The following is a 144,179-nucleotide window of genomic DNA, read 5'->3' on the forward strand; positions in this document are numbered from 1 at the left end:
GTATGCTCTCTTACTAGTCCATGCTAGACACCTCCCCTCTTTCTTCATTCTTCTAAGTCCCTATCTAGACACCTCCCCTCTTTCTTCATTCTTCTAAGTCCCCATCGGCACAAGATTGTGACAGACTGAGTTTACAGACTGCAAGATTGTGGGTAGAGAAAGGCCAGAATCAATAGGTAGAAGTTAACCTAAAATTCAGTATCAGACATTACTGGTCCCAGAAAATTATCTGACACTAACTGATCACACTCTCCTGGGGTCAGACTTTACATGTTATTTCTAGACTCTGTCACCCTACCTACACCTTTGTTTACCACTCTTGGTTTCCCTGTCTCTAAGACCTTCCCCTTCCATCTCCAAAGCAAAGCTGTCCTTGGGAAATTCTGAATTCTACATTTATTTTGTAGGCTATGCCCTGAAGGCCTCACCATTTATATTCAGAGTCTATCAAGGTATTTTCCACATGAATGATGAATTCCAAATGAATTATAAGTTCCAAATGATTTTTTTAAATGAGAAGAATTATTAGCCTTCTTTAGTATTCTGAGTATGCTTCAGTAGGTTTTAGCATAAAATATTAATATTTTTTTCTTCATATTACTCTTGAAAAATATTAAATCATGCTATGTACCTTGTACATGAAATATTGAAGGAGTCTTTTCAATGCAAGTATATATCAAATGCTACAGCTATAATTTTGTATTTATTGCTATATGTGTCTAAGAAAATACACGAATACAGTCTTGACTGAAGGCCTCAGTTGGATTGCAGTATATCCCCAGGTTTTGTTTGCAATTGCTTGAAGTTCAACTTCAAATGCCACAGCTTCTTCAATAGTTTATGAAGGATACTTGCTTCCTCCCATTTTCTGTCCAAACTGTCAACCACCTTCTACCTGTAGCACACACCAGGCTTGTGGTCCATAATCCTGCTCTTTCTGACCCTCTTGTAATATTTGCTCAACGTACTTGCTGCCCTCAGTGCTGGGACCTACCTGTGCTGTCTCCTCTCTGGTGGCCCTTTCTGTGGGAGGCATATATACTTCCCACCCCTTTCTGTGATCCTTGTACGTGGGACTCTCTGACCCCTGCATGCCGAGATTGAGCAAAAGTTCTGTAGTCTCATATTTGCTTTTTTCCCTCCAGAGAACGAAATAATTCAGATGAGGACTCCTTCTTTAACATAGCTCTCTCAGTGAAGGGAACATGGAACCAGGCAGCAGCTGATCCATAGCCAACGGATGCTGTGAATGACAAATACACCTTTGTTGTTTGAGCCATTGGGATTTCATAGCAAGCTTAGGAAAGCTGACTAATATAGGCTCAGAGCTGTATATCCGTATCTGGTGAGCTGATTTGGTATTCTCCCATTACCGGGGTAATGGACTTAGTTTCATAATGCTCTGGTTTTAAATAGGGTGAGCAAATTCCACTTAGGCACCAACATAGCTTTCAATATATTGCTTATGCATTTTATGTATTAGACATCTATTTTGATTCAGCAGCTCAAAAATTTAATGTTTATATTTTCAATCCAACCCTGCTACTGGCTTTGCAAGAGAATTAGCCCCTGCTGGCCTGAGCCACCGATTCCACATAATGAATCCTCTTAGCTCCTATACATCTAGAATGGTACTGGTTACACACAGTCCCTGGGGGTATTGAGAAAACAGTCTCTCAAATAGTTTTCTGGGATCTTTGGTTCAGGTGAAAAACTTTGGGTGAATTATTGGTGGCCATGGAACAAAACTTCTGAACTGTTCTGCAGTTTCATATGTTCATTTCCTAGAGGTGCAGAGAATACAAGGCAGGACTCCAGATTTAGACAATTCCTTTCCTCTGCCGGGTAGCCAGCCCTTTGACCACCATCTGCCATGAACTGCCTTAGCCTACGAATCACTATCGCAGTCAGATGCACTTGGGTTCAGACACTTTTGCTCCAGAGAGTACAGTGATGTTCTCAATTGAGACATTAAACAAAAAAAACTTTTTTTTTTTTTTCAAATAAAATGTATATGCTATGGCACCGCCTCAATGAATTTCTTTTTTCTTTTTTCTTTTTTTTTCTTCTTCTTTTTTTTTTTTTTTTTTGTATTTTTCTGAAGCTGGAAATGGGGAGGCAGTCAGACAGACTCCTGCATGCGCCCGACTGGGATCCACCCGGCAAGCCCACCAGGGGGCGATGCTCTGCCCATCTGGGGTGTCGCTCTGTTGAGACCAGAGCCACTCTAGCGCCTGAGGCAGAGGCCATGGAGCCATCCTCAACGCGGGGGGGCCATCTTTGCTCCAGTGGAGCCTTGGCTGCGGGAGGGGAAGAGAGAGACAGAGAGGAAGGAGAGGGGGAGGGATGGAGAAGCAGATGGGCGCTTCTCCTGTGTGCCCTGGCTGGGTATCGAACCCTGGACTTCTGCACACCAGGCCGACGCTCTACCACTGAGTCAACCGGCCAGGGCCTCAATGAATTGCTTGAAGTGGTAAGTTAAACATATCTAAAGAAAATCCCTAAAGTTATCTCAGAGTTGATTGATATCCTCTCCATTACCATCAGAGCCCTCTCATTTGCTCAAATTGAGGATATGATCACTGTTTTCATTGCTCTTCTGTCATGTTTCATGCCTGTTGCTGTGATCTGTCTTGGCATTTGTGGCTGGGAGCGAGTTAAGTTCTGCTTCCACCCAGAGTCTGGGTGGTCTACCACTGGGCACTGGCTGCGCTAACTCCTTCTCCCGGCCCCTGTGGACTTCCTGTCGACAGCCCTCTCTGTACTTGCTCTGTGATTGCTGCTGCTATTCTGCTAAGCCTGAAATTTCCACTTCCTCTTCCTTTAAGTCTGTTCTGACACAGAGCTCACCCTTCTGTAAGTACCCTGACTTTGCGTTATTCGTCCAGCCCTAGTGAAGCAGCACATTTCCTGGGATTCTGTGATGCTGAACCACATTGCTAGCAGCTTGGCACCCTTCATTATAACAAGTCCAGTTCCTTTCAAGCTATAATACTTTAGGACACCTCGTTTTTTAACAAAGGACAAACACAACTCAGAAAAAGTGAATCTCTCAGGACAAAATCAAATTAAAAAGAAAAAAAAAACTTTATGACTCTATGATACTTTGCTTTCTCTTGAAATCTTTCCTCGATCACAGTTCTAAAGGCTATTGATCAGTTGAATATCATTTAGGATTTATGGTTTTAAAAATATTTTCTCTTTAATGTACAATATGTGGCTAACCCAGAAAGTGACTTGTTATAGCACAAAAGATTATTTCACAACCAAGGGTTCTGTAAGGATTTTAAAGCTTGTATATTGACAGGTCTTTTTATAAGGTTGAAAAAGCAGAGTTACTGTTGGTGAATTAATTTATTTGCAGATTTATTCATTTAATATATTTATCCAGTGCATAGACCTCATTAATACTGCCTGTGACTCCATGTTGTTCCTTAATCTGAAATATTTTTAGAGTAATTCATGATATGGTTGGTTCATTTTGGTATATTTATATAGTTTTTATGTATAGGTGCACATATGTGGATATATAGATATTTTATTTCCAGAGAGCTGAAAATCATACAATTCCTATTTACACGTTAAATTTTCAATATAGTTTTTTTGTGTGTTATGTTTCTATCTTTTCACTGATAATTATTTAATCTTGCCCATTTCTCCCACAATAGAATGAGTTATTACAGTAAAAGATTATGTATATGTAATTGCAGCGTATCAAAACTGGTCATGATCTCACAGCTGATGCGGGTCCAGATCCCGGGAGCAGCCTCACCGGGTGTTTCTGGCGCAGAGTCTCTCTTGCAATCACGCAGGGCTGCAGGCTCTCCTTCCAAGAAGCTCACGCACATGAGCAGTTGGTGTTGAGTGTTGGTCGAGGGCCTCCGGGTTTGTTCTCATGGCCTGTCCTCCTCCAAGGCAACAGCCTGAGCTTCTGTACATCATGGCTGGACTCTGTGTGAGAGAGAAAAAAACAAAATGGGGGAGACAGAGACAACGAGGGAGACAAGACAAAAGATGAGATGGAGAGTTAGAGATGGAGGAGAGAAAGAGAGAGAGAGAGAGATTCTAAGACAGAAGCAAGTACAACCCATCACTTAGGGCCCACCATTTCTGCTCTTTTCCATTACTTAGAAGCAAGACCGTAAGTCCAGGGCACACTCGGAGAGAATGGATTGCCCGGGGATGAATACCTGAGGTGGAGATCACTAGGGGTCATTGGAGAGGCTGCCCACCAAAGCAGTCAGTTGCAAATAGTAGAAAGCCATACAAATTTCTCTTAAGCCCAAAGAGGAATCTACGCTCTCTTCCAGAAATCAAGCAGGGAGTATAGTTATACCCAGTGAGAAACTTGTGAAAACAGAGCAAGTCAGCATCTTTCTTTCCTTGTGTACAAATTTTCCTCAGCTCTGCTTCACTTTTGGTGGGTATGGGATTCAAAATTAAAATATATTTTTTTCAACTTGAGCACCAACAGGGGCAAAATCAATTGTTTTGTTCTGCTGCAAGTCCCTGATAATGAGACTCTCGTTTGCTCAATTGAATCTTACTGCAATCAGTTCTGTGTGTGAGTGGGCTGGGCGGTGGGGGGCAGTTTATTCTGGGAGTAGGCAGACAGAAACGGGGATGAGGTCACATGACTTCACCTACGCTCCGCAGGGGTTATGGAGCCAAGCATTTGAGAAGAAACTTTTCAAAAGGTAAGAGCAGATCAGTTAGTTAAAGTAACTGTCTGACTTAAGTACAGTGAAGGTCTGAGACTTTAAATTTTATATCTTTGACAAAGCTAAAAAAATTTATTTTTTTCTCAATTCTAATAATTCTGAGGTAATTTCTCCTCTTAACTTTATGAGTATGTTTCCTTTCTGATTTCACTAAGTTATAGAAAGTAACACAAAATGCAGAAAATAATGAACTAACCGCTGCTGTTCCGATGGATCACGTGACACTGTGAGGCAGAGCTCTTACATGTCAGTGAAATTATTGAAATATTTGCTTATTGGAAAATGTATAAAAATCAGGTTTTGTACCAAAGCTGTTTGAAAATGGAAAGGACAAATTGTTTAAATGTTCTATATGCATTGTAAAAATTTTCTATATTTTTAATTTGTATAAACAATACACCTTCTTTATTAACTATCCAAACAATTCGTAATTTTGTCAAGAAGAAAGTGAAAATCACTCATTAATCCACAAGCTACAGTAACTGCCACATACATTTGGGTGTAGAGCCTCTCGGAGTTTTTCTCAATGAATATTTTCCAAAGGCAGCTGCTTGTAGCTTGCTTTTCTCACTTGTGATTTTCCCCATATAACTAAATATAGTCACATACAATTATTTATAATGACTACACTGTATTCCTTTGCATGATGTCTCATAATGTTTCCAGATCTCTATCGATGTATTTTTTTTGTTTCTAATTATTCTCCATTATCAATAGAATATCCTTGTACTATATCTTTGAACATTCATCTGGTTATTAGTGTGTATTTTTAGCAAGGGAATTGCTAGGTCAGTGAATATGCATTTGAGTTTGGAAGCAGATTGCCAAGTTATCCGCCAGGAGGATGTTTTTTTGCAGTTGATAATTCTACCAGCACTCTTTAAAGACGGAAGGGTGCCTGACTCCCTCAACTTCATTCAGGCTGGCTGTTTTCAATGTTTTTAATTTTAACAATGATGTAAGTAAAAAGTGATATTTCATTGTTGCTTAATGTGCATTTAAAATATTATCCTTATAGCGAAAGGGATGGCCACAGCATATTAAATGGCGTTGGTTAGAGCCTCCAGGGTCTGGGGAAGTGAGAAAAGGAGGACTATAGGAGACTTTTTAAAATTTTTATTTTTATTTTTTGGTGCTTTTTATCCAAGTAATTGGCAACCGCTACCTTGCTACCAGGTCCACAAAACTTTGTTGACTGTTCTGCCAGGTGGATACAATGGTGATAAGTCAAAGTAGACTGTTGGTTTCGGATAACTTTTATTCTACACATCGATTCTCTGTTCTCTAATTTGCATTAAATTGCTCATCAGTTAGTTGATAAATGTGGGCTCCAATCCTGCGATCCATTTTCCCTTCCAGACCTCCTCTCCTTCACACACAGCGGTCATCCTTTAGATATCAGCACCATTAATTAATTGGTCCTCTAAGTTAACAAGGAAAAGCAGGAAATAATTGCTTCTCCCCAGTTCCTTCTGGCTTTCAGAGCCTCTGACCTGCAGCTCAGGGAGGAACCCTTATCTCCAGCACTTGCTTCTTCAAAACATAGACTTTTAATGAAGGCCTATAGAATTCCCCCCAGTTGCTTTCCGCAGCATTGTGCCAGCTTTTTCGGGAAGGCGGATTTTGCGCAGTGTCCTGAGATTTTATCAGCTTTGGTTCACACAGCAGCGTGTCTGTGATATGTGGTTGGTAGTGCTGCTGCTTTCAATGCGGGTGCAGTTTTAGTCCATGTTCTTGCGTCTCTTGCTTCTCAGTAAGGTTTTGAACAATTTCAACAAGTGGAACAAGTGGTAATATGATGCACCGCTCTCTTTACTGGACGTTATCATGTTGGAATTTAATCTTATGATGCCATCCAATTCAATTTTTGTGTTATGTTGTGTCTGGAATTCAGTGGTAGGTCAAGCATGCAGGCATGCGTGGCGAACAGACTCAGTGTCACCTCACAATCTTTATAAATGGGGAAGCGTCTTCCATCTTCTCACCTTTTAACCATAGTATAAAGTAAGACTCAAAAATTCATAACTTTTTTGGTAGTATTTAGGTTTTTCTATAGAAAGATTCATGTCAGCTGCAAAAAAAAGTGGCACTTTTCCTTCTTCATTCTCAGTTTGATGACTTTTATTTCTTCTTTTCTGATTGGTCTGGCCAGGACTTGCAGAACTATGTTGAATAAAAATGGTGTGCATGGATGTCTTTGTCTTGTTCCAGAATTTAGAGGAGAAGCTCTCAGTTTTTCACCATTGAGTGTAATATTAGCTGAGGGTTTGTTGTCTATGACCTTTATTATGTTGCAGTATTTCTGTACCCAGTTTATTGAGTGGTTTCATCATAAATGAATGTTGTATTTGATCAGATATGATATCATTCATATATGGGATACAAATCTGGAATTAACAAGTGAATAAACAAGAAACAGAAGCAAAAATTCATAGACACAGACAACAGTGTGGTGGTTGGCAGAGGAAGAGGGCTGAGGGGTAGTAAAGGGGTCGTATTTATGGTGATGGAGGACGGATTTGCCTTTTGGTGGTGGGCACACAATGCAGTAGGTATCATAAAAACGCACACTTGAAATCTATATAACTCTATTAAGCAATGTCACCCCAATAAATTTAACAAGTAAAAAAAAATACAGTAAATTCAGGGGTTGCATTAACTGGGCAAACATAATTGATAGTTACTAATAGAGAACAGGGAGGACAACAAGGAGCCCTCCTCCTTGCCATTTCTGTCACTCTGGAGAAGACTGTTTCAACCTCTGATTTGCTAATTAATTAGGGAGAAATGTAGTCATGCTATAATACCCAGGAGGTCACACAGCTGCGCACGCAACTTGCTTTTATGTGAAGGAAGCAAATGAGCGAAAATTAAGCTGACATCAAGGCAACTCTTTTTTTATTTCATTGTTCAAAATGAAGTTCATTAACTGCCAATGAAGGTATTCAGCCCTGTGCCCCGTGTATACTTAATGCTCATCAAATTCCCAGCATATCCCTTCAACTCTCACCCCAGTTTTTGACTCAAGTAATCAAGAAGAGAGTAGACTGTTCATTTTATTTAAAAGGCATCAATGTGTGTATTTTATTTTAGAAAAGTTCTTATTGTAAAGAAATTAACTGAGTAGAAAATACTTAAAATATTTTTTTCACTTAGTCTTTTATGGGCTGTATTATCTCTGCCCTAGCCTTGTCCTTCATAGTTGACTTTTGAGTTTATCATCCATCTTTATCCTTCTGCAAATGAAAGGCATCTCTGTCCATACTGACACCAGGACAGCAGATGTAAATTTGGATTGTGGGACCAAATTGAAAATTTTGTTTTTCCTACTGAGGAGGCAAGACTTGATACTTTGGCAGGATCCCAGAAAATCAGGTCAAATTCTACCACGAACAAATAAATAAGGTGCATGCAATACAGTTTTTCCAGAGGATTCAGAGATAGATGTTGACATTGTATATGACATAGAAAAAAATTAGAAACATCCTTCTTCATCTTCTCTGCCTTCCCGGGAGTGTGAGATCCTTCCCTCAAAGAGCTTTCCCACTTCAGGGACGTACTCTGGGCCTGGCTTTCCTTTCCACTCAGACAAGTCCAGCTGTGAGCCAACCTCCTGTGGGAAGCCCTCTCTTGAGCTTTCTCCTGAAGGATTTGCACTGACCAGTCTCAAGTGGAATATCACAGCATTATCCAAATAAAGCAGATCTCCCTTTTTCTGTCTCTTCCTTCCTCCCTCCCTCCCTCCATCCATCCCTCTCTCCCTCTTTCCATCCTCTCTTTCTCTCTCTCATTTTTTTTTTTTAGCAAGAGAGAGAGAGAAAAGAGAGAGGGGAGACAGACAGGAACAGACAGGAAGTGAGAGAGATGAGAAGCATTAATTCATAGTTGTGGCACCCTAGTTGTTCATTGGTTGCTTTTTCATATATGCCTTGACCCAGGGGCTCCCTCTGAGCCAGTGATTCCTTGCTCAAGCCAGCGACCTTGGGCTTCAAGCCAGTGACCATGGGGTCATGTTTATGATCCCATGCTCAAACCGATGACCCTATGCTCAATTTGGTGAGCCTGCACTCAAGCCTGTGACCTCAGATTTCAGACCTGGGTCCTCAGCATCCCAGGTCAATGCTCTATCCACTGTGCCAGTGCCTCACCTGGTCAGTCTCCTTTTCTTTCTTTCTTTTTATTTTCTTTCTTTCTTTCTTTCTTTCTTTCTTTCTTTCTTTCTTTCTTTCTTTCTTTCTTTCTTTCTTTCTTTCTTTCTTCCATTCTTCCTCCCTCCCTCCCTCCCTCCCTCCCTCCCTCCCTCACTCACTCCCTCCCTCCCTCCCTCCCTTCCCTCCTTCCTTCCTTTTTTCCATCCTTCCTTCATTCCTTCTTTCTTTCTTTTTGTAAAGGATAAAAATATTTGGGGTGAGGAAGAGAAGGTGTGTTGGGGGTGCATTCTGGTTCTCAAGGGTTTTAGATGATTTGGTTTTTACAGTATTGTTCTACCAACAGTCTAAATGTACATATGGTTTAGATTATTAGCCTTAAATCAATATTTTCAATGATTTATACTCTCTTAGATATAAGCATGGAAAGACAACTTCTAAATAATCTAGATCAAATACATTGAATAGGGATGCCAGTTTTCAGTGCTTTAAAAGTAAATTATACATTAAGAGACAGTTGGCATTTTATTTGAATAAGATTCTGTGTTAAAACTTAAATTAGGGGATGACAAATTGTGCTTCTTTATATGCTATGTAATTTTAATTTAATAATATTAAATTAATGGTCATCTAACCAAATAATATTTATTAGGATGCTAAGAAACAGATATTGAGGAGTAATTCAGAGACAGTACCATATATCTAATTATCTTCTTTTATATATTCAATAGAAAACAAAACTATAGGACATCAGTTACAAAAAAAAATGTATTACCTATACTACTAGTTCTTGATTTGTATAAATTCACTTCCCTAAATTGATTAGAATTTACTTCTCTTACATTCCTGATCTCCACATATAAATTTATATATCCCTTTTGGATGAACCCTATAGTAAGCACTTATATCATTCTATCTTTGTAAACAATGCATAAATTTGAGTCGTTTTGAATTTTGATTATATTTCATTTTTGTGCAACTCTTTCCTGAAGTTAATATTGTCTGTATTTTTTTTATTTTTCATTGGTTTAGCCTTCTATGTTCTTCTTACAGACTTGTTTTGAATAACTCAGAATTATTCATCTTCATTCCTTTCAAGTCATTCTCCTTCCTCATCATCTGATGTCTTTTGCGGGCTGTCGTCCCTCCTCTCATCTCTTTACCCTTGTAAGATTTACACAATTTTATTCTCATCTTATTCTGGTTATGGGAATACCGATGACATAAAAACATGTGTTTAATCTTCTATGATTAACAGAAATTTCTGTGCCAATATCTTTAAATATTTTACCTACTCTTCATATCACTCTAGATCAGGGGTCCCCAAACTATGACCCGCGGGCTGCATGCGGCCCCCTGAGGCCATTTATCCGGCCCCCGCCGCACTTCCAGAAGGGGCACCTCTTTCATTGGTGGTCAGTGAGAGGAGCATAGTTCCCATTGAAATACTGGTCAGTTTGTTGATTTAAATTTACTTGTTCTTTATTTTAAATATTGTATTTGTTCCCATTTTGTTTTTTTACTTTAAAATAAGATATGTGCAGTATGCATAGGGATTTGTTCATAGTTTTTTTATAGTCCGGCTCTCCAACGGTCTGAGGAACAGTGAACTGGCCCCCTGTGTAAAAAGTTTGGGGACCCCTGCAGATGGTTGATGGTCCCATACCTCCTTCTAAATGTAAGAGGACAGGAGTTCAGAAACATTAAGCGGCTTAATTGTTCACATTTGTTCACATGACAGACCGGGGACTTCACGGCAATCAGTGGTCTCCAGAGCTCATTCCCTCATGTCAATGTCACAAGATGTCTCTAATGTGACAACTTTTGAGCTCTGTGGAAAGTTTCTTATCAAAATAGCATTTTAATTTTTGTGATGTGTTCAATTAGTTTAATTACTGGTCCACCTAATTTAATAGTCAGTTCAAAAAAGGCACAAAAAAGAATATATTTGAGTATGTCTAAATTCTAGAGTATTAAAAAATTAGTGAAAATATTCACAGAGAAGCCAGAAGTATTGAGGAAATATAACAGTACTGGGGAAATAGTATGTTCTAATCAAAAGGTGGCCAGCAATACAGCAATCATTTAAAAATAAAAGGAAAAAAAAATTTGCAAGTGCTCAGAGAAGGAGAATTTAGGAAAAAAAATTACAGGATTTTCATTTTGCTAGACAAACTTCATTTCTGTTGTTTTTAAAATTACATAGTGGGTGAAGAGATCGTAAGTAACAGATGGGAAGTATCAGGGCTTAATTACAACACTGGAAAATGTTAGGTAAAAATTAATTAAAATGAGCGTCCCTCTAAGCCTTATTGCTTTCACGGAAGACAACTGAAGGTAAATATATATTTTAAAGGTGAATGTTAACATGCTGAAATAGAGTGTTACCAAAAGCAAATTTTAGGACCACTTTAAAGCTTGCTACACTGAATACTTTCATTATACTAAGGAACAAGTTAATATTTGAGGACATGAAACAATTATATGTAACTCTGAGATATAAGAGTAACAAAAGAAGTTTAAGAGTCTTATTGAAAATAGTTAAGATATAACTAAGAGATGCATGATCAAATACATAAAAATGAATATTTACAGTGTAAGCCTCTGCTGAAAACAGTAACATCATTTACGGGGTTTAATTTAATTGATTATAAATCAAGATTTTATTACTTCTACTTTAAAATGCCAGCAACTGATACTTTCTTTCACTCAGAAACCAAAATCAAAACAGATGTTTTGGTAAGTCAAGGTAATGACCAGAGCAGTATAAACACAAGAGTCATCACAGCCTCATAAACAAGTACAGTGGCCAGGTTACGAGGAAATGCTAACTTATTTTAAATATGGAAAAACTGAACCCAAGGAAATAGGTTGATTCTTCTAGTCTCAAAGTTTTAAAACAAACAATGTCTTTTTTTTTCTTCTGTGTACTCTTATTCTAATAAGGTTTGATTTTCTGAAAGGAGTCATTTATCAAAAACAACTTTAAAATGGCACTGTTAACTAATTCCCAAAGATGTAGCTATTATCAATACACTTTGGAAAACTGGAGAATGAGAACATTATAAATGCAAGATTTCTATTTATATTTTTCCTAAAGGTATTTTCTTTTCCTAAGAGAACGGCTTTGCATGAAACTTACAGATAATATTCTGCTTTTGCGTACGTACCAGTGAGAAGAAACACTTTTATTCCTTCCTCAGACATTTTTGTAATCCTACTATGTGCTGGAATAGTGCCAGGCTGGGGGTAGCATGCTGAAAAACATATATGGTCTCTGTCATGATGGAATGAGTATCCATTTCAGTGGAGAACTGGGCTTTATATTATGGTTGTAGCAGGCAATCTAATTAATATTTTTTCTTATTTCTAATGTTCATGACTTAGGTTTTCACACTAGCTCTCACATAATTATTCTGACATTGTATGCATATGGTTTAACTAGATAACCGTGGCTGTGAAATGTGGTTCCTTAGCAACTGCAAATGTACCTCGAAAAGGCAAAGAAATTGTCATGAGATATTCTAGGACAACAAATCCTTATCAAGAATTATATGTTAACCTCCAATATATCTTTTAGTGTGCAGTAAAGAACTATTTCAGATAAAAGGCACAATGTAAATTGCCATTTTTCTGGTGATGGTCGACCTGAGTCCTCTTGCCCAGGATGTTGGCGTGCTCTGAGTAGGCCAGGCCTGAGGCCAGTTCCCAATTTGCTGTCTGCTACCCCTGGTCGCACAGTATTCTGAAATAAAATGAGGTGAAAGGATTCTGTAGGGCAGGGGGCCCGTGGGCTGCATGTGGCCCCCTGAGGCCATTTATCCGGCCCCCGCCGCACTTCCAGAAGGGGCACCTCTTTCATTGGTGGTCAGTGAGAGGAGCATAGTTCCCATTGAAATACTGGTCAGTTTGTTGATTTAAATTTACTTGTTCTTTATTTTAAATATTGTATTTGTTCCCGTTTTGTTTTTTTAATTTAAAATAAGATATGTGCAGTGTGCATAGGGATTTGTTCATAGTTTTTTTTAATAGTCCGGCCCTCCAACTGTCTGAAGGACAGTGAACTGGCCCCCTGTGTAAAAAGTTTGGGGACCCCTGCTGTAGGTGCTGCCTGTTTTAGACGCTCCACATTAAATGTATCAACTATATACTAATGTAACACGGCCTTATTGAATGAAGTGTCACGTTGAAAGAGCAGAACTTCTCAGAGCACACTCAGATACAAGGTCCATCCTGCCCACTGCTATCTAAACGCTCTCTGGGGTAAATTCTTTTCTGACCCCCCCAGACAAGCTCTCGGACCCCAGAACCCATCTGCTTACTCTTAGTCGGTCAGAAGTCCTGTAGTGATTTTGTCCAAGGAATTCTCTCATGTAATTGTAGTCAACATGTCCTTTCAGTGGGATGCTCAACCCCAACTTCAGAATCAGGGGTTCTTTCTTCTTCCAGGTTTGGTAGCAGCGCAAGGCCCACTGCTTCTGTAGTGGGAGCATTTCTGAGTTCCCCAGAGCCTCTGGTGCCGGGTCCCTGCAGCTGAGCTTCCTGTACGCACCAGGGCCTCCCCTGGGCTGTCCGCTACGACAGACCCTCAGCCCTGCATCTCACACCTCTTCTCCCCAGGCTCTCTCTTCCGAAGCCCTTCTTAGATGGGACCTTTTAAGTAATGCCCCCAGACAGGCATCTGAACACCCAAATCCCATCCTTTTCTTTGTGAGCACAGTTACTTCCTAAAAGGTGTCCCTGTTTTGCAGCCATAGGCATCTTCAGCTAACCACCAACATGTAGATATTATTTTAAGGTGCTAATCGGCTGGAAGTATTCTGTGCTTGCAAAAGTCCAAGTCATACATGTTATATACCCTGAGCCCTAGGAGGTTATGTCAGCACGACTCATTGCAGTACAAATTTGAGGTAGAAGCAGTAGGCCCTACCGGGAAAGATGTAAGCCCTGAAGTCAGACTGAACTGGGTTCAAATCCACAACACCCCCTTCCTTAGCCCCATGCCCTGTCAGTGTGAGCACAGTGTAGAAAAGATAACATATTCAACTACTTTGAGTCCCCAATTAATTGATAATGCCTCAGTGCTTGCTGAGATATATATATATATGCCAAATATATATATTTATGGAAAGATTTTAGATACATGATTATGCAACAGGGTGAAAATTAAATAAATTTAAAAATGAGGGCAAGTGAAAATTGTGAGCAGAAACTTAAGATATAACTAGGGCTCATTTTAGTGCACGAATTATATGTCGTCCCAATTTTCTAAGGGTTAATTTGTAGCTAAGAGCCCTTGGTATATAAGAGTCACTCGTTAATCATACAGAGCTCATCATTATTTCAGGTACAAAGACCTCACAGGTATATTTGTCTCCATTTGACACTCTGTTTTCAATTCTACAGAGGTTATCGTGAGAGGATAGAAATGAATGGATTTTGAAATAAGGATGGATTGAGCAGGATGAGTGAGCCATCTTGATGGATAATAGATAAATGCAGTCTGCACTAGAAAAGCTCACTGAACCAGTATAGAAGCAGACAATACAGATAGAGAAACACATTATACAATTCCTTATACAAAAATATAAACATTTAGAAAATCACTGTAGGCGAGGAAAAAAGTGTTAAGGATAAACAATTTGGGCAGTTTTTCTTTTTGTTGGTATTGTTATTAACTGGCAACTAATTGTTGTTGAATTGTTAACATGAGCTAAGCTCTTTAATGTATGTTATTTGACTAAATCTTCAAGGGAGAGAACATTTGTTTAAACTCCAAAAGATGGATGAAGATATTGAAATGAAATTTGCCCAAAATCAGATAGAATTCAAGCTCAAGACTAGATTTATTTTATTTATTTATTTTAGACAAAGGAACGAGAGAGAGAGAGAGAGAGAGAGAGAGAGAGAAAGTTGGTAGAGAAGAGAGAAGTATTAAATCATAGTAGTTGCTTTCTGTGTTTGCCTTGACCGAGCAAGTCCAGGGTTTCAAACTGGTGACCCCAGCTTTCCAGGTCGACACTTCATCCACTGCAGCACCACAGGTCAGGTCCAAGACTGGTTTTAAAGTACTTTTAAACCATTATGCAGTTTTATTATTTATGAGCCCTAAATAAGCTCTGCAGTCAGTGCATACCCACCCACATTTCCTGCATGGAGTTAGAGGCACAAGCACTTTATAAAGTAACCTCTTTAGCATCGAATCAGGTATAAAATAGTAATGACGTTGACAGCACCTCCTATGATATGACACGACACGGAGGACTTTAGTGACTGCCACATCGTTTGCAGGCTATCTCTAATAAGAAGAAAGCTTTAGACACCACGAAAGTAATGATGCTTTTGAAATAAATAATTGACCTTATAAAAAGTATGAATAATAGCATCTTTAGAAAACTTTACTATACACTATCGATCCATAACATACAAGCTAGAAAGCCAGTGTGCTTGATGCCTTACAAAAGTCCCCTAGACATACCCCGCCATCTCCCATATTTGATGAATGTTGTTGTCCACAGTCCATTCTTTAGAAAATTTTGAAAGCGTTAGGGTATGAGCTATGTCCAGAAAATATTATTACTGCAATTACTGGAGGAATGTGGTATTGATGCTTATTCTCCGGCAATGCTCAGCAGCAGGAAATGCAGAGCTGTCAAGCTCGCAGTGAGGGCCTTCATCCCTTGCCTGCTTATATTGATATTAATTTACCCTATTTGTTAGGGAGGAAGAGAAAATTTAGAGAAATGTAGATAAAAAGAAAAATGCTTAACCTAGGTAATGCTTGAATTCAGCATTAAGTATCAGCCTGTTTAAAAATAGATGAGTCAATAGAGCTGATACAAAACTATTTGATCCGCCTAACTGGTATTTTCTCATTACATGATTCAGACTTCCTCGTCTATTTTGAGCTCCATCCTCCACCCTTTCAGTTCAGCACGTCTTTATTTGGTTCTCCCTCCTGAGACACATGCAGTAAAATGTCTCTCTCCTTCCTTCCTTCCTTCCTTCCTTCCTTCCTTCCTTCCTTCCTTCCTTCCTTCCTTCCTTCCTTCCTTCCTTCCTTCCTTCCTTTCTTCCTTTCTTTCTTTCCTTCTTTCTCTCTTTTTTTCTTTCCTTCTTTTAGTGAGAGCAGGGGAGGCAGAGCAACAGACTCCCAAATGCACCCCGACCAGGATCCACCTGGTAAGCCCACCAGAGGGTGATGCTCTGCCCATCTGGGGCATTTCTCTGTTGCTCAGCAACCAAGCTCTTCTTAGCACCTGAGGCAGAGGCCTGGGAGCCATCCTTAGCATCCAGGGCCAACTCACTCCAATGGAGCCATGGTTGCAGGGGGGAAGGGGAAGAGTGAGAGAAAGGTAAGAGGGGTGGGGGAGGGATAGAGAAGCAGATGGTCACTTCTGTGTGCCCTGACTGGGATTTGAACCTGGGACATTCACATAATGGGCTGATGCTCTACCACTGAGCCAACTGGCCAGGCACAAAATGTTTCTCACAGGGGTGACCTACTCTAACCACCACCCACCCTACCTCACAAATAATTCATTTGTGAGATGGTACTTGTTGCTGAGTATGCTGAAATGGCAGCTGGTATTCAGAGGAGGGTACATGGAGCCCCCCATTTACTGTGATAACTCTCAAATGGTGTAAAGCACTGAACCATACAATCAACTCTCTGTTGGTTAGAAACAGATAGTTGAGGCAAAGAATGTTTAAATCATCATGGACCATACATAGTGGCCCTAAGCAGGGAGTATATACAATCTAAACATTACCTGACATATTTACCTACCCTACTGGAAATACAGAGCCAGAATTTGTAAGAGACATCAGAATTTAGAGAGGTTTATTTATACTATAAAGACAAAAAAGTATTTCTTCTCTCAAATTTGGCTTTATCTACTAGAGTTGGTAAATATTTAAAACACTGATTTTACAAATTTCTACACATTTTAATAAGATACTGAATATTTTTGACAAGGTAACTTTGTTTCTTTCGTTTGCTGGAAAAATGTGAATGGAAGAACTACAGAATGCCGTTTTAAGTTTAACATCATTTTATTGCTATCTTCAAATGAAAAGCTAAATTAAAATGCAAAATAAGCTAAAATGGTCCAGTGTAAGCAACTCTGATTTTTCCGACTTGTTTATCTGAAAGTATTCAGCAATATTTTAGGTGGAAAATCATTATCAGAAATAAATCAGCCTTTAGGGAAATATCTGGATCTATTTAATAGCACAAAAATATAAATGTTAAATTGAATGCTCAGAACCATAATTTATCTACAGTTTGAAAAATATCAAAAGCCAAGAATGAAACATACAACGTGATTTTTTTTTTCTTCTACTTACAAATTGTGGGCAGCTCGATGTGGGTAGCCTGTTAGATAGTGGATGTCTAAATGAACCCTGCTTTCTCTGCTTTAGCAACTGAAAGCACAACTGCGAGCAAACCAGCAGCAAACTCTTACATAAACCACAATTCAAAACAGCATTCCTTAAAAAAACTACTGTTTTTCAAAAACAAAGAAAGTGCTCAAAACAAACTGTTCTGTATTCAAATGCCCTTTGGAAATATTGCATACCATACTCCCTACTTAGAGATTCAAAAATTATTTTTATATATTAAAAGCTCTAAAATACCTGTTTTCTGTTACATAGTTTTCCAAAAATTCTCGTTATATCCTTTTTGGAATATCATCGCTAATATTTTGTCAAACACAAGTGTTTCATAGAAAAGAACTTGAAAACTCTGACTTGGACTTTTTTGGTGACTACTTGGATTATATAGGATTAGCTGCTTGTGCTTAAATCTTGCGTTTTCACATGGGTACCTGCTACTTTAAGAGTTCTTCAAAACTTAAAAGTTATATTTTAAAATTGAAAGGATTTGGTTATACAAAATAAAGAAAAACATATTTTCAATACAATTACAGAGTCTTTCTCACTCTTTAGTTAAGAGAGAACTTTTGCTTGGAGATTATGGTTATTCATGAACATGCCTTAGGATATATAGTTTAAATTAGATTTTCTGGTAGTTTCTTGACAATATAATTTATTTTATGTTTGAAAGTTTAAAATCAACAAATGATTGGAAGTTAAAAAAACAAACAAACAGGATCTAATATTTCTACCGCTCAATTGTCTTTAAATACATAGCCTATTAGATTTGGTATTACCCATGGAAATGAAGCTTTATTAGAAATACCAATACTTACTAGATTTTTTCTTTTTTTACTGTAAAGAGAAAGTGTAACAGAGATAGTGTTTGATTAAAAAAGGATGACTTAACTATTCATGGAATAGTCTTACAAAGGCAAAATATAGAGTTAATTGACTGCAGTCATCTGCCTTAATGAAGTATATTATAGATGTTAGTAGCATACACTTTAAAGGTAAAGCTGACAAATTTGATATTACTAATATTATTAATTTTTTTTAAATATTTTTCTATTCACTGATATTGTTACATAACAAAATATTCAAAACAGATGCGTAAAAGTAGTCTTACCAGATAAAATGAACTTCACTAGAAGATTAGAAAAGGAGAATTTTTAAGTGGTTTCCACACTTTGATATGAACACTTTTTATTTTCATAGACCAAAAATTAAAAATCTAATTAGGTCTCTTTTCTGCTAGGAGCAAATATAAACTTCAAACACTTGTTTCTTTGAATACTATCTGATTTTACTATCTTTGTTGTGAAGCCTGATGTTTTGTTTTGCTGTTGCTCTTGTTAAAATGAAGGAACGTTGCTCATAAGTAAGGACAAAAGAGTGAAAGACATTATTCTGCTGTGGTTATGTTGCAGATTTTTCCCCTTACAAGGGAGATACTACAAATGTTCTTTCTTTTTTTTTATTTTTTTTTATTTTTTTTTCTTTTTTTTTTTTTTTTTTTTTTTTTTCTTTTTTTCTGAAGCTGGAAACAGGGAGAGACAGTCAGACAGACTCCTGCATGCGCCTGACCGGGATCCACCTGGCACGCCCACCAGGGGCGACGCTCTGCCCACCAGGGGGCGATGCTCTGCCCATCCTGGGCGTCGCCATGTTGCGACCAGAGCCACTCTAGCGCCTGGGGCAGAGGCCACAGAGCCATCCCCAGCGCCCAGGCCATCTTTGCTCCAATAGAGCCTTGGCTGCTGGAGGGGAAGAGAGAGACAGAGAGGAAAGCGTGGCGGAGGGGTGGAGAAGCAAATGGGCGCTTCTCCTGTGTGCCCTGGCCGGGAATCGAACCCGGGTCCTCCGCACGCTAGGCCGACGCTCTACTGCTGAGCCAACCGGCCAGGGCTCAAATGTTCTTTCTTACCACCCAACAGGTGAATTTTTAAAATTGAATTTATTGAGGTAACACTGAATAACAATTATAAAAGTATTAGGTGCCCACTTCTACAACACATCTCTGTCACTGCATTGTGTGTTCACCTTCTCCCGAGTTGAGTCTTTGTTCATTACCAATTATCCCCTATATAGCACCGGATGTAGGGTGCAAACAGCGATAGAATGACAACGTGTATGGATAGGGAAGAAATCGACTGTTTAACCAAATTCATTGACCTTTTAAGACAATTGTTTTTCAACTTATTAAAATGAGTGCTTATCTATATACAAATGGCTGATTAATTTTAAATGGCTAATTAAATTTAAAGTGCTACATGTACAATACTGAGAAGTAGACTTGATAGAAAATATGTACAAAGAATATATGGAAAGAAAAAGTGAACAGAACATCATGAGTATTACTAGGAACTTAGAACATTGGGAATACTTCTCTTATTTTTTTGCGTCAGAGTTTTATGAAGGACTTTGCATAGTGTTCTGGCAAACAAGCTCTCAAAATTAAAAAATAATAATTAAAAAGAAGAAAGAAAAGAGAAAATAAAGCCCTGATTGTTAGTATTTGTGCTGATTTCCATGGTGGAAATACCCACTATAATTTTTTTTTTTTTGTATTTTTCCAAAGTGAGAAGCGGGAGGCAGTCAGACAGACTCCCATATGCGCCCAACCGGGATCCATCTAGCATGCCCACCAGGGGGTGATGCTCTGCCCCTCTGGGATGTTGCTCCTTTGTGGCCAGAGCCATTCTAGCACCTGAGGTGGAGTCTATGGAACCATCCTCAGCACCCTGGCCAACTTTGCTCCATTGGAGGCTTGGCTGTGGGAGGGGAAGAGAGAGATAGAGAGGAAGGAGAGGGGAAGGAGTGGAGAAGCAGATGGGTGCTTTTTCTGTGTGCCCTGGCTGGGAATCAAACTGAGACATCCACATGCCGGGCTGATGCTCTACTGCTGAGGACCAGGACCCCCACCATGATTGCTTTTAAGTTACCAATCGTTTAATAGTTTAACAACTGGAATCCAAACCTGAATTTTTCCAATTGTTTCCCATCCCACACAACACTTAGTCATATTTACAAAGTCAGTGAACAGAGTCACTGACAGACAAAGACTACAGTGTGTCCATAAAGTCATGGTGCACTTTTGACCAGTCACAGGAAAGCAACAAAAGATGATAGAAATGTGAAATCTGCACCAAATAAAAGGAAATCTCTCCCAGTTTCATACCTGTTCAGTGCAGTTCGATGTGGACTCACACACAGATTTTTTTAGGGCTCCTTAGGTAGCTATCCCGTATAGCCTCTACAGACTCATCATTGACTGATGGCCTACCAGAACAGGGTTTCTCTACCAAACTGCTGGTTTCTTTCAATTGCTTATCCCACTGAGTAATGTTATTCCTATGTGGTGGCGCTTCATTATAAACACGCCGATATTCATGTTGCACTTTAGTCAGAACACACTGAACTTTCCTCTGTACTGTCCATGACTCGACTGGCATGGCCGTGGGCTGCTCCATGTATACACGGTGTTACATCATCATCTGCACATGTGCACATGCTGCCACACCATCCTACAGAAACTGGGAGGGTTTTTCTTTTATTTGGTGCAGATTTCACATTTCTATCATTTCTATCGTCTTTTGTTGCTTTCCTGTGACCGGTCAAAAGTGCACCATGACTTTATGGACACACCTGTATTATGGGTTAGACTACTAGTCTGAGCCATCAATTGGAAAAAAACCTACACTACTCCCATAAATTAGAATAGTTGGGTTAAAATGATAATTTAAAAATCTAATTTCATGACTTGTCTCCCAATTATATAAATTCTTCATTTCGTGTTCATTCATTTATTCATTTATTTATTCCCTATAACTTCATTATGTGGTAGGTGGGCGTAAGAACAGGAAGATTTGGTTGAAGGGGAAATTGAGGTGTTGGATTCCATAGTCTGATAGGCTATGTCTCTGGCATGTAGAGCAGGCTACTAGGGCAGACAGATATCACATATGTTAGGCTCCATAGGGAAGTAAATGATGATGGTGCTGTAGGTGGATGGACCACGGGGATTCTAATGTGACCTTTCCCAGCTGTAATTATTCAGATGTCTTCCTTTCTTTTACTGTGCCCAAGTGTGCAGAGTACTAGCTAAATAAATGGCTGTATTGTAGAAACTGTATAAAAAATAATAGCAAGACAATGAATTAAATTTAACTGAGTTTACAGCTTCATGTAAGTAAAATGAACAATTTTCAGGGGCTTTTAAGTATTGCTACCACTGCCTTGAAAGAATTACGATCATCTATTTGTTTTAGAAAGTGGCTAGAAGGTGTTAAATCCCTAGCTCTATTATAAATAAAAAGACTTGCTTACTAATTAACATCAAGGTGTTCATTTTGTAAAAGGGTGTTTGTTAATGTCTTGTCATCTTGTCATAGATAGAAAAGATTAAGGATGGAGATGAAGAGCAAGTAGTTCTTTCTGGATGAGAAATAACTTCCACCTCCGCCAAAACCATATTCTTCTCAAGATGTTCTTTAGCCAGTCACCAGGCCAGTTTCATGGATATCTTTGTGGGATAAGCAGTTTGGCCTTTGTTACATATATGATGGATAGAGCTAGTTCCAATGAGAGGGCACAGGAACGTTCTTTGGGAAGAAGCCATTTAGTAAGAAAAAATTTGCTTTCAGTTAACGAAGTGCCTTATATTTATTTGACTAGCCAATAAAAATTAAAAAGAGTGTAATACATATATCAATATTTACTAGACTCCTAAGAATCAGTGTCTTTTGGTTAAAAAGTAAAAAAAAGTTCTAGATTCTTCTGATTTCACTTTATTTAGACATGTGAATAAAATGTTATTGGGTTGTACACATATTTGGAACTTTCTGAGGCATGTTATTTATTTTAAGTCATTAGGTAATAACCTAATAGATCACTATTATTTATAATTAACAAGTTTTCAAATATTTGGATCTAAATCTCAAGCCTCTTAAACTCTCTTATTGATCATATTCGGAGAAAAAAATAGGTAACTTTCCCAAGAAAAAGTAGGCTGCTCAGTCTATTCATTTTGTAAACCTCACATTTAATATAATGGTTGGCACTTAGGGTAATAAATCAGTGTAAAATGCTATCTTCAACTTGATAGAGTTAGCAATTATTTTATCATTCAGGTTTATTCCATGTATTTATTCTATTTATTTATTCAGATGTAAGTAATGATTATTCAGAAAACATTAGAAATGTAATCTTAGGTAGTATGCATAATTTTAGATTATAATCACTGTTTACAATTTTACAATCATTTATAATGTTTAATGGTGGTAGAAAGTATTCCTATCAAAGTCATCATAACCATGTTATATTATTTATTCTTAACGTAACAGGCTTTGAAAGGGATTGAAATAAATTAACCAGTGATATAATTTAACTGCAGATAAATGTTTCTTTTAAAAGATGACTCTCAAGCTGCTGACATGAGAAACATTGTTAAAAACCGTTTAGCTGAATACAGTTTAGCTTACTGTAGGATGTATTTACTGTTGATAGAGACCATTTTGGGGGGGTTTGTACAAGATTACAGCATCCTAGGTGGTGACGTGTTTATTAATTTCTCTATCTGCATAGATCTTTTAAATCCCTTCATCATATAATCCCTTGGCCTAATTTGAGCACACTGGATATATAGAGCTTTATTCAAAGTGCTGAGGCTACAGATTCTGTCTCCAGGGATCCTTTGGGTCAAGTAGTTTACTCTCAAGTGTCGTCATTTTGATGATGAAATGCTCCCCTCACGCCTCCCCACAGTGCCACAACCAGGCTGCACGGGCCTCCTGTCCTCAGCTCCCAGGAGCCTTTAGAAGCAGCAGGGACAAAGTGTAAGGGTACATGGGACTCATTCATTTAAGAATTGCCAAAACCTCCTGGTAAAGAAAGGCCTCATATGTCATTTCAAATAACACCAAGATCATCCGAAGTACGTTTCATAATGATAAGGAAAGAACAACTCATACTGTTTGTCCTATTGAGTCACATGGGAGACATCAGTAGTGCCATTTTTAAAATACTAAGATTACTAAATATATGCATATGTATATGTATTGTATGCACTTTTATATGTGGATAGGTATATGTATGTATGCATATGTGGGAGTATATTTATCTGACCTCACAAAATAGTTTCCCGTCGTGGCTGTCAGAGGACAGAAGACACTCACGGAGGGGCACGCACAGCCTCGCGGGTTCTGTTCCACGCCACCTGCGGCATAGCAGCTTCCTCCAAAGAGAGTCACACTGAATGGATGTGTTTGCACAAGGATATCGAATGAAGAACTGAGATTTTTTTTTTTTACAAAACACATCTCCGAATTTACTGAATATTATGACATTTATGCTTTTATAATCTTACATTAAATGATGCTGTCCTTATGAATGGTTTATAATCAAATACCATTGTCAAGTAATAAGAAACATTTTTAAAGTAATATGATTTCTTTCCTTACTTGTGAGTGCCTGACAAATTTCTTAAAATCTCTAGCCTTTTATTCTGGGTGGATGAGGTGAGAGGACATTTTGTAGCAATGAAATTTGGGCATCTTCAAAGAATATTGGATGAGAAACAATTTGGATGTTGCAGTCTAGATTTTGAGTACTAAAACATAGTATGAGTTGGAGGGGTTTTAAGATAAGAAGCTGATATAATGACTTGTGGTGCAAAGCCTCTCATTTAACACTTCCAAAGAAAGATGGGAAGGATGGAGGGAGACATATGAGAGGGCGTCGTGAATGTATGTGCCTGAATTGGTGTGGTTAGTAGGAAAGAAGGCACAAACTATCGTGGGCAGGTGGGAAGAATCCAGCCATTGAGTTGGGCAGGCAGAAAGCTCAATGGACTATATGGAATTTAAAATTCTTGGCCTTAATTAAAGAGAGACTTTATTCAAAACAAAAGGGGGGAGGGTCTTCTGTAATGAGGAGATCGCTCCAACCATAACATCTGAGAATGTGTCAAAGGTTAGCCCCATAGAGGTTTTCTTTACTCAGGAGCAGTAAGCAAGGCTTCAAAGAGGGAGATTTGGAAGAGTGAGTGAGGGATGTTGGTGGGTGATGGGCAGTTGAGTGTGGGATGGTTTACTCTGAAGTCAAGCCTACTCTCCAGATGGGCTTTGAAGGGTCACTCACCAGCTCAGACAATGAGGGGCCAAGCACTGGAGTCCAGGGGGAGGCAAGTTTTAGCGAAAGTTTGATTAATGAGCATCTTGTTCTGATTGATCAGCTATTTATGAGGCAAAGAGAGGAACCATGGAGGGCAGGTATGTCAGACCTTGTTACAGGTGAATATGAACATCCATGAGTCTTAGGTAGTTCTATGGGGAAGGATGTTTCTCTGTAGGGAGCCATTTCCTGGAACACAAAGAGTGGGGGGATTTTGTAACTTTCACCGTTTACCAGGACCACAGGACTTGGATAAAATTCAACATAGACAGAACTCCAAGAACTAATGAGAGTGGAGAGGCAGGCATAATATAGAGATGGGGAGTCCCAGAGCAGATGGCAACAGCTCTTCTGGAATGGGGGACAAGCAAGCAGGCAGACCAGGCACATAATACCTCTGAAAAAAGATTTCTTCTTAACGAAAACCAATTTATTTTCAGTCTGAATAAGGGCCTACTGCATCAGGAACCTCTATCATTTTCTACTATATACTAAGAAATTCCTTTTTGTTTTATAGGTCAGCATCCTGAGTCTCATATGGGAAAAGCATAGTTAAACTTAGGAAGGAAATAGAATATAAATAGCTGTATTAAAGGATTGTAAGGTTTGAAAAATTACATGTCAAAATTGAAAATGTAAATGTTAGATTCTTTTGGGTTTCTCTATTTTTCAATTTCTCCTCTGTTGTTAACATTAATGTTGAATATTGGATTGTTTTTTTCTAAAGGTTGAGCATAGTTTCTACATGTGATATGTGAGACTTATATCAATGAGTTGCATGTGATTTACTATTTACTTTCTTTAGGTTTGCTTAACTTTATTTAAATATCCAAGAAGTGCAGATAATATTAATATATAAATATCACTGTGGTATGATAGGAGAAGCCTGTCTTACTTTATTAATTTACAAGAGTATTTGTGAAAGTTTTATGTACAGGCAGAAAACATCATCATTTTCTTGACCCATTATAACACAATTCCCAAGGATGAATTCAGCTATTGCAATTGCTTCTGAACAGCTATCCATATCTGCTTTCATAAGCCCTGAATTATTTATTCAAATTCTCAATGTGTATTCAGGAAACAGAATGGTACTTAGCAAGATTTCTCTGCTGAATTTTGTCTCATATCATTTAGTTATAACTGTGCTAACAGTAATATATAACACCTATCTTGCTTTGCCTTATTTAGGTTTGATATATAATGAATTATATATATAATTTCTTATTTCCACATCTGTATCAGGTGTAAGAAATCTTAGAGAATGATGGTATTACTTTGTACATTTTTGAGGACCCTATCGTTTTTTAAAATGGTGTGTCATTTATGATCTACATGCAGTAAATGTGGTGATTTACATACAAAAGAAAGTCAAAATGGGAGTGTTATCCTTTTAATCCTATGCATTTTAATTAATAGGTAAAATGGTATAATGCATACAATTATGAATTATGCATAGAATTAGACTGTGCATAGAGATCTGTATGAGATGTCAAAGAAATGCTGCAGGGTTTTCTCCATTCATCTCTAAACACAGCCCACCCACTGGTCTCAGCTCCCTGTCTCATCTGCCAATTCCTCCCCTCAAGAAGAGTCCAACAGCTTTTCTAGAATAAGAGCCCTTTAGAGATCTGACCTCTGTCTGTCTCTCAAAATATCATTTTCCAATTTCTTTCCACTTTTGCCATATACTTCCATCATCCTAAACTGCAAGTAGGTTCCTGAATGAGCCACATATTTTAGTGCCTTTCTACATACTGTTTCTCTTCCTGTCAAGCCCTTCTCATCTCATTTTCCTGCTGAACTTCCACACAACACTGGGCATTGCCTCTGACTTTCCCATAAGAGTTTCCTATTAGTTACCTTTGCACCCTCGCTATACATTGTACTTACCTCCACATTCATCTCAGCACTTTGGTACTGCATTTATCTGCTCTTGTCCTATTTAACTACTGCACCCAGAACTCTTTGAGGGCAGGGGGTCCAATCTTATTCCTGCTTGTATTCTCAGTGCTTTGCCCTGCGCACTACCCTGCTCATAGATTGCTAGAGTGCTTACTAAACTAATAAATACAAAGTTTGCTTTCATTTTTTTTTTTTATTGAAATAACAGGGGTAGATTTTACTACATGAACACACTTGGAAACTATTTCTAAATATGATACATGAACATAAAGAATCCTATAAACTAGATAATCTAGTTGTTAGATATGTACAATTTTAAGATATCTTTTTGACAACACTGTGTTAATTTATCTATGTTAATCAGTCATCACACATTTTTGAGTAACATTACAACAAGCACTGTGAATATGACACATCATGGCAATGAATAATGACTTATTATGGATTAAATGAATATATCTGTATGTGAGTTTATATTGATATATGTTTTTTACTATATCTGTAATCTCTATTTCATTGAGATCTTCTATAAGGAATATAAAAATATAGCAAATTAAAATGTTTTGCATATATCTATTTAGGAACCTTGTAAATCAAAGTATGGTACAAAAGTTGATGGAAGTGTAAAGATGAAAATAATTAATTCCTCTTGAAGAGGTCAAGAAAGTTTGCACAAAGGGCTACTTTTTAATTTAAATGTTTGATGATGACTAAGACTTTTCCAGATGGCAAGCACTAATCTGCTCAAAAATATAGCACAAGCAACCAAAATATAGCCTGAGCATGCTGGGTCTGTTTGGAACCCTGGAGCTCAGGTCAGAGTGGCCGTGGTCCCAAGTAATAAAGGGAGATGAGTATAAAAATGGTTTAAAAATCTAACAACAAAGAAAGCATAGAAATTACATGCAGATATTCCTTTCTATTCAGAGAAAACATTATTTTTCTTTTGTAATTGGACCACATCCTTTATTTTATCAATGGGATATTCAAAAGAAGTAAATAATGTGTTGCAAAGAAAAGTACATGCTTAACAAAAAAAGATGTTAAAATAAAGGATAAATATCCATAGAGTGAACACAAACCTCTGTAGATTCTTCTTAGTTTAATATTGTAATAAGTTTTTATAATTTTTATAAAATATCAAGTTAGCTATGCTTCCTTAAAACAACTATTGCTATATATAATCCATAAATATTTCTTCTATTTTTAGACCTGTCTTGTTGTTGTGTGTTTTTTTTCAGAATTTATTCCTATAATGTAATATGGCATAAAATAAAATATTTTACAAATTTCTTTTAAAAGCAAAATTTATGAATTTCTTTTATGTAAATGCTTTCTTTTTCTCTTTCTTATTCTCTCTCTACTTCTTCTTCCTCTTCTTTGTTCCTTCTTCTTTATTTTATTTTTTGTAAAGACCATAGTTACAGTCTCTTGCCTAGGTAATGGAAAATTTGAACTGAAATGCAATCACATTGTTCGATCTTATTTTTCCTCTTTGGCATTTCCAGTCTTCAGACCTCATACTAATTTTAAAGATTAGGCTGGCACCGGAAACTGCACAACCACCATACTAGTCAGAATTGGCAGAGCAGTCAGGAGCTGGGCTGATATTTTGGCACTTGCTTTGGCAATTGATGAGGAACTTTTTAAATAAATAGACTCTTCCAGTATTTTGTGTTTTGAGAATGCTTATTTTAAAGTACTCTTACAATTTTGAATTAGAAGCATGTCTGTTTGTGGCCAGCAAAGCTGCTGCCCTGGCATTGTGAACATGATCTATGTAGTTCAGGACTGATGTCTTTAGACCTGAAATAGTTCTGCCCTACCAGTGGGTTGCAGTGGACCATTTCAATAATTGAGGTTTACAGTTTCAATGACCACAATATGAAATTCTTTCTTGCCAAGATTTATTTACTTCTCAAAGAAACAAATTCTCTTTTCTTATCATTCTGGTAATATGGATATAATAACAAAGGCTTCCTTTCAAAACTTTAGAGCAAACCCACTCCTTTTTGAGTCAAAATCAAAGCTATCACTATTGGTTGCATGGATTATTACAATAGTTTTCTCTACTTTTCTGATCTTATTCCTGAGCCTCCTCTAACCCCATTCATTCCTTAAATCACAGAGTTATCGTACAAAAAACACATTTGAAGAAGTCTCCTTCCTACCCAAAATCTGAGAATAGATTTTGTAATAGAAATGTAAACTTACTGGTGAGTCTTCAAGGACATTTTTTATCAGCCCCACCTGCCTGTCCAGGCTCCTGTTTTTAGTCCCATTATCCAATCTACCGCCATCCTTTATTGTGAACTGCCTTCTGTACACTGACCATCATTTTATTAACTTACTGTCTGGATCTCACGTGACATGTGTCTCCTTCCAGGAAGCCTTGATTCATCCTCTGCGTCTAGGATAGATGTTGCCCTAGTGAACTTACTGTATAATGTCATGTTTACTTCAATATAATTCCAATTTATTCTCTATTTCTACACAGTAGGCAGAAACTATAAGAGTAGGTGCCTTGCTCAGTTTTTTCCTTGTATCATTTTTGTTAATTAGAAAGTACTCAGTAAATATTTCTTAAATGGTTGAGGTAAAAAATATAAAAAGAATGAGATAGGTAAGACAACAAAGTTCTTATCAACTAGGTGACAAGTCTTGATCAAATTATCTTAACCTCTCTGTGCATTCCCACTTCTTCAACAGTAAAATGAGAGTGTCTAACCTGGCTGGTTGGCTCAGTGGTAGAGTGTGGGCCCAGAGTGTAGATGTCCCAGGTTTGATTCTTGTCAGAGCACACAGGAGAAGTGACCATCTGCTTCTTCACCCCTCCCCCTCCTCCTTATTTTTCCCTCTTTCTCTCTCTTCCCCTCCCACATTCATGGCTCAATTGGTTAGAGTGCATTGGCCCAGGCACTGAGGATGGCTCCATGGAGTCTCCTCCTCAAGCCCTAAAAATAGCTCGGTTGTGAGCATGGCCTCAGATGGGTAGAGAGTCGGCCCTAGGTGGGGGTTGCTGAGTGGATCCCCATTGCGGCTTATGCAGTAGTTGGTCTCACTGTCTCCCCTCCTCTCACTTGAAAAAGAAGAAAAAAATGGGGATGTCTAGACTACAAATTATTTCATCTGGTCTAAAATTCTAAGACTCTATTTTATCATTAAGCCAAAAATGACCAAGTACTGTGTTTTCCTAACTAACTACTACAAGTAATATTCGATGCAGATGATATCGAAAAAACAACAACAAAAAACTAATGATCCAGATAGAGAATGACAGCTTGGATATGGTAAATAACAAGAATAAAATTCCATATACATATACATATATATATATCAAAGAAAAGGAGTTAAAGAGTGGTAGCATTGTTTGATTTTATTTTGAAAAGAGTTCTTGAAGAAATATTTGCAATGCTACATAAAGTTAGAAAGACTTCCAAGTGAGAAGATTATGTGACAAATATATCAGTGTCATGGCTGTGAGCCCTTTATAACAGCAGAAGAACTTTAAAGCTTCACTAAATGGGATTTTCTAGTTACAGAGCAGTATCAGAGTGACAAATATCTACAAGCAGATTTTTAAAGGTAATGTTCTGGGTCAGTTTACTTATACTATAGCTATAGACATTGACTCAATACAACTCACATTGCAAGCTCCAAATTTGCAAATAATAATTAGAACCCTTTGTACAGCATAACACTAGGAATAAGCTGTCATATCTATGCATGTTGGTTTTTCCTGTCTTTAGTGAACAAATTTAGCTTTTTCTAGACCACATGAGTCCTATGATATCTTTATAGGTAAAATTTAACAACCAGGAACTGTTATTGACTAATATTTATAACTGAGCTTATTTGTAGAATCTTGAATATTTAGTAGTACAAGGAGGCAAATATTTATAATTGGCCACTATTGTTAAATGAGATAATATAAATAGAGTAGCTAACATGGAGAGAGGCATGGGGTAGGCACTCAATGTTATTCCTGTCACCTCTTGTTTACTGCCTCTTGGTCAAGATGTTAAGCCATTTAACATATATGTAACCTCAACATTCACTTATTTGTGCTTATTGTTTCCCATCCAGAAAGATAAGCCCCCCCAAAATAACCCAATATTTCAGCTCCCCAGAAATAAGAGGTTACTTAATTAGTCATTGTCTATTTTTACAAAAAATTTTTAAGATTGTTATATTATACTCATGTTGCATTCCTGCACATCAGTGTATCTGTTACTTTCAAAAACTCTATCTGGTTCAAAAGACCCTCCAAAATTTTAATATATCTAATTGACCTTTATTTTCTGCACCTATTTAAAGGAAAATCTTTGTTCAGTTCAGAAGTTTTTGTTTCATTTTTATTTTTTCACAGTATACTATCTTCTCTTACATATTAACATCAGTTTTGAAGCTTTGCTTCCTAAACTTTGTCTTCTTGGTTGAAATGGCTTTCATTCATTTATTCTGCCAATCTACCTTGTTTAGAGTCCAAAGCCCTACTTGAGATGGGCTATAGTGAAACTTTCTAATATACTCAAGCTCGAGATCTTTCTCTACCCCGTTATGCATTTGATTTTCTGTATCATAAATTCCCATGTTATTATGTATGTATAGTTTTGTCCATTGGTTGTTTCATGCACTTATTCCATATGCCAACAACTGGATGGATATCATTATCTTTCTGCCCACTGTCTGTTGCATGTGTATGTTCAATGATCGCTCAAAGCATCTTCTTTGTACCAAGGAGAATAATTTACTATGTGCCACATTTTATAACCTTTGAGGTTTAGATGAAAAGTTCTTCAGAATGTGCTGAAAGTCCTGCCTAAAGGCAAAATACCATCTGGATCTAAAAGAAATGTCATTTGTCATCGCTTATTAGAAGAAATTGAAAAGACCTGGGAGAAAAAGTGAATGGTATCGTAAGAGTGATTACAGTGAATGGAGATCTTTTTTTGCACAGTATTGGTTTGTATGGCTATAAAATATGACTCAAAGAGTCATTTGAGAATATGGCGCTCAGTAGTCAATAAGGTTACATTGAAATTGCTTCATACATTCAGTGTACATACTCATTAACTGGTTCATACTCCTATTACAAAATCAGGTGGCAACCCAATGAAAAAACAGAGAAAGTTATGTCTGAAACCAATTGTCCACTGGCTCACTTATCCAATGTGTTCAGTTAAATATGATGTGACAGAATTCCCAGCAAGGCTGCTGTCATGGCATTGATACTTTTGATTAGATATCAAAGAAAGCCATCTTCAGAGGCTTTCATTTGGATTAATTCCCAGGGCTAAGTGCTACTGCAGTGTTTTTAAAAAGAAATACTCTTACAAGGTATTCATATGCAAATAGGACAGTGATTTAATATTGCAAAGTTGGAGAGAATTGGGAAAATCAACAAAACTGTCCTTTGAAAATTTTGTTACTATATAGTTGAAATGAAAGTGATAACAGTTTTGTAAGATAGACTAAAAGCATAGGTAATGGGCTGCATGTCAATGTATTTTCTCAGGCGGGATAATGGAGTCTTTGTAGCAGTCCCTATCTATTAGATCATGAAATGAGATTTCTAAACCTTAATACCAGATTGCTAACATTATCACTGTAGTGACTATAACGTCAGGTAAATGGAAAAGAAATAAGCTTATCTTTTTTAAAAATCTATAAGTTAGTGCCACTTTAAAAGAAAATTCTTTGATAACAATAGGTATTAAATCATTTAAATTGGTCAATAAGTTTATATGAAATAGTGAGGAAAATATAGCTTCAAACTGAGATATATTTGATAGTGTTGGGTTAAAAATTATACATATAAGTTTTTGATAGAAAACCCCGAACAGTCTGATGAATGAAAGTTAAACTATAATTACATGAAATTTTCTGACAATTTATATATGCTTAAATACAGCTATTGCAAAAGTGATCATCCTATACTAAACCATAAACATTTTTTGAATCTACAAGATCTGATTTTTCAGGTACGTGTATATGTATGTACATATGTCTTATGTAATGACAGTTCGTTAGGATCAGTGAAGCACTGTTCGAACAATATAAATGCAGAATTAAGAGGTGGTCCAGCCAGATGGACAGGAGATAAGGGCGTGGCCCTGATAAGGAAAGAAAGGAACAAAAATGGAGAGTTGGAAAAAAGAAATTTCTGCACAGAAAAATGCAAAAGGAGCTATGCCACAATAGACAGAAGTACTTCGAAGGGGAATCAAGCTATCGTCTAACCTAAAAATGCTCTGGCCCAGTTTGATCATGCGTGGACATTTTATAAGAAAAATAAGGTCTTTAAAGCAATTGTTTGCTCTTTGGAGCTGTTTGCTGCCATATAAATATTTTTAACATTCACCGCTATTTCTATCAGTTGTGCCATATTTACAGTGTTAACAAATGCTTCATTATCTCCTTAAAAGAGGTAAAAACTAAAGCAGAAGTCAGAAAATGTACTTCTGAAAAATTATCAAATCATAATTTATTGCCTGGTGTAATTGTCTGAAAGAGCGCCTGCTTTTCAAACAACAGTGAACTGTGAGAAGATGTCCACTTTGTAATTTGGAAAGCTCACGTTAAGAGTAAAATCTCAGAGATTTTCTCGGAATAAGGTGAGTCATTTCTTCTGGAACATCCTTTGAAAGGACAGTACCATGCAGCAGACACCGTCTTACTCAAAGATATGTATTTATAACTATTTGGAGCTGATCTGCAAGGTTGTCACATGGGGATAATAACCTGTCATGCTATAGAAAGCTTGGTTTCCTAGGGGGCCTTTAAGGTTGTTTTTTTTTCTTTTTTCTAAATTCCTATTACAAATCTAAGCTACTCTTGATCAAGGGTTGTCAACCTCCCTTTTGGTTGACCTATTGACTACATTAGCAAAAAAGGAGACCTTTGAGCCAGCCATTCAAATGGCTTACATTTGACAATTTTCTCCCACACATGCACACAAAAAAAGGTTTGCATAGACCTGATCCCTACAAGGATGGAGAGAAGAAATGGCTGCACAGGGGCAATCAACCAGAGCGGGCTCTCAGCGGAGGCTGGGAGGCAGTTCTAAGATTACTCATGTGTTTTCTACCCCTTGTAATAGCCTCTCTCTTCCTTTGCTGTCTACCCGTCACACCCAGAGAATCCAACTAAACAAAAGATACACTTGAAGCTGCAAACTTTTTGAGATTTAAAAAAAATGAAAATACTCTCTTGAAGACTTTTCACCACTTTCTTTGCCCTGTTCTGAAATATAGGAAATCTCTAAAAAAGGCTGACAATATTGATTGAATATCAAACCCTAACTGCTTTTATGATTTAGCTGTTGAATTCCATAAATAAAGTCTAGAGTGTGATTTATAGAACTTACAGTACAATGAGATTTGAAGACATTTTTCCTCCCTAAATATCAAAATGTTCCTTGAAAATCTGCTGAAGCAAGGAGAGAAACTGTAGGGAAATCTTAGCTTTCATAATAATTTAACACGAATTTAAGCATTCCATTTTAGCTAGATGCATGCTAAGTCTAAAAACTATTTCTTCAAGGATGAAATCCACATTTATTATGTTGAGCATAATAATTAATACTAAAGTATATATGGGTAATGTATATTGAGTTTTTGCTCTTATTCTAATACACAGAACATATATTTGTTCTAACATATGGAAATTTTGGCCGTTAGGCACAGCTGACTGGTTACGTTTTACTGTTGATGAATATGATAAAGCAGCCATTTATTTTCTGAGTAGTTAAATTGTCAATTTAGTAAATGATTTTTTTTATCTAAAAGGGAGGTTTGGGAAATAATAATAACAACTCATATTTGTGCAATCTGTAAGTTGTTTACAAGTATATTATTTATGAGATCCTGACAATCTAGAGAAAAGTAGGGAGAGCAAGTGTTCTTTCCTATAATTTATAAGTGACAAGACAAGAGTTCAGAGAAGTTGTAATCTGATCAACAATCACACAGCTAATAAGTATAAAACGTGAGGCTTGAAGTCTCATTTTCTGACACTGCCTTTCCATTGTGCTATGATTAATTTATAAACTAATAACATTGAATACCCAGTATATTTAGAACAAATACTCTTATAAGTAAAATAATTTAAATGAATGGTTATAGAGCTATAATTTGAAGATATGGCATTTTCTAATTAAAGTATAGTTGGCATAAAATATTATCTGACATTGAGGTGTACAACATTGTGATTTGACATTAATATACTTTATTGAGTGATCACCATAAGTCAAATAATCATCTTTTCCATAAAAGGTTATTATGACATCATTGACTATATTCCCCATACTGTACATTATATCTGTAAGTTTCATTTATTTTATAACTGGGATTTTGTCCCTTTAATCCCTTTCACCTTTCTAGCCTATCTCAACACATCCTTCTCCTCTGGCAACTATGAGTCTGTTCTCTGCATCTATGAGTTAAAGAAACAGCACTTTAGTAGTGATAAGACTGTTATTGTACTGAATAGATTGAGTGACGACATGAAAATTCATAAGCATGGCTACCTTAGAACTACCAGTCTAGAAGAAAAATAAGGCAATTTATACCCCTAAAATTATACTTGTCTGGAGACCACATATCCATGATTGCAGTTGCATTTCTAAAACAATAAGTTAAAAATAAGTTTTAAAATTACTTGCTGACAGCTTTTATCGATTACTAAGTCACTTGCAGTTTTCAAACAACAATATAATGGGCATATGACAGTTTAGGAATGAGACATATGATAAAGTACCAAACAAAAATATTTTGAGCAATAGTAAGCAAACTGTTTCCACTCATTTTTGTGTAGAGAGCAGAACTTTTTCTTTATCTCGTTCACTTTTCACATATAATGTATTATGTAGATTATATAGAGTTCACTTCTTATGAGATGCTCCTTTCTTACAGTCAGCCTTCTCCTGTACCAGTAATACTGACAAGTAGTTGAATGTGGTTTAATAAAGTAGGACTTGTCACTCAGCCAAAAACTCTTGAAAAAACCTAGTCTACCTTTTAAAATTGATTAAAAGCCATATTTATCCAATCTACTAAAACTTTTTCCCATTTCTTGTAAGAGTGTATGTAGTATGAAGTACATCTATTAATAATTTAAACAACTCTTGTTCAAAGGTATCATTGAACTATTTCATACAAGAATATTTGGAGCAAAAAAGCATATAATAATCCATAATAATCCATTTGATCACAATTAATTTTATATGACCAAACATTACTGATAATGACAAATGTGTATATTTTGGTTCTGATTGATTTATGATCCTATTTCTTTTTTTCTTTTTTTTTTTTTTTTGCTGAAAACTAAATTTTAAAACAATTAGAAACATAATATCTCATTCCATTTCAAGAATGTAGATCAGGTGCTGGAAAACTATTGCCTGCAGACCAAGTCTGGCCACACCATTTTTTGTTAATAAAGTTTTATTGGAACATAGCCACTCCCATTTACGTGCATGTTTTTTAGTGAAGTATCCATACTATAAGGGCCACATTGAAAACTTGCAACAAAGACCACATGTCCCACAAAGAGTAAAATATTTACTATCTGACCTATTACAGAAAAAAATTCTGAGCTCTGTTAGTAAAGGTTCCAATTTGTAGTCTAACTGGTACTGTTTTCTACACGCATTTTTCTAACTTAATGCTTTTTCATATTCCCCACCTTTGGAGGTATCACTGCTTTCAGCGGAAAAGTGGCTGTTCATCTGTGAATGAACATTCTTATACTTTTTATACCTGTGGGGAAGCTGTGTTTTTCAGTAGCTTACATTTCTTCAAAGAAAATTATTCGACAACAGTGAACTAACAGACATTTGTTTGAACAATAGAGTATTTGAATCCAGAGCTAATAAGACAGATTTATTTCATGCAAATTAACATTTTTCTAGGTAGCTAGCAAAAAAAACTTAAAATACTTTTTTCTAGAACCGTTAATAACATAGCTAGTGTCTGTTCTAAGAGGAGAGCCTTTGGCATATGATTCTAAATTAATAGTTATCTGAACTAATGTGTAATTTGCAACATATGATTAAGAATTTAAAAAGACATCCTAGGTGAATATTCCTGTCCTAAAATCCTAGACTCCCATTAGGTTGAACAGTCTCACCATTTTCTGCAGAGATCTCTAATGCTTGCATATATCTACTTATCTACTAGACCTGAACTCACAGGAAGACTTTACTTCCCAGAACCTTTTCAGTTAGAAGTGGTTCCTGGCAAGAAAATGTGGCAGAAGTCACATGTATGTATCACTTGCTGTCAAGGCATTCAAGCCATTGTGCCTCTACTGTGTCCTAATTTGTCCTGCCACTGTTACCTCTGAGGCCATGGGTAGAGATTACCGCCCCACAACATGGAGAAAGTCTGGGTCTCTGGGTCACTAGATGGAGGCGAGACCCTGCTGACCCATCTGACTTTGTTTGAACCAGAAATAAACCCTTTTTAATTCTTTTTCAAGATTATTAGACGCTTAGATTTTGGAATTTATTGGTATTTCAACTTGGCTAATTTTTTTTAAAGCTTAGTTTTGTTTTGTTTTTAATTTATTCATTTTAGAGAGGAGAGGGAGAGACAGAAAGAGAGAGAGAGAGAGAGAGAGAGAGAGGAGAGAGAGAGAGAAGGGGGGAAGGAGCTGGAAGCATCAACTCCCATATGTGCCTTGACCAGGCAAACCCAGGGTTTCGAACCGGTGACTTCAGCATTTCCAGGTCGACGCTTTATCCACTGCACCACCACAGGTCAGGTCTCAACCTGGCTAATTTTATCTTAACTAATGAAGTGTTGTATAGTAGCCTTGCTTTCAATAATTTATTGATGCTTAAATGTTGTCTCTATTGATGGCGTTGAAAGAAAATATTTTCCTTTTCAGTGCTAAGTTAAGAACACTCAGTGAACTTAGATAATAATTTCAGTGTTCAAGTTCACTCTCTGATGCTTTAGACTTGTAGATTGATTTACTCTTTACTTCCAGGTGAATTGAAATATGGTAGTTGAGAAATAGAAAAGAAGCATTTGTCCTTATTCTAGAATTGAGAATCAGCAATGTACTATGTATAAGCTTTTAGCTCAGATATGAATATCTGTGTGGTTTGAATAACTACTTCTACTTCAAGTGTCAGGTTGAGACTATTTTGATTTTCCAACAATAAACATAGCTATCTATAGACAGGTTTCTGAAAAATAATCACATTTTGTTATTTTGTTACTCAAATAGTGATTTAAATATATTAGGAAGGCTTGCTATCAAAGGAGTGTCTTTCTGAATCATTTTACAAATCAAAATACATTTATAAAGAGAACACCAAATATTTTATTTAAATACTTTTAATTTTGATATTGCTAATCAGAGACTGGGAAAAAATCAGAAGCTGTAGTACACTTTTATTTTATAACAAAGCACACTAAAGATTGTGGAGGCAAAATGACATGAGGCCACGCAGCCTGGGAGAGAAAAAACAGTAACAAGAAGTCAAATGTCTAGACATCCAGGACGGGGTTCTTTTTTATCTTTAACCACAAAAATGTCAAAGTCCAGTGAGATTCATTTCAATCAGAAACTTGATTAAACAGAAATAGATATCATACATTAGGATATAAAATATATCAGGATCATATTAGATAAAGGTTACTTTAAAAATGAGTAAATTAAATGTCATTTTCATCAGGAAACAATTTATCTCTCTAATCTCGGGGGGGGGGGTAAAGGAGGGAAATATTGTCCATATCCCCATTGCAGATTGGAAGACTCTTGGTCTCAGTGAAAAAAAAAAGTGATCACAGAGGCCTAAGCCTGGAGAAAGGTGCCAAACAGGCTGCCTGGCCGACCAAGGTGGGCTGGGGCTGGGCGGACGCCATGGTGGGGCAGGGAGATGGCGCTTGGAGGGGACAGTGTGTGACAATGGGAGAACATTGGAAGCAGATTGTACAGGGTCAGGCTAACAAATCTGGGCCTTAGTAAATCAACTTGTAGAAACCTTTGCCTAATTTTTTTTTTTTTTGTATTTTTCTGAAGCTGGAAATGGGGAGAGACAGTCAGACAGACTCCCGCATGCGCCCGACCAGGATCCACCCGGCACGCCCACCAGGGGGTGACGCTCTGCCCACCAGGGGACAATGCTCTGCCCCTCCGGGGCATCGCTCTGCCGCGACCAGAGCCACTCTAGCGCCTTGGGCAGAGGCCAAGGAGCCATCCCCAGTGCCCGGGCCATCTTTGCTCCAGTGGAGCCTCGCTGCGGGAGGGGAAGAGAGAGACAGAGAGGAAGGAGAGGGGGAGGGGTGGACAAGCAGGCGCTTCTCCTGTGTGCCCTGGCCAGGAATCGAACCGGGACCTCTGCACGCCAGGCCAACGCTCTACCACTGAGCCAACCGGCCAGGGCCCTTTGCCTAATTTTAAGCAATGCTTTTGAAAGGTGACTCTTAAGCCGGCTACCTGAGGAAGGAAGCTGCGATGGAGAGACTGGCAGGCAGCAGGCACTCAGTGGCACCCACCATATCTCAGGGAGCTGGTTCAAGTAAAAGGAGTAAGACGTGAGCGATTAAGATAGCCACGGGAAGGAAGTCACTGAAGTCAGAGATGTTTTGAAGAGGAGTAGCACTGTGCTAGGTTATTAATTAGTCATTGGGCAGGAGAAGGGGGGTAGAGAATGAGTGAGGTTGAGAGCCCAGTGTGAAGGGCAGGCTAGTTGTTATCATTAGCTGAACTGAGGATTTAAGGGGGGAAATTTGGCATGTTTGGGAGAAGATTCAATGAGATACATAGATTAATAGGGACATTTGGTAAGGATTTGGAGGTGAAGTTAAATTAGGACTTTCACATGTAAGAAATTATTTCATTTATATTTTGCTATTTAACAAACTACTCTAAAACTTTTGGCATCAAATAAGAGTAATGGTTTATTTTGCTTATGAATCTGCAAATAAGTCAGAACTTATTGGGGACAGGTCATTTCTGCTCCACAGGACATCAATCAGGGCAGCTGGCCTGGAGACTGGAAGTTCTACCCTAAAGGTGACTATCCCATATGGCTTAGTAGGGGCTGCCTGTCATCTGAAAACTCAGCTGGAACTGATGGCAGTAGCCTTACCCCCCCCCCCAAGGGCTCCTTCCTCATGGGATGGTGGTTGGGATCCAAGAGCAAGATTCAAAAGAGATAGGAAGTGAAACTGCCTATTTATAAAGGTCTAGACCCCCACATGGGCATAATATCCTTTTTACTGCTTCTATTTGTCAAGCACTCACAGAGCCCACATTCAAGGTGAGAAGATGTTTACTCAAGTGGAAGAGTGCCGATTTGGGGGGCATGTTTTTAAATCAACACAAACTGGAGCTCAAGCATTACATCCAAGCTAATTTTGTATCGGTTGTTGGTCTGGAAGTCTGATGCGAAGCAAGAGCCATAGGTGACTACTCCAGTAGGAGTGGAGAGGGGAAAGACAGAGGAACCAAAGGGACATTTCATTGTAGGTACAATTAATGAGTCAGAGGAGAAACACGATGGCAATGAAAAACTAAGAAACATTTGGAGTTGAGAAGGTTTCTATTTAGGCTTTTGTTTGTTTTAGAAGATGCAGAGTCCTAAATTATTTCATATAATTAAGATTGCAAAATAGACGTGGAAGAACATTTTGACTTGTCTCTAAAATTCTCAGCCTTAATCTCAGTAATGAGAGAGCAAGAGAAGGAGAGAGAGCAAGAGAAAGAGAGACAGCCAGAGAGAGAGCTCACAGGTGGACGGTGGGGATCTCTGCAGAATTTTCTCATCAGGTTAATGGCTGGTGACATGCTGCAACTGCTCACTGTGTCCTGGGGACAAAGGAAGCAGCAGACTCAGGTGGCAGGTGTCCTGCAGAGTGGAGTGTGCACACCTGCTTTGCTTTCGTTTCTTTTTGGTGAAAACTATTACCTATGCTGGGTGGACTGGAGGGCCATAATTTTGTGATGAATAACAACTAATGGCCTTCTAGCTACCTTGTTAGAAAATCGTGTATTTTAAATAACGACTTTGACGTAGCATTTAGCGGGATCAGTCCTGTTTACTGATCTTATAGGAACTACCACATGAGCATTCTGAACATAATTTTATGAGTCCTAATTTCTACTAACAACTCGAGAGCCTAGTATCTCTCCTTAATAATCTTTGGATAATGCTGATACCATTCAGGTGTCATCGACAGGTCTTTTTGAAACAACTCTGGAGTTCTGAGATAACTCAGGGATCGTCTGAAAGGCCAGCCTCTTTTCTCCCTCCACAAAGACAAATGTAATATAACTACATTCCTGCATGGCAAAGCAGTAATTTAACTCCATCTGGTATTCTTACTAATGTGACTTTTGTTTGAGGAATTTAATGTGGATTTCTCAGCTCATGCTATATTTCTTAAAACCACAAGATAACTCTAAATAGTATGTGGCTCTAGGACTAGAAGCTAAACTAACTGATCAAACCTGTCCACTTTCTAAACATTGGTGAGGTCACACTCTTATTATTTTAAATATCAAAGTTAATGGAAGCCTGTTCTCACTCATTTTGTATCCTGAGCTCCTAGTGCAGTTGCTCATTGGTTGTTTACTAAACATGTTTGAATACATGCAACTTCTTGAATACATTTAAGCTCCACTTGACATTATTAATAGAGCTTCCCAACTGGTGTTCGGCAAATGGGTTACATATGTGTGGAGATCTTCATCTGCTCCAGACCTCAGAGCTCCCATCAGAAAGCGGGATGTGAAGTCATGGAGAGCCTCCTATTTACTGCTGTGTGCTGGAAAAATGTTAGCATTTTCTGAGCGTGACAAACATTGCTAATTAAGAAAGAATTTAATGGAGTTGATTAAAATTCAAATTAAAAAGTTATGAAAAAAACAAATGAGTCCACAGAAAACAAAAGAAATACATTAATGAAGACAAAAGGGAAAAATAGTAAATTATCAAACAGAAAGTGGTAGAATTAATAAATTAATAGCTCTTCCGTGGATATGAGAAGAAAAGAAAACTACCAGTAAGTTTAATAAAAAAAGAGTATATAGCCCTGGCCAGTTGACTCAGTGGTAGAGCATTGACCTGGTGTCAGTGTGGAAGATCTGGGTTCAATTCCTGATCAGGGCACACAGTGGAAGTGACTCTCTGCCTCTTCTCCCTCTTCCTCCCTCTTCTCGCTCTTTCTCTCTTCTCCTTCCACAGCCATGTTTTGATTGGCTTGAGCGCATTGGCCCTGGGCACTGAGAATGGCTCCATGGAGCTTCGATCTCAGGTGCTAAAAATAGCTCAGTTGCAAACATGGCCCCAGATAGGTAGAACATTGAACCCAGAAGGGTTGCTGGGTGGATCCCGGGCAGGGTGCTTGCAGGAGTCTGTCTCTCTATCTCTCCTCCTTTCATTTAAATTAAAAATAAAAAGTATATAAATTGGAAATGAGAACGGCAGAATCATCACTAGTAACAAGTGAATTAAAAGACATATAAGAGAAGAATTTGCCCAAGATAATTCAAATAAAAAAGCTGAATGAAAGAGATGACTTCTAAGCAAATATAAATCTCCAAAATTGATCTCAGAATTAACCCATAGCCACTAGAAGAAATAGAAAAGGATTTCAAAGAGTAAACCTCCAAAAAGTGCTGGGACTATAATTTTGGAAGTGAATTTTGTAAAACCAATGAGGCATAGAAGATTTCAATGTTATTCAAATTGTTGCCGGTATAGGGAAGAGATATTTACCTGTTGCTGCTATTTCTAGAGATATATCCAGCATCTGTTCTTCCAGCAGTGGAAATTTTTTTTTCAAATGTGGTGATAAATGGGTTAAGTGTGGGGTGTGCTACGACTATTTCTGCATTTAGGTCAGCCTTCTATATTCACAATTATGTTTCTCAGCTCCAGCTATTGCAGCTGAAGGGTTTGGAGCTTTTCTCTAAGAAGCTCCGAGCCTCTTTATGTGAGCGTGCTTACTCTTAGCGTCATGAAGTGGGCAAAACTGAAGGGAAGCGCTGAGACTTTAGAGGTTTTAGTTAATAGTGCTCCAGACAGGTTTTTTTCTTTATCAAAGATATTTATAATTTATTACATGCCCTATTTCTCTGTGAAGAGATAAGGTATACATTTCTAAAGGCTCCCAGGTCTGTGCTTTGTAGATAGAAAGGCCACATGTCCCGTTTTGCCTGGGACAGTCCCAGGTTAGGCCTATGTCCCCCCCCCCACCTTTAGTTATTGATAGAACCTCCTTTTGATCTTAAAAGTGTCCCAGTTTGGAAGATGAATTATATGGTCTCTCTATTCACGGACCATAATGAAGCCAAATGAGCTATTTTGTGTATGTATCAGATAAGACACAGTTTGGTTTTAATTCTGCTGGCAAAGACCTACTTGTGAGTCCACACAGCTGAGAGACAGCAGTGAGCCTTTTTTGTTTCCTCAGCATTTCAGGTCAATTCTTTATCCACCGCACCACCACAGGTCAGGCCTTTTTTTATTTTCCTGTAGCATATCTTGAGACGTTTTTGATTTGTTCAGAACACTGAATTACTCACTATTGTGAGCTTGTTCATCAGTTTGAGAATTAGTTGACAAAGTAAATTGCTTCTTGAAAAGGCTTGATCCTTGTTGAAAATCAGCCAGGTTTAGGGAGGAGTATAACTTTTGCTTGAGTTTTTCTAGGAACATGAAATTGTTGAATTTTCACAAAGAAAGACACATTTGGTGTGATTTGCCAACTCTTTAATTACAATTCATTTAATATTGTAAAGTTTTGAAACTATGAGCTATGACTGCGTTCATCCTGCGTTAGTCTACTGCTTGCTTCTATCAGATGACTGTGCAAAACAAACTTACTGATTTGACAAAGAGGGTTGCTTCTGGTGGAAGGAATTATGCTTGGTAACAGAAAACATTTTGGAGAGCTTATATTTCTTTTCTGAAAATCTGAAGTCCCTATTCTTTTGGGGGATCTAATTTCATTTTAATTTAAAGGAAAGTTGCTAACTCAACTCAGTGCCAACAATTAGGGGATAATTTATGAATATGACCAAAGTATAAAAATGCAAACCCAGTAAGGAACAAACAGAAATCATACAATGGAAATGAATAGGTCAAATGTTATATAATCAGAATACTTTCTCAAAATATGTTTAAGGTAAGCGTGTTGTAATTCTCCTGACTTTACAGTAGAGAGCCTTTGGTTTTGGGTCAAATGCAGGTAATATTGTGGCTCATTACATGCCTCTCTTTGTTTACTTACTAAGTTCCAGCTGCACTGCCATCTCCCTGTTCATGGAAGGTGCTGGTCTCCCAGTAGCTTGGGGCTTTGGGATTGCTATTCTTTATTTTGTGAGTGCTCCTCACAGAGATAGTTCCTATCATTCAATACCCAGCTCAAATGTACCCCCAGAAACTATCCAATCCAAAGGAATTACCTGAGTACTTCCCATCCCATCGTCCAACATTGTTTCAGCCACAGGACTCAATTTACACTATTTTTAAGTTTATTTAGTTTCTTTCTCTTCCACTAGCAGGTAACATCTGCAAGAACAGAGGTCTTATTTGATCTTATACATTGCAATATCCCAATGGTCCATAAAAACCTGGCATGCAGAATAGACTCAATTCTTATTTATCAAAAAATGATATTGCTGTATTTCCATAAGTTGACACACATAAAATTATTGAGCACATATATACATAGTTTAATGAACACATTTTTTGTATATTGTTGGAACTTCTAGTTTCAATTTATAATTTAAATTGTGCCTAACACATCAAATCATCAAAAATTAATTAACCTTGAGGCCAAGATAATACAGTGAAACACAACTTTTTACTTGGAGGCATAATAAGAAGACCTAATGTTTTAAGATTGCTTAGTGAAGAGGTACAACAATCTACCATTTATACCAAATACAAAATTAGGAAATTTTGTATCAATTTATATAACGTATACTTGTTTTTCCTAAATAAATCCTATTCATATTGACATAAATGGGGTAAAACAAATCAAGACAAAATGCTGAAACAGTGTTCTAAGCAATTTTGAACTTTATCATTCAACAGTATTGGAAATGAAGCACCCAATAGTCATGATAGACAGAATATGAAAGAATAACTTTTCATCTGTATGTAAAGATACTCCCGTTTTGAGTTAGGATAACTCAGCTTTTAACTCCTGGTGAGAAATATGAACTTCTCAGAGAAGTTGGTAGAGTGCTTAGTAAGTGTGTGTCTATTGGTGACCTTCTATGTGATTTAGCCAGGTGTTAGATTACCTGTTTTTAAAAATCTTTGAAAACATTTTTTATCCTAAGTCTAAGAAGACATAGTATTACCTTTTCCATTGCTTTATTATTGTTGTTGAGGCTGATGAACCACTGAAGAACAGGGCCAGAGTATAAACTTTGTGTTTTTAGAGTAATTCTAACACCTCCTGGGGAATGTGATATGAAGAGCATCCACTAGTCATGTGTGGGCAACAGCAATCTGCAAACAATTTCCAAATGACTTTCTGCTATCCAAGCTTTATTTGGATGCCTACACATCTGCTCTCCTATTAGCATTATGATCAAATAGTTTGAGTGGGTGTACTTTAAATATTTAAAAGCTTTTTCATTCTTGAGAAGCCCCTGATAATGCATGTGATAATTATCTCAATTCTTTTCTATGCTGTTGAGTTTTACAGACTTTTTCAGTATGTAACAGAGATATTAAAATATAGTTTCCTAGTTCCTTTGAAATGCATAATTTTAAAAGTTATATTAAGATTACCAAGAAGATTGTACGATTGGCAGATTTCTTTTACATCTTAGGTATCCAGATGTTAACATACGAAACAGCTTTTTCAGAATGTATTTTCTTTCTTTGAGTAAAAGAAATGAATATTCATATAATATATGTAAATGAGAAATTTTCTCCTATCTCTTTTCTAATTTAGTACTTAGGCTAAGTATATTCTGTTTAAAATTTTCTTTCCCACTTCTAAATTATTACAAACACAAAGCAAGCATTTAAAAATAGTTCAGTGGTAGTAATAAATACACATTTACATGTAACTATTAAAACTTAACACTTAAGTTATTATCTGTATCTGTATATTAATTATAGAGCCCTGAGGATTTATAGTACCAATGTAACAGTATCATACCAACTCTATAATTATGGGTTTTATGATTGAAAGAGCATAGTCTTTGACCACTCAGTGAAACAGATAGTTAAAACAAAGATTGGAGATGTTAAAAGACTTTTCTAAGATTACAGAGCTATTAAGTCATAGGACTTATGTTTCATGATTCTAAGTCCAGTGTTCTTACTGACCATATCATGGGCTTTTCATTTAGACATTCTTAAAGTAATGGGTATAACAGCAATGATTTGAAATGAGTTCTGTTGGTGAATAATTGCTATAATATTTATAGCAATAAGACACAGGCTTTAAAGGTGTGCATAAGAATGATATCAGATGCTTATTTAACATAAAGATTTTTGCATTCCATCTCCAGCAGGTCTATGCATTGGCTGTGGTAGAATCTGGGTCTGTGTTTTTAACCAGGTTGTCTAGTGATTCTAAAATTTTCAGTAAACATTTTGAGTTATAATCTTTACATTCAAGCATAAGGTATATATAGAGAATATAATCTGAAATGTATATATCAAATATATAGGATCTCAATACAGCATTGGCTAATTACCTTCTGAATAATAAGAATTTCTAAAAATACAAATGAATGTAAAGCATGTTTTTTTTTTCTTCTTTTCCAAGTAAGAGGTGGGGAGATGGAGAGACAGACTCCCACATGCATCCTGACTGAGACCTACCTGGCAACCCTCGTCTGGGGTTGATGCTCTGTCCATCTGAGACCATGCTCACAACCAAGCTATTTTTAGTGCCTGAGGCAGAGGCTGCAGGGAGCCATCCTCAGTGCCTGGGCAAATGCGCTGGGATCAGTCGAGCCATGGCTGGGGTTGGGAAGAGAGAGAGAGAGAGAGAAGGGGGAGGCAGGAGTGGAGAAGCAGATGGTCACATATCTTGTGTGCCCTGATTGGACATTGAACCCAGGACATCCACTTGCTGGGCTGATGCCCTACCACCGAGCCAACCAGCCAGGGCTTAAAACGTGTTTTTAAAATATTACTTTCTTTTTAAGAATCAGAAGGAGTTTTTGCTTAATTGAATTATCTCAGTCAAAAGTTGTTGACAGTACATGCTTATCTACCGTCTATCTTGGAGAAAAGGAGGAAAAAAGTGTCTATTTGAGAAGAGTGATTTCCCTATCAATTTAAATGTCAGTGGTGATAAATGAAAACATTTATTTTAATATGAAAACAGATTAGTGAATGACTCCATTTTCTATTCTAAATATGTATATAACTGTCAATCAAATAAATGTGGCAAAATTACTATGCAAAATCAAACTAATCAGCTTTAATTGTTCAAGGAAAAATTCAGGTCACCTATCAACATAGATGAGGAAAGATGTCCAAATTTTATTTTGGCTATTTAGCATTTCCCACGGTAATTTGCTATTTTAATTTTCCATCCTCCTAAATTAACTATTCAACCTTTCGCTATTCAGATTTCCACACACCTGTTTGGCACGAAGACAAAAAGGCTAAGGAGAAATGGTGTTTGTTGAGTCTCAAACCAGTCCTTTTATCCACTCGCAATCATTAACCATCTGTTTGCTTCCTTTTAACCCCTGGGTGTATCTTCCGATTTCCCACAGGCTGGAGGCCTTGCAGACAAGTCTTCATTTATTGACAGCGCATATGCCCAGCTTCTCTGGCTCTTACACTTCCACTTAATTCCTAAAATAAGACCATATTTCATCCTTTTGGGAATATGCTCAAGTTTGAATTGAACTTCTAGAGATGGAGACTTCAGATTCCAATTCAGGACTGCCTGAGGACCGCCCATGGAGCAGCGCCCTTGGAAGTCACTTCCGGCTTTCCTCTTCTGCCTTCTCCGGGCTTCTACACAAAGCAATATTGAAATAGATTGACATTTCTGAGGTAATCCCTCTACTGGGTATATACCCCAAAACCTCAGAAACATTGATACGTAAAGACACATGTAGCCCCATGTTCATTGCAGCACTGTTCACAGTGGCCAAGACATGGAAACAACCAAAAAGCCCTTCAATAGAAGAATGGATAAAGAAGATGTGGCACATATACACTATGGAATACTACTCAGCCATAAGAAATGATGACATCAGATCATTTACAGCAAAATGGTGGGATCTTGATAACATTATACGGAGCGAAATAAGTGAATCAGAAAAAAACAAGAACTACATGATTCCATACATTGGTGGAAAATAAAAACAAGACTAAGAGACATGGACAAGAGTGTGGTGGTTACCAGGGGAGTGGGGAGGGAGGACGCAGGAGGGAGGGAGGGGGAGAGTTAGGGGGAGGGGGAGGGGCACAGAGAAAACTAGATAGAGGGTGACGGAGGACAATCTGACTCTGGGCAAGGGGTATGCAACATAATTTAATGACAAGATAACCTAGACATGTTTTCTTTGAATATATGTACCCTGATTTATTAATGTCATCCCATTAACATTAATAAAAAATTATTTTTAAAAAAAAGAAATAGATTGACGTAACACAAGAAGACAGAGAAATGCATAGATATTGGCCTTGCGAATTATTTAGGGGTATGTAAGTCAAACCTCAAATACTAGTTGTGAAGACTAAACTGTATGATTTTACCAAACTGTATGGTCTTTTTATTTACCTTTACCATACTTATAACTTTTGAGGTTGAACCTTGGGTCACTATGTCAGTTACGGCAAATAAGGATTGTTCATTTTATTTTTTAGGGCTATGAAGACCTATGTCTGCAAACTATAACATTCAACCACTTTATTTTCCTCTCTGGAACACATTTTCTTTTTTTTAAAGATTTTATTTATTGAATTTAGAGAGAGGAGAGAGAGAGAAAAGGAGGGAAGGGAGAAGAAGAGAAGTAGATGGTTGCTTCACATGTACGCCCTGACCAGGAATCAAACCTGGGACTGAACCCGGGACGTCTGCCTGCTGGGTGCACTTTTATTTTTAATGCACTCTGCCAGTAACTGAAAAATTGGCAAACAACGTTGTAACGCCAGTGGCTGAGGCCAGGCAGGTTCCCGTTGGATTTGGGCAGATGGTAAAAGATCTGAGGAGGCAGAAAGCTTTGGGCCATTCTCATTTAATAGAGTCTCTCAAGGGCAGACAAGCAAATAGGCAGGGGAACACTTCTTTCCAAGGCAGCAGGTGAAAAGACAGGAAGCAGCCCCTAGCCGTGGCCGGCAGGCGATCCATGCATGACTGCCCTGAGTCCAAGCAGAGTATAACTTTACAAGGGCTATACACATGTGGCTCTGCCATGTGCTCACACGCTAATCATGCAGAGTGCAAGTGAGCAAGCCTAATACAGCTGTTTTTCCAACAAACATGTTGACTGATTACATAGAACCAGACTATACTGAGGTTATAAATATTATTACTACCTTGATTAGGCCACAGAGTTTCAATATAGATGGTCTGCAAACTATTGTACTTTACACAATAAGTTTCACCCACATTTTGTGGAACAGTGCCTCCATACTTGATTGTTCTTTTCTCATTCTGTCTTCTCTGAACATAATAATAACTCACTCAACAATGACTTCATTCTTAAATTCAGATTGCACGATTACATTTTGACAGCTAGATTGATAAAATATGATTCACAACAATAGATGATTTATTGAGTGCTTAGTGTGTGCATGACACTATTGTGAGCCTTTCTGTTCATGTCCTCTTTCCCTATGACATGAGATACCCTTGACTTCTGTGATGGTCAAACTGGCACACAGAGGTTAAGTAACTCGCTCAAGGTCACTGAGGTTACATTAATTTAAATTTAAAAAGGATTTTAGTTGTCAGTTCCCAGACAGGCAGGAGAAGTGTTGAAATTAGTATTGTGCTTATTTGAACATGTTAAAGTCTACTCACTTCTAATCAACTTAATGTAAAAACCACTAAAAGAAAGGAGATAAAGATATGAGTACTAACTAGTCACAGTTTGTTATAGAATTTTATATCAAATTATTAGACTTTAGTATATCCAGATTAGTCATGTGTTATTGATTATAAATGTAAACATTTATATCATATAATTATGGCAATAAATCAACATTTTAATATCAAATTTTCAATAGGTATAAGATATTCTTTTCTCGCTGATAATAAAAATAAAATGTATTACAATGAATAACATACATGTAAATATGTTCAGAGAAAAGAGGATGTTTGCTCTCATGACAGGAGCACCTATGAGTATTATGAAATTATAAACAAAATTTAAAACATTGTTAAATTTTAAGTAAAAAGAGACATTTGTAATACTGGTTTATTTTGTCATTTTCCGAAGGAGAGCTAAAAATAAAAGTTGTTTGCAGTTGTTGTGCAAAAGCCATGTAAGTTGAGCCTATTTCTCTGATTTTTTTCCTGGAGGACAGTGCATGTTTTATGACACATGGATGGTTTAGAGACTACATCTGTAAGGATGGTATCTTTGCTCGATGGCATACAAGTCAAAGAGGCTGGTGTGAGGGCAAAGGGGGAAGGGTGTCTTATCAGCGAGGCACAGCAGTCTTCTTACCTGGGCTCTATTCTCCTTCAAAGGCAGAAACCCATGTTGTCCCTAGTTTTCAGTCTCAGATGTCTAGTTTATGAAAGCATCATTTATTGTTTTATATCTTTAAAGAAAATTTAGATTCTGCACTTTACTCCAGTAGTTAACATGTCCCTTTCTGTAAAATAAACGAATTGTAATTGTGCTTTTCTTTGAACACATTAAAGCAAAATCATTTTTTTAATGAAATTTCTGAAGTGGTTTTGGTAAAATATATTAATACTTTAAAAACACAAAATTAATAAAAATGTACAGCAAAAAAGCAATCGTAAGCTTCCTGTAAAGGACAGAGTCACAGGCAATAGAGGGAAAAGTATGGGCTGAGGAGATAGCTTGAATTTCAGCTCCAACACTTTCTGCAAGTGTGACTTTAGTCACATTCCTGATTACTGTTTCTTTATATAACATATGGAAATCAATAATCAAGCACCAACCTATACAAAATGCTGTGGATGCACGAATGCTCAGGAAATGCTAGTTTTATACCTTCAGATTCTTTTCTTATTCAGTGAGATTGGAGATTTGACACATACGTTGGCAGCTGGACACTCACATTATCCGCTTGCTGCTATGTTAATACAGTGAGATGAGAGATGAATGAAATCCGAGGCATATGATGATGATGGTAACTGACATAACATTTTATTTAAATGTCATAAGTAAAAATATAAAGTCTCATTTTAATTTAAGTAGTAAGAGAGCTAGGTTAATAAATGCATACTATGCATTATATCTTCTTAGTTGACTGTTGCATTAGGTACAGTAGATCATTACAGAAAATGACAATACTCTGATAAAACTAAAGGTTTTGACCCTCTTCTTTGTTTATTCATTTTTTCCCTCTAAGGCTTTGAAGATGTAATATGGTAGTACTACCTTAGCTGAGCTCACAAAAAAGGAAATTTACATTAATGATTAATTAAAAACAGTATCTGAAATGAAAATCAATCTCAGCCAGCTGTTAATCACATCACATATATACCATATTTTTCCATGTATATGATGCTCCCATGTATAAGACGCACCTTAATTTTGGGGCTGAAATTTGAAAAAATGTAGTACATAAAGTTATTGAACTCAAGTTTTAGTCATCATAAAATTCATACAACTCATGGATCAGGCAGTGGTGCAGTGAATAGTGTGTCGAATTGGTACATAGAGGACCCAGGTTCTAAACCTTGAGGTTGCTGGCTTGAGTGCAAGCTCATCAGCTTGAGTGCGGACTGCTAGCTTGAATAGGGGATCATAGACATGACCCTTTGGTGTCTGACTTAAGCCCAAAAGTCACTGGCTCGAAAGCCTAAGGTCACTGGCTTGAGCCCAAGGTCACTAGCTTGAGAAAGAGGTCACTCTGCTCTACTGTAGCCCCTAGTCAAGGCACATATGAGGAAGTAATCAATGAACAACAAAGGAGCAGCAACAAAGAATTGATACTTCTCATCTCTCTCCCTTTTTGCCTGTTGTCCCTATCCGTCCCTCTCTCTGTCTCTGTTATATATACACACACAAACACACACAAATTCATACAACTCCTCATCACTGTCAAAACTCTCATCCATTAGCTTGTCCTCATCTGTGTCTGATGACGAATCACTGTCTTCAACAATGAGCACAAAAATAAGCTCGAAAAGTGAGAAATGCAAGTAAAAAATCTACTATCACTGTATAAGACACACCCACTTTTTAGACACCAAATTTTTTGGAAAAGGGTGCATCTCATACATGGGGAAATATGGTAAATATCCTATCATGAACATTGGTATACTCTGGAAGGCACACAGCAAAGACTGGAAAATGACATGTCATCTCCTCCACAGGACAGATTTCCTGAGCCTCTTGATGTATAAAATAGATTCTGGTCAAAATTTACAACATCCAGCAGAATGTTCTAATTTAGCAATTTTGAAGAACTGATTATGTGTTGTACACTTTTAATTTCCACAATTGTCCTCTAAAATTAGGTGGCTTTTTATATATTTTTTAATTTTATTTTTTACCATTTTACAGATAGGGAAACAAAGGTACTAAGATTTTAAGTAATTTACTCTATTTTACAGTCATCACAGAATGCTAATACAATTATAAACCAAAGCTCATTTGTCAGTTCAAATTCATGTCCGATGTTATGTGGTTTTCTAATAAGATAAACTATTTGATAATTTCACCAAAACCTTCTCAGACAATAAAATAGATGCCCTCTTAATAGGATATATACAAGGTAAGAAATTCAATTTTCACTGACATCACTAAAAATCCCCTTTGGTTAAAGTATCATCTGGTTGGAAAAATGGGTTAAGGTGACTCGAGTAAGAAAATGTAAATAAAAAAATAATTTTGTTTCAGTGAGTTGTAAAGTATCCTTATATTTGAAAATATTAAAGGTCTACAAATTTAGTTGAGAAATAAGTAAAGATTTGTGGGGAGGCTGTCATTGAAAAAATTTCCAGAATAACTTAGATTGTTGAAGATAAATGAAGTGATGATTAAAATGATTAAAAGTCTACAGCGCAAATGTTCATATCATTAACTATTTTTCAATAGATGATGTATTTACTTAAGAGCTATACAAGCACCTAAGAGAAGACACTAGACCTTGGGATATGAATAGTCTTTTTCAAACCTAAGCTTTCAAGCTTTCATGTTTCTTTAGCAACTAGAGTGTGTGTGTGTGTGTGTGTTTGTGTGTGTGTGTGTGTATATATATATTTTTTTGGTATTTTTCTGAAGTGAGAAGCAGAGATGCAGGGAGACAGACTCCCACATGCACACAACTGGGATCCACCTGGCATGCCCACCAGGGGGCGATGCTCTGCCCATCTTGGGTGTTGCTCTGTTGCAACCAGAGCCATTCTAGTGCCTGAGGCGGAGGCTATGAAGTCATCCTCACCTGCTGGGCCAACTTTGCTCCAATGGAGCCTTGGCTGCAGGAGGGGAAGAGAGAGATAGAGAAAAAGGAGACAGGGAAGGGTGGAGAAGCAGATGGGCACTTCTCCTGTGTGCCCTGGCTGGGAATCGAACCCGGTACTTTCACACACCAGGCTGGCACTCTACCGCTGAGCCAACCAGCCAAGACCAACTACAGTATAGTTTTAAGGTTATGAAAAACATTTTCCTAATTTGTGAGCACTGAGTTTTAAGGAGAAATTAATATATTATTCAAATATTATTGCAGTAAGAATCTTTTATATTCCATTAAGATTTTCATATTTTGCTTTATTAGAGTATACTATTTACAAACATTGTTAACATGTTCTTTTTTGAAGAATGCTTATTCAGTTTAGGTTTTATTTTCCAACATTCATGGTAATCAATTACATTTCATGAAATAACCAGGTTTTAAATCAAGAAACATACATATGTATAAATATTTGAAGGTACATTATAAATATAAATAGATCTGATTCTATAACTTCAATTAAATGGAATATCAAAGCCTACACTTTGTTCCATTTCTGGGTCCTGTACTGAGTGGGAGGATAAATGATGCTGGGTGGGAGAGACTGCCACAGAAGCATGCAAAGAAGAGAAACCGAGGCTGATTTGGATTGGAAACAACACAAGAAAGTGTGTTAACTTTTTGGCAAAATGTAGCAAGGAATTCCAGAAGAATGGGTCATTCATAACTAGGAGAGGTGTGTGGACAGGAGTGCAAAGAGGAGTAGCAGAGTTGGTGGCCAGGATAGCAGTGAAACATGCAGCAATTTGTATAGAACTAATTTTTACAAAGAGATTATGTGTCAGGCATTATTTTCTTGCCATGGCCAAGGTATCAGGTTACTTAAAAGTGCAAAGTTTGACCAAACAGATCACTGACACATGTCACATTCAAAATTGTTTTATTTTAGTGAAATTGGTAATGCCACTTCACAGGGATTAATTTTTCTTTTGTTAGAAACTGAAGGCACTGGCCAATTGGCTCAGTAGTAGAAAAATGGCCTGGCCTGTGGATGTGTTGGTTTGATTCTTGGTCAGGGCACACAGGAGAAGTGACCATCTACTTCTCCACTTCTTCCACTCCGTTTTCTCTCTCTTTCTTTCTCTCTCTTCTCCTCTTGCAGCCATGGCTTGATTGGTTCAAGCACATTGGCCTGGGTGCTGAGGTGGCTCCATAGAACCTCTGCCTCAGGCCCTAAAAATAGCTCGTTTGCAAGCATGGCTCCAGATGAGCAGAGTATCTGCCCCAGACTGGGGTTTCTGGGTGAATCCCAGTCAGGGTACATGCGGGAGTCTGCCTCTCTATCTCCCCTTCTCTCACTTGGAAAAGAAAAAAACAAACAAATGGAAAACAAGGTTTTGTTTTTATTTTCTGTTTTCTTGATAAATGCACCATCATGTATTTGTAGTCTTAAGTGATATAGCTAATGGTCTACATAATAACTTTTACTGATCATTACCCCTTTTTGTAAATCAAATGCATATACTTATTTAAGGGTCTATTGGCTATAAAAAGAAGTAAACATAGTATTTATATCTTTAATGAATTCGAGATCCAAATGAGAATATGACTTAAGGACATTAAAATTAAATAACCACAGGTAGAGTTTGGGTATTGGAGTTAAACGTGGGTCACATACCAGCCCACCTCATTTTGGGTGTCTACATTTGTCTAAGTTATTTAACATTCTGAAGCCTCATTCTTCTCCTCAAAACCCAGGTAATTGATTGCATAGATCTCCTGAGGTTATTTTGCAGGTAAAATTAGATAATGTGCGTCTATCAAATTACTTGGTCGCTTGGCACAGACTAGATTGAGCACATAATCATAATTATTGTCACTAAATTGTACTGACCATTGCTAATGAAGCTAAGAGAAAGAGCAGCTGTATTTAGTGTAGTTTTATAAATTAAAGTCTTATAAGAAAAGGTCTTTGATTTGTAGCTAAGTAAAACTCACATTATATTAGAGATCAGTAACCCAAAATATATTGCATTAGACATCAGGATGCAGTAAGACCCTAATTTCTTTGGAAAATCTTCTAAAATTGCAGCCTTCATTACTTTGAACAATTTATTTAATGTCTTCATATGTTTATTTTGTTCATCTGAATAACCAATGACATATAATCAATCATTTTTGGATGCCCTATAATTCACAGCAGATGTAAAATGATTAAAATATCAGTATTGGTTATATTTCTTTGTAGTATTTAAAAACATCACAGACATACTTATCAAAAGAAGATATCAGTGGTATCTGTAAGAAACAGAATATTGATTATGGACACTATTGATCTAAAAAAATATTATGATCAGATACCAATCAAGATTCCTCATTCTTCTAGAAAACAGACTCTCTCATTTGAAGATTTGCCACAGTGCCAGGCAATTATTTCTTTAAAAAATTTAAATGACATGATAAATATTTTCAAATATATTCTAATGGCCATGAAAATATTTTGTGATTATTTTACTAAATTTTGGCAAGGTGATCAAAGAATACAAAAAAACTACAAAATATAAGTTTAAAAGTCTGGGACCATGAAACATAAGAAAAAATTTAACACTTAAATCCAATTCTCATAGGATGAGATGGAAGAAAGTTGTTATGGATTTAATAAAATATAAATCCATTTATTAATGAAAAAAACCTATGTTTTTAAAGGCCATTTTAGTAGAATGGGAAGTAAAGAAAAGTTTTATTATGGCAGATATTTACCTAAGTTATTAAATTTTCAATGAGGAGAGTTTAGGTTGTATGAATTATACATGTAAAAATTAGTGGCACTTATTTCTTTTTTTTTTTTTTTTTTTTTATTTTTATTTTATTTATTCATTTTTAGAGAGGAGAGAGAGAGAGAGAGAGAGAGGAGAGAGAGAAGGGGGGAGGAGCTGGAAGCATCAACTCCCATATGTGCCTTGACCAGGCAAGCCCAGGGTTTCGAACCGGCGACCTCAGCATTTCCAGGTCAACGCTTTATCCACTGCGCCACCACAGGTCAGGCAGTGGCACTTATTTCTAAGAAGAGATGATCAGATATGTGCCTACTGATTCTTCGGTGATTACAAGGCTCATTATATTTGATTTAGCTTTGATAATAACATGGGAAATTAATTGATTTTTAATTGATCAAAGGAAGGTGGGAAATTGATGTGAATGTTCATATTCTGTGCTTTCTTTGCTTTCATGGTACAGCTCCAGTTTTCTCGGGCATGAATACAATCCAGTTTGAGTTACTTTGTGTTAAGATCTATCTATGAATCTACTTTTAAGGCTAGATATTTCATCTCAACTTGGCTATGAGTTCCTAAGCTGCAGATATAAGAGAGCATGACTGTTCTCAAACAGAAATTTGTCTGTAGAAGTAAATCAAAGGACTAAATAAATAAATTAAATCTGACTGTGAAATTCAGTGCTTTGATCTACTCTCTGGAAAAAAAAAGTCAGGAAGTTAAGTACTGTCTGAATAAATCTTTTGTATAGAAATGATCTTCAAAGTCAACCTTTCAGAGTAAGGTCATTTTCAGAAATGACAGAAAGTCAATGGAGCAATAGAGAATTGTTGCTTTATTCAATTAAAGCCTCCCTAATGATTATTTAAGTCATATTGACTTAATAAGAAGATGGAAAGGGAAATAATCCTAAAGTTATAAAGATCCTTGAAGGATAATAGATGTGAATTGTAGAACTGTAGAAAGATAACAGATGTGGCATTTCAAGTATAAAAACGTCATTCCCACTTCCAGGTTACTGGCGCTGACTTGGCACTGGACATTTGCATATTGATGCCATATGTCTCAGTTTCCCATAATGAAGATAGAGATCTCACTCTTTTTTCACATGGATTTAGAAATTTTCTGTAAATCACTTAATTATTTCTGCAATTAACTCCCATCCCCCAAACACTTCTTCCTCTGTCTCTGTGTCTTTCTCTCTTACTCTGTGTGCATGTGTGTCCGTTAATTAGTCAAAATTATTGTCTACTTAGTACAGCCGGAACACCATGTTGTGGAGGAGGTGCGTGGGTGGCGTGGATTCAAAATAAGGCAAACTAAACCATTCTGTCTTTGTTCACATATGTATAAGATGTGACATAGGATTAGACAATTTTTCAAAGATAACTTCAGAAAAAATCACATTCTAGTTAAGGATCAAGAGTGATAAAACAACCAATCTGAAGAACTACCCTAGACAATGTAATCCCTACCCTAGACAGCCTCAATCCATCAAGAAGTTGTTTATATTTTTTTCTCATGTAACTTTAGGTCTTTTGTTATTTTTTATCAATTGGATCAAGAGGCAAAATCCAAATGAATTTCTTACAAATTTAGTTCATATTCTGAGGTACTCAGGGTTAGATCTTCAACATACGAATTTCGTGAAGGCGCAGTTCAGCGCATAACACATACATACCATCAGACCGCTCTTCGGAGAAGGAGGGCAGGGTGCCAGGCTGGCGCTGGGAACTGCCCTGAGTTCCAGGGACAGAGCAGATGTGGGTGATGACAAGTTCAGAAACAGAGTCCTTCAGTCAGGCAGTATGGATAGAGGAGTGATTAGGCATTGTGAATTGTTTTTGTTGCTTCTGAGAAACTGGCTAAGAAAAGTAAAATCTGAAAAGCATGTTTATACTGGAAGCCCTGTGTCACAGCTTTTGTTGAAAAGCAGCCTGGAGTGTGGCCTGGATCCACTCTGTCACTGCCTTCCCCATAAATAAGTGGTCCAGGCTCAAAGACAAGAAATAATCGAGAGGAAATCAGCAAGGATGCTTTATAGAAATGCCACAAAACATACAAATTATAAAAAAAAAGACAAAAGAAAAAACAAATGAAAAACTTCACTAGAGGATGAGCCAGAGAAGAAATGGGACAGAAATGAAGAGTTAAATAGGATTAGAGAAATGTGCCAAGAAACCTGAAATGCACTTTGTTGGCATATCTGAACAAAATAGAGAACAGAAAATCTTTAAACCATACAATTGAAGAAAAGTTTTTATAAAAAGGGAAGGCTTGAATCTGCAGAGTGAATGGACCAAATAGAGCCTCAAGAAATTAACTGAGAATAATTGCGGTTGAGACATAGTCTAGTAAAATAACTAAATTCGAAAGAAAAAGATATTTGCCTAAGCAGATATGTAAAATTGAACTCATCTTTCTGGGTGTATAATTAATTTAGTCTTATATTTACCCACAACAACCAAGATTAAAAGAAGATGGAGCCTATAAAATTCTCAAAGCGTAAATGAAGAGTTTATAGACAAAAGCAAGCAAATTTTCTATGAAGGCATCAGATAAATATTTTTGAACATGAAAGAAATCAATAAATGCAGTTTCCATGCTCTTTGATAAAACCATGACGGTAAAATCCAGACAATAATAATTTAATAAAGACTTGCTGTGAGCATTGAATCCAATTAAATGTAGGAGAGAAGATTCAAATCACTATGAGAGTTATGATTTTTAAACAGAATGTGAAAGTTTTAAGTCCTGACTATTTAAAAATATATCTTTAAAAGTCTGAGCTTGAGAGGAAAGAAGAAGAGAAAAGTTGGGAGACTGAGTAAGGCTGTGCATTTATAAAGCTGAGGGTCAAAAGATAATTTAAAACCCAAAAAGCAGGTCATGCAAGTATTAGTATACTTAAATAGCATAATGATAACCATTTAGAAAATGGTATACTCAATGAAACTGAGAAGGGAAGGAAAATATATTGCTTAAATGTTTACAGTAGAGAAACTAGAGAAAAAAGAGGATTAGGATATATAAAGTTGCAGTTATAGCTGTAACCATGACAATAAAAGTACATCTAAATTATCAGAAGAAATGTAAAGAAAGCAAAGACAATGTGTTTAGAGGAACAAAACCTGTGATGATGGAACTAATATCGAACATATCTATGTCACATCAATAAGTGCATATCAACATAAGTAAAACAAGCATCCTATTAAACTTAATGATTAATCAATTGGATCAAGAGGCAAAATCCAACATGTGCTGTATGCATGAGATACCAGTTCCTGCTGATGGCTATGTTGGGACTGGATCTGAAAGAGTCACATCTGGAAATGGGAAGACTAGTCAAACTATTACAGATTTCACAGGAGAAATGATGGTGTCTTGATCTGAGACAGAGGGTGAATTTAAGAAATTAGGAGAATCTGAAAGAAGAAGCATTTGGTATTGACTAGATGGAACATGAGAGAGAAAGGGGGTATCTCTAAATTTTCTAATGGGATTACCATCAACTGAGACAGAGATTATTGGTAAGGGTTTTGAAAAGACAGATGGTTCATTTATCTTCACCTCTTGAAGGTGAATTGGTTGGATCTGTGGGTTTATCTGAGTAGATCTGCTGGGTGCCTAGTATCTACCTTAATGCAAATCTCAGCGGACAGGTTAGGAAGAAGGCACTAATTTAGAACTTTTCCCAGTAGAGGGAGTAAAATAAAGTTCATGGCTAGTCTGTAAACTGTATGTTAACACAAAAATGATATATTTAGGACAGTTGTGGAGTTCAGCATAGAAAGAGAGTGATAGATATGACAAATGGGAGGGGGAAGAAATCTCATTCATTTTCATAAAGAAGAATTGACTTTCTTTGATTGGCAGCTTTATTTTGGGACATACACTGATTTTTAACATGCTAATATGTTAAAGATTTTCTAATGTTATGATAATATAATTCTTGTAGCAAGATCTTATTTCAGTTATTTTACAGTAGAAAATCTCCCAACCACAGCACTTTAGATTACTGCAATAACTTGTAAATACAGGGAACGCCTCTGTGTTCTGCTGCATTGGTTTATTTAATGTTAATAGCTCAATTTCTCTAATTTATTTCTTATTAGAAACAGATTTTGAAATGACTTTGTAATGGTTCTTAACACTAAAGCCATTGTAATGCCTATTAATGATACAGTTACCGTTAAGTCAAAAGTATTTTAAAAATACTCTGAATTTCTCACTTTTCTAATTAAATGTAACAAAAAAAAATCCATTTTATTACAGCAATGAGGTTCTATGTGGAACATCCGATACAAGTAACTTAACATTTCAAGTTGTTAAAATCACTTTGGTTTGAGTCTCAGAACTTAAAACACTAAGCGTAGCTCACTGTAATTATGTAGGTATTCACAACCTGTAAATATCAAGATGGTTTAGCTCCCAACCGATTGAACAGAAGCACAGTCCATGAAAGTCTTTGCCAAAATGAGGAGAGGTGGCACGCTAAGAAAATGTTACATTTTTTTTCTCTTCTGTGAGACAGAAGAAGGGAGTAGGGGGAGGAGAAGATAGGAGACTTGGGGGAGTGGAGAAAGCCTGTGGGACCTGTGTGGAGAAAGGCAGACAGGAAGGAAGAGGGAGAGTTATTTACTTGACTTCTTTATTGTGTTAAGTACTTTCAGGAGTACAGAACAGGTTGAAGATACAGACCTGGAGCTATCTTCTCCTTCTGGCTGGATTGGGACTGGGGTGGGGATGGAGGTGGCGGGAGACAGGGCAGCCCAAGTACTAGGGAACAATGGCAATGTAACACATGATACAAAGCAGCCCAAGTACTAGGGAACAATGGCAATGTAACACATGATACAGGGCAGCCCAAGTACTAGGGAACAATGGCAATGTAACACATGATACAGGGCAGCCCAAGTACTAGGGAACAATGACAATGTAACACATGATAATGGTTGGGAAACTAAAGCTAACAATGTGTCTTCTTACTGCAAGGACAAGAATCCAAGGCATGTTTTCAGTAAACTGGGGTTATACAGGAAAAGTAATTCTGCATGCTATGTGGAGACTTTGAAGAGATCCATCAACTTGTCCTTCTTTTTCCTTATCTCCTTTCTTACGAACTTGTAACTCTATCACTGCAGTGGCAACCTCTACCCCCCCTTCTTCCCTCTCTGTGCCTCTCTCTGTCCCATTGCCCTCTGGTCTCCATTATCACTAATATCACCTCTAATGTGTATTCTTTTCTCCTTCCTTCTTATGTCTCTCCCTCAAATCCTAAAAATTTTCTCTGAAAGGCCAAATGAATAAATAAAAATAAAAACTCACAAAATATTAAATATATTTGCATGGGTTAAGTTTCCTTCACCGTCTTAGAATTGGGAGGGGAAAAAAGCACCCATTGTATGTTCTGGCTTCGTCTTTTAAGTATCCATTAGAAGTCATAATATTGCACAAAGAGACTCGTATCTTTAATTTTGTCTGTGTGTACTATTGGTTCCATGAAAAGTCAATACTTGGTAAGTTTACAAAATGCTGATTTGCGGGGAGGGAGTTGTCTGGTAAATGTCAAATGATCTGTATTTCTATCCAGCTCTTACCAGTGATTCCTGCAAGCCTATATTGTTTTAGAAATAATTGATTGGCAAGCATAAACCCCTTTTAACGAATTAGAATTTACAGCAGAAAAGCATTGCCTCAAAATACCAACGTGTGCAAAAATTAGAAGCACTTGCCTATTTTGCCTGGAATACTAAAAGCATTTGGTGTAATTGCCCCTCTAAATATACATAGCTTATGGTAGTACCTGGAACAAAGGGGAAGGAACTGATGTGACGCTCTCCAGGGCCGAGCAGGCATCCAGACTCTGCCCCCAACTGGCTCTGTGCCTTCTTCTCACTTCACTCACGACCCCAGGCTTTGGCTTTCTTGTTTGCTGTAAACACAAAGTGAGCTCTGCGGGAACCACCAGCCTCGTAGCTTCCACCGCCATGTTGCTTTATAAAAGATGCTTTAAAGTCATCATCGTGCCCACTTCCTTCATCAAGTTCAGTTTGCTTTTCAAAGAAAGTGATCCCTTCAAATGTCAGGGCATTTAAAAAAATGAATGCCATCCTGGAATTTAAATATGTCTCATGTCTAAATGATTTAGATATGCTCTAAATCTGGGAAGTGCACTTCTTAGTCCAGAAGCCCCTAGCCCTAATTTAGGAATGACACCCTGTATCTTTGTCTGAGTACTACAGTTGGCTCTAAATTCCCATTCAACCAACCAGAATACTTGGATAAAAAATTATCCAAGGAAAAAAATCTCACAAAGTTCCAGAAAGCATAACTTGAATTTGTCATGTACCAACCACTATGCTGAATCCAAATAAGTGAAGAGATGTATAAGCATACCCTGCTGTATTCTATATTCTATATGCAAATACTAAGCCATATTATACCAGGGACTTGAGCAACGATGCTCTTTAGTAACCAGGAGGGGGCGGTTAAAAATGAATCTCCCATGGCTACCAGAGGGTCCACTGCATATATTGTAGCTACAGTATTATATTTTCTAAAACAAATACAAAAATATATCTTTGTATGTAGATAAGAGCTATCTAAAGAAAGATGGTAATTTACATAATAGATTATAAAATTTAATTTCAGTGTATCTGAACCAAAGATAGTAAAGCTGTGGGCTGTTCAGTCCAGTCTTACTGAGGGCACGGTCTGTGACTGCTGCAGGGTGAGGTGCTGAGATGTAGTGATGATAAGTGATGTACAGATGGAGGTTAGAGTCAGTGGACTGGGCTGAGCTACTGCAGAAGGTGATGTCTCAGATCAGCAGGAAAAGTGAAGAAGTGTATTCCAGGTAGGCAAGGGCAGGAGGGCCAGAGTAGGGGTCATGGCAGGCTGAGGTCAGAGCATGGGCAAAGGCCCAGGTGTTAAAACGGTATCATGGGTTTGGAGAAACAGAAATGGTTTTATGTGGCTGAAGAATAAAAGGCGGAGAAAATGTTGGTGGCAGGAGAGGAGAGACAGGAGCAAGCCAGGGACGCAGTAACGCCTTGTATATTATATTGAGGAACTTATACTTCACCGTGACTGCATCACAGAATGAGAAAAGGGACTTGGGAAGAGAATGCCATTTGGAAGTATCTCAAAATACTAAGGAAATAAACTAATGGGAGGACGTCAAGGGACAATGACACCAGGCAGGAGGCCATTTTGAAAGTTTATTTGAAAGATGATGAGCTATGACTTGTGTATTAGGGCTCTCCAGAGAAACAGGCCAATAAAAAAAATATTTTAAAGAATTTACTCATGAGATTTTGGGGGCTGGAAAGTCTGAAATTTTTAGAGCAGACTGATAGGCTGAAAATTAAAGTAAGAGTTGACTTCACAGCCTTGTGTCTGAAATCTGCAAGACAGGTCATGTAGATGGAAAACACAGGCAAAGTTGAGATATTTCATTCTTGAGGCCAAGTTCCTTCCTCTTTAAGAAACCTTAGTCTTTGTTCTTAAAACCTTCAACCGATTGCATGAGGCCCACCACATTATGGAGGACAGTCTGCATTACTCAAAGGCTACTGATCATATAATCAAATGTTCATCATGTCTAAAAATAAGCCTCCACGGCAACCTCTCAAATGGTGCTTGATCTAACTGCGCACTATAGCCCAGCCAAGCTGACATATCCAATTAACCACATTTTTTATTATTCTTTGTATTAATTTCTTGTGAATCGTTACTCAGGATTTTCAGTTGGTTTGATTCATTCAGTTTCTGTCCTGCCTTCTTTCTCCTTCATATTACTTCAGAAAACTAAAGTAAGACAGCACTAACAAATGCAAAATGAAATTACAACCAAGCAATGGTTTCCAGATTGTCATGAGCAGTTGTGAGGATAGTTTGATTATTAAAACAGTGAAAAGGGACATTTCATTCTGTTAAAGACAACAACAGAGATCCCACAGTGACACAACACACTTGCAGTACATTTCTCCGCTGACCTCAGTAGCACTGCCCTTTATATCTGTGCCTCTACATGAAATCCTTGCTGGGATGGGCTTTTTAATTGTTTGTTTTGCTTTGCTCAATCCCTCTCTCCCCCAAGTCTGCTCCACCCCCACACCCTGAGAGCTGTCCAGCTTGCTATCTATGAGTCTGTCTCTATTTTGTAACAAAGAGGAAACTTTTGAAGTAAATAATCATTCCTTTAAAAATCACATTTTTCTAAATGACTGTTTTCCTTCTTTTTAAAAGTGAAGAAGCATTCATAGGCTGTCAGAATCTTCATAGGTATTTCCTCAGATAAAAGTTACCTGACCCTTACAGAGTGTCTACTATCAATACATACACATTATCTAAACTCTACTAAGAGAGAGGTATTATCTTCCTATTTTATTGAGCTCTTAACTAGCTTATCTGAGGACCCGTGGCTGAGCGGCACATCTAGGACAGAACCCTTAGTGGTTTGACTACAACCACCATGGCTTTCCTGCCCTGCTCTGCTGGACTGGTCTCTAAAACCACACATACAGAAGAAGATTGCATCATGTTTGCCTTTCCAAGGAGCTAAAAGAACTTAACTGTAAAGCTTGTAAAATATGAAGTCTAAATATCACACTGAGCCTCGAATTACTCTTTAAGTAACATCCCTGTGCTGTAAAAATCCATTTGTAATGCATTTTCATATGCAAGCTAAAGGATTTCAGAGTCTTTATGAAAAGCCCATGGGCCCTATGCAATTGGTACTCCTTACATGCTTTCTTCCGAGTGCCTAGAAATTCATTGTTTAAATTACCTTCAACGCAAGCCCCAGTCAATTACTACATGTTCATTTTTATTTCATGTGTATAAATGTCTTACTATTGAAAAAAAAAAAAAGAAAGAAAGAAAGAAGAAGCCATACATACAGAAAGTGTTAGCTGATATAATCAGCAGCAGTACCATAAAAGAAATTGTCAAGATAAGGAACTTTTTCCACTTGTTCATGAATATAGGAGAGATGTCAGAGAAGATGACCCTTAAAAGTGAGCCCTCATGATTATATGCAAATGGGTCTAGTGTTTATAAATGTCTTAATGCAATTAGTTATGTATTGTGGTTGTCTCAAAATTATAATTATGATGATCAGAGGAATACTTTGAAGCTAGCTGAGAGGACCTAATATAATAATCAAAATTTTCTTTGGGGTAGTTGGTGGGGAAATGACATGTAGCAGAGGAAGGAAATACAATACATTTCACCTGGAAGAATTTTTCCTGGACATTAGAATTTCGCTGTGTTGGGAGGCAGCAATTCTTAACTTTGAATTCACATATTTCTTTACCTCAAATACTTTCCTCATTGTTTAGTTTCTTCTTGCAGGAGTGTGTATTTTGTGTGCACAGGTGTACATGCACTTATGTGTCTAGGGCCAACAAAGAAACACATAAAATGAAACTCATGCACACACACACACACACACACACACACACACACACATCTGTCGCTTATAAATGATAGTGCCCATAGAGTAGAAAATAAGAAAAACCAAAATTTTAAGATGTATGTGTGTTGTTTAATATTGTGATGCATAATCTGGAAGGGGTGCTGAGGAAGCGTTCTCTGACTTTACAGATGATATGAAGTGCTTCAATTAATGGTATGTGAGATGACCATATTACATAATGGATGAGTCTGAAGTAAAGTAACATATGAATCCATGCTAAGGCAATACAGTTAGGGGACAATGACCAAAACTGTACTAATGGGATGTCAGAAGTGAAACTAACAATGAAAATTGGGAAAAGAACCTGCAGGTTCACAAACAAAATTAGTCCCACATACTGTTGGGTGGTCTGAACCAGAAAGAACATTAAGAAAAAAAATGTGAGGGCAAATTCTACCCTTGTATAAAATTTTGGGGTGTGCATACATGGAAAATACTAACTCATAATGCCCCTGTAAATGTAAAGCATTTCTACACTTTGAAAAGTATCTTTTGAACACTACACTGTCGTAAGGTATGAGATGAAGTGGGCTTTGATTATCAAATGAAAGAATGCTTTTGGAATAGTTTGTAATGGTGCTGCCTGCCGGACAATACTTCTGTTTCGGCAGTAGTCCCTTTATGTCTAGGAAGGCTTGATTTCTTTAAAGTAAGATTTTATTGTATTTTTCTCTTATTGTTTCATAAAAGTGAATGTAAAACTAAAAAATAAAAGTGCTGACACTAGTATTAGAAGCATAGAACCTCTAAACCTAATACTATAGAGAAAAATTGAACACAAAGAAATCAACAAATATTTAAACTGTGTCTGTGGCTAGTTTGGTTTAAATGGTTGACTGTGTGAAAAGATGATGAAATTCTTTTTTTTTTTAATTTATTTTTTAGAGAGACAGAGGAAAGGGATGGGGGGAGAGAGATCCATCAATTTGTTGTTCTACCCATTTATAAACTCATTGGTTGATTCTTGTATGTGCCCTAACCAGGGATTGAACCCATAATCTTATCACGTCAGGATGATGAGTTTAACCAACTGAGCTATGTAGCAAGGGTCTGAAATAATTTTTTTAAAAAGAATATTTACTAAATTAGAGAAATAACAAATGATATTAATATATTTTTGAAGGTTTTAGCAAATAACTACTTCCTTCTTGTAAAATATATTTTTTGTTTTTAAGTTTTGCATATTAGACTTCCAGTATATTTTGCAAATCACATTGTTGGTAAAAGAAGTATGGGAATGAAAAAAATAATGAATGTAAAACTGACACTAGAAGGTTAGAATAAGCTATATAATTTCTGACAAATTGCTCAACTTTTCTGATGTTAGCTTTCTTATCTGTAATTTATGGATAAAAAAAGTTCTTATAGTATCAAATCAAGATAACAGGTGTAAAACACATAGCGTCGTGCCTGACACAGTTGAACACTCAGTAAATTGGGGTGGTTTTATGTTCTAACACTAAGCTCAAAACTGTTAGCACTAGTTTTCAGAGTGGACAGAACAGGAGATAGATATAGCATTGCAAAACGTCTGCACAGAGTGATTACTAAAATTTATAAATTTCATCTATAGGATGAAAATTAGAAAAGAAGAATGAGTGTCACAATCATAATGCATGGTTATCTCACCGGAAGACATTAAAATGAAAGGCTCACTACTGCATACTGTTTTTAGGATAAAAGTGAACTTTTTATGTATGGATTTCAAAGTTCCTGTTGATTTGATCCCTGTTCACATCTCCAGTTGCATCTTTTATGACAGTGCTTATAGCCTATGTCTCTGACATTTTATTGTATTTTTAGTCACCCTACGTTTCATAACCTCTGTACATGGTGCTCTCTATACCTAGAAAACAAGTGTTTAGGTAAATTGGCTACTTCATCTCATCCTGTAGATCTCATTTTAGTCATTGTTCTTCTCCCCATCCCCATTTCTGTTAGATGTCTCTCTAAGGTGCTGCCACAGGAGGCACGGGACACTTCTCAAGCTACATTGCTTAATGATGGTATCTCTCACTAGAGTGTGAATTCTGCAACGATGACTTGTGTTTGACTTCGTTACCTTGTACAGTGCATGGCATAGAACAGGAGTTCTATGCCATGAATATTTATGAATGAAAGTAGAGTTCTGAGGTTGAGAGAGATAAATATAAGTGCAATCAAATAAATTCATGTGAAATCACTTTATCAGATTCAGAACACTAAGAAGTGGTAAAAAATAAATACAAAACTGTTTCCAAAAGTGGCTTGGTAAAATTGATGTATAGCAATTAGAGATACTTACATACACATTGCTCAAGACCCTAGGAGTAGGATTAAGAACTCTCCAGATATCTACACCTAATACTCACTGAATGACCTTAGTGATTTAATTTTTTTTAGCTATAAATATGTTTATCTATGGAGTACGGATAATAAGATTTATATACTTAAATTCAGAAGTTGAATAAAACAGATCCTTGAGGTCCCTTAGTTATAAGACACGTGGTTTGTTAGTGGTGAAATTAAAAGCTGCTAGGATTTGTGATAAAAAATTTCAATTTTGCATATTAACAAAATAATCATTGTGAGAACAATAGTAAGTATGTGAAAACAAGATTATATCATTTTGAATGAAACAGAATTATATATATGAAAATAAATAACTAAAAATTGTAAAAAGTTAGAAATTTTAAATCACCATAAACATTTCAGTTTAAAAATTATAGATATTTACAAACAATCTACCTATATACTTTACCTATATATTTTAAAGGATACAAACACTTTTTATAAATAACCACATACTCAAATATAGTTCTTTTCTATTCAATATTCTAACCACATACTGAAATATAGTCCTTTTCTATTCAGTATTATAAGAAATTTTTATTTCTCTAGTTATTGATTATTCATAAAAATATGAATATTAAAATAAATACATTATTTTTGTAATGTATTTATGTAATGTATTTGTGTAATTCTTTAAAAAGAATTGTATTCACTTGTTAATTCAGGCCATTTTTCTATGAAAAATCTTCCTGCTTCCTAACTATATTACTCCTCTATGGTAATGTATCAAACTTAGTGTTAAAATATTTTGTGGCCCTGGCTGGTTGGTTCAGTGGATAGAATGTCAGCACAGCATTTGGAATTTTCTTGTGTGAATAAAAAAATCTCAGTAACAGACTGGGTGGCAGAATTGGAGAGTTATATAATAGAGATAAGCTGTTCTAAAAGACTACTGATGCATATTCTCAAAAGAACAAAAAAAAGAGAAAATTAACATACTTAATGTCCAGAAATTGTTAAAAATGGAAGAAATGAAAGTAATTGAACACACTGATAGAATATTTTGGTTTGAAGCAAATATGTAAGAAGGTGCCAAATGGAGATGAAAACATCATAAAATTTGATTATGAAAATCTTAAAAACAGTAAGCAAAATGTAAAATAAATCTGAAAAGTCTAAATATAAAGCTTAGTCATGGAGCGTATTATCTTTCCAGATATAAAGAAATAAACCATTATCTTTAGACTATTAAAACAGTTACAATAATGTACCACAAAAGGCACATGAGAGTGTAAAAATAACCCCCAAAAGACAAAAGAATGAAAAAGTAATTTAAATGCTCAAGTTCACTTAATAAAAATACTAAAATAAAGTTACTAACAGCAATTGAGTTCAGATAACAATAGCTAGAGAACTGAAGTATGAAGCAAGGATCCAATCATTCAAAAAATTCATTTATGCCCTTCAAAGTAAAGTCAGATCATGTGCTCCAGCTCCTACTAAGGTGCTGGGCTTATAGGCTTATAGAAATATACATTGTAACTTTGAAGAATACATGACTCATTCAAAGAACTGGATAAATAACTCAACAATTGCAGTGCCATGTGCTAAGTGATTCTATAGAAAATAACAGCAGCAAATGTAGCATCCTAACAAGGCCTCCAGTGTTAGAAGAAAGAAGTCTTATCAGGAAGGAATATTTGAATATGGCCTTGAAAATGAAGAAAGAATGTTAAACTGTGTGTTTTTAGGAGAAGAGGTGGAGGAAATTTTGAAATAGAGGTGAGAGCAAGTTACAAGGCACAAAGGGATATATAAGAATTGTAGCAAGCAGCTCTGTATGGTGGGGGATACATTATGTGGGCCGGTAAGAGGTGAGATCAATGGTTGGTGATCAGGGTGCAGATTTTAAAAGTAGAAATGACCAGATTTGTGCCTTGGAAAGTCCGTTTTGCTGATGTTATGTGGTAGTGTTTCCAATCCCCCGGCCACGGACCGGTAGCAGTCCGTGGGCCATTTGGTACTGGTCTGCAGAGAAGAATAAATAACTTACATTATTTCCATTTTATTTATATTTAAGTCTGAACAATGTTTTATTTTTAAAAAGTGACCAGATTCCCTCTGTTACATTCGTCTAAGACTCACTCTTGACGCTTGTCTCGGTCACGTGATACATTTATCCGTCCCACCCTAAAGGCCGGTTCGTGAAAATATTTTCTGACATTAAACCGGTCTGTGGCCCCAAAAAGGTTGGGGTCCACTGATATGTGGAATTAATTCAGTGAAGCCTCTTGAAATAGCACAGGGAAAAAATGAGGATGGTGTACACTGAGACTGAAGTTGAGTGGATAATGATGAAAATGACCTAAAAAAAACACACACACACAAACCCAAGAGGACAGAATTATACAATATGTGTGCAGGATAAGAATAGAAAAAAATGAGAATGGCTAAGTTTTGGGTTAAGTGATAAATAATAATGGTGTCACTTACAGAGATATAGACTAGCAGTGATTAATTATATTTAAAATATGTATTTCCAATGGCTTTAGGCGACCCCTGTGTTTTGGTCGTTGGACCCCCTCCGGGGTCGCGACCCACAGGTTGAGAACCGCTGTTTTAGATATTTGTGCTTTTGAAACATATATCTACATAAGTTTGTCCACTAGGTATTAAATACATGAATTTAGACACAGAAGTGTACTATGGATGATGCATGACCACAAATAAAACCACATGGGAATAAAGGAAGAATGAGAAAAGAATTTTCAGAGTGGAAAATTTTGGAGAACACTGACATTTAAAAAGTAGTGAGAAGATGTATGACAATGAGGTACCTTAAAATTTAGAAAATGTGAGTCTTAGTTCAAGGCCTAAGCAATTATATGAGGACCAGTATAAAATAATAAAAAATAATATAATTTCAGGGAAGTAAATATTTTTTCTAATTTCTAGAGAAATACAAATCTTGAATTAAAGCCACACTCAACTGTAAATGTTATACAAGAAAAGAAATAAAAAAAATAAAGTAGTAAAAATTCTTCTTAGAAAGAAATGACAGTAAGTTAAATTTAAATAACACTAATGACTCAATTTCAAGTAGAAATGTCCCATGACCTCACTTAAGTCTTTCTCCAGATGTTTTTCAAAATAAAACAGTTCTAACCAGTCACGCTGACTGGCACACCAGACTTCTGAAGCACTATATGTGTAACAATAATTTAAATCTTTGGAAAAGCAATTATGGAAGTCACTTCAATTTAATGAAGACAACACAGTGATGGTTATTCACAGATGGCATGATATTCACATATGGCACATAGAAAACCCTAATGACTCCATCAAAAATGACTACTCTAATAAATTTGGCAAAGTAGCAGGATACAAAATTAATATTAAGAAACTGGTGGCATTTTTATACACCAATAATGAAAAATTGGAAAAAAATTAAGGGAACAATTGCATTTACTATTGTAACAATAATAATAATAATAATAATAATAATATACCTAGAAATAAATTTAACTATGGAGATGAAAGACCTGTACTTGGAAAATTATAAGACATTAAAGAAAGAAATTGAGGAAGATACAAATAAGTGGAAACATATACCATGTTCATAGATTGGATGAATTAACATTATTAAAATGTTTACACTACCCAAAGCAATCTATAGATTCAATGCAGTTCCTATGAAAATACCAATGGCATATTTCACAGATCTAGAGAAAATATTCCAAAATTTGTATGAAAACAAAAAATATCCTAAATAGACTCAGCAAATTTTGAGAAAGAACAGAGTTGGAGGCATCACAGTACTATTAGACTATAGTAAAAGGTCATTGTTGTCAAACAACCAGTTACTTGCAAAAGTTGAAATGCGTTAAAGTGATCTGCATTTTAAAAGACATTCTAAAAGATCATTAAGGGTAATGAAGAGACAGATTGAGCTTTTTCCTATTGTAATAAAATATATTATTGCCAATAATTTATCAGTAAAGTTTCAAAATTATTTTATAAAATTGAATACTGTTGTTTTCTTTCTAATGTAACTTTCTCTACAGGTAGGGGTTATTATTATGATATATGCCACCTTTTTAAAAGAAAGATATGCAAAAAGCATTCCAATAGAAGAGGGATGATGTAAGCAATTAAATTACCCATCATGTTCCGCAATGGGACTAGTACCCATGCCAGCTGACACATCACATGATTTTGAATGTTTAAATATTATAGTAATTTTCACTAGAGTCTATTTTTCTTCTAGGAAGTTTCTTCTCTCTATTTTTCTTCTAGGAAGTTTCTTCTCTTTTCTTTTCTTTTTTTTTTTTTTTTTTTTTTTTTTTGCAGAGACAGAGCGAGAGTCAGAGAGAGGGACAGACAGACAGGAACAGAGAGAGATGAGAAGCATCAACCATCAGTTTTTCGTTGCGACATCTTAGTTGTTCATTGATTGCTCTCCCATATGTGCCTTGACTGTGGGCCTTCAGCAGACCCAGTAACCCCTTGCTCAAGCCAGTGACCCTAGGTCCAAGCTGGTGAGCTTTGCTCACACCAGATGAGCCTACGCTAAAGCTGACAACCTTGGGGTCTTGAACCTGGGTCCTCCACATCCCAGTCTGATGCTCTATCCACTGCGCCACCACTTGGTCAGGCTCTCCTAGGAAGTTTCAATGAAAATAGTTTGTTAAATTAGTGGGAAGTCATATTGTACAATGAAACAACATTAATGTTGCTGTAGAGAAGAGTTTACTTTTGACTTAGTCTCTAAAGAAAGGGTTTTCTAGGCAAAATAATAGGAATCTGAGCTAGGGAAGATTAAATGCCTTCAAATCATCTTTAAATACATTTAAATGCCAATCTAAACAATTGATATTCTTGCTAGTGCATCCCTTGAGGATTCCTGGTAGGCAGTACTTTGTTAGCCTTGGGTTGTTTACTGAGTAATTTTGAAAATTTTAAAACAACTTGTTTTTGAATATGTTTTCTAGTTTTGTATCTAACTCAAATAGGCTAAATCCATTAATCACATGATAGTATATAAATAAACTTAAAACCCTTCAGAAAATTAAATGGTATCAACTTGCCCTATTCTTTTTAATAAACTAAGTAATATTTTTTAAATTCTCAACACAATTCCTTTACCTGATATCTCTCCCTTAAAACTGTATGGAGTTGTAAAGTTAAAGATGTTAGTCCTTACTTTTTTTGAAATAAAAATGTTACATTTCAAACTAATTTTATTACGTTTTAATAGACTCATGTTCCCTAAGTAAGAAAAAGATGGGTGTATACTAGATATAGATCTATTCTAAGCCCTCCTGGGTCATATTAAAATTCACTATAACTACATAAAAGAGGTGAGGCAGGAGTGGTGGGTCTCTTTTTTATAAATATGGACTCTAAAATTTTGATTTATTCAATACTTACAAGTCTTAAATTTGAATTTTAAAATGTATATGGCAGTGTTTTTATAGAAGAATTGATTTTATTTTCAGGTGTTATTTACAAATTAAGTTCCATAGGGCTTGCATCATTCCTGGATGAGATGTCCATTTTATTTTTTACTGTTGCTATAAATTTACCTTTTCATTGAATATGGTAAAAGCTTAGCAATTTTATTTAGAGATAAAAAGTGATTCTTACAAAGTAGTGAAAGTAGAGTGGATATTGAAAGCAAATTTATAGAACAGTTAAGGGTGTGCAGCAAGAATTTCTTTATTTTCTCAAAGTAAAAGAACAGTTTGTCTGCTCCTTTCACAGATAATTAACTGTAGGTAAAATATAGAGAAAAAAAAAGCTGTCAAATGCATTGGAGAGTGACCAAAAGGGGGGGACAGTGTTGGACAGGAATTGACCCTTGGAGGAAGGGAATAGCATTGAGTAAAATTTTAATTTAATGGCTTTTAAGCTGAGCACCTTGTGAGATGTCTAACATATGGATAAAATATCTTACCATGTCTTGAAGAATGAGAGGACAGAGTTTTGGTTAATCACAGCTATTAGTAATGGTTAGAGGAAATTCCCAGATGGAAAGATCTAGAAAGAATGGAAGGAATTTCATGTTCTGTGTATAAACTTTGTTCAAGTCTCTAGCTGAACTTCAAATACACATGAACCTCACATACAATCTCACATAGAGACTCTAAGCAATCCAGTTAAGGCTAAAACTTACAGAAATTTGAACTCCCACCATTTCTAGGGAGACAGATTTTTCAGTTTGAGTTTAGCTATGTTAAGTGCCCACTAAAACAACAACAGCAAAAACAATACAGTTCTCTTCAGAGGAATGAAAGAACCAGAATCTCTATAACATATGGGTCCTAAAGTTGAGTATACTCATCAACTCTTTGTCACAGAGGGAGACATATTACCTCATTCTTCAAGGTTGCCTGCTGCAGACATAGCCCTGACTATAGCTTGGGTTAAGAGCAATCAGGGCCTTGAATTCTTGGCATTCTTCGTAAGAACTCTTGTTCAGGGGCTCTCAGAGCCATGGCCAATTGTTTCTCTCAGCATCCATTTTTCTCTTCCTCCATTTTTAATTAGTCTGAGGTAAAGAATAATAATCCTTAGACTGAAGAATGAGAAGATTAGTAAGAACCGAGGACACTAAACAAGAGTACTAGGGCTATATGACTCAGTATTCATAATGTGCTAACTGGTTTACCAAGTAAACACGAGCCTTTTGCTCATGACTCCATATGTTCAAAGAATCAACATAAACAACAAAATACATGTTAAAATGTCATTAATTTAAGAAGATTGCATTTTAAATATTTGAAATCAATTATCTATTTTTAATAGTAATAGTTTCTTGATTTTATCACTTGAAAACATTGAACTTGGTGATTATTTTCTAAATTTCATTTACCTCCAAGTTCTAATACAATTTCCAACAGAATTTTCCATGTGGACATGCCCTTTTATGGAGGATCTGAAAGAAACTATTGCTTAATAATTAGTGTAAATAAACAGTAATTGCTTTTGCTTTGAAAACTTACTAAAAATTAATTTAATAGACATGAAAATTTCTTTATCAAATGTTTTTATTTTTTTTTTTCAATTACAGTTCACATTTAATATTATATTAGTTTTAGGTATACAGCATAGTGGTTAGCCATTCATATAATTTACAAAGTGAACCCTTTGAGAGGTCTGGGGCCCCTGACAACATATATAGTCATTACAATATTATTGACACTATTTTCTATGCTGAAATTTACATTCCTGTGACTATTTTGTAACTGTTGATTTTTACTGCTTAATCCCTTTACCTTTTTCATTCAAGCTTTCAGACCCTCATCTGACAACTGTCAGTTTGTTCTCTGTATCTGTGAGTGTATTTCTCTTTTGTTTGTTTATTTGTTTTTAGATTTTACATATAAGTAATATAAACCATGGTATTTGTCTCTCTCTGTCTGACTTATTTCACTTAGCATAATATCCTGTAGGTCCATCTATGTTGTTGCAAATGTTAACTTGTGTTTATCTAGTCTATGGAAAATAAGATGCAGTGTATGGTCTTTGACCAGTGTTAAGAAACTGACAGTTACTATAGCTCTTATTAGCTCAGAGTAATTATAATGACTTAAGTAAGACTATGCAAATATTTTAATTTTGTAATTTTTAAGAATTTTATATTAAAGAAATATAATTATAGATATTTTTATGGAAAAACATTTTTTAACCATGTTTTAAACAGGAAATATAAAATAGCTTCAGGATTTTTAACTGGCTTATGATGCTTTTAGAATTAACAATAAATTACTATTTTAATTAAAAATTTTGTTACAGAAAGCTAAAAAGGTGATCAACAGAGATGTTTTAAATATGTCATTAGTTTAAAAAGGTTTCAGTGTAATAATTATTTTCTAAAATTACATATTTTTAAATTACCTATTATTTTCCTTTTCCACTTCCAAATAAAAATTTCTATTTGTGTACAATGAGCATAGGCACCTTATATGTGGATATACTAAGGGTTGTTCAACTATTTTTTTACATTTTTATTTATTGAGATGGAAGGTAAGAGAGAGAGGGAAGGGGGAAACACACAGAGAGAGAGAGAGAGAGAGAGAGAGAGAGAAACATTGATTTGTTGTTCTATTTATTTATACATTCATTGGTTGGCCCTGTAATTGCCCTGTCCAGCAATCGAACCCACAATCTTGGTATATGGAGACACACTCTACCCAACTGAGCTACCTGGCCAAGGTAGTTTGACTAGTTTAGAGTTGCAGTAGTGACAATAAAATGTAACATATAAACTTCATGGTGAACTTTTAACACAAGATTTCTTGAGGAGAAGATGTAGGATCCAGGAACATAAGCTAATATCAACACGTTGACGGGATGTCCTATGATCATTACTGTGCCATAAGCTTGGTCAACAGTGTGGACTTCAATAGATAAATGGAATATCTATGAGGATAATCTCTGGGGGGGGGGGGAAATGAACAGATTATCTGGTAAATTAGACCGTTTAGTATTTAAAGTTGTGTGTTTGACAAATCTCCTGAAATGTTAGCAAAATTAGCATTAGGTACATGGATAAGTAAGAGGAAACATGAAAATTTGCGGTAGAATTTATTATTGTATAAAATATTCTTCACAGCATGAGGGTATGTTGACTGATAAAGATGATGAAGAATTCTTCATTGAGTTTTGTTTGAATGTCCGGATGTTTACGTGCATTTACTTTGGAACCAAGCATTATCAGACTGTCCCAGTAAGAAATTCATAAAGTTCTTAACTATAATTTAATATCCAGGTATTTCCATTTCTAATGGTCTTATATTCATTATCCACTGCTATAATCAAATGCTAGACCTTGTCATTGCTAAGAACTGTACTATCTATGAATCAGAAACCATTAGCTTAAGCAGAGAAGGAATTCATCAAAAGATATTTGGTAGCACACAAAATCTTAACATAGGCCCAGGAACCAAGCCTGGAGGATTTGCCGTCTAGGTGATGCCTGCATTCCCACCTGCTCCATGGGAACAGCGCTGCCATGGCCCACACACCACAGCAGGCTCCGCCGACGTGGGCACGGATGCTGCCTCTGTCCCCACTGCCTCTGGAGCTGAATGCGTGTATTGTTCCATTTCCTGAGTGCATAATTTGGAGAAGATACCCCTCCTGGCCACTGACTTCTGAATCAAGCTCTGCCATCGAGTCCAATTGGTGTATTTCAGGTCACAGTGCTCCAAGGAGGTCAGAAAAGTGAATTTTAACTTTTAACTTGGGGAACCATGGACTCCTGAGAGAAAGAGTTTCTCAGGTAAAGGTGAGGTTCTTCACTAGCTCTTGCAGTGTGAGACAGAGGGACAGAGAGCACGTGGGAGTGTCATATTCCTCCCATCTCTGAAATACCGTTTCATCCTTCCAGGCAGTTCACTGTTCCAGAGACAGCCTTCATTTTCCAGCTCTTTTAATCATGTATCCTCTTCCCAAAAGTTCTGCAAGGACAGCCAGAGGCGCAGCCCACTGATTCGACTGCTTATTCACCGTCCATTAAACATTCTTGCTCTTCCCTTATCCAGTTTGGATGCTACAGGTTCAGCATTGCAAACACTTTCTTGGAAACATGCTTCCCTCCCATGTGTGTGTCTCCCTGTCATGCTCATGAGGCAGAGCCCCAGTTGGGGGTAAGGCCCTTAGTTGCCCTGCTCCCTAACTGCTGCTGAACACCTGTATGCTGCTCAAAATACCACTCAGTGTACTGACTGATTGCCAATTCAATTGTCACCAAAAATCTCAAACAGACATCTAATACTGCCTGGCCTTCTAAGCTACCTGTATTAAATTTGCATATTCAGAAGGCAACACAGTCTTCTGATTTTATTCCTGCTCAGGAGCCGCTAGTCAGTCAGTCTGTTTCCTGCTCCTCCTCCTCATTGCAACCTCTTAAGATCCTTCAACATAGATTTTAATTTTCTCAAGCATTTTCTAATTTGGCCTGTTTTTTGCTCAAGTAAACATTAGGAGTTATCAAGTTTTCTCATTTTTTTCCTGTTCTGACACCCCATCTATTATGAACTGACTCACTGAATTTCTACTGCTCTCACTCCAGGCGGGGCGCTGCTCTCCCGTACCTGGCTGTCTGCAGAATCACCTGTGGTCCTCCTGCTTCTGATCTTATCCCTCTCACAATCCATTCTCCAAGCACAACAGCCAGAGCACACTTCCTGCACTGTAAAATTGTCACTTCAATCCCTGATGTCAAAAGAAATTGAAATGCTAATCCTAATTCCCCAGGGTGGTTTTATAGTCTAATATGACCTGTAACCCCACTTCTTTCATTTAAAACCATATTGTGTTTTTTAAAGAACATTACCACCATCTAAAAATATCTTGTTAATTGATTAGTGTGTCTATTGTTAGTATCTTTCCACTACAATGTGATAGAGGTATCTATCAATACCTTGATCCTCCTAACTAAATTAATTCCCTGCTGCTATTTTATTTCCATTTTACTTTTCTTCACAATCCTGATGACTCCTCTTGGTATATTGTTTATACACTTAATTATATGTTTGACTCCATCTTGCCACACTAGAATATAAGCTAAGGTTTCTTATGACCATAATGTGTTCACCACCTATAACTATGCCTGGAACAGATTAGGCTCTGAAATTCTTGAGCAAATGAATAAATTAATGACTAATTTAACTACATGATAAAGAAGATAAAGGATATAAACTCATAACATTTTAGACTTGCAATAGGCATTTTTATTCACGTAGTTGAATTTGATTAGCTCTGAGTGAGAAGACTGAGGCCCGAGGAGCACAGCTAATTATTGGAAGAATTGGGACTAATTACTTAGCTGTCATCTAATTGACATTTCACCACGCCACATTGTGTCCTTTGTAAGTAAATGACATGCTTTTACTGGCCTTCATTTTTCTGCATGCCTGCATCCATTATCCCTTAAAGGTGTTTGGTTGGTCTATTGCAGGTGCTTCATAAACTTGTTTAATTAATGAATTAATAAATAATACTGCAATAGTGTGTATTAATAAATTATGTAACCTGGTAACATTTGGATTGCTTTATGTCTACTTGCCATAAGACAATATTCACTTTCTTTGGTATACAATGCTACTGATATCTCCTTTCAGTCATAGAAAGAGGGAGACAGCGTTTGTGTGCTTCAAGGACAAATATTGGGGTGCCTAATCGGAGAAGCAATTGGGGAGTCTCTGAATAGGAAGTGATCAGACTCCCCAGAGAGCACGTTCATATGGCTCCTTCCTGCATGTGCTTGCTTAAGATGGGATATGGTAATTCTTCAGAAAGGGTTACTGGCTGCACATGGGGTGAGGGCACCCCTTGAACATCTGCAGCTCCCATATGCTCTTCCCCTAAAAGTGCTGTGTGCTCCAGTCTAGTGCCGATCAGCCCACGCAGTGCTAATCGGGGCAAAGGGATGCGGAAGCATGTGCACCCAATTAGGGACACTGCAGCCCACGCTCCCATCATAACTGTTGGCAGCGTGGCTTCGCACACTCCGCGCCTTGCACACGCATCCTGGCAGCAGTGCGTGCTCGGCTGTGTTCCACTGTTGAAACCTCCAGCCCTGTCACCTTCAGCTGTCTGTCATAAACCTTGTCTGTCAGAATGCTGAGCAGTACGCTTGGAGAGGTGAACTGGGTCCATGATGACTAACAGGTGCCGCACTGCTGACACAGGCACAATTTGGGACTTTAAAAAAATAAATTTTACGCCATTCAAGTCACTGGAAAGGTGGATTTAATGAAGTGTAGCAGTATGAATAATACTGACGGTTTAGCTCAATAAGACTTGCATATACACTGAGTTTTGCAAGCTCTCCTTTCGCCAGCTTTGACTATGATAGAGAGCTTTATTTAGGAAAGAAAAAAAATGTTTAGATCAAGAAACAGTTACAATAAAAGAAAGGCAGGCATGTCATCTCTGGATTTAGGCACTGTCATTTTTTAAAAAATATTTTTCATTTTTCAATTATAGTTGACATGCAATATTATATTAGTTTCAGGTGTGCAACCCAGTGATTAGACATTTGTATACCTTACTAAGTTACTACCCCAATAAATCTAGCCATTCATGGGGATGTAAAGGACCCTGTCATTGTTAGTGGTTGTTTTTTTTTTTTTTTTTCATATAAACTAAGGCAAAGAAACCTTAGCTAAACAACATCCATTAATTCATTTATTCATCCATTTACTCATTAAATAATGAGTTTATCATCCTCTAACAATGGTCCTGGTATTATGTTTGGATGCCAAATTAAGAGTTCCTGTTTTCAAGTCACAGAAAATATAATGGGAGGCACAAAGAAAAACATGTCTTTCTTTTTTTCTAATTAACTTTCACAATAGAACAGAAGCAAACCAGCATATTCATCATCTCAGATCTGTTCATATTATCCCATGCAAGCAAACAGAAGAACAAGAAGAGGTCCTAGCTCATGGCTGCAAGCTCCAAAGGATACTTAGACCCGAGGATTTGGAAGGAAAGGGTCCTTGTGATTAGTGTTAGAAACACCTATACTTGACCCAAGGTCAGGGGCAAGGGCGAGGAGGGCTGTTTGACTTGCCCAGGGACAAAGAACTGATTCAGAGCATTTTTTTTAAACAGGTTTAAAAGGAACTGTAGGAGAGTAGGTCATCACTACATATCTTTATCTACATAGTCTTACTGGTATATTTCACTGGAGTTAAACATGCAGTTTAGCTATCAGGAAAACAAGGGAAACATTTAAGCGAAAAGGATAGGTCAAGGAGGGTAGGTCTTTTAAGCAGCTGGAGCAGCAGAGGCACGGAGAGGTGTTCCCAGGGGATCAGGCTGGGTTTGTGGGGAGATGCCGCTCAAGGACAGTGATTCGTTCTGCTCGCGGGGCTTACTGAGCAGCGCAAGGACGTGATTGCGCCTGGAGAGCTGAGCAAGCACTGCTTCTCAAGGTTGGCAGTGACAGCGAGCAGCCCTTGACAAGGAAGGAATCCACATGGTCCAAGGAGCCTTGGGCAGAGGGGCTCCAGGTCCTGACCCTCTCAACCCCACAAGGGCTGTGCCACTGCCTGGAACTGGGTAAAACAGTAATGCTGCTACGCATCAAGTCATATTGGCAGACTAGTTTTCTTCCTTCTGAAATTCTTAGACAATCATATCTTATCTGTTTCTACATTATAGGACCTGGATTTCTTCCGTTTATGCACCCCCAAAAGTATGTTTTGGACAAGGCCTACCACAAATATAAAAGGATAGTGAAAAATAAAAACAATAATCCTAATAACAACTATTTCTTGAGAATGTATGTGTCAGACATTATTTTGAATATGATACCCATATGGAGTATATGCTATTACAATATCTATTTTATGGATGTGGAAATTGGAACACGGTGAGGCCAGGGATATATTCAAGGTTGCGCAGCAAATCACATTGGTAGGGACTGGGTCTAACTGGAGTGAGAATGGGTTGCACGGCTGGGAAGCCTATTAGGAAGAGCCCTGCACTCTCCACCACAAGGAATGCACTTGACCCTGGGAATGGGGAGCTACTCAGGGATTAAAAGCAGAGGTGTGACATGGTCATATATATATATATGAACTGGTTTTGAAGCCTTTGAAAAATATTGTCTTAGAGAATTTAAGTTTGCAAAGATGAATACCCAGGAAACAGCAGAGCTAATGTAGCCAAGTAAAAACTCACGGGCCACACTTTAAATCACTTTTTTCTACTGCTTCTTTCAACCCAACTCGTGGGACAAGGGGATCCAATAGGCAGATGTGTCTTCACATAGAGGGGAAAGCTAGTGTCCTTATGGCAAGCAGCCTGGGGGCTAGTAATTTCTGGCCCTTCACCTCCGTGATGTGCAAGTGAGAGTAAGATGATATTGGCATGGGACTTGTTAATAGCCTCCACGCTGCTTTCCACCTGAGAGGGGGCCAGCCATTTTTAAATGAAAATTGAGGAACACATGGGTAAGGCTAGAATTTAGCTAAATTGTTTCATATACATTAACATCAGAAAGAAACTAGGAGAAATAAAAGTTGGGTGGCTATTTTAAAAATAGTTCAATTAATGTTGAGATAATTTTGAAAACCAATGATTACTATTATTTGGTATTGACACATAATTTTATTCTGAACAAAAGGTACCCATTTATTCATAGATAGATGCTTCACAGTAGGTGGATGGTGTAACAGTCAATATCATTTTCCACAGTTATTGTCAAGGTACTAGATTCTGAAGCATTGCTAAGCCTTAGACTTTTCACACCACATCTACTTGGCAAAGGTCAAATACATCATGTTAATTTTATACTTTTGATGCAAAATTTGTTTTTTGCTTTCTATTTGGTCAAGGAAGATCAGGCAGTCATGATTTAAGAATGGGACATTTTGGGTCTTGGTGTCAGAATTTTGGCATTCATAGAGCAGTATGGCATGCCAGTTTATGTCCAACTCAAAACAAACATATGTACAAATAGTAAGAAATGCTTTCTTCAGAATCTCTGCTCAGAAATATCCAAACTGAATGATAGTAATCCAGGTAAATATCAGTAAGAAGAGAAATCTGTGTGACAGGAAAATATCTCGTAAGAGCTGAGTTTTCTGACATTTTTACTGATCAAAAGAAAGAAAAAGAAGAAAAAAGGAAGGAAGGAAGGAAGGAAGGAAGGAAGGAAGGAAGGAAGGAAGGAAGGAAGGAAGGAAGGAAAGAAGGAAGGAAGGAAGGCAAAAAAGTAAAATTGAACTTATCCTTCACCAACTTTCTATTCTATGGTTAAAAAATTTTATAATACTCAAAATGGTATTAAACTCTTTTCCTCTAATCTAATAGGCCTGCTTTGTTATTTGTGGCTCTAATGATGGAGCTAGATGGTAAACTACCTTTTCAATTGGATGCTCAAGACCAGGTGATCAGATTAACACAGAAAATAATATAGACCAGACATACATCCCACGGAATCAAGTACTAATGTGAAATCAGCTACAGAGAATGAGAGGAAACCCAGCCAGGCAGAAAGGGCTATTGGAAGAGAATGGAAATTATCCATCCAGAAAAAGATAAATAGGTTCCTATCATGCTCGTGGAGTTTGTGGCTTTAGTTCCCAGAGGGCTGACATGAACATGAAAGAGTCTTATGCTTGGATGGGCTGGAATATGAGACCTGCCATCAAAGCAAATTCTCAAACAGGAGAGATTACACTTGTAGTTTTAAGAATTAGACACCAGCAAAGGCTCCCGAAAGGAGTTCAGTTACTGAACCTGGAGTAGAAATAGTGTTCCTTAGGTTTTGTCTTAACCCTTTCAGCAGGGTTAAGGGAACCTCGTTATGTGACTGACAGTAGTAGCAGGTAGTTTCTTAACACAAGAATAAATATGTCAGGGCAATGTTTTCAGTGGACACAATTATCCCTCAACATATTTTGTAATCAAAGATCTTGGAAAACACTGGGTTAAGCAAATTAAAATGGACTATTTCTTTAACCAGGTGACTATATTGTATTAAAATGTTCTCTATATAATGAAATTCAGTCTGAAAGCAAGTTACCACAATAGAAATTGTTCAATGTAATATGTGTACGAACAATATACCTTCATAGATAAGGAATGTTAAAGACGATGACTGTCTTCTGCATGCATGTTAGGCCTTATATTTAAATGAAAAAATCCATCCATCAGTCTCTGGATGTTAGTTCATCTTGTTAAAGGGTGGTAGAGAGTGTTTCTGGTCCTTTTCTTCTAATTTGGTCTCCCCTTGGCTAGGAGGATCTGCCTGATTGGATAGTGTCTGCACTGAAAGGAACGGACTACTGCTCTGATTAGCCACTTTGTCAAATGTCACTTGCAATCAGTTTGGCTGATGGAAGGAGCCTTCAACTCTGATGAGAACATCTGTTTTGTCAGAGCAGCAGAGCCCTGGGATGCCGATCAATGCAGTCACATTGGGTCCATATCAGCAAGAGAGGGATGTGAATATAAACAAATGTGTATTGCAAGCATAAATAATAAATAATAAGTGATAAGCACAAACTTGTCATCTCAGAATTACTTTAACACCAGTTTACTATAAACTAGTCCCAATCTTAAAACCCAAACTACTGTGGTTTAGCCTCAAGAAAAAAAGAACTGGATGTTACTGATTTAATCTATACACATACAAACAGTTTTAACTAAGGTGAAAAATATAAAGAGCTGTGAAGCCATATGCATTTGCCCCTAGTACCTGTCTGCAGAACATTATTTTTATTTTCTTCCCATAGGAGATAGCACAAGACAAAGTCATTTTTACTCATCCTGAATCCACCTATCATTAAAGGTCTCACTCAATTGCTATCAAAGCTGCAAAGGGTCTCTGACCTGCCAGTCTATCTATATTAATTATACAGATATTTCATCTATTGTTTGTCTCTCCAAAGTAACATATGATTGTTGTTTGGCCTCGAATGGTAATAACTCCTTTCTGTATGCATTTCTTGCACTAAAAAGGTATTTTACAATCCTATTAACCTGAGTATAAAACTAATTATGTCAATAAATAAGTATAAAATGCCCATGGTATTTCTCAAGTACATGAGTTCTATATCTGATATCTAAAGTATACAACCAATGTCCTATATAAAAGCAGCAATCATGAGCCAAGGCGATTTTGTGAAGCTTTATTTTCTGTAGTCTAAATATATATGTATAAACAGAATCACATAATTTGATATTATATCAGTCTTTATTCACACTATTATAGCCATTAATATTTACTATAGTGAAATAATATAAAATGACCTCTGTGAAACTACCTATACATGTTCCTGTGATTAGTCTAGCTGTACTCTTGGTCGGAGGTAAGTCTTCCTAACTTTATCCAATCCTCTTCAGACCATATGAAGGATAATTAACTCCTGATTAATCCTAATCTCATCAAGTTTTGTAATTCTCACAGCACCAAACTGAATAGTATTTATTCAGCAAATTCTCAATAAATGTTTTTCTAATTGATCACAATTATGAGTTTTAATGTACCTAATAAATTATCTAATAAAAATGTCTTTTAGACACTGTAGATTTTTTGAAATCTCTGACATTTTACTATTTATTAATCATAATTTCTGATTTATATGTATTTTGAGGAAAAATTATTTTATTTACTTCAAAGTAAAATATTTTCACTTAAAGGCAAAGGCAGATGCTATCAGGAGAACTGCAGAAAACTACATCTAGTATGCAAATTAGATACCTGCCAAGGAGTTTCAACCTTCCCAGTGGGACAGTTAATAAGCTAATGAACCCAAATATAAGGTGAGTTTTTCTAATTGACTTAATAGGAGCGGATAGAACTAGAAACATTTAATTAACGGAGAACCCGGTTTAATAACGTACCTATGCCAAATGGACATTGGCAAGCAAAAACTAAATTTTAAGTTGAGTGTTTTTATAGCCCATGATATTTAGGCTTATGCAGTATAGCATAGCATTATACTTTCTCTCCCTCTCTCTCTCTCTCTCTCTCTCTCTCTCTCTCTATATATATATATATATATATATATATATATATATATATATCAGGTGTCATATATTTATTTTTATAATAGATGTGTTATATGTATTATACATTTATATACATAAAATATATATTAGGGGATGAGTTCATTTAGAATCAAAGCTTCATCCATAAATAAATTAGCATCCAGATAAGATGCAAGTACAGGTAGGGCCACTAATTTTCATTTTGCAGGAAAGCCTGGGTGTGTGGGCAGAGACTGAAGTGCTCAGCATTGATGGGCAGGAGGGTTGTCAGTGGATTCAATGCAGAGGGCCCTGTGGGAACACATCTGGGAAGGGTGGCCCTGCACAGTGCAAGGCTGCTGATTCTCCCATTCAACTGAAACCGAAGCAGTAACCTGCTTACTACCTCATATGTTTTGCTTTCACAGACAAGTCCTGCTACTTACAGCACGAAAACACCGAGAGCCAGAGTTTATTCAAGCAGATTTTTTTTTCAAACTTGTTAACTCACAAACTTATTTGACTATAAAACATAATTTTGTAATTAAAGAATTACAAAGGAGTTTTCCTTAGCTTACATTTATATGCCTAACAAATTATTTCTTCTAAGAAATTAGTTTAAAATATAGGACATATATTTTTAAATATGTATTTTAATTTCATTTTATACTATTTTAATAAGTTTAAAAATGTTAAAGGAAATGTGCTATTTAATTTGCCTCAGATTAATTATATAAGAAAAGCATGATTTATTTCAATATATATTCAAAACAACCCATTCTCTTGTTTGATATAATCTGTCTATATAATATACAATCTAAAATGGACCAGCATAGTATTATACCATTATAAGCATAAATATAAAATAAAATAAAATTTATTTAAAATAATATTAAGTTTGAAACCACCAAGAAAGTTTAGTGCCAAACCAACTCTATAACTGATTTTTTCTAATTTTGAGACACATTGGAAATTTTCACACTATTCTGCTGAAAGATAAAAAAAAAATGGTTATTTTATTTACTGATTTAAAAACAAAATTAGAACAATACCCTTGTCTTTTTTGCTGTCATGAATTCTTAAGACTCCCAATTAGTTGTTGAAGAAACTGTAGTATAACATTTCATGCAACTGTTCTAGGCAGAGTATGGTACCCATATAGAGCGCTCTATGGTAAAAAGTGACTAAGGAAATGAGCATCTAGTTAGGAAGTTCTCATATGTATGCATTGGAGAAATTGCTAATGGCTCCTGTGATTGAAATAGAGAATATTGCAGTTGAAGAGCCAATGAAGTAAGCGATGTTTGTGCGCCTGTATGTCAGTGACAGTCACATTCCCTCCTTTGACCTCCCTTGAGAGACATCGGTTGATGCATAAAAACTGTTCTTATTTGATGTGGGGAGGGAGAAAGTGCTGTAATACGAATAAATAAATTAATAAGTAAACAAAGACATTTTATTATGTTAATTAGCATTTCTCAGAAGTTTACTCAATATAAGCTTTATTTAGAGAAGTGCATAGAGTTTCTCATCAGATATTTAATTAGATGGTAAGAGTGTATAGAATTTCAGTGAGGAAGGAAACTGTTTAAATGTGGCAATAAATTAACCTCGATCACGTAATAATATGGTTGTGGGTGTGGATATGATATATTATTTCCAAAGGACACACTTGTTAGTTTAAGTCACCTTTAAATCTTGCTAATTTAGAGGAAATGCCCTGAGCTCTTCAAAAATTAATTATTTGGGGACATGAAGGGGGTGTATTACCCGGATGTGCTGCAACTGACTTGGTGGCTGTGCGCACTGTGGTCTGATCAAGCCTCGCCTGTTCTGTGAGAAGGGTGCACAGGGTGTCCGCAGACTCAGGAGGTGACACGAGGCTGTGAGCCTCAGCAGAGAGGCCTCAGCCTAATGGGGGACTGACTGACCATCAGCTGGGCTCTAACTCTCTTCTGATTCAGTAGTGGGCTTGACTAGTGAATGAAGGTTGGTTTAAATATGTTTGGCTTTTCTGTAGGTAAACTTTGGTTTTTTGTTTTTTTTTAATTCTCTTTGTTTATTCTCAGTGTGAGATGTACTGGAAAAACAACATCTTTATCATCTTATTATGGACACAAATGACTTTTTCCACAAAGGGAGCATTACCCATAAAAACAGTATGATGAGAATGCAGCCAAAAATAAACTAGAAGTACATACTAATCTTTTTCTTCCTTTAGCTTTTCCCATGTTCTTATGTTCAGGATTACATTGTATTTCAGAATTAATTTAACGATTGGAAAGGAAATAGAAGGGATTGGGACCACATGTGGAAATTAAAAGAATGTATTACAAACTGATTAATGGTTTGGTATATTTTGGATAGTAAGTTAACATATATTTATTTTTTAATTTTTTTTTTTAATTCAATGGAGGAGGGGAGGCAAAGAGACAGACTTCTGCATGCGCCCTGACCGGGATCCACACAGCAAGCCCATTAGGGGGGCAACGATCTGCACATCTGGGGCTATACTCACCACCAACCTCTTTTTAGATCCTGAGGCTGAGGCAGTGGAGCCATCCTCAGTGCTTGGGACCAACCTGCTCTAATCAAACCATGGCTTCAGGAGGGGAAGAGAAAGAGAGAGAGAAGCGAGAGGGAGAGAAGTGGAGAAGCAGATGGGCGCTTCTCCTGTGTTCCCTGACTGGGAATCGAACCCAGGACTTCTACACACTGGGCTGGTGCTCTACCACTGAGCCAACCAGCCAGGGCCAAGTTAATATATTTTAATTGTTTGGAATTTAATCATTTGGCTTATATATTTTATTGAGGTATAATTTCTGATATCCATTTGTTTCCCACATATGGATTCAAAACACTTTACCCATCTGAAAAGTTGTATGTTTGTGTGCATGATCAAATTGTTTTTTTTATTTTCACTAAAGAAAAATTATTAAATTTGTTAAAACCAGTATATGAATTTTATACAAATTTAAATTCTAAATTTGACTAGGAATTACTTTTGAAGATTGATAGATTGATTAACCCATTGCATATGTGCTTTAACTATGTATACATAGCTAATTAAAGAAAATTATATAAACATTATTATGTATTATATGTTCATCTTATTTGTAGAATTAGGCTTTGTATGTTAATATGACAAACTGAAGAATTATTTTATATATATGACGTATAATATTCTGAATTATATTTGAAATATGTAACCAATAAGATTCATAAATATACTAATTTTAAATTTCTCAAGTATAAACCAATTCTGTGTATTAAATACTTTTTTCTCACAGTATTAGACTATAGTGAAATATCTATCTAATATGAACTAATTTTACTTGATTGAATTTTTCAGAAAAAGTAAATATTATTTCTAAGATTTAAATAGTGTAAGCTGGCCCTGGCCGGTTGGCTCAGCGGTAGAGCGTTGGCCTGGCATGCGGGGGACCCGGGTTTGATTCCAGGCCAGGGCACATGGGAGAGGCGCCCATTTGCTTCTCCACCCCCCCACCTCGTTCCTCTCTGTCTCTCTCTTCCCCACCCACAGCCAAGGCTCCATTGGAGTAAGGATGGCCCGGGCGCTGGGGATGGCTCCTTAGCCTCTGCCCCAGGCGCTGGAGTGACTCTGGTCGCGGCAGAGCGACGCCCCGGAGGGAAAGAGCATCGCCCCCTGGTGGGCAGAGCATCGCCCCTGGTGGGCGTGCCGGGTGGATACAGGTCGGGCGCATGCAGGAGTCTGTCTGACTGTCTCTCCCCGTTTCCGGCTTCAGAAAAGTGCAAAATAAATAAATAAATAAATAAATAAATAAATAAATAAATAGTGTAAGCTGCCTCATTAGTTTGTAAAACAAGATATTTTTGTACATTTCATATTCATATATTTAGAAAATACATTTTACTTGTTAATTTTTTATTTTATTTATTTTAATTCTGTAGAGTAATTAAAATTGGCATTATGCTTGTGATTTTTATAAATATTTTTTAAACAATATATTTGAATCTAAATTATATAACTTTGCAATCAAATTTCTAGCAAAATTTACCATTCTGCTAGAAATTAATAAATCTCATTAATTTATTCTGTCTTTCATAAGTATATAAATTTGAAAACAAAAACAATATATCTTTTTATGTACTTGAATTAAACTGCATCTAACCATCATTGGTGATACTTTCTAAGACTGGAGAGATACCTCTTACCATTAAAGAACAATCACTATAAAGAAGTGTTCATTTGGCCCTAGCCAGTTGGTTCAGCAGTAGAGTGTCAACCTGGCGTATAGAAGTCCCAGGATTGATTCCTGGTACACAGGAGATGTGACCATCTGTTTCTCTTTCCTCCTTCTCCCTGCCCCCTCTCTTTCACCCCTGCAGCCATAGCTCGATTGATTCAGCACATGGGCCCCGAGTGCTGAGGATGGCTCCATGGACCCTCTTCTTTAGGCACTAAAAATAACTTGGTTGCCTGCATGGCCCCAGGTGAGCAGAGCATCAGCCCCAGACTGGTGTTGCTGGGTGGATACAGGCCAGGGCTCATGCAGGAGTCTTTCTCTGTATCTCCCCTACTCTCATGTAAAAAAAAAAAAAAAAAGAGAGAGAGAGAGAGAGATAAAAAGCAATTCATTAAAAAAAATATGGTCAACTAAATATAATTATACTCTTTTACTTGGAACCAAAATCACTTTTTAAAAAAAGACCATAGGAAACCTAGGATAGTTCACTGCCATAATATACCCCTACTATAGCTATTAGGATAGAGGAAAAGAAATGAAGAGGAATGTGGTAAAAAAAAAGAACTAAAACTTAGCACCATTAGTATTTAAATATATAGAATACAATTGAATCTATCCATGTAGCTACTAAAATAAAATAAAAAACTCACTACTCCTTGGTCTTATAAAATAACTCCTATATGAGTTTGAATAGTAAAATTTCTTTACCTATTTGATAATAAATTTGCATTTTCAAAATGCTTGTTGGCTATTTACTTTTTATATGAATTAAATATATCTGATGTATGAAGTATAGGTTATAATGCAGAAATAGCCTGCTACCTAAGTAAATTGATTTCCAAATAGAGCTAAAAGCTATTGAAATTGGATAGCATAAACAGTAAATGGCACTTTAGCTATAAAATCTAACTATAACCAGCAACACATACATGTATGTAAAATGCAAATAAATACGAGTATTCAAATTCCTGGGACTCAATGAAATAAACACTTAAATAAAAGGTATTATTTTCTCTATAAAGTTGATAAATTTTTAAGAACATGTTCATAGCCAGTGTTAGTGAGATTTGGGAAAACTGGTTATATTGTACTGCTGATAAGAGTGCATTTTGCTGCACTTTTTTTTGATACAGTATAATAAGATATATAAATATTGTCAAAAGATTTACATGTATAGGCTGAACATTTCCTGTTTGTATAAGGTATTATGGAAATAATCAAATATTCTTATAAAGAATGCATAAATTACTGATTTATATAATAAAAATTGAGGAAAACTTAAATATCTTTAATTAGCCCTTTGTATAAAAATGTATAGTGTGTACAAATGATGAAAGCCTATGACACCATTTTGAACAACATAGAATGGATATCCCTTTTGCTGAAATATTGGACTCTAAATAGCATACAAAACTTCCTGTGATTTTAAGTATGGTACTGGCTTCTCACACAGCTGGAGAGCCACATTGGACAAAAACTTTCTGATTCTATAGTTTGCTTATGATGTTAATAACATGCCACAGATAAAGAAACCAATGTTAGCAAACACAGATCATGAATTTAAAGATGATTAAGAGAGTCATATCAGAAACACAAATCTAAAATCTTAAGATAATTTCTATAATTGAGAAGAGCATGAGAAAATGAAATTACATAAGAGGGCTACATGAATTAATCAGTATTTTTTGTAGAAATGATTTTGAGTAAGCACGACTTAGAAAATGGCCTAAATCTCAATATTACTAAAAAAGCAAGGATTTATCCAGAATACAAACCTATCTTCAGTATAAGTGTTGTTAAGAAAAGAGGAAGTGTTTTGCTTTTAATGATTTCCCTGAATTTATAATCACAATGCAAATATGACAATGAGCCATAAATTCATGAAACAGAGACATATTATTAGAGTATGTATATTTTTCATAATTCTTTTTTTGTTTAAGATTTTAATTTGTGTTTACATAGCTTCAAGTGTCCCACCAAATATATCTCCCTCCACCCCCTTATTCCTCCTCAGCACCCCCATGTCCCCTCTCCCCCCAATGCCTTCCCCCCTTCCCTCCAGGATTTTCTGTCCTGTTCTCTATAACGCTGTGTTGTGTACATATAATTTTATTAATCTTTTTCCCTTTTCTATTCTAATAAAATATTCCAAAGAATGTCTTTACAATTCTTTTTAGAAGTTTTGTAAGCTTATGGTTATGTTTATTTTACCAAAGTTTCTTACAAGAATTAAAAATTATCATCGAGGAACATTTAAACAACATATTTTATCCCAATACATCAGCACAATTTAGCTAAATTGGTATTGTGAAGCCTAGGTATAGACCTAGAAATGAAAAACAGTTATGATATTTAAATACATCAAAATCTCAAAGACAACGGTATAGAACTGCAGGATTCATATGGCTTCTTTTGAAAATACCACATGTATTCAATATCATTTTTGTCTCCATTCATTCAAACTACCCATTTCCTGCAAAATTTGTCAAAAGGATAAATGGAAGATGGAACACTGTATTATGATGTTTCAGTCAATGACAGACCACATATATGACAGTAGTCCCATAAAATTGTAATGGAGGTGAAAAGTTTCTATTACACAATGGTATCACAGCCATCATTAGAGCCCAGGTGTTACTCATGTTGATGCTGATGCAGGTATAAATAAACCTATTGTGCTATATAAAAGCATAGCACAAACAATTACGTACAGTACATGATATTTGATAATGATCATAAACAACTATATTTCTGGCTTAGAAATTTACTATACTACACTTTTTAATTATTGTTTAGTGTGTACTTTTTCTACTTATTAAAAAAAAGTGTGCTATAAAATAGTGTGCCGTGTTATGGTGGCAGCAAGCTCATACTGTCATGTTTACTGCATCTTTTTTTTTTTATTATTTTAAATTATAGTTGACATACAATATTATATTATTTCAGGGTACAAGAGAATGACTCTACATTTATATACTTTACAGTGTGATCACCACAATGTCTAGTAACCATCTGTCCCTGTCTATGTACTATATTATTATATTTTTGTGTGACAGAAATAGGGAGAGGGACAGATAGGGAGACAGACAAGAAGGGAGAGAGATGAGAAGCATCAATTCTTCATTGTGGCACCTTAGTTGTTCATTGATTGCTTTCTCATATGTGCCTTGACCAGGGGGGCTCCAGCAGACCGAAGTGACCCCTTGCTCAAGCCAGCAACCTTGGGCTCAAGCTGGTAAGACTTGCTCAAACCAGATGAACTCACGCTCAAGTCGGCGACCTGGGGTTTCAAACCTGGGTCCTCCGTGTCCCAATGTTACGTTCTATCCACTGCACCACCACCTGGTCAGGCCTCTGTGCTGTACATTATATCCCATCACTTATTTTATAACTGAAAGTTTGTACCTCTTATTCCCCTTCACCAATTTTTGGAATATGTAAATCTTTATCTTTTAATTACAGTTGATGTACAATATTATATTAGTTTCAGGTGCACAACCCACTGATTAATTATTTATATACTTTATGATGTTATGATGTGATCACCTCAATAAACCTAGTACCCACCTGACACCATACATACTTATTACAATATCAGTGACTATATTCTCTATGCTGTGCTTTACATCCCGTGACTATTCTGTAACTACCAATTCATATTTCTAAATCCCTTCACCCTTTCCCCCCAATCCCCCTATTCCCAGCACTTCTTCTATCTGGCAAAGGTCAAAATGGTCAAAAAAGAAGGACTTCTGGGTATTTATCCAAAGATACCCAACACTAAATCTAAAAGTCATATATAATATATCCATATGTTTACTGCATTATTTCCAATAGCTAAGATATAGAAATAACCTAAGTGTCCATCAATAGATGAATGGATAATTAAGAAGTGGTGCATATAGACAACAGAATATGACTCAGCCATAAGAAAGAATGAAATCTTGCCATTTGCAAGAGCATGAATGGACCTCCAGGGTATTGTGCTGAGTGAAATAAGTCAGAGAAAGACAAATGCCATCATGTCACTTATATGTGAAGTCTAAATATCAAATGAACAAACAGGATAGAAATAGACTCATACATACAGTGTTTACTGCATCTCTTGATTGCATCATTTTCTTGTGTGCTTGATTTAATCTCGTTTTGTTTTGTATAGTCACATGATCTTCAGGGTTGTAGCCGAGGATTGGTAGGCTAGACCAGATACCCTAGGTGTGTAGTAGGCTATACTATTTAGGTTTGTGTAAGTGCACTCTGTGATGTTCACACAGTGACAAAATCACACAGTGATGCATTTCTCAGAAGGTATCTCCGTCATTGAGTAGCACGTGATTGTTATAATCACAGATGAAATCCTCTTTTTTATATTCAAATAATTAAATATAGAAATTATGTAAAATATATACATACATTGAAATAATTAAAAAGAATTTTAAATATTGCATTTAAAATAGTAGCTTAACTTATTTATTTATGTATAAAATTACACAGAAGAAGAATTTTAGAAAATAACTAAAATGGAAGAGATATTGCATATCAGAAATATGTTTGTTAGTCCCAACCTATTTATTGTGATGTTCTTGGTGAGGAATGAAATGGCTCTTTTCCAATGATCCCCACAGACATCTACCCCTCCGCTTTTGATTCTTATGATGTATAACTCATATCAGCAAAACCACCAGTGACCTTTGAAGAACAGCATTTATTACTCATCAGTCTGGAGTGTATGGACTACGCCTAAGGGTCACACAGCAACATAGAGAGAGGAAGGAAACATGAATCTGTGCTCTGTCTTTATTAGAGTTGAGCTAAGGCATTTACTCTTTTTTAGCGAATTTAGAGCATAAAAGTGGAAATTAGGACCTGGGAAACAAAACACTGGGTCAGTCAAGAGATTAGCTATCTAGTTTACCCAAGGGTTTCTAAAAGGAAGACATCATAGGTGAGGGCAGCTTGGTTCCTAACCTACTTGTTTTCCTAGAGGCTGTGTTGTATAGCCGGTCACATGTTCATTTAAGATGGATGTCTTCACGATGGATGTCTGAGCAATCAAAAGCTCCCTGTCAGGCCTTTACGTTCCAGGAAATAAAAGCTTAATGTCAGGCATTTACACTGCAGAATATCGTCTCATTTTACCCTAATTAACTAAATTTATGTTATTTTAATATTCTTATTTTAGGCATCAGGACAGTGACCTCTGAGAAGTCATTTATGCAAACTCACAGACACTGGGATTTGAGTCTGTGAAACACCCATACCATCCTATTCTCCTGTCCCACAGTTGGTGTGCTGAGACTTAAACTAGGTTAGAGGACTGCAGAATTAAAAACACCTCTGGCTGCCTCCAAAGTAGAGGTGCTAAGAGAGGTGGCTCTGCCTGCGTGATTCCTGTTGACTGTTTATTTGAATGCTATTTGAATAAGTATTTACTACTCTTTGGGGCATTTCTGATTTAGCCAACATTGACTTCTGAATAATTTCACATGGATGGTTGACAGGGAGGCTCTATTGGCAGCTGGCAGAAACATTTACCCTATAGTCTACTGCCAAATTTAAAAGCTTTCCTCACTAGCTGCCATCCTGGTACACATTCCGTGACTTTGTTGTACCTTGGCTTCTACCTCACAAGGTTGTTGTAAGGATTAAATGAATGAATGCGTGTAAAGTCCTTCAATGGTAGAAATCACTTTGTAAGTGCTTAATAAATGTGAGCCATCATTGATAGTATGGATTCTGTCTTCACAGGCTTTAGCCTAATGCAAGATAAATAGCTTCTTAAGAGATTAGGTTGAGATTCAACACTCTTTACTCCCTGGTGAGTGGCAGAAGCCACTAATCAAACATGACACTCTTTACCTTCAGGCCTAGACAAGCTTTAGGATTCTTACTCCAAGTGCTTCAATTGAACATCTAAGAAGTTTCTGGGTTTGATATGTAATAGTGAATTTATTTTGCCATACTAGATAGTATGACTTCTTCTTTTTTTAATAAAAAACTTCATGCACTAAGAGTAAGCATCACAGCACCCTAACTAGAATTAAGCTAGTTCAATACAGATTGACTTTATGATATTTTTTAGATAATTGTTCAAATAAAGTATTAAACATTGAGTCTTTTAAATTGACATGTATTCATAATCTCTAACACATTCTTAAAACTATCAATTTTGTTTCACTTCTCATTTGAAATGAAGAATGGAGTGGCTTTCATATTAATTTCGAACAGACATCTGATACAAACTTTAATATATAGATTCCTAGTTTTAGGGGCAGTAAGACTTCTTTTTTTCTTTCTTTAACTTTTTTTTTTAATAAAAAACTTCATGCACTAAAAGTAAGCGCCACGGCACCCTAACTGGAAGTGTTTTCAGTACAGAGGATTTACGATATACTTTTGTAACAGATAGTTTTAAATGAGGTAATTCACACACATGTGCGTGCACACAAATGAAATGTGGTTTATGATCTAAATGAAATATGAATTTCTTTCCTGAATGATCCACCAGGAAATTCATTTCCATATATTAAGTGGCTGTTTCTTTTTAGTTTTTTCCTGTTGTGAAACTTCTGTGTAGTTTTGTGTGTTACCTGTGCTGCGGTCTTTGACATGTGATCATCACTTAGTAAGTGTTCTCCCAACTATATTGTGGACTCTCCAATGAAAGAAAATTCCTCTCATTTCTGTATTTTAGGAGTTGGGAGTGGCCCCTCTGTGCAGAACATCTTCAGTAAATATTTTGCTTAGTCAAGTTCTGGTGACTTTACCCAAGTCAAAGAATATCTGTTCCTCACAGTTTTTGCTCAGATGTTTCACCCATTCCCATCAGTGTTTTCAGGTCTTCCATGTCCTTGGACAGCTAACATATACTACTTTAGACAAAATTGTATCCTCCAAAGTTCATCAGTCATTGCCCTGAAAATATGAAATCTTTACCATAAAGGTTAACATCATCACATTATTGTTAAAAGTCTTTTATTTTATTACTCTAAGGATATTATAGCTACTAAATTAAACTTTATTCTTGTTCCCTTTCTAGGATAGAAATATGTTCAATGTACTATTATCTGAAGATGAAAATTAAATCATAGTTACAGGAAGACTAAGACTTTTGCTATTAAGAAAACTCTTATTGATCTTTCAGAAACTATGTTATATATTATTGGATGCACTTTTACTTGTTTAATTTTTCCATGGGGATTCTTTCTGATTTTTTTCTCTCTTTTTTTAAATTTATTTTTATTTATTTATGTTTTATTTGGATATTGGGAGTGACACTGGTTTACGTAATTATACAGGTTTCAGGAACCCAATTCTACAACACATCTCTGTATCCCTATATAGTTTCACCCCCTCAAGTCAAGTCTTTGTCCATCACCATTAATCCCCCATACCCTTCTCCTCATCCCCCCATTCCATCCTCGCCACACTGTTATCTATGTCCATGAGTTTTTTCTTTTTTCTTTCTTTTTTTTTTTTTTTTTGCTCTATTCCTCTGCCTCTCTCAGCCAGCTTTACCCCTCCCTGCCTCTGCCCCTACAGCCATCGGGCTGCTCTCTGTATATGAATCTGTCTCTATTTTGTGTGTTATTTTATTCTGTTCACTAGATTCCACATATGCATGAAATCATGTGGTATTTTTCTTTTTCTGACTGGCTTATTTCACTTAGCATAATGGTCATTTTTTAAAATGTTTATTTATTTTTATTTTTTAAGATGTCATTTATTTTAGGAGAGAGAGAGAGAGTGTGTGTGAGAGAGGAGGAGGAACAGGAAGCATCATCTTCCATATGTGCCTTGACCAGGCGAGCCCAGGATTTTGAACTGGTGACATCAGCACTCCAGGTCAACACTTTATCCATTGTGCTACCACAGATCAGGCCTAGCATAATGGTCTTCTTTCTGATTTCTGTGCTGTTTCTAAGTCTTGGACAAATTGCAAGTATTGCACACATAGTTCTATACTGTACTTATTACATTTTAATAGATTTTTTTATGGAAACTTTTAGATTCATGTACAAATTCAGCAATAGGTATACAGATTTTCTATATAACCCTTCCTCGTACACATGCATAGCTTTCCCATTATCAACATTCTTTTTCAGAAAGACACATTTGCTGAAATGATGAACCTGCATGTCATTATCACCCAAAGTTCATAGTTCACATTAGGATTTACTCTTGGTGTTGTACATTTTGTGGGTTTGAACAAATGTATGGTGACATGTGTCCAGCATTATGGTATCATACAGACTAGTTCCACTGCCCTAAAAATCCTGTGTGCTTTACTTCTTACCCCTATGTTCCCTTAACTCCTGAAAACCTCTGATATTTTATAATTTTCATAGTTTTTCTTTTTCCAGAACAGCTTCTTTTACTTAGTAATATGTACAATATTTAAGATTCTTTCCTGTCTTTTCATCACTTTATAGCTCATTCTTTTTAGTGCTGTATAATATTCCATTTTCAAGATGTACCATAGTTTATTTATTCATTCACTTGCTGAAGGACAATTTGGTAGCTTCCAGGTTTTGATGTTCATGAATAAAGCTGCTATACATCCATGTGCTGGATTTTGTGTAGTTGTAATTCTTCCCATGTCCCTCTCATTATAAAAAAAGTGTGAGCTCCCTCTGAAGACAGTTTGTATGTATGACTGCATGTATGTACATAAGTATGTTTTATTTATTTTGTCCTTTGCACTAAATAGTTTCTGGCACAGAGCAGGTACTTTTGTTGAATTGAAAATGTGTGGCACGGGGAATGGAATAAAGAAGCACAGATACCAGACCACTTTTTTGCTTAGGAAGAGATTGCATAAAGTATTTCTAATTCAGGACCATCTATTCTAACTGTCTCATGGAAGCCGTTATTTTCAGAAGGCATGATGATAGCTTTTCTGTGTTGCAATAGATTATAACAGCTTTGGCTTGAAATTCTGCTACTCAGAACAGTGAAAGCATAATAAAAAATTGATAAACTTGTAGGGAAACAGAAATGGATTCAGTATTTTAGCTTATTCTACAAGGGACAAGGGATTTCTGGATTGGACTTTAAATCCTCAAATAACACTTTCCTGTCGTGAGTAAAAAAAAAAAAATTATGTTCTTTTTATTCACTGGAGAATTGTGCCAAAATTTAAGTTGCCATACTAAGGTTCTTTAATCCAGTTTAAGAGCCTGATCTAACTTATTTTGAAGGTTTTATACACACACACACACACACACACACACACACACACACACACACACACAAATATCCAGTGAAAAGTTCAGAGATAAAACATTACATATATTTTGAACATGGCCTATGTGTAATAATATGTGATATGGTTGTAAATACATAGGTTTTCTTAAGTAAATCCCAGTGTTCAAATATTAAATCTGAGATGCTTGAACTCTAATTTCCCAAGGCAGATTTATCAGAATCTTAAAAATTATTAAAATAGGATACCAAAGTACATTGAATTTTTCTTTCGTATTACATATTGTTTGCTTTTTGGTTTTGTTAGTATAAACGTTTAGACTATCTTTAAATCAACTTTTTCCATAAAAATATGTAATTTTGGATTATAATCATTGCCTCTCCTGACAGAGACAGATTAAGGTCTTTTGAGGCCCTGGGCACAGAAGAAAATATTGAGCCCCTTAAAAAAGAAGAAAGATACAGGGAAAATAAAAATGCACGTTAACTTTATTTTTAAGTAAATAAAAAATAGTATGTGCTAATAACGTTAAAATTGCACATATCAAACCAAATTTTGTGTCATTAGAAAAAAGTGTAAAGTTGGGGTTTTGCGGGGCCCTTCAGAAGTCGGGGCCCAGGGCACGTGCCTGGTGCGCCCGCCGTTAAATCCGCCTTTGTCCCCTGTCTCAGTTTAAGCATTCATGTTATGCTAGGTAGCTATGTTGCATGTGGATGGTGACTTTTACTTCATCAAAATGCAGGAGAATGGCTCCCTTTGTTTATACATGTATACTCATTTGTAAAACTGAAATTATGAACACATTTGCAAACCGGATTTAAATTTTTTCAACTATATCCTAAATGAATAGAATTTGGAGGATCTGCTGACCTTTAAATACCATGAAAAGATATGATTTTATTTCAGTAACGTGTGAAGATGAACAGTGCTGTCTTCAGGTTAGAAATGCAGATCGTAATCTCATAAATCAACATACCAAATATTTGCATCCAGAAAAGGGGTAGTTGAAGCTATTTGTAAAAGTCACCTCTGAGATCAAAGTACTTAGCATTTACACTAGCATTTCCAAGGTTTTATATTTTATTCACTTGAATCAACATGACAGAAGGAACTTAAGATGTAACAAACAACTTTATTTGGAAAATAAGTTTCTTATGAAAGTAGGTTTCTACTCATAAAGACCTCAGAAGCAAACAAAGAATGCCCATGACCTTTTAGCTTTGATTAAAGCTATAGAATTGCTAAAAAAAATTTAAAAACCAAGCTTTTATTTTATGGTAAGCTCACTCTAAATTCCAGTAAAATTAACTTTTATTTATAATTATGATTCAAATTTTTATTATTCGAAAAGTCAAGAAATAGTTGTAGCATTTTATAGTCTCTAGAAGTTAGAGCAAAGCTGTCAGACAGCATTGTGCAGTGGTAGAAATATGAATGCCTTTTTATCCTTTATTTATTAGCTCGGTATCTTTGATGAAGATACTTATCCTATCTGTGCCTTTATTATTTCACCTTAACAAGTAGGTAGTAATAATTCAGGCCTCATAGATTCGCTGCAAGAAATAAGCATATTAATACTTATCATATGCTTAGAACAATGCCAGACAAAGAATTAGCTAAATAAACACAAACTGTAAATTGATCTAAAATTTTAAATAAAAATTATAAGGCAGTGTTGTTGTCCCTTTCCCTCTCTTGCTTTAAGAATTATGGTCCGAAATGGAAACAGCAGTATAATAAAAGGGAGGCTGATTTGATAAGGACAGGGGATTTAATACATTTCTGAACTTTGAAGGTTATCTGATATTCAGCATATCTGAAGTCACAACTTAATCTCTTGCAGTATCTTCAGATTTTTAATGGAATTCTACTTCTGATTACATAATATCCTGCATCTTTAGGTACAAGTATTATATCATATAAAAATAGAAGATACCTACCTGCAAGTATTCTAGAGAGGAAGAATTTTACTTGGAATGCGTCAAGCACAATACAGCTTATGGCATGAAAATTTCAAAATCTAGTAGCATGATGTCATGTATATATGGTGGTTTCTCAAAACTTATTCCTTTTGTTGTTTGATTAAAGACTAATTTTGATCACAACAAAGGATTCTTTTTAAATTAGCAAGCCCTGAAATAACTTTCTCGTTTGTGTTAAATAAAGCCTTGGATTGTTGACTAATATTATAAGGACACGGGTTCTAGAGAAGCAATCTTATATTAAACAGAGATGAACACATTTTCTTATTCCAAAACACCTTGGGATATTTAAAAGTGTACGTTATTTCTCTGTTAGAGGAGGGTCGAAATCATATTTGACCAAAGATTTAATTTCTTCTCCTTCTCCTTCTCCTTCTCCTTCTCCTTCTCCTTCTCCTTCTCCTTCTCCTTCTCCTTCTCCTTCTCCTTCTCCTCCTCCTTCTCCTCCTCCTCCTTCTTCTTCTTCTTTTTGCAGCAAAACAAGAACAATGTCATGGGGCTAGGTTTTTAGGGAAATAGCCTTTGGGAAAATTGCTCTACTTATGGATTATAGGCCAATGAGACTTCATTTTAGGTTGAAAACAATAATAAGGGCAATTATTCTCTTTTGTGCTTCTGTCATTGGTGCCACTTTTGTCCCTTGAAACTACTTTTAAAGGACATTAAAAGGATATTAACCATCAGTAAACCTGATTGCTGAGTAAACATAAGGGAATTATGTTATGACTCTCTGATATTCTTCTACCTGATGTGTGTCCTCACACACAATTGTAGAGCAAGAAAAGAAACCCATTGTTGAAGTTTATTTCAAAGCTAGACTTCCTTACAGTAAATAAGTATAATAGAGAAATTCTGCAATGTCTTTAGCTGCACAACGCATAATTGTCTGTGGAGACAATAAGTGAAGCAGACACAGAGTTCCAGAAGCGTTATCAGGGACTGGCTTAGACAATTAATCTCTGCGGCCAAACTCTGATTGGCAGTTGAGTCCCTTTTATACTGTCCCAGCTGTGCAGCCAGCTCTAGTGGTATCTGAGCACAGCTGGGATCTGGCACTGACAATGGCTACAACTGGGAATTACTGCACCTTTGTTTGTACCTCTTCATGCCTCACTTTAAGGCACAAAAACAAAGTCTTTATTCCCAGTTTCTATCTTAATCTGTGAGTTGTGTTCCTTTGTTTTCTGGAGAAATCCACTGTACAGTCCTTACCAAGCCCCCCTGAGAGTTATTTTAAAAATCAGGACCCTCGCTTCACCCAGAAAATTCCAGTGCTTGAAAACAAATAGAAACTTGTAGAATATTCATAAATGATGTCCTTTCTATTATCTAGTATTTTCTTTCACAGAAAGTGATCAAACACATTTTTGAAATCTTGAAAGGAAAAAATCAGGAAGTGGGTCTTAAAATTACCCCCTTCTTTGCACAAACTTAAAGGAAAGTTTTGGTCATTCAAATTAGACTTTGATATAAACATTAAACATTTGAGTTCTTCACATGAGCCCTGTTGGAATGCTGTGGACTTGAACAACTGGGAAATGTTGTTTTGCAGGGTAGTCTAAAAAAGCCAGTACACAGAGTTATGACCTTGATATTTTTATTCTGTACAGGTGAGTTTTTAAGGTTACCATGAAGAGATAGGTTCAAGCTAGATATACCAGACTGTGATCTGATGTAATACGCTTGCAATGGACTAAAACACCAGGTAACAGCCACATATACCGAACAAAAACTAATATTAGTGGATAAAAGCATATATTCAATAATTCTATATAAATATTTCTAAATATTATAGCTTAGAATTACTTCATATGTATAGATGATATATATGGAGCAAGATTTAAAAAAAAATTACTAATATTTAGAGAGAAAGGGAGAGTGGGGAGAGACAAGAACAATGATTTGTTCCTATATGTGTCCTGACCAGGGGTCAAATCTCTATGCTTCTGGACGATGTTCTAATCAACCAAGCTATCTGACCAGAGCCAGAGGAAGATTCAAAGAAACAAATACATATGTACAATCTGGTACTTTCCTCATTAATTTCTAATCTCTGTCTCAAAAATTATCCCAAGACTAATTTTCACACCATACCAAATGAGAATGTGGTTATAAAATCAAAACCTAAATCCTTGCTTGGATAGAGGATGCCACGCACGTATTAGCAACTCTGGATTTCCAAGCATTGGTTGTCACCACGTGGTGGCTCCTCAGATGGTATTTCAAATGAAGAAGTTTTTGACCACTCTCAGCTTTCTTTCTCAAACTGTGATTTCTTAGGACTACTTTTTATCATCTTCTCAGCCTCTTCTCCTTTTAGCCAATAAAAACTGCCTGAGGATGAAAGGTTTTATTTTCCAGATGTTCCTGCCCTTCAAAACCAATGTCACCTGGCCTGGCCGGATGGCTCTGTTGGTGAGAGCATCATCCTGCTATGCAAAGGTCATGGATTTGACCCCTGAAACATACAGGAACAGATGAATGTTTCTGTATCTCTCTCTCTCTCTCCCCCTTCCTCTGTCTCTAAACCAATAAATTTTTTTAAAAAGTACAAATTAAAGAAAGTCAATACCTTAATAAATGCAATTAAAAAGAAAATAAAATAACCTAGGAAAAAAACCACTTATCAGATACAGGGGATCCTCAGGTTTTGACACAGTTCTGTTCTGTTGGTCAAATAAGTTTGTAAATATGATACATATGTTTGCTCGCTTATAGTTTGCATTGGATGTGGGGGACAGGCTGTAAGCAGGCTGGGTCATTATAGCCTAAGGCTTAGTTTTAAGACTAAGCTTTTCACCACACCCTTGACTGTTGCATGATGTGCGGTGGGGTACTCTCATGAGGAATCCCATTATGCCTCAGATAAGTAACTTTGTATTAGAGACTTCCTTGTTTGTATATTAGATTAAAGGTTTTGATTTCTATACTATAAAGTGGGGCAGACTGGGAGTTTGCTCTCTCGGTTCCTGCTATCACCATTGCAGGGGCCTCCGTGATTTCTTGCCCTTCATAGGAAAAGCAGGTTTTCTTCTCTTGTGGCTTGCCTGTCTTGGTGAGACACCAATAAACAGAATGGCCCACCATCCTCTGACTCCTCCATTTCTTTACCGTCTGCCCCAATCTAATGGGAACCTGCATGTGAATGACCACGATGGCGGCTCCTGGTCTTTCACGTTCCTACGACAGTGATGTAATCCGAATTTTGGTGTAAATCGAAACACACCCTAGCCTAAGTCACTTACCTATATCCTAACACAGTTGTAAAATCATAGTCTAGAACAGAAAAACACAACTAAGCAAAAAATGGTATAGGTAAGCATACTGGGGGACACCAGCTCCCTCACTCATATGCCGCATTACTGAGTGTTCTTCCACCATGTGAATCCAAACTAGTTCACCCATGTAGTCTGAGTGTTCTTCCACTGCGTGCAACCAAACTAGTTCACCCATGTAGTCCGTAAGTACGATGCTAACCGCTTAAGCCGAAACATTCATGTCTCAATTTTTAAAAAAATTTATGGGAATGAGTGTCATAAATTCTAAATGTCATATGTCGAGACTGCTGTAACCCAAGGACCCCCTGTATAAGAAAAGAGACAAAGATCCAAACATTGTCTTCAAGATGACAGTCTGAAACTCCTATGTCTCCCTTGCCTCAGAAAAAATATAAAATTTCTCTCTCAAAGTATAGAAATTTGTAGCAGATATGGTTGAACCTATCAGCTATGTGCACACATTAAGCTCAAATTATTTTATTCAACTTGTTCATACTTTTCTTGATTTTGAAACTCAAACAGCTTATAGCAGACTGAATATTCCATTATAAGTAAAATATTGTTATGCTAAATATAATCATTAAACTGTGAATATCACTTAGGTTAGTACTCCACTGAATCTAGATAGTATTCTTTGCAGTTGCTGTCTAATTCCAATGTTTTGCTCAAATTTTTGCTCAAGACTTTGCTTGAAAATCTCATTTCAGAGACTTTCCCTGATTAACTTGTTGTTATTGCTTCTGATTCTGGGCACTTGGCCCTGGTTACCCTGCTCTTCCTTGTGTTTTATTTACAGAACTTACACCTTCAAACATGTTCTATAAATCACTTATTTAATAAGTGTCTTGTTTATTGACTCCACCTGTTTCCTTGCTAGAGAGTAAAACTCACAGAGCCAGAGAATTTTGTCAATCTTTCTAATTCATCTTAAAAATCTAAAAAAAAAAAAGTGCCAGACACTGCCCACACTTAATATTTGTAGAATGAACATCTCTATCTCAAAAAAGTTTCTTTAAATCTATGCCTCTAAAAAATTGTGATAGTTGCTTTTTCAGTTTATGAAAACCAAAGAAAGCTTTACTTCTAGTTAAATTTGTTAGTATTTTATTACCGTCATATAGCGCAGCATCAAAAGCAGAATTTACTGAACATGTATTTGTGTATGTTACCTGATTACCTGCAAAGGTCCTTTTTTGACACATTATCACATATATCCGAAATATAGTAGTGAGCAAACAAATGAAAACTCTGTCAATTACCTGTTCAACTGCTTTGGACAGGAAAAGCCCCCCAAATTTGAGTGTGATGTTCAAATAACTATTTTAATTGCCCTCTTTCTAATATCCTCACATCATAGCTTAATGTGATTTATCCCATTTCCTGTATTCTAGATTCTATATACTTTGTTTTAACGTGGAGGTCAATGACCTAATCAAAGCAAATTGGGAACATTTTCCTAATGTCAGAGAACTAAACAGAGTAAGGGGGAAAATAAGTCCAGTCTGAACTTGGAAAATGTCACTGTTTCTTATTCTGACAGGCTCACAGGCCAGATGAGAGTCTCACTTACCTATTTTTTTGTCTACTATTTAGTATTCAACCTGTGGATATACCAATGTTTATGCATCTCAAATTCTCTCTTGCATGTGACCATTAAAAAATTTAATCTGTTGCATATCAATACTTTTTTAAAAACAGGAGAAAAATGTTGCATCAGTGTCAAATTGCTATGAAGATCTCTAAATGGTTACTCTTATTTTTTGTACTTATTTTGTTGAATAGAAACAAAGTTCAGACACTGGCAGTAGAATGAGGCCTACACTTTTAATTGCCGGCAATCACACCCTGAGAAGAAATGCATGTGTCCATTAACAGCCCATTTTTAAAACAGTAGGACAAAGAGGAATGCCAGGCAGAAGAGGTAGGTGTGGAAGCGAGAAGGCACACCTGTTGGCCAGTGATTGTCCTCCATTGAGGACAAAATGTAAATATAGTCGCACTTCAGCTGCCCAGCAAGCAGGTTTAACAACAGACCCTCCTTTCTAAAACCTACTTACACACCAAGAGGCTGCTGGGGAGAGCTCATAACCTACCACAGTAGTTGACTGCAACTTGTGTACCAAAGCCATGAACTTGATTGACTCCAAAGAAGCAGTTCTCCCTCAAACGCTATTTAATATTTCATGTCCAATTTTCAGCAAGCTTAATTATCTGATTTTCCAGCTCAAAGACGAGAAACAGATGATGACAGCTGGCAGCAGGAAGAAATAACTGTTCTCTGGCAACTGGAAGAGTTGATAGCTGACTGAATAATCAGACAAAAAGAGGAATAAAGTGCACAAAGTAGTCTGTGGCCACTTAATGTGGACAAGTCCTGCTGGGGGTGAGGACAACAGAGACGCAAAGACTGACTCTGGGGACCAGGTTCAGTGACGCAAACCCACTTTATTCAGGAAGTAAGCTAGCTTATATACATGGGTTCAGCCAATAGGATGTTACAGCATGTCCTTCATAACCAATGGCTGAAAAGATCAGGGAGCTGCATGGTTGGCGCTAAGTCACTTCCTTATAGCCTGAGAGCTTCCTTCCTGGGTATGCCCAGGAAGCTTCTGGGAGCTGGACTATTCTCACAGCATTGCATCAACCACAGCTGCTAGGAATGTGCTCTGCGCTCCACCCATAACTTAGTGTAGAGCTGACAATTCCTGTTCATGTGCCTGGGGTTTACTGTTCAAACACATGGCTGTGCTTATGCTTGTTGTGAACCTTAAATTACCTAAATCTCTAAGTCCAACCTCCATAAATGAAATGTGGAAGATATCCCTCTCATAAGACTGTTTAAATGTCAAATAATATAACATATATTAGAGTACTTTGCAACGGCTAAAATAACTAGGTCAATGAAAGGTATTATACTATTTCTGTTTTAGCCAAGTAGAATTGTGCTACTTAGTATACTAATCCTATATTATCAGGATTCATTTTACAAATAGTTCAATATAAATTTTTTTACATTTAATTCTTAAAGCAGTAGGTTTTGCTAACTGAAACATTCATTTATCTCATTACTGAATAAACATTTCTAGTAATTTTTTATAAGATGTATTGATATATTGGAACAAAATGAAAATATAAATAAATAAATGCTAGTAATTCAGTTTTTTGAATGCATCATTCCCTGACAATGACAGATGGTAGAATTCAGAATTGTCGATGTTACTTTGATCAGGTCACCTTAACTTTCCTGAGCTTGTCTCATTATGAATGCATGTACAATACCCACAGGGCCAGCTCATGGTGTTATTGCAAAGAACAAAGTGTGTAAAGCAATTTACATGCAAGGTTATATTTTTATGTTATTACCTTATTTCTATAAATTGGGTACATTAGGGTGAACTTAGTCTAAAAAAGGGAGAGTAATATTTCAATAATTTCAGAGAATCACAGAGGGAATTCCAGACAGTGGGTAAATTGTGGGCAATGGGTCATAAGTAGTAATGCCCATTTGCAAATTCCAGGAATAACAACAACAAAAATTATACATTATTTGGATAGATGGACTAAGGCTTCAGCAGTGAAAGAAGGACATGGAGACAAATCCTAATCAATGGAAGACAGTCTTCTGGTAGGAAACCAGACTCAGATTAACAATTCACCTGGCTTGGAGAATGCGTTATATTCTCTGTAATTTGCCATTGTTATATTTTTTCTTCTCATAAAGTCCCTTCATAAGAGTTTTTCAGTTAGTTGGTTGGGGATCACACTTTCTAGCCAGTTGCTCTAAAAAAAAAGTGAATAAGCCAGGAGATTCTGGTCTACTGGCCATGATTGAGATTCTTAACACAAATCTGAACAGGCTGTTTCCCACAAATCTACAGCCCTGTCTAGCATCCAGGAGATTCAAGGCGATATTTTACATAGTTGTGGATAATGCCAACAGGTCTGAATTCATCATCTTCTTCAAATATAATCAAATTATTTTGCAGGAAAACATAGATTGCAGATCTTTTGCTTTATTCCACAACCAATATACCCGGTATCAATTCTAAATCTATCAGACTTGGAAACGCAGGTGTATTTTAACTTACTACCATTTTAAATGGCTAATTTCCAAAATAAAATAGCTCCTGATATTGGTCTATTTTATTATTTCCAGTAACATTGACATCCAAAGCATTTTAGGCAGATGAACTCTCTGGGTTGAAACACTGATGTGTGTGTGTGTGTGTGTGTGTGTGTGTGTGTGTCTTTAGCCAAATCCTGAAATATTGATGGATTTCAATATGAAAAAAATAGTTTCCTGAAAATAAAAAGTTGATAATCAAAATATTGTAGGCTATGTTTTGAGTTCAAGAAACCAAGCATTTTTCTAATGTGTAACTGCTTTTTCAAAGTACTAAAATCACTTTTAGCAAAATATTTTTAAATTCACCCCCCAAATGATTTAAATAATGAAGTCTTTTTTATAGTAGAGCTGTCTGAGAAAAATATTAATGAAAAAAGTAAAGAAATATAAATATTTTGAACAAGCACTGTTATGATAACTACTTTTCATTGTTTATTAGCTAGGAACCTGACAAGTAAAATACTGACCACAGTGAAAAGAAGCATTTTATAATTAAGATAAATTGTAATCCGTTCTGTTGATTACCGGTCATGCCAATCATATTGTTTAATATTACCCATCTATTTACAATAATCGAACTGTACATTTAAGTGACGTGACTATAGAAGGTAAAGTTAGTATTTCTGGTGTTGAACTGACAATGGATATTTCTCATCAAGAAGAGCAACGAGAGCCAGAAACATTGGCAATGTTCATGAGAACATCTCAAACACCTCTGTCCGCAGCTTTCACTCCAGCTCAGTTCTACATGATGTAGTTGTTGAATCAGCAAGGGAGGTTCAGCTGTCTGAGCCTGCTCCTGAGATGTTCCGATGTTCAATCACTATGGCAGGGTGCACTGTGGATGAGTCAGAGGTGAGAGTGTGTGGGATTTTTAATGCAATTATATTTGCATCAAATCGTTTACACTGAGCAAGCCAAGGACAAATTGCTGATCTATAAGAAGTACACTTGGAAGGCATTCTAAGGCACCGTGAGTCAGCAGAGATGATCTTCTTAGTCAGTTGGCATGGTGACACCCAATCTCATTTGAGGAGTCTGATCCTTTTAAAAAGCACAGTGATATTGATGGCTACTGATCTAATCCAGTTTGGCTTCTTTTACATACTCATAAAATATATTTACTTATTTAACAATGACTTATTAATAAAATCATTTGTGCATTTCTATAATATGTATGTAATCCAGCGGCTCTGAAGTGTACATCTCTATGTCTGACGTCTCCTCCGAGTTCAAAGCTGATCTGCATAAGTCAACTTGAAATGTCTGACTATTTGTCTACCAACCCTAATGTGTCCCAAGAAGAACTCTTGCTTCCTGATTCCCCCAAATGTGTTCCCCTCCCAGTGTTTCCTCAGAGATGCTGAAATCATGGAGTGACAAATGCCAGGTTTATCAGAGATCAAAGATATGTTTAAGGATATGCTTAGTTGTAGAGTCACAATGAGATTCCTATTGCCACCCTGACATACAGGGTGAGCTGCAGTTATAGCCCACCACCTGGTGACAGAGGCTGAGGAGCAGAAAATGTATGTCTTCTGAAGCCAAACAACCTAAAAAGCAGAAAGAAAGGGGCAGATTTCTGATGCTTAGTTCTTTTCCCAAAATTTCCCGGTCAGGTAAGTCAAGCCCCCTTCCCTAGAGAGGAGTGATGGGGCCGAGAGGAGGCTGCGAGCTGCTTTAGGGGAGGGTCCTAGATTTGGGAATGTGCGTCCATGAGAAGACAGGTCCCTGCAGCACACCCTCTCATAGTGAAGGACTCTGCTCAGGGGCGTAAATCACAAATCAGCAGGGTCCTCAAGTACGCCTTTTTGTCTGATGTGCCTAGATCAAGTTCTGTTTTCCTTCTCTTCAAACACACCCTGAATTCCTCCTCTTCTCTGAATCAGGAAAACTGTGAAGCCTCATACTGACCCCCCAACTTCCACTCTTTTATTCTTGCAACCCATTGCAGAGCTATTGATCACATCAAGTCATATTCTTGTTAAATACCCTTTGGTGGCTTCTGAACTCTAAATGTGATAGTATTTAGAAGGTAGGGTCTTACTTGCATTACTTATTATTTATTGCTTATTATATAGACTTATGTTTCAGGCAGCCATATTATAAGTTGTACTCAGTTTTACTTTATAGCGTTAATTCATATATTCTCAATTAGTCTATCATCCATGTTAGTCAATTGCCTTAAAGAAAGTTTCTAGTTATAGTCAATCTGTAGCCATTTCAATCCAGTAGATCTTTTGAGGACTTTGAGAATTCTCTAGTTTCTAAAGAGCAGACCAGTTCTTACAGAAGGCTGCTTACACTGGCTTATTTCTGCCTGGAGATACTTGCTCTGTTGCAATAACTGAGAAATCATGAACCGCTCAGTTGTATCGAGCTATAACTGTACCAGCAGGATTTGGAGTCTATCATAATGCTTCTGCCTACTCTCAAGGAATCAATCTTTCTATAAAGTCAAGATGGACTATTGGTTCTGGAACCGCCCCGGGTTTTGGTGATTAATATGCATTGAAGGACTAACCATATGGAGCTCGTATCCAACTGATGTTTTAGGGAAGAGAACCACACGTCTGCGCTAAACAGCCAAATGCAATGGACGCTTGACCATGGATACAGGTAGTTGGTGACTAGAGCCTCATATTTCCTGAATTAAACATGAAAGGGCTTGAGGCCGATCAGAACAGCTGCACTGAAACTTCTCAGCAATAAGCATAGCTATAAAATAACTATTTTAAAGTGATTAGTGGAGAGATGAATCATAAACAGCCTTTCTCCACAATTTTAACACATAAAATAAGGCCACTATTCCTGAGAAAGTGGATCAAATCATTCTGGACCTGCACCTGTGGCCATGCACAAAAGCAGCTGGAACATGCCCCAGCGTCAGTGCCTTGGGGACCTGACCCCGTTACCGTGCCCGGCACATTCTTTGGCCTCCATGCAACTAGTCTGTTCACAGAATGGTTGAGCTAATTCATTATTGGCAGCTGCCTGCCAGGTCCTGTCCACTGTGGTGGCTTCCCAGCTGTCTACGTAAATGCCACAAGTTCTCAAGCTTGTTTTCAGTACATCCTTAAAGGGTTTTCTCGAGACCACTCATAGTTGGCCTCTTTATCCTCTCTCATTTCAGAAGGGAGATGTCTGAGCAAACAAATAGTTTTTATTAATCTCACTAGCCCTGAAAAATTGAGTAGCATTTGACCTGTCTTGATCCAGCTCCTAGATGTGGCAACATTTCAAGCTTTGCTTCTGGTCATCCAGTCGTGATTGTGGATAAAAAGCATCAGTAATAAGAATAACGTTTAATGGGAAAATGTGCGCTGTCAATGTCTGTGCCCAGGAGGAGCACAGTGTTTCCTCTTCATGTGTCCTGAAAACATGCCTTATTTTCTGTATTCTTATATTTTTCTTTTTTTGGTAACAGAGACAGAGAGAGACAGAGAGAAGGACAGATAGGGACAGACAGACAGGAAGGGAGAGAGATTAGAAGCATCAATTCTTTGTTGCAGCACCTTAGTTGTTCATTGATTGCTTTCTCATATGTGCCTTGACCAGGGGGTTACAGCAGACTGAGTGACTCCTTGTTCAAGCCAGTGACCCTGGGTTCAAGCTGCTGAGCTTTGCTCAAACCAGATGAGCCATGCATAAGCGGGCAACCATGGGGCTTCAAACCTGGGTTCTCCGTGTCCCAGTCTGACAGTCTATCCACTGCTCACCGCCTGGTCAGGAATTTTTCTGTATTCTTTATGTCTTGCTAGTTTACTTTTAAGATGAATATATTTCTTCTTACAGTAAGTACCATGTATTCAATATATAATGTACAACAGATGCTTTTCGACTATTGCTTCTTATCCTCAAAACAACACTGCAATGAAGAAAACTGAGGACCATAAAGTTTAAGTAATTGGTCTAAGTGCATAAACTTAGGAATTGCTAGAATCAGGATCGGAAAACCAAGTTTGCCTGTAACATTAAATGATTACAATAAACAAAGGATCATACACATGCACGTCTACATACACACACACACACACACACACACACACACACACACACACACACACACACACACCCAAGAAAGGAAGAAGTTTATTAGGAAAAAGAAAAAGACATACTTAGGGCATACTTAGTGATTTCAAATACTTTGGAGGAACTATTTGAGGTTATATATTCCTTTGTATTATAGATGGTAAGGGAAAAATTAAATAAACCCCACTTCATTTTGTGGGAATAAAATACAAACTTAAAGAAGCTCTTTCTATCCATAATAACTTTATGATCCCGTTATTCTGATCATTTTATTTTCAATCTGCTAGCTGCTCAAAAGGATACATAGCTAAGAATTTTATTTCAGAACAACCAAGGAGCAGCGTATTGAGACAATCCAATCCACCTGGATTTTTATGTCATAAGAGGGTTCTATATCTCCGCATCAAAAAATCAAATAAAGGAAATAAATCTAATATGTTCTCATTTAATGAGTCACCATGTGATCTATATGTTTTCCTCTAATGCACATTAGATATCATTTTAAAAATGTTACATAACTTCATTTGTGAAAAATCCACTTTTTTACCATTCAGAAATTGGCACCAGGCCTGACCTGTGGTGGCGCAGTGGATAAAGTGTCAACCTGGAATGCTGAGGTTGCCAGTTCGAAACCCTGGGCTTGCCTGGTCAAGGCACATAGGGAAGTTCATGCTTTCTTCTCCTCATCCTGCTCTTCTCTCTCTCTTTCTCTCTCTCTCTCTCTCTCTCTCTCCCGTCCCCTCTAAAATGAATAAATAGAATCTTAAAAAAAAATAAATTGGCACCAGATACTAGGCAGAATTGCTCTTCAAAGTATAAACTTACTTAAGAGCAAGATAACTTCTAACATTTTACATGTGGTTTAGTCACTTATCAGTACATGAAAAAACAAAACCAAATACCATCTTCTGGCCATAAAAACAAGTAGAAAAATATTCACTGAAAAGCAAATGCTGAGCAGTGATAAAGAATAAGTATTTAATTTATACTGTTTCCTGTTGGATTAATAAGTAAACAGTGAATGTAATATGTATGCAGGATTTAATTGGAAAAATCTCTACCTAGCCAATTAATCCATTAATATAGATAAGGAGGGATTTTATTAACTCCTTTAGTAATGCATTGGGTAGATACACAGAGAATTCTATATGTGGGTTTAGAAGTAGATGAAAACATGACCTACTAATTGGGATATCCCTGTTTTGATATAATTGCTTGGTAAATTCTATCAAGACTATATAACATTTCTACTGTTAATCATTAGAGTTAAATGAGAAAAGAGTGAATTGATAGTATACATGCACTCCTAATTTTGTGACTTTTCTTTATCAACATCAATATAATTAATGTTATTGAAGTTCATGGACAATGAATATTTGAGGTGGTAATTTCATCCAACAATAAATATTTTTGAGTAATACCATTAAATGATATTTTAAGCACAAATATGATTTTGCTTGTATCAGAGGAGAGAACATATAGTTTGACAACTATCCAAGTATTATCAGTTAGAAGACGGTAAGGGAATTCGGAATTTAGTATTAAAATCTAGTATATAAAAGTGCAGCTATCATAATGAAAATAAATATTATCTTGCAGTTGGTAGTATTTAATATGCTTTTACAAATAAGGTCGTGTTAAACATTCATGTGAACCGTTGTTGATCATTTCATGATCTTTATTAAAATATCCATAAATTATTGGAAAAAAACAAATTTTACTGTTTTATTTAGATATTTCATTTGAGTAGTTAGAAAACACCACATGGATTGCTTTAACAAACATGCAAACAAAAGCATGATGATACTTCCAAATGGACTCTGTAATATCCAGTCGTTTTCTTTCAAGTTCCAGAAGACAAAGGATATGATTAACAGGCTTGTAACACTTGGGAGAGTCTGAATGAATTTCAATAAGCCATTTAAATATCCAGTCCGAAAAAATATGTAATCAGAGCTCAACTGTTTCAAATATGTAAAGATAAATGAAAATTTTTGTCTAAACATTTAAATAAAATGTCTATCTTTATATGAAGTTTATTGCTTTAAATCCATAAAAACAAAAATTGAAAGACAGACAAACAGTAAAGATTGGTTTTGTAAATATTTATAATTTAAAGAAAAATTGCAGAAACAAATAATGCAGGTTAATTATTCTTTAGATTCATCAATAGATAAAACCTTTGTCTCATAGGTAAAGCACTGTATTTTGACTAAATTTTAAAAGCCAGGGCAGAAATTTTAAGTTTGCCAAGGAGCTAAGTTTTGAATAATGACCATGGTAGGGAGTGACAGCTGTGCACATGATTGGTTGATAGAAAGCATTTGTAAGCTTCAGGGTCACATCGTGGCTATGGATGACAAAGGTATTGGGAAGAAATCCAGAAGATCTCTGAAGTCCCTCAGCAGTGATTTTCAATCATGACTACAACTCAGAGAAAATGCTGGGTGGACACAGAGTGTCTCAGTTGTAACGTTAGTGTCAGTTCTGATTTTCTTCCACTAACTCTCTTCAGTGCGTTGCATGAACCATCATGGGGCTGTTACAAGAACTTTATTCCTAGTCACCCCTCAAATGGTGTGCCTGTTGTCTAGGTGCATATTTAAGGAGACGTGATTTTTGATCATTTAAAATGGATTTTGTCTTAATCAGAATCTTATATTTTTCTGTAAAATAAAATATAAAATGTAGAAACATATGTGGTCAGAAATGACCACAGATGTATAATAAGTAAACGCTCCCAGCATTTTAAAAATTCAGAAATGGATACAGTAAAAGCATAGTAATATTATGCAATTCTGAAAACCTCGAGATATTTTGTATTGAGATATCTGTGCATATAAGATACAAAATGTTATGTGTCCCACATTTTTGTAAAATTGCCAAAATTAATAGTCCTTGTCAAATTTTTTTCTGATTCATCAGTAGATATAGATCAAAACCATACATTAATAATTTTGTTAAGAAAAACAAATTATTAGTAAACAATTCACAATTGAAAGCACTCATCTTTTTGTTTTTCTATAGAACAAATATTCAGATTTGGGTTTTTTTTTTTTTAGAAAAATGTATTATTTCAAAGCCTTTATTTTTTTGCAGTTGATAAGAATAGCCTAGTGTTATTCCTGTTGCTAGGAGAATATTGTTGGTTTATTTCTCAATAAGATCACATACCCTTTTTAATAAAGGTAACAGAAATATATTTTTATGTTTATATTTATAGTTATTCAATTATTATTGAACATATATTTATTAAAAATGTACATCAAGGGTCCTTTATTAATAATGGCTTATTTACTATTAATATCATTAATAATTAATAAGTCTAATATTATTACATAGTCTTATATTTAAATGAGTGAAACATAAAAGAGTGTAAAAATTTGGCATGTTCTTATCAGGGTTATGTAATTATCTCTATAGAGGAAATTATTTTAATATTCATTATTCAAATTATTTTGAGAACTACTTAATTAAATTCATTAGACAAATACCCACCCATATTAGAAATGACAGCTTGTTTGAATTTTGCACTTGCTAAATATGCATATATATTGTAAATAGTTATGAAGAAAATAAAAGACATAAACAACCAATAAACTTACAGGAGCCTTGGAATTAACTTCTGATCTAGAAACTTCTCATAGACTTACTCTTCTACCCCATGGGCAGTTGGCTGCTAAGAAATGGTTAACTGAGTGAAATGGTAACTGAATTAGTATATGACAATAGGCGACAATTAGTTTGATTTCAGTGGACATCATTTGTCTATCTCTGTCTTGAGAAGGTTAGACTGAATTTCTCTCTAAACTGTTTTACTGAAATAGATGACAAAAACGCTGCTATTGGTATAAATGAAGATTTATACTCGTTGCTAATATTGGAAGAACTGTGTAGTTTGGGTCAGGATATGTGATTCACAAGATCCAGGGAATGTTTTCTAACTTCTGTATGTGTGTGAGAATGTGTTCATGCATATGTGTGTGTATATTGTTGGCAACAAATTCACTATGAGGGCAGTTTTGATTGTCAGGAGATCGAAATTATTTATCAATATTTCTAGCTTCAACCCCTTCTTTTTTATTTTTTAACCATACCAGTTATTATTTCTTAGTTTCTTCATTTTGTAGTTGAAGATGTTGGTCCAATTAAGTCAATTTTGGTGGTCTTTGAATTGTTTTTCTTAACTTGGTTACATCTACTATACTTTTATTACAATTTCAAAGGCTCTTTGGATGAGAAATAAAAGGAAAGTAGCAATTTCCATTGTTTTATTTTTAGGATCCAGGTCTACATTTGAGAGTCTACATGAGAATATGATGCAGGCCAACATGAGAGATCTACATGGGGGCAGAACTCAGGTGTATAATGGGAGAAAACTGAAGTTAAATAGAAACATCACAATCCTTAGTAAAACATGATAGAAATTTAATAGAATCATTTGGCAAACAAAAGCAGCTTTCCAATTAATGAGAAAATACCTGAGCAGATGAGATTAAAGGCACATTCAAGAGGACATGCTACTTGTGATAAGTATACAAGTGAGTAGATTCATTCAAAAAGAGACAAAAATGAAATAACATCCTAGCTTACAAAGATTATTTTGATGAAGGGAATTAGAATGTGCATCTTTTCAAGTGTTATTTTTTTCTGCTTAGACATCCTTACAGAAAATTTGAAAAATATAAGCAAAGAGGCAATATATTTATGACATTAGAATTGATTTATTTGTACTTGGGAGTATGAAATTAGTATTTTGTGTGGAAATACTGAGAAGATTAAAAGGCAAATGTGAACTGTAATGCATATTTGAGCTGATTTAAAAATTTTTATAACATGTTATGATTCTCATGTATTTCTCATATGGGAGTATGAGTGACTTTATATCTTCAAGGTAATAACAATAAAAAATGATTCTATCTATTCCAAATGGTAATTATACTTCAATTAGTATTTAATGTGATATTTAAGCCAGAGGATTTTTAGTCATATAAATGTTAAGATACAGTTATGTTAAAGATATTCTTTAATTTAAATAATTATAGCTAATACTTATGAACTTAAAATAAGTCAGGCATATTAATCTCTCTTTTACAGATAAGGAAACTGAGGAATAGAGATGTGCCCAGGGTCACACAGTAAGCAGGTGACAGACCAGAACATGTCCCCACCCATAGAGCTTGAAAGACTATGGCTTTATCATTTTCCTCTGTTGTATCTCATAGTATAATGCTATTTGTAAGAAATTAGAATAATAATTTAACAGAACTATAATACTGAATTTAAGAATTTGAAATGCCTTTGGCAAGATATTATTTTTAATCAAAATGCAGAATTTTTCAAAAACCCTATTTAAATCTTTTATTTAAACACTCTATTCTGTATAGTTTTTTTGTAACATAGTATCAAAATCAAGCATACAAAAATTGAGAAGATAGATTTCTTATCTGGATATACTTTAGGATTTGAGGTTGGAAATGTTCACAGTGAGAGAATTTTGATGTTGTGATTACTATCAAATGGAACCTTTTGATTTTGTTTTTCTTTTCTTACTCTTTGCAGATATATATATAATATATATATATATATATATATTATATAATTTCCCCTGGGAAAGCTAATTGCTTATCTGTGGAGGGCAGAATGTTTTCTCTAAGCCCTTGAATTTTGGCACTAATGTTGTTGCAACAATTAAATGTACCAGCAAAGCTCCGACCTAGTGTGCTACATTCCCTCTTCAGTTGTTTTCAAGAGTTATCCTTTCCATTTTTGAAAAATAACTAATAATTTGTCCTTCAGAAGCTTGGCACAACACTTGGCTCCTTTATGTTTTAATAATCACAGTCAACAATTTTGCTACCTTTCGTTGCTTTACACAAATGTCTGAAGAGGCACATTTGAAATTTCATGATGGCATAGTTTCCATCATTAACAATCTTGTAAAATGAAAATTAAAATTTTCTCAATAGATTTTTGTCAACTCATCTATGAAAATATCACTGAGTTAAAATGTAATCCCATCATAGAATTTTAAAGGGGAGATAAATGATGACAAGATAAATGGGACTTGACCTTGGGTGGTGAATACAATGCAATATACAGATGATGTATCACAGACCTGTACACTTGAAACCTGTATAATTTTATTAACCAATGTCACCCCAATAAATTCAATCAAAATTTTTAGAAGTGTCTAATTAATTTTTGACACATCCCAACATTTGATGGATCACTAGCAATATAAATTCTAACACGAGTCCTGCAGTTTTCTATATTCTTGAACATATATTTATTATGTTTTGTTATATTTGGGGACTTCTGCATAACATAAAAATTAGTTAATTACTAATTATCTTTTCTTCATGGAAAAAATGGGCTAATAATTGCACTTTCCTTTCATATCAATGGAACCTTAATTTTCAAAACAAATTAAGCTAAATTTCATGACATAGGTGTTCTTCCATGTTAGATGCTATATCATTAATTACTATTCTCTAAATCATACCTTTGGGTAGCAGAATATTCAGCATATTTTTTTTCTGCTTCAGCACGAATATATGTTGGTCAGTATTACAGATCCTGGCCAACTCTAACCACTGTCTATCTGTAACTATTATAGGATAATATTGAATGTAAACTGTAATTGAAAAAATTATAAGAAAAAACAAAAAAGAAAAATACAATAGCAGTGATGTCAATTAATGTTGTTTTCTTAATACATGGAAATAATATTCTAAATTACATTATTATCTTATTAAATTTTCTCAACAACCATATGTGGTTGAGGTTAAGTCGCTTTCCCATAGTGACACCCCTAGAAAACAGTGGAGTAAAACCCATGTGGTCTGTCCTCAGAACCCGTATTTTCACCACAGGCTCTCAGTGATTCATCCTGAGAGTGAGAATGTGACTTCATTTTCTGAATTATTAACTTAAAAATTGTATAAGAAACAAATTGAACCTTAGCTGATATTTAACCTTATTATCAAAAGACTTAACTAGTCCTTATTATGCTGACACCAATCTCCTAAAATAAATAGTTCTGACCTTATAGGTTGGAATGTTTCACTGTAATATGACATTTCGGATTCCTTGAATAATTGCTGTGCTGTTTTACTTTAATTGCCGTGCATAACAGACAATGGAATGGGGAATTCTTCTTCCATCAGACTTGAACTATCTGATACTCCTTTCATAATGAGTCTTGGAATTTTAAAGATTTGGTTCTGTTTGGTTTATTTGGCCACTGATGTTTTTCACACTGTTTATGTTAGCACAGCTTAGATTGACTTCAGAGTGATAACACCCTACATGTTTTTATATTTTCATATTTTTAATTTATATATCCTGAGAAAACATAGGAGTGGATATATGATAAACTAAATTTAATAATTTTTATAAACAATATTTTACAATATGGCAGAACACTCTAAAAATAACATTAAACATATCCATGACGGCTATACGTCAGTCTCTAGAATAGTGTCAAAAATGGTTCACTGTCTTAGCCTGCAGATATTCATTTGCAGATCTTCAGAACTGTCTCCATTTGAGTAGAACTCTATACTGCCTGTTACTGCTATGATATTACAAACTTATGGAATGTTTTGGAAACACTCTTTCTTTAGTGTTCTCTTGGTATTACTCAAGTTTCTTGCATTTTGGTAGTTATAAATTGCACCTGGCAACTCTATACCATTATGGCTAGTTCCTTGATAGTAGAAAAAGAAATTACATATATTAATTAAAATTTAGTGTTTGTACTATAACTCTCAAGGTGAAGCTCAGGTGATAATTCAGAGATTCCGATGATGTATTCACATTCTATGTTGTGTGATGACATGGATCTAGAGTGAATTAGGAGTTGGTGAAATAAGAAGAGAGACTCTCTTTTACTTAGAAAAATAAGTGCTGTAAGTGCTAAGTGCAACAATACACAATTTTCTTTCTTTTCAAAAATTTCTGATTGAATTTATTGAGGCGGCATTGGTTAATAAAATTATACAAGTTTCAAGTGTACAGTTCTACAACGCATCATCTGTGTATTGCACTGTATTTCCAGCCCCAAGTCAAGTCTCCCTCCATCACCATCTGTCCTCCCTCTACTATCTCCCACCTCTACCCTTTTTCTTCCTTCAATCCCCACACTGTTGTCTGTCTATAAATATTTTTCTTTACTTAATCCCTTCATCATTCTATATCCAGCCCCTGCAACCTCCATCCCATCTGAGAGCTGTCAGTCTGTTTGCCGTATCTATGAGTCTTTCTATTTTGTTTGTTAGTTTGTTTTGTTCATTAAAGTCCACATATATTTGGCCCTGGCCGGTTGGCTCAGTGGTAGAGCGTCGGCCTGGCGTGAGGGGGACCGGGTTCGATTCCCGGCCAGGGCACATAGGAGAAGCGCCCATTTGCTTCTCCACCCCCACCCCCTCCTTCCTCTCTGTCTCTCTCTTCCCTTCCCGCAGCCAAGGCTCCATTGGAGCAAAGATGGCCCGGGCGCTGGGGATGGCTCCTTGGCCTCTGCCCCAGGCTCTAGAGTGGCTCTGGTCGCGGCAGAGCGACGCCCCAGAGGGGCAGAGCATCACCCCCTGGTGGGCAGAGCTTCGCCCTGGTGGGCGTGCCGGGTGGATCCCGGTCGGGCGCATGCGGGAGTCTGTCTGACTGTCTCTCCCCGTTTCCAGCTTCAGAAAAATACAAACAAAAAAAAAAAGTCCACATATATTTGAAATTATATAGTAATTGTCTTTCTCTGACTGGCTTATTCACTTAGCATAGTAATTACCAGGTTCATTCCTGCTGTCACAAAAAGTAAGATTTCCTTTTTTATAGCTGAGTAGTATTTCATTGGGTAAAAGTATCACAAGTTTTTTTTGTTTGTTTTGTTTTTATCAACTCATCTACTTATAAGCACATGGACTATTTCCATCTTGGCTATTGCAAATAATACTGCAATGATCATAGAAATGTATATATTCTTTCAAATCAGTATTTTGGGTTTCTTTGGACATGTCCCAAGAAGAGGAATTGCTGGGCATAAGGCAGTTTTATATTTAATTTTGAGGTAACTCCATACTGCTTTCCACAATGGCTGTGCCAATCTATATTCCCACCAACAGTACACAATGGTTCCCTTTTCTCCACATCCTCGGCACACTTGTAGTTTGTTGAGTTATTGATGATAGCCATTCTGACAGATGTAGGTGTGGTTTCAATTTGCATTTCTCTGATAATTAGTGAAGTTGAACATCTTCCAAATGATTATTGGCCATCTGTATGTCCTTTGCCCATTTCTTAGTTGGATTGTTTTTTCTTTTGATGTTGAGTTTTATAAGTTCCTTGTAAATTTTAGATATGAAGCCCTTATCAGATGTGTTGACAAATACATTCTCCCTTTCAATAAGTTGTCTTTTTATTTTGTTGATTTTTTTTTGTTTTTGTTTTATTGCTGTGCAAAAACCTTTTAGTCTTACAGAGTCCCATTTGTTTATTTTTTTCTTTATTTCTCTCACCTGAGGTGATATGTCAGAAAAATATTACCAGGAAACATGTTAGAGATTTTACGGGCTAGGTGTTCATCTACAATTTTTATGGTTTCAAGTCTAACATTTAAGTCTTTAATTGATTTTGAATTCATTCTTGTGTATTGTGTTAGTACGTCATATAGTTTCATTTTTATTTTGCATATACCTGTCCAATTTCACAACACCATTTATTGAATAGATTATCTTTACCCCATTATATGTTCTTGCCTCCTTTGTCAAATATTAATTGAATATAAAGGTGTGAGTTTATTTTGGGGCTCTCTATTCTATTCCGTTTATTTTTATGCAAGTATCTTGCTTTTTTGATTACTATGGCCTTGTAATTTGGTTTGTTATTAGGTAGAGTGATTCCTCCAACTTTATTATCCTTTCTCAAGTTTGCTGTTGGCATTTGGGGTCTTTAGAGGTTCCATATACTTTTTTGGAATATTTGTTTTAGTTCTGTGAAGTACTCTACTGGTATCTTGATTGGAACTGCAATGAGTTTATAGGTTGGTCTGGGTAATATGGACATTTTAATGATGTGAATTCTTCCAATCCATGAATATGATTTATGCTTCCACTTATTTGTATCTTCTTCAATTTATTTCTTTAGTGTTTTATAATTTTATCAGTACAAACCTTTTATATCCTTGGTTAAATTAATTTCCAGGTATTTTATTCTTTTTGAAGCAATTGTAAATGGGATTTTTCACTTTCTGATAGTTTGTTGTTGTATAAAAATGCAACTGGTCTAGATATTTATTTTGTAATTCTTCTACTTTACTAAATTAATTTATCAGTTCTAGTAGTTTTTTTGTTGGGGTCTATAGGATTTTCTATATACAATATAATGGCCCACCTGATCATGGTGTATGATCTTTTTACAGTATTGCTGTATCAGGTTTTCTAGTATTTTTTTGAGGATTTTAGCATCTATGTTCATTAGGGATATTGTCCTATAATATTCTAGTGTCTTTATCTGTTCTAGAATTAAAATAATGCTTGCCTCATAAAAGAAACTTATAAGTCTTCCATCTTAAATTTTTTGGAATAGTTTCCAAAGGCTAAGTATTAATTCTTCTTGAAATGTTTGGTAGAATTCACCTGTGAAGCCATCTGGTTCAGGACTTTTGTTTTTTGGGAGTTTTTTGATAACTGCTTCAATTTCACTTGTAATGTATCTGTTCAAATTCTCTGATTCTTCTTGATTTATTTTTAGAAGATTGTATGTTTCTAGGAATTTATTCATTTCATCCAGATTGTCCAATTTGTTGGCGTATAGTTTTTTGAAATATTTTCTTACAATCCTTTGTATTTCTGTGGTGTCAGTTGTTACTTATCCTGTTTCATCTCTGATTTTATTTATTTTGTTCACCTCTCTTTTTTTCTTGATAAGTCTGGTAAAAATTTTGTCAATCTTGCTTTTCTTTTCAAATATCAGGTCTTGTTTTTATTGGCATTTTGTACAATTTTCTATAAACATCAAACATTAATTATAATTTGGAAACTTCATTGTCATGATGGTATCACCATTTGGTTAAGTACTATGGTTACCAAATTAGAAACTCTAAAAATTATTTATTTATTTATTTACTTTTTTAGATTTTATTTATTCATTTTTATTAGAGAGAGAGGGGAGAGAGAGAGAGAGAAGGGGGAGGAGCAGGAAGCATCAACTCCCATATGGGCCTTGACCAGGCAAGCCCAGGATTTTGAACTGGCGACCTCAGCATTCCAGGTCAATGCTTTATCCACTGTGCCACCACAGGTCAGGCCCAAATTAGAAACTCTAATACTTTCTATGAAAATGACATAAATAGTTTAAACATGGGTAACTTACTAAAGGTTGTGATGCTTTTTTCTCCTCTTGGAAGACTGTGCCATCCAGAACATCATCTAAAGCTATCTGGAAAGAAAAGCATAAGATAGAACTGCAGTTTTCAACCTGACTGCATTTATCAGGATCAATGTGGGAGCTTGCTTAGAAATGTAAATTCACAGATACCACATTAAATATGCTAGATCAGAACTCGAGGCTTAGGATTTAGAACTTCAATATATGAAACTAAGGTCAGGGTCATGGTGTGGGAACACTTAGCTCATAACACCTTTCTAATACCTTATGCACATCTCTATCCCAAAAACCTTTCTAAAACATGAGATGGCTCTTGACAACTGTCTGTTGAAAACTTTTGCTGTTTCTCTCTTATCTTCCAGATAAACCCACATTATTTTGTATAGCATACATGACCTGGGCCTGGTAGCCTCTTTAAGAAAATTAACTGAGATTGACTGGATGTTGTCCTGAGAATTATTAGACTACGAGGATGTTCTTAAGAAAGAGTACAACTATCAGTTGACTGTTTATGTGCTTCCAGAATTCATATGTTGAAGTCCAACCTCCAATGTGAGGGTATTTGGAAATGAGACCTTTGGTAGATGCTTAGGTCATTAGAGTGGAACCCTCATGAATGAAATTATTACTTTTATAAAAGAGAACCCAGAGAGCTCCCTTGCTTCGTCTACCATGAAAACAGAGAGGGAAGATGGCTTTCCATGAACCAGGGTTCTCACCAGATATTAAATCTGCACATGCCTGCATCTTAGCCTTCCCAGTCTTTAGAACTATGAGAAATAAATGTGTGTTAAGATAACCAGCCTATGTATTTTTCTTACAGTAGCTTGATAACTAAGAAAAATACTGTGGTCTACTAACAAAGGCTGCCATAGCATCAGGAAGTGGGAAGGGGGTGTACCGCATTGCACACAGTGAATTTGCTAATACTCATCTGTCCTCTACTTAATACTCCAAGCTCATTCTCACCACTCCTCTTTTCTTTGGTACTAGGAAGTTCTTGAGCCATTCTCTCTATGTGCCATTGTCTCTTGTTTACTCTTGTTTTAGCCAATGTTATTTCCTTATTGGGAATTGCCTATTTCTGCCTCTCCCCCCCCCCTTTTTTTGTTTTGCCTTGCTGTCACCTTTTCACTTTCAAACAATACTCAGATTTCACCTTTTCCAAATAGCTATCTGGCTTCTTTTTCATCATTGTGGCCTCTTTTATGTGTAGGAATTAGTACCTACCTCAGCAAGTATTAGCATACATTACAATATTAGCTCATTTTTGTTCATCTCCAAAGATTGCTTGACCTTGTTTTGTTCAAGCAAAATGTTTTAGACATTACAGAAACCTTATGTATAAGGTACTAGTTTGAGCTATTTCTTACATATGTGTGGTTACATGGTAACATTCACACATTGCTTTCTATAACAAGTAAAGAACCAATCAGAATCAATAAGAGAGAATCTAAAAGTGCTATTGTACATCGAAATAATTCTATCAACCATCATGTGTTCTAAAACATTCTGGACATTATAGTGGTTAAAGCAGGTAAGACCATTCACTTGATATTAACTTTCTGTGTACCAAAGATTATAGAAGTCGCTAAATTTCTGCTATTAATCCTAAAGTATAGTATAAATTCAATAAATTATTTTAGTCTTATAAAAAACCTCTTCGGCTCCCTGGCAATATCAATAGCTAGGATGGCTATGGCGACATTTAGAATACTTTTTAGCATAATTTTAAAAAAATCAATAGTTATGTATAGGCCTGAGTTAAATCCATGCATGAATGCACTTCAACATGTTGCTGCATTTCTATCCCTGTTTTATACAAGAATTGCATATCTGAACAAGACAAGACTCTGATATTAATAATTGTCTTCAGATATTTATACCTAGTAAAATTGCTGGCTGTTGCTGTTGGAACTTGTAATGGCAAATTGAATCTGCTCTAAAGCTATAAGCAAAGTCAAGATGAGTCATCCACTCTGATTGGTAAGTGGAATTGATTATTAATAAAAAAGTTAACTTTTTAATGAGTTTAATTAGAATTTATACTCCAAAGCACTACATATAAGTAATTAGTTATGTCATGCTATTCATCATCATTTTTGCTATTAAAAACATGCTACTTAGGAATAGAAAGTGTGTATAGATTAGGTCACAGCACTTTCTTACTGGAAAGCTTACAACTATAACCCAGTAGTTTATTCAGTGGTTACTTTCTGTAACTTTCATTAATAAAATGCCCTAATTTGAGGGAAACAGACCTGCCTATTCTAAACAGTTTTTTGTTTGTTGGTTTGTTTTTTCACTGCCTTTGCTGAGGAGCTGGGGAAAAAAATGTTTATGAATATCAGTTCACTTTTTTTCCTCCCTTCATATATGTTGATGCTTTTGAGCTTCCAAGTACTGATCATTTTGTAATAGCACTATTTTTCTATTATTCGACTAAAAAAAGCCTAATTTTTAGTGCGTGTTTTACTCCTTTGCTGAATCTTCTTCATGTTTCTGGCAAAAGAGAGAAATACAATTGGGAAATTACAATTCTTTACTCCATATATTGAAAGCAGTAAGATGACTTGTGCTATCTCTTTTCTTTTCTTTTATTATTATTATTTTTTATTGAGAGGTGTGGAGGAAGACAGACAGACTTCTGCATGTTCCCCAACCAGGATTCACCTAGCAAGCCCTCTGCGGGATGATGTTCTGCCCATCTGGGGCCACTGTTCCTTTGCTTGGCAACCAAGCTATTTTAGCAGCTGAGGCAGGCCATGGAGCCATCTTCAGTGCCCAGGGCTAACTTCCTCAAACCATTAGAGCCATGGCTACCAGAGAGGAAGAAAGAGAGACTGGAAGAAGGGAAGGGGTAGAGAAGCAGACGATCGCTTCTCCTGTGTGCCCTGACTGAGAATCTAGCCTGGGACTTCTATATACCAGGCTGACACTCTACCACTGAGCCAACTGGTCAGGGCTGCTAGTGCTATTTCTAATTGCAGAAACTTTAAAAATAATGAGGTGTTACATTTTAGAGATGCAAAAGATAATGGAAAGCTGATGCTCCTGATTAATATCATCACATATTAATAACAGCCAATTAACTTTCAATTGAAGTGGTGCAGCTGGATTATATGATCTTTGAATAAATTTACTGTAACAAAAATGATCTGCATGCTAACATATTTTTGCTTTAATCTTTGTTAGTAATTAAATCACTCATAGATATATGCTGCGTATTTATAGGGGCTGCATCAATAGGATTTTCCTGACTGTATCACTAGAAAATTTTTAAGATAAGAGAATGTGTTCTTTGTCACAAAAGAATTTGACATAATATTTTCAGTTATCTGCTAAAATAATCCACAAATTATATATATAAATATATATTAGAAAATATTAAATATTTTATCACTGTTTAAAATCTTACTCATTTAAGAAGACTTCCTAATAGAATATTATTAGCCTATTAAATATGTAAATATACCACTGAGAAGGAGAATCTCTATGGCTGTGTGAATGGGGAGAAAAACAATGAAATATGTGATCGTAAAATAAATGCTTAGCTTCAATTTCAGATATGTAAAGAGAGATGAACCCAGTTCTCAAAAAAGCTAAGAAAGGTAAAAAAAAGTACTCCAATATTTTCTCATTTTAATAAATGTTAACACAAAAAGCATTCTCTTTATCAGTCTGGTTGATAATAACATTATAATTATTTCTATTAAAGGCAAACTGGACTTAGAGCAGTAAATATGTCCTATTAACCAAGTATCTTCTTGTATAACTGTGGGTACACTGTATTATGACTAAATTTTAGAAGCCACGGAAGAAGTGTCAGTGCCTCTCAAAAATGCCAAGGAGCTAAGTTTTGAATAATGACCATGCAAAGGGTGTGGCAACTGTGCACATTATCATTTAGAAAAAAGCATTTCTTAGCCCAAGTGTCACGTTGGCCATGAAAAGGACGCTTAGAGGAAATCCAGAAGGTCTCTGGATTCTCTCTAAGGTGCTTTTCTAACCATAACTACAACTGAGAGGAAACCTGGGTGGACACGGAGCATCTCAGCTGTAACTTTAGAGTCAGTTCTGATTGTCTTCCACTAACTTTCTGCAGTGCCAATGTTTGAACCATCATCAGACTGTTACTAGAACTTTAAACCGAGTCACCCCTCAAATGGTGTGCCAGTTGTCTATGAGCATGTTTAAGGAGACTTGCTTTTAGATAATTTAAAAATGGATTTTGGCCCTGGCTGGTTGATTCAGAGGTAGAGCATTGCCCAGCATGTGGGTGTCCCAGGTTCAATTTTAGTCAGGGCACACAAGAAAAGCGACCATCTACTTTTCCACTCCTCCCCCTCCCCCTTCTCTCTCTCATCTCTCTCTTTCTTTTTATTTTTTTTTAAATTTTTTTCTTTTTTTCTTTCTTTTTCCGAAGTTGGAAACAGGGAGGCAGTCAGACAGACTCCTGCATGCGCCCGACTGGGATCCACCCAGCATGCCCACCAGGGGGTGATGCTCTGCCCATCCTGGGGCATCGCTCTGCTGCAATCAGAGCCAATCTAATGCCTGAGGCAGAGGCCACAGAGCCATCCTCAGTGCCTGGGCAAACTTTGCTCTAATGGAGCCTCAGCTGTGGGAGGGGAATAGAGAGACAGAGAGGAAGGAGAGGGGGAGGGGTGGAGAAGCAGATGGGCACTTCTCCTGTGTGCCCTGGCCGGGAATCGAACCCGGGACTCCCGCACACCAGGCCGACGCTCTACCACTGAGCCAACTGGCCAGGGCCTCTCTCTCTTTCTTAACCACCCACAGCCATGGCTCAATTGGTTTGATTGCGTTGGCTGGGGTGCCAAGGATGACTCAGTGGAGCCTCCCCCTCAGGCACTAAAAATAGCTCAGTTGTGAGCATGGCCCCAGATGGGCAAAGCATCAGTCTCAGATGGGGGTTGCTGGATGGATCCTGACAAAGGTGCATGCAGGAGTCTGTCTCTCTGTCTCCCTTCCTCTCACTTGGAAAAGAAGAAAAGAAACTGATTTTGTCTTAATCAGAATCTTGAATTTTTGTATAAATTAATACTTCTCCGATATGACCACTGGCATAAAAGTAAATGAATAAATACTGTGGCTTATTTTGGGGTGGGAGGTGCAGGTTGTTCTTTTAGGTTATTTCTTTCTCCGAATCCCACTAAATTTTCAATTTGTACCCTGATCTCCCACACTAAGCATGGTACTCTGTTTCTTAAGCATGTTGTTCTAATTGCCACTGCTTTAATCCCTTTCCTTTGTGAAGTACCAAAAGACGTGAGTGTGTGGAACAACATTTGATTGAAAGTTTTGGAACTGGGAGGGGAGGGCGTTGGTTACCAGCAAACAACAAATGAAACTCTATCTCTCTTATTTTTTATTTTTCAATATATGCTCAGTCCTGAAGCACCTATTTTAGAAAATGTAACTTTCGCAATTGAGGTTAACTAGGATCTTGCCTTCCCTAGTGGCAGACACCTGAGAACCCTTCTGCCTATCAGGGGTCCCCAAACTTTTTACACAGGGGGCCAGTTCACTGTCCCTCAGACCGTTGGAGGGCCGCCACATACAGTGCTCCTCTCACTGACCACCAATGAAAGAGGTGCCCCTTCCGGAAGTGCGGAGGGGGGCCGGATAAATGGCCTCAGGGGGCCGCATGCGGCCCGTAGTTTGGGGATGCCTGGACCCCTGTTGGGGCACAGGAAACTCATCTTTGCTTTCTCACATCTTATTGGGGAGCAAAGGACACTATGTAGGTACCCTTGGTAACTCCTTCTATGAAACTTCCTCAATTATTACTGAAGTACCCCTCAACACCATTTTGGATATGTATTTTTTACTAGTTTTGTATCTCTCAAGTTAACATTTCAAAATTTGGCTACAGAAACTTGCACTGGGAATCTGCTAAACATAACTGGCATTTCTGTTGTTCTGGCCACTCCCCTGGGAACAAACCTAGAGAAGTTTTACTCTCTTATCGAGAGTATAAAACACAAATTCTGTACCTTGAGTTCTCAACAAAAATCCATGTTCTTCAAGTCCCAAGAAAGAGCATTTCTTTCTTAAACACCAATTATAAAACAATTTTTTGAATAACTAATTTATTTAGCCTAAGGACATTAGCCCTCCCACATTGATCCAGTTAGTGGAGGGCCATGTGACAACTTTCATATCCATGAATAAAATGAAAATGTATTAGTTAATATTCCAAAAATATTTTTCTTTTATATTTCTTGAGAAAAAAAAGAATAATTATACCTTTCTTCCTTAGCCCAAAATGTATTTTTATAGTAAAATAATTCTATTAAAATGTTTTAGTATGTATAGTAAATACTTCTATGGAATTTTATGTTCAGCTAGAAGAATAGTGGCTTTTGCTTTGTTTTTGTCACTGTATATTAAAAATGTAAAAAAATAGTTTCTTCAGCTACACAAAGACTATAAAATGATTCAAAAAGCAATCAATTCTACCTTTTAGAAGAAAAAACACTATTTTTGGTCCATATTTTGGCTAATAATGAACTTTATTATATAGGAAAATTCAAGCTTGCCAAAATGTCTTATGTAAATATGTTTCATAGGAAATCCCAGGAATAGCCATTAGTGATAACACTGAAAGTATATCTGATTATATCATTAAAAATTAGAATAGTAGCTTCAAATACAAAAAGTCAATTAGAACCATATTCATATTCTTAGTGATTATTGTAATGAAATTTACTCTGTGTTTTACATGTGAATTACATGACATTGAGATGACTCTGAAGAAAGTTCTGCTGCTCTAAAAGTTTGGGAGCAAATTAATTTTTCAAAGCACTACTGGCAATTTAATACACATATTAATTGATATTTTACTTTATACAGTGGAATTGTTTCCTGAAAAATTAATTACTTTATCCTCCATGTGGGTTAATTATGAAATAATACAACTTCAAATTAAAAGTGTAAATGGTTTTGATTTAATTACATTGTGATCATTAATAATGTAGGAAAGTCTCTTCCACTTAAGATACCTATGATCACAGAATATTTTCCTAAAAGATTCTTGGAATATATTTTATATTGTATTCTGCAGAGGATGTAAGTGGAAGATAAAAGTATATTAAGAAAAGTTACCAGTGGGATTCCTATGCAGAGTCAGTATATAAAAATTAACAATCATTATAGTATTTGCTTAATGCAATGAGAACAAGATTTAGTAGAGGGAAGATGATAAAATTATCCTGTGCATGTCAATTCAATTATTGACATAATTGTTGAAAATGCGATCTACAAAATGTATCACACACAATAAGTAGGATGCAAAAAAAGGACATACTTTTTAAAATCTGTAAGACGGGTGTTGTAATACTTGAAATACTTTTGTTTCTTTTTTGAATATTTCTTTTCCTGGACAAATTTAGTTTTTAAATTTTATTGTTTTGAGTCAATGCCACAGTAATGCTCCTCTTAAAAAGTTCATTTCATTCTTATCTGCAAAGAAAAATTTCTTGCTATTTAGCAAGTACTTAATAGTCTTTAAGTACCTAGAGGAATATCACAGGGATGCTGTGATTTACAGCTTTCTAACCAGTCACTTTTAATAATAGTTTTTATTTAGTGTATTTTCTGTATGGAACAGAGGACTTAGCTTTTACCTACAGACATCAGGTATGTAATATTTAATTTAAAAATCTTTAAGCTCATTTAAAAAAATACTGCATGGTGAAACATAAATTGATGTTTATAAACTGATCCTTTATATTGTCTTATTTTTATATTTCCCACAATTATATTTTCTAAAACCTTTCATTCTTCGCTTTGTATAGAATAAAGTACTCTTAATCCATGATTCACATGCAAAAATAATATCACAATTTGTTTAAAAACTCAGGTAGGCTATTTAAATTTTTATTATTAAATCGACAGGTCATGAAGTTTTGCCTTGGGCTTCTGCAGCTCAATCTTACATGGAGAAGAATCAAGTCGAACACAGTATCTTTCATTTCAGACATTCTTTCCATCTAGATTTCAAGCTGTCACTATTAGAAAAAAACAGTTATGCAAAATTTAAAATATTAAATGATACAGCCCTTAGCCTAAATATATGATTGGTAAAAATATAAAATTAGTGAAATACTATTTCAAATTTCTACATATTCAGCAGGAAAATATAATTTACCTAAGATCAAATATTTCATCAGGAACAAATCACTTCAGATTTATTCAATGACTGCTAAGAATTAAATGTAATAACCACAATTTCAGAGTAATTTACTCTACCACAGTCAATGTTGACAGTGCCATACCTATCACTAGTTGATTCCCCACTTAATAATTGTGTTTTTAGAGATATTCTTGTGTATATGACAGAAAATATCTCTTTGACAATTTACCATAAGAACATCAATAATACTTATACTTCTCAATTTATTGTATTAATAATAGTTATTATTTCAGACTTTAATATTAATTGGGGGCCCCATGAAAGACCAAAGCATCTGAATATTTTTATTTATTTTCTCCAATATTATTTCCTTGGAAAACAAGGCATTCATTGTTTGACTTAAAGTTTTATTATTTCATAAAATCTTAGCACTAAAATGCTTCTAAATATTCAGTGAATAAGTTTAGGCATTCATTGATGCTTCACAGGATGCTCTTCAACTCCCCTTCCTTTCAGATATAGCCTGTGCTGTTTCTCTGATGTCCAATAAGAAAACCATGATAGCTTCGAGTTGAGGCCAGGCTTAAATCCCTGGACTCAAATAGAGGGTATTGCAATGCAACAATTCATTTCTGGCCATGAACTAAATAGAATACATTAGACACACATCCTGCATTCTAACCCGCTTTCTATTTTCTTTGAATTGTAATTCAAGGCATTGAAGTCAGTCTCTAAATCTCTGGATATGTTAGACTCTAGTGTCTGCATAAATGTTTAGCCCTTTGTGCTGTGTCCCATGACAGAAAATCGTCTGAGATAAGGTGACCTCATGTGTGTGATGGGGGTGTAGGAAAAGAAACAATGTTCTCCTTTCTCCCTTCCTCAACAAGGTGTGTCAATGCTCTCTCACACCAATACCAAAACAGGGGAGCATGCCACTGTGCAGCCGCCTTTAGAGAAACCTCCTGAGTTCTGATGCTTTGTTCTCTCTGCCCCAATGGAAAATATAGAGAAAAGCCACCTAGATGTTTTTTTCTTTCAACTTTGATATTCTTGATTGGCTAGTAAGTCAAGGAAGAGGCAAAAATTAAGAATCCAATTCTAAATCTTTCAGGAATATTTATATCACTTACTCATATTTGACCATTGGGTATTTATTTATCTTTAGGTAAGAAGAGTTAGAAACTAAAGAAAATTGAGTAATTATCAGTTTAATAAAGGATCCTGACATTCTGAAAGGAAAAGGAGATGAATAGTGGAATCATTCACAGCAAAATGCACCAATGGATCATGAGTCTGACCCAAGTAGCCAGAATACTTTTATAAACAAAAGTAATAATACTGTTGGAAACAATCCTAATCCCAGAATGCTACCTACACTAAACAGAACGTTGAAAATATAAATATATCTAGCCAAAGTCCTGTTTTTTAGTTCAATGATTCATAGATGTCCTGGAAGAACCTTAGATAAATTAGCAAGGTCTATCAACTTTATAATATTACATTATCAAAAGATATTTATTGCAAAATATTAAGCCTGAATATGACAAAAGCATCTAGATGAAATGTCCAACTCTCAGGATACACAGTGACCAGAAACCATGTTAAATGATATCCTGGGGTTGTGACTACATAGTCCAGATGAAAAGACATTCAAAAAACAAAAAAGAGCCTGTTTTTTTTTTTTATCCCAAAAAGTGCCAGATAAAAAAATAGAGGGGATAGAGCTATAAATTAAAGGAAAATTAACACATAAAAAAGAATCTCTGCATATGGATTTTACTTATATTTGGCATAAAACAAATATTTTTAAAAATCATAGGACAATTAAGAAAATGTAGATTCAAATTTTGGATTTTCCTGTACAATGTAATTTTTGCTGTTTTATAGACAATAGTGGAATTGCAGTTATGCTTTCTCAAACTGCACCACTATTTTATATTGATAGACTTATTTAAATGCTACACTCTGAAAATTACTTCAAAATAATTGAAGAGGATTGGAGGTAATGATGAACCCATACTTGCCATAGTTATACATGAAGGTCCATTATACTCTTCTCTATGCTTATGTAGATGATTGAATTTTACATAGTAAAAGGTAAAAAAGGTTTTGAACTAATTTTTATGAGAGTAACATTGCATTCAAATATCACTGTATTCCGATACATCTTTATGTTGTGAGGTACTGATGTGGTGTAACTCTGCATTAAAAGAGAGTATTGGTTGAAAGAATCTGACATAGTAAAGAGTTTGTTGTACATGTATAATAAAATGGATATCTGAGTAGTTATATAAAGGAGCAGAACGATATTAAAGTATAATAGATATAGAATATAACTGGGGCTTTATTATGATAAGCAAAACATAGATGAGTTTAGGAAATAGGAAAACCTGGGTCTGATGTCCTCATTTGCTTCTTATCTAATTAAGAAACCATTAAGTCTTCTGAACCTCAACTTCTTTTAAATAATGGTAATAAGAGTACTTACCTCAAAGAAGTCTTGTGAACAATTCTTAATTTGTAAAAGCTCCTAAAATCATGAAGTAATCCCTGGTACTTACTATGTTCTAAATATGTTATTGACACATATTAACTCATTTAATCTTCACAACAACTTTTTGAGGTATTTTTATGATCAAGTTTTACAGATAAGGAAATAAAGATACAGGGATGAAAAGAATCATTTAAAGAGAAGCAGCTAGTAGGTGGCTGAGTTGGGATACAAACTATGCCATCTGTCCCCAGACTCTCTACTCTATAACCAGATATAAAACAGAGAAAAATTACACAGTGGATGCTTAGTAAATGTTTTAAGGATATCAGTCACTGTTTTGAATGTTAGGACATGCAAAGAAGTTAATTTTTATATTGTATTTATTTGGGTCACCCCTCCCAAAGTTATATCTTGTGTTTGAAAAACTAAGATTAAAATGTTCTATAATTTAATTTCTTTTTGGCAAACTGTGAAATGGAGCACTTACAATTTCACAATCACTGTACTTAACTCTGCATATATCAGCTTAGTTTATGCTGACGACAGCCAAAGCAGCCAAATAAGGTAGAAAATGTTCTGCCTATAGAACAGATGAGAAAATTTGAAGTTAGAAGATGGTTAGTAATTTGTCAGATATCATACAGCTTGTAAATGATGGAAATTCTTTGTACATGAAATTTGGTAGAGTAGACTCTAAAACCCATTTAGATAATTTTATTATCCTAGTATTTCTGAAGGGATGAAAAACTGGCAATTAATTTGCAACTGCTGTACCTTATTTTTAACAATGATATTATACTATAGTCTCATTATAATCTTCTGAGAAGGGTGCCATTATCTTATTTTTCTATATGGTAAGACTGATGCTTAGTGAAATTACATAATTTGCTCAAAATCACACAGCCCGTAAATTATGAAACAGGTATTTAAGCCCAGTTTGGTCTATCTCAAAGGCCATTCACCTGGGACTATATCAACTACTAGCAGTTTTTGCCTTCAGTCACTTGAGATAATAACCACCAACACTAGTTAGTGTCCAGCAAGAAATAGTTGATTTCAGTCTTACTTATATTTTCATATAACGTCATTCCCTTTTGAAATGCTGTTTTCTTGAATAGAGAATTACACGTGATCTGGCTGTTATACTTCCAAGTGTAAATGCATTATGATTTAAATATGTGGTAGGTCTTGTACACTAGGCTTGTAAGTGCAGCTTCTTCATTGCCGTGCTTGTTTCTCCATGTATATATATACACTAATGCTTCTGCTGTTCACAGAATCATGTATATTGCCCATAGTAAATTGGAATCATCAAAATTTTGAACCATATAAGCAAAAAGCTTGAGTTGTTGTGGAAAAAAGGGACATGATTCCAGTCTATTGGCTAATGCATTGCCTGAATAGTTAAGGTAATTTAATGCCAAGGATTATTCTTATGAAGAAATATATGCCCACCCTTCTCCTTGCTTTTGCACATGGGAAGCCCGTGGAATTAACTCAGTGTATTTCAGTAGTCATCTCCTAACTTCTACCCGGTGCTTCCTTCCTCAGTGAGCCCCGGGAGTGGGCCAGTAAGAAATCTAATTTGTGCTCCCTTCATTTTGGTAGCATCTTAATACAGATAGAAAGATGAAAATGAGGTTATAAAATATGTTCTGATGATAGGAAGTATGAAAGATTAAGGAACCAATTAAATTGCAGCTGATTAGTTTGGGCAAGATTATATAGAAGAACACTTGAATCCATGTAAATGCAATAAGTTAAAATTAATAAAAATTTTTAAAAAAAGATTATATTGCAGAAATGGGATTTAACCCTTTGAGTAGTACGAACATTCATGTACGTCCTCACTCAAAGGGTTAACAAAAACTCACTATTCGCAGGGTTAAACTGTGAAGCTAAGAGGTCAGTTTAGTAGAGGATATATTGTGAGTGCAGATTAGAAAGGTGTTCAGTGCAAGGCTAAGGCAATATGCTTTATTCCAAAGCAAATAAGAATCAATAGTAAACTTCTGAGCAAGGGAAACAATTTCATACAAGCCATATTTAAGTTGAGATTTAGTATGGCAGTCTTATTTTTATTGAATTGTGTCAAAGAAATTTATGAGTAAAGAGAGTGCTATTATAGCAGCCAGATGTCAAGTAATGAGGTATGGTGTGGAGTAGGTGGTGGAATTAAGAAGAAAAATAGACTTAGGATGAGAATTGGCTGACAGCTTTGGGGTGGTTTTGGAGAGCTGGGTGGATGTGAGTGGAAGGATTGAGCAAAAAAAAAAAAAAAAAGAATGAGAAAAAAGAGAGAAATCTCATTGACACAGACAATAGTGTGGTGATTGTTGGGGATGGTGGGAAGGGGGCTGGAAGGAAGTGGAGGAGGATTAAGGGGGAATAAAAGGTAATAGACACTTGACATGGGAAGGTAAACATACAATACACTGTACAAAAGATGTGTTGTAGAATTGTGCACCTGAAATCTGTATAATTTTGTTAACCAGAATCACACCAATGAATTAAATAAATAAAAAAACTGGAAAATTCAAATCATAAATTTTTAATGAAGGCCTAATGAAAAATAGACTAAAGATGAGAATGAATAAAAAATGCACAAGTGGATGAGGATAGACAGAGGATAGATGATAGATAAACAGACAGATATGTATTTTCTGTGCCAGTTAAAGTAAAAATAAAGATACTATTAAAGAACTAAACCCTCTAAATGTAGTGGCGTGAAAAAGCTAAAACATTTCAAGTTTTATGTTCATATTCATACTCTGGGACTCCCAGCTCTTTGATCAATGAGAAATAGTTTCCTTCTTAACCATTTACTCTGCCTCCCTTAGTTAATTTTCTGCACTGGACCTAGACCTAATCTGACTCACTTTCATTCCTTGGTGTGAGGGGAAGAGCATGACAAGCCAAGAAATTGCCTTTTCCTACAATGCCAACCTTAGTCCACAGATAAGGATGCCATCACATGACCGTGCTCGCTCCAGAAAGCCCTACATTGGGTCTTTGCATTTATGTAATCTCCATCACTTTCATTCTCTAAATCTTCCTATCTCTATTGGCAAATCAGCCTCTATGTAACTCCTTTTTTGTGTGTGTGAAGACTATTTGTTATAATTATTTGAAAGCATAATTAATAATATTTTAAAATATTGTACAAATATATCATTACCAATGGTTAACACAGCAAGAAAAACAAAATACAAACAACAAATTCATGGAAACTAGGAAAATACAAAACTTCTTTTTCGATCACGTTTTTTATTCTAAGGAATATTTGTTATCACCTACCCAAAGCTATCGCTACCTATTCATATTTTGATAATCAGTTTAAGAAAAAGTAAATATAAAAATGTCCATAGTGATGAATGTTAGTTGATTTAAAAGACAGGGTTTTCAATTTTAAAGTCTGGTGTTAATAATAATGTCTTTGATTCAAGTGCACTTAGAGAACATTTTCTAAAAAGCAGTCTGTGCCCATGGATGCCTCATTCACATCTATAAGTGAAGTTTTCTCAAGGGAGGTAATGAGCTAGCAGTTAACATTAAGGCAACACTAAACAACCATAGCCAAAGGACATTAAAAAGGCATATCTATTTAAAATTCCAAAAGGGGTTATGCAAGCATCTTGCATTCCTTTCCCATATTTGTAGATCATTTAATTTTTAATGGCTACAATTTTTGGATTCCTGGCCTCTGAATTATAGATGCAGATAATTGATGATAAATACTTTGAAAATGAAATTTAGCAATTCCAAATATTTGTCTATTGGAATTAAATATATATGTTTGTTATGGTCATACACATTTTTGTTTTTAATGAAAGGAATCAATTCTCATAAAAACTTATTTTTTTTATTTTTGAGGTCACCTAAGACAACACACTCATTTATGTTCAAGTTAGTGCCTTTTCAATATATTTATCATTCTATTTTTCCATTCATCTCTATAAGAAAAGTGAACTCTTTGATGGTAGAAAACGGGTAATCAATTCTTGGTCTCTCTTTGTGTTAGGGAAATAGTTGATGTTCCTTAAAGCCTTACCTTATTAAAGGGAAGTGTTTAATGACATAAGATGCCCAGGAAACTGCGCTCACACGTTTCATGTGGACTGGATGTCCAGATGCGGCAAGACCCAGCCAAGGTGATGTGGTGAGAAACGTGGGTATGCCAGTTTGCAGTAAAAAATACCAAAGGCAAGAAGACATACTTTAAGCAAAATGCCTTCAGAAACTAAAGGAAAATTTTAAAGAAACAGAGATGAGTTGAATTTGTGTATGTGAAGCTGATAGAAATCATCTAAAAATAACTGAGAAAATTGTATGTATATTGAATATGCATATACATATAATTTTTCCTTAGTTTTGAAGGCTGAGAATTAGTTTTTTTTTTTTTTTCTTTCTTTTTTCATTTTTCTGAAGCTTGGAAACAGGGAGAGACAGTCAGACAGACTCCCGCATGCGCCCGACCGGGATCCACCCGGCACGCCCACCAGGGGCGACGCTCTGCCCACCAGGGGGCGATGCTCTGCCCATCCTGGGCGTCACCATGTTGCGACCAGAGCCACTCTAGCGCCTGAGGTATAGGCCACAGAGCCATCCCCAGCGCCCGGGCCATCTTTGCTCCAATGGAGCCTTGGCTGCGGGAGGGGAAGAGAGAGACAGAGAGGAAAGTGCGGCGGAGGGGTGGAGAAGCAAATGGGCGCTTCTCCTGTGTGCCCTGGCCGGGAATCGAACCCGGGTCCTCCGCACGCTAGGCCGACGCTCTACCGCTGAGCCAACCGGCCAGGACCAGAGAATTAGTTTTTAATATACTTACTCTGCCTAGAAAAATATGTCTTTTTACCATTAGAGAGAATTTTCATTTTATAAGTGTGAAGAACAAGGGATAAACCTTAGGCAACCTTGGTTCAGATGTGGGCTTTACCACGATCCAGTGTTTGTATACTTCAAGCAAGTGTTGTAGTTTGTTTGTTTGTTTGTTTTTACAACTACAAGTTTTTCTTTTCCTGCATATTAAAAGCACGTAATAATTTCAATAGGTTTAAATGAGATGATATATAATGTACATTACATTATGCCTGGCATATAATTTCTCAGTGTTAAAGTATGAGAAAATATTATGATATTATGAATGATAAAGAATGATGTTGCAGTTATGGAAAGTGATAAAAACAAACTACTGCTTTGAACTGGTGCTAAAGTAAATGTTGATCAGCATGTAAGTACATATGAAATAGCTGTTCAGTGCTGGCTGCAAAGATTCCCTCGTGACTGACTTAGTGATTGGTTCCTTAGCTGCTTTGTACCAGGCACTGTTCTGTGTGCTGGTGATGGAGCAGCTGGCAAGGGGAAGTCCCCATTCTTTAAAGAGATGTAAGGGCTGGGTGGGCTAGGGGCTCATCTGTGCACAAGAGGAAACACCTGTCTGCAGACTTGCATAAGTCCCTGTATCAGAGTATGTCAGGAAAACTATTGTGAAGTGAAGGAATGATACCCATGACAAGGGCTACAACAACACAAAGCATACGCTTTCTTGAGGGCAAATGCATTGCTAGATTCAGGTATTTTCCATAGGCCACAATGTGTTGGAAATGTAGCACTGACAGGGAAGTGACAACTACAAATCCTTTTAGGGAAAGCTAATTTTAAAGCAAGTTATTTTTCAGTACTTAGAACACCACAGATGGCAGCTGGTCAGGTGCTGAACTTGGCCTGTCTACACTCTTCTGATTCTTAGCACTCAGAGATTCATACAGATGGAAGTGTGGCAGATGCCCTATAACTGATGGGTAAAGGAGAACTAACATTTATCTCAATATCAACACTGCTATGTGGTGGTGCAAGTGGCTCATTTTAGTTTGTCATTTTTGCACCATGTATCTCTGTTCAACACCCTTCATCGAGTGCTGCGAGTATTCTGCTGATTTGAGTGTAATGCTGCTGTAAGTAAAAATTATTCACACCTTGTGTGTTTTCAGAAACTTCACAGGTAGACATCTTGCAAGGGTTATATGATTAAATACCTATAAATAAATTTATAACGTACAAAACAGCTTATGAAATGTACTGTATTATAAATTAAAAATAAGGGATGGCAACAGTAACTACAGGCAATAATACTATTTCAGGAGAAATATTAGCATATAATATTTTGTACTTCTGAATTTTTTATTTAAAACAAAACATGGATTAATGTCCAAACTTTCTGGTCAAAAACTGGGAAAAAACAGAGTTATAAAAATTATATTGTCGATAAAGTAGGTAAACAAACACCATTTCTCATAGGAAAGTACAGCATTTTCTGACCCCAGAACTGGGAGAATTAATCGCTGTGGATTTTTCCTAAAACATTCACTGAGTTCTATATTAGACAACAAAGGCACTGCAAATATTTCTTAAAACACCTCTTGTACACATAGGAAGTCCAGTGTTAAAATACAGTCTAGTGAAAACAATCCTATGGGATCAAAAAACGGGGTTCAAGGGGACCAAATTTCCTCATAGAGAAAAATAATCTAAACTTACTAGCGTGGAGCTTACATATCCTACAGGTCATTGTCTATGAATATTATTTTATGTATGCATACCTGAATTTTTTCTTGAATATGATTTGTTTGACTATTTCTGTCCACTTTCCCTTTAGATGAACGTGGGATCCTTAGGTATTGTCTCTGTTGGGACACTGTCATGACTAGATCTTGGAGACACAACACGGCGACAGAAGTCCTCTCCCCACTTCAGAAGCCTGAGAATTTCAAATGTCCAAAGCTGAAGTGATGTCGCTTAATTCCCTTTCCAATTATTTTTTTACCCAGTTGAATTTACCAGAATTACTTTGGTCTTCAAGTACTTCCTTGTGGTATAATGGACTACAGGTTATATATAACAAGATGTGCATCTCATAGGATGGTTTGAGAATCACCATAAAGTTATGCATTCAAAGTACTTAGCACAGAGCCCATCACAGCAGTTCCCACATTTGTCTGCACTTTGAAATAACCAGGGAGCTATGAAAAAAAAAAAAAAAAAAAAGGCTGTGTTTCACAAGAGATTGTATTTAATTGTTCTGGGTGTGACCTGGGCTTTATAAGTTTTAAAAGATCATTAAGTAATTTTAAAATGTACAGGAATATGGGAATCAGTGACCTAACACCCAAAAAGCCTTCTTAGGTTAGCTGATTCCCAATTTCAAATATACTTCGATGAAAGGTATGGTACCATATGCCTAGCATGCTAATTTAAATAGCCCTCATGTATATTCAGTATTGCAACACATGTCCTAAGAAGCAGCCTTTGTGTGTTTTTGTTAAGGTAAAGGACAGCATGCACTTTTTAAAAGTACCTTAAAAATGTACGGTGCAACTTCCACTACTAACCATATCTTTTTCTATATTGAAATGAAAAAAATCAAATCATGAGTCCAACAATTATAGGCAGTTCAAGAGCTGACTTTGCACAATGTCAACAAGGTAAATGATGTGCGGAAGCATTCTGTAATGATTTGCAAGTCAGCAAATAGTGATAGCAAGCTGCTTTATAGGTGGAGGAAAATTGTACCTCGTTTCATCCTCAAGTGATAACGTGTTTAATTCACTTCCCGTTTAAATGTGAAAGTGATCATCAGACTTAAAGCCAAGTCTCTTAGGTTGTGCACATAAGTTGATATAAATTAACTGATTAAAAACATGCATGCGTTGAATTAGCCTAAATAATCCACACAGCTGCAGCAAGGATAGAATCAAAAAGATTTCAGAATTGGAAGGCAAATGAAGAAATCTCCTTACCCAACCCTCATCTTGTAGAGGAGGAAAACCTTCATCAAAGTATCAGCAACTTTTCCAAGGTCACAGGAAGATCTAGGAGAAGAATGTATGGAGTCGGTTGTTCCGATTTGCCAAACCATTGAGCTTTTTGATTATGTGCTGCTGACTTCCGGGAAAAGGAGCTGTGTTGGATGCCAAAGCTTTAACGCTCCAAATTAGATTCCTTTAAATCAAAGATGAAAGTGAGTTCGTTAAGGTGGTGTCAAAGCAAAATTTGCAGTGCTAAAGGCAAGAGGGACTTGGAAGGCTTGTGCGTGTGTGCGTGCGTGTGTGTGTGTATGTGTGCCCATGCACTCTGTGAGAAGAACTCGGGCCATCTTGGTTTCCTTTATGCATATTGATTTTACACTAAAGGAAAGTAAATGGTCTCAGGCAGTGTATCGCTTCAGCAGGATGCCCTGTGCTCCCACAGAAACTTTGTGATGGGAGGCTGTCTTCCGTGAAGATTGCCTTCCAAAGGGATGGCTCCCAGTGCCTTGAGAAAGATATTTTTGGATTGTGTAACTGGCAAGAGGCTCTTTAAAAAGATGGATCACTCAAAGAGAAAAAGGAGTGGCCAAAAAGTGAAAAAATAAAAATAATTAATAAAACATAAAAATAGATTTACTATTATTTTAAAAGAGAGTGGATTACATACTTATCTTTTCTTTTTAACTTTTAAAAATTTAATTGAGCGGGGTGACTGGTTAATAAAGTTACATAAGTTTCAGGTGTACCATTCTATAATATATCATCTGTACACTGCTCCATGTGTTCACCACCCCAAGTCCGTCTCCTTCCACCACCATTTATCCTCCTTTATCTCTTCCACTTCCCCCATCCTCTATCTCTCCTGTAATCATCACACTGTTGTCTGCATCTATGAGCTTTTGTTCCTTTGCTTAATCCCTTCATCTTTTCCATCCAGCCCTCCAACTCCCTTCCATATTTAACTTGGTAGTATCTCTCCATTTACCTTGTGTCTTGATAAGACATAACTTTTGCTATCATTGTGGGGAAAAAAATAATAAATGGACAACTACATGTTTCTAGAGAAAGGGCTCTAAGAAAAGGCAGATCAGGAGCTTAGAATCAGGCAGTAGCCTATCTAAAGTTTAGTTAAGCCAACGCCAAAGGGAAAGCCATTTTGGTCAGAAAATTTTCCATTTTTAATTCTTAATCATATCTTATACATTCAATTCTGTTTATTCATATCAATTTTCATATTTGATTATCACAACAAATTATAAATTTGTAACAACAAAAATGATGTTTATTTAGTAGGTATTGAGTATTGAGACAAGGATATTACTGAACTTAGTAAGTCTCAAAATGGACAAGAGAAAAGAACCAGGGTCAGTCATTGTTACTCTAAGCCCAATGAGTAAAAGTCTTCAAAACAGCCAAAGATAATTTTGGAATTCTGAGCATTTTCTATACTAATTTGTATATGAATAAAATATGGCTTATAAGCATGCCAGACAAATAAAATCCTTGCACTGATTTATTGCAATTGTTAAAAATAACCTCAAAACTATTATCTGTATCTAACATCCAGTATGGTACCACTAGTCTTAAGGGCTACTGAGTACTTGAAAAGTGACTAGTCTATTTGAGATGTATAGTAAATGTTAAATATTCACTGGATTTTGAAGTCTTAGTATAAAATAAAGAATATAAAATGTCATTAATATTTCTTTTTATTGAAAATGTTGAAATAAAATATTTTTTGTTTTAGTGAGCTAAATTAAATATAGCATTGAAATTAATTTGGCTTGATCAGGCGGTAGCACAGTAGATAGAGCTTAAGACTGGAACTCAGAGCACCCAGGTTCAAAACCCCAAAGTCACAGGCTTGACCATTGGCTCATCTGGTTTGAGCAATGCTCACCAACTTGAACCCAAGGTCGCTGGCTTCAGCAAGGGATCACTCGGTCTGCTGTGGCCCCGCCGGTCAAGGCACATACGAGAAAGCAATCAATAAACAACTAAGGTTCCGCAATGAAGAATTGATGCTTCTCATCTCTCTCCCTTCCTGTCTGTCTGTCCCTATCTGTCCCTCTGTCTCTCTCTCTGTCTCTGTCACAAAAAGAAAAAAAAATTAATTTGACCCTTTTTTTGGTGCATTTTTATTTTTATTTTTTTACTGAAAAATTTAAAATTCCATATGTGTCTCATATTTTTATTTCTACTGGACAATATTGAGTTAAGTAATTAAATAAATATAAAAAATTAAATAATGTTAGTCATAAAGATTAAATAGAGTTTGGATAACAAATTAAATGATCTTTGAATATTTTGGAAGCTATGACTCTGATAGTTACTTTAAATAAAAATAGCAATTTACATTTGTTGTTAATAAAGAATTATGAAGAAGGTAAGGCTAATTTAAAAGGCTTGAGTATTGTGAAATCAATTTTCTCTGGAAGCATTTTGATGATGAAAAAAAAAAAAAACATATAAAGAAGACTGGAGGGCCTGACCTGTGGTGGCGCAGTGGATAAAGCATCAACCTGGAAATGCTGAGGTCGCTGGTTCGAAACCCTGGGCTTGCCTAGT

At 36.1% G+C, this 144,179-nt stretch overlaps 1 non-coding gene across 1 annotated transcript; it reads right to left on the reverse strand.

The window, feature by feature from the left end:
• Window positions 1–127,851: 127,851 nt before the first annotated feature.
• Window positions 127,852–127,927, reverse strand: TRNAT-GGU (transfer RNA threonine (anticodon GGU)). The gene has a single exon. It is a non-coding gene; the product is annotated as a tRNA-Thr (tRNA).
• Between the last annotated feature and the right edge of the window lie 16,252 nt (window positions 127,928–144,179).

This window comes from Saccopteryx leptura, chromosome 4, assembly GCF_036850995.1.
Source record: "Saccopteryx leptura isolate mSacLep1 chromosome 4, mSacLep1_pri_phased_curated, whole genome shotgun sequence".
Lineage (NCBI taxonomy): Eukaryota > Metazoa > Chordata > Mammalia > Chiroptera > Emballonuridae > Saccopteryx > Saccopteryx leptura.